The sequence below is a fragment of the Spea bombifrons genome, chromosome 1, assembly GCF_027358695.1.
Source record: "Spea bombifrons isolate aSpeBom1 chromosome 1, aSpeBom1.2.pri, whole genome shotgun sequence".
Lineage (NCBI taxonomy): Eukaryota > Metazoa > Chordata > Amphibia > Anura > Pelobatidae > Spea > Spea bombifrons.
The window spans coordinates 152,990,445-153,118,588 of record NC_071087.1 but is presented as its reverse complement, the minus strand read 5'-3'; the positions used below and the strand labels follow the sequence as shown (position 1 = coordinate 153,118,588).

The window sequence follows — 128,144 nt, the reverse complement described above, 5'->3', positions numbered from 1 at the left end:
GGTAATTTTGATGTACCTGGATGATCAGCGAATTCTTTACTCATCAACAAACAATGTCTATGAGGAATATGACACATATAATGTACAAGAAATCATAGAAAGATTTAATGACACTGTTCAGTATCTTATCTGCTGGGAGTCTGTTCCACTTATCCACCACCCTTTGGTTCTGATGTGTCTTCTCGTTTGAAGTAAACAGCCCTATGGTATTTTGGGTAACACTTTTATGTGTTTTATGTTTCATATCCTCCCTCTCTTTTCCTTTGAAGAGAGTGTTACACTTTTTCAGTGTTTTGTGAACCATTTTATATGAATGAAAACACAAGCTGAACTTGACGCCTCTTCTGTCCTTGGGCCCTTGCTTGACATGTGCCACATCATGGTCATCTCTCCAATTCCCTTCCATCTTGTTTTCAAATGGACTAATAAGGAATACAGTATCCAAAATTTAATGTTTCCATGAATTAGATAAGAAATGGATATAGTCGTATTAGCCCAAGGTCAAAAGGGGTTGAAGTTCATACCTTTCATTGGGCCAACATAGAAACAGATGTAGAATTTTAAGCTTGCGAGTAGGGCCATCGTTATCGGTTAGTCTGACAATTCTAGTTTTGTCAGACCCTTTGAGTATATGTATTGTATGTGCTGCGTAAATTGTAGGTGGTCTATAAAAAAATATAATAGAAAGCGTGCATAATTATTATTATTTCTCAGAGGTATCTTCTTGGATGATGGAATGATTCCATCTGAAGTCAAAGGAACACAAGAGGGTTCCAAACACTGTGTCTGCTCATAATTTGGGCATTGTTGTTATTGTCATGAGAAGGTGTCCAAAATACATCAGTAAAAGTGAAAGTATATCTTCCCACAGAGCAGGATTTCAGGTCATGAAGATGTACAAACAAAGCAAGGGAAACCCCCCCAAAGTGGCTCATCTACTGGTTCTCAGCCTGAATTCATTTCATGATATGGTTCTGTTTAACAAACACATTTCTATAATTGTTTTTCTACCTGTACTTCTGCTTCATCTAACCGTGTGGCAGGACCCGGTCTGAAATAAATCAAGAGTGTGTCTGCACCGGGGCTCTCTGGGTTAGACGGAAGGGATATGTGTTAGCAGGAAACAGGATACATAACGTAAATATTTGTGCGTTTTGTCTCCATACAAGCACAACCAAAAGAGCTTTTAACTAAAACCAAAAAATAAATACATTCAATAGGGACATAGAATTTGACAGCAGATAAGAACCAGTCGATCGACTACTAAAGTAAACTAAACATTATGTGGTTCTTGGTCTTGTCTTGTATTCAGGATAACCTGTCCCTCATATGTTTCCCTCACCTCATATTAACCTTTCACACTTCTGCTAGGAAGCTGTTCCACTTATCCAGCGCCCTCTCAGTGACGTAAAACACATAACAAGTAAGTTTCATCCATATGTATAAACATGAACATAAATTAAGAAAATTACATGGTGTATGGAGTTCCTTTTGTACATTCGTATATGAAAATCTTATTATCGATATATATTACCTTGGCTAAGAAGAGAACAATTGATCTCCATTAATCTCTTTTATTTTAGGGCTACCTGATGCATAAGAGGTTGTGTATAAAAAAGGTTTAAATGTTTTATCTCCAGTGGACCGTTCCACCATATCTCCAAAAAGTCCTGATTTTTGGGCACCGTCCCCTGCTCTCTTTCATGGGCAGTGGGGATCGGTTAAGGAGATCCTCTGGTCTCAGGGAGCTTTAAACTCAATGGTTTGTATATTCTAAAACTGAGAATAGCAAAACAAATGGCTAACTATTTGGGCTAAATGCCATTATAGTAAGCCATGGCATAAATTTCATTTCATTTTGTCGTCGTAGGTTAGTAGGTCACTCCAACTGGCTCAACAACAACAATTCAACAACAATTCTCACAGCAATGTGTCTATTTACAAAAGTTGTGCTGCTGTCATGTTGAGCCAAGTGTCAAGTTGGCTAAATCTGGCATCTCAACTCCCTGATCGAGTCCCTCTGTCAACTTGGTGCCCGAGTTTAGATCTAATTCCAAATCCAGACCAAACGTGTTATATATTACCAGCCGTGGACTCATTTTGGTCAGGTACAAATATTATGGAATATGATGGCGCTATATAAAACAATAAATAATATTAATAATAATAATGTAGAGCTGGATATAGCTTTGTAAAGAGTCCATGGTTTCAAATGATTTACATTTTTGAAATGTCAATACAGGTACTTAAATATTCCATAGTAACCAAATGCTATAGAGCCTTCTAGAAACGTATACATCATTTTGTAATTTGACTTCAGGATGTTGAGCCTACAATACGAGCTTTTTGTGTATTGAAAAAAAATCTGTAAACAAGAGAAAGAATATGTGTTTTGTTCCCAGGGTAAAATATAAATCCTTGGGTTTATGAAACCTAAACTGTATAATTGTATATTTGAGATAGTATATTTATTTATTTTTTCAGGACCTCATTTGGAGAAATTTGAGGAAATGACTGAACGAGAGCTGAAGAATCCAATGCAGGACATGTGTAACGCAGCCGTTTGACCACTGGTGGTGCTATTGAGTGGAATTATCACATTATACTCATTTTATCACTATATATAAGCCATCCATCCTTCCTGCGTCCTTCAGAGCTGCGGGGGCCATTCATATTCCACCAGCCCTAGTGTGATTGTTTGCCCCCTGTGCTTGCTCATGCACATAGCGCTACTAGGGTGGCCACGCTTTATTTCTGTCATTCAAGGGCACAGTATGGAGCAGATGAGATTACACACAGGTGTATATTAAACATATATCTCACATACACAGTGATTCACATATGCATTGCATACATATAAAATACATTTTATATTATATCAATTATTAGAACGCCTTGGGAACATGTTGATTTCATATTTATATTATAATATACATTTAATCATTACCAAACATGAGCAGTTTCAGAGAATTAGCCTCTCTATTACCAAACATGAGCAGTTTCAGAGAATTAACACCTCTATTACCAGGCGTGAGCAGTTTCATAGCATTAACACCTCTATTACCAGGCGTGAGCAGTTTCATAGCATTAATGCTTCTATTACCAGATATGAGCAGTTTCAAAGTATTTGGCCCTCTATACGCTACACACAGCCATGCAAAACAAACACAATCATATACACGCAGATATCACACACAGTGGTTTTCTTACCAGGTGCTGTCGGTAGCTTACACTGAGCTCTGTGTGAAGGAGGGACTCATTCAGGAGAGACTTCTGAACTACACTCAGAGGTCTCATTCTGGAGCAATGCATTGTGGTTCCCTGGAACCCGGGATATAAAGCCACAGGGCCATAACTTCAGTGAGGCTAGAGGGGCAGCTGGTCCTGGTGCTGTAAGGTGAGGGGCTTAGTTGAACCACTCAGCAGCAATCCATAGTGCTTCTGGAATCAGATGTGATGTCAGTGTGCGGTGGGACTTCTGGCCCTGCAGTGGGTACCAAGAGCTTGTACCATGTTAGCCGTGGAAAACGAAGAAACGTATCATTTGAGGCGCTCATAGTTTACGTTATCTATAGCCAACGTGTGCATCATAATGTATCACTCTCTCTGTTACATGTATGAACCGGCACAGTATGTCAGCAAGGCCAGGTTACCACAGTCAATAAGTACCGACAACTGTGCCTAAGTACCGACAGTTAACATTAGTGCACTGGAGCACAATGTAATAGCATGACCATCAAAATCATGTTAGAATTGAAGACTTTTCTCCATAAAGAGGATTATATTATTTAACTATTCATGATCATTTTGCATGAACACACAAAAAAGGTGTTATAATGAAAATAATAAAAAGTAAAATAGCATCATTGATGTGGGAACAAAGTGGTTGTTAGAAGATTATGCATATTGCATAGATGTTATTTAAAGGTGGCATGTACATGTGATTGCCGCTATAAATATGTAACAGTTCTCTATAGAATTCTGTATGATGTACGTATCCTACGGATATTATCATTTGGAAAGTTCTATTTCTGAGGCATGGAAACATAAAATATTGGACTGCTAAATTCTAAATATACTCTGCTTAACAGTAACGTATAAAGTCATAGGTCACTCTTATTCATAGATTATTTTTCCTTTTGCACCATGCTGGTACTTCTTCGTGAAATCCTTTTTGATAATACTATAGCAAGCAAGTAAAATGTGATTTTCAGCTCTAATGGGTAGAATTATGATACGCACATTCTCATTTCATTAAAATGTTTACTTATAAAGGGCCAGCCGATTCGGCAGCAATGTATTCTGGTGCAGGCTGGCAGGTCCAGCAGGGCAGCAGTCCCCCCACGCCAAACTGGAGGCAGATCACCGTCTTGGGTGATGAGGTCCCCAGCCTTCATAGATTGCCCTCTTTTAGGTCACAGAGCACGGGGATATCATCTTGTATCTCATTGGTCTGCAGTGAGGATGGCTGCTCTGGGTCAGGCCTAGGACAACTCCAAGGGAACTAATAATAACATTAAAAGTGACAACATACAAAACCGTGACAATAAACATTGACACAAGTATAGAAGGAGATGAAGGGGCTCTTGTTGCAGGTAAACCCTTAAATATTGTCTCAGTCCTGTACTTTTTATTAAATTTTCAGTGTCTGTGACCTTTATCTTAATGTAAAATATGCATATTTAATAACATTCGACGTAGGTGGGATATCTTGGAAAATAGTCTTTTTTTTCACGTGCATCTTTTTTTTACTTCCATTAGTTATTTATCCATATACCGTAGTCATCTCTAGCTCTGTCTTCACCGCGTCACTTGACTTTCTTTTATTTGATTGACGCATTAAATTGACTAATACTAAATGAGCCATCATAGGCACTTTGATTGTCTACTAGATGTTTTTTTCCTTTTTTAAGTGAAATAATTCCTATTAAATTACCCGTATTAAAGTAAAATAGATTGTTGCTTGAGCACTAATCTGTCCTTTTAAAGTCTTGTCGGGAGCTCTTTTTTTTCACTTTTTATTATTTGTGGGTATTTTTCCGGCTCCTGTGTTACTGCACTACATCTCCCATGATCCTTAGCCAATATTTGGCTTCGTACTGCCTGCCTGATGATCATGGGAGATATAGTTCAAGAACAGACAGTTGGGGTAAGGGGCTGAGTCCATCACAAGGAAGAAATTAAACGCTTATTCCTTGAATGTTTATAGTATGAAGGGGTTAACTTAACAGTGACTAAGAGTCAGTTAAATCACGGGGTCAAAGGTGGTCCTGAATATCTTATGGAATCCTTTAGAAGTTTAGATAAACACTAAAGCACAGCAGCAGAAAGCTATGGCACATTTACAGATGGAGTTGAGGGTCTTGCTCATGAGCGTGCAATGTAGCCTTCTGGCAATTTCATCTAGCGTCTAGTTCCTGGCGAGAATGGGGGGCTTTCCGAAGGCCCCACTCATAATCTTACATTCTGAAAGGAATTCTATGAGTAACCAAGACGGAAGGAGCAATAAAAAAAGAATAATAGTAATAATAATAATATCATGTTCAGTTATGTTTCCCAACTAGGAACAGTATGGTCCAAATGAGTAATATCTAAACTCTTACTATGATAAATGAACCAATGTAATAGTGTCTACAAAGTAAAATAAACAATATACAAGCACAACAAATGCACAGTAGTGGCTTAAACTACTTAAAATTGCATGATGATTCCTCCTCTTTCTTTCCCCTGTTGTTTTGTTATTTGTTCAGGCAGTCTTTGTTGGGGTCAGGTGAGAAGAACGGAGAGGAATCCAATTAGCAATCCAGGTTTAGCCACCTTTTGCCACAGATCTAAACTTTCTTAAGATGAAATGGTTGTTTACTTTCAAGACAAATATCTCCAAATTGCTTATACTGCTAAATAAACAACAAGAAGAACAAGTTATGGGTAGTTTTACTAATTTAGTTAATTTGTGCCAAAAGTTGACAGTTTCTCGTTAATTTCGTTTCGGATCCAAATGAAAAATAAATACTAAACATTCTTAACTTTGAAAAGACAAAGGAGTTTTCGGCTCTTCTGTCAGTGGAGCAATTATGTGGAATGGCTGGTAGATCAGTGCATCCCGACACCTTTTCAACGCATCCTTATCTTCACACCCTCTCCCCGCAGCACAGAGGGGATGCGTGTATCAGGTCCACCTAATCACTCTTACAGCTCCTCATTTTCTCCAGATTAAGACTAAAACAAAACACTATTCATTATTTTCTTTTTAATTACATACCAAAAACAACCACGTCCGTCCCTGAGAGAGGAACACCCTAGAGGCAACAGATCCTATGATATGCTAAATCCATTGTATGGCGGAGATGCCTGTGATTCTTATCTCATCGAGTATGCAACCTTCAAATTAGGACTAATGAGGCAAACTAATCATTAGTGCCGTAGTACATACATTCAGGCCCAGACTGGCCATCTGGCACACCGGGCAAATGGACAGTGGCCGACAGAGCCAAATACTTACAGATATTGCAAAAAATCGTCGGAGGAGCTGGGGAGCTGCAGCTTCTACCTAAGTTATTTTCTCATTTCTAAAGAATGTGTTTTAGCGGGGTGTCAGAAATTTTCAAATGCGAAAACAGAAATTTATCATCTTTTTTACTTTCCTGTAACCCCCCCCCCCAGGTGCGGTGACACAGGTAGGATCAGCGAAAAGATACTGTAACGGCTTTAAACATAAATGAAATGGTTAATTACTCTTATTTGCTAAAAAATCCCACTTTCTTATATCTGTAAGTTATGTAATGCAGGCAGGGCGCATTATTTTTATTATTATTATTAATTTGGGTCGGATTGGGCAGCAAATATCTTTTTTACTGTAGCTCTTTCACACAGTCGATCACGTATAACATTCATTCGGTGAAACCAGACCGCAGAAACCCTTATACTTTATCTCTATTGATTTCCAAAGAATCACAAGTGATGGAATTTAGCTGTGATTTATAGTTGTGATTTGCTGCTCGGTGAACCCAAAAAGTCTTAAAATTGAAAATTAACTGATGCTACAAATCTCGTTAATATAGCATTCATATACTGCTTGCGGTTTGCTTGTGGCGACACAGTAACAAGAGGAGATCTGAGCAAAGCGTATCAGGCAGGGAAAGGGTGTCTTTTCCTTGAAAGGGACATTGACAGCTTTTAACGTTGTTTAATTAATTTTTTAATGGCCTATTGTTATTTATTTGCTAAGAGTATAATTATTTTAGAGATGTTTGGTGTAAAAGTAAAGGACGGTTTTACCTGTGAGATCTGGGGCAAAATTGAGTGAACTAAGTACTTCTCTAAAATCTAAACCTAAAACCCTCTCCTCGCCACATAACAAATCCCGTGAGGACCGATATGCTTCCATCAAAGCAGAGGATACATTTAAAGGGACCGTCCAATGTCCCAGGCAGCCTCCTCAACAAAGAATGCATATTAACACTCGCCGAGCAAATGTGGGGGCCGGCTGACGGTGAGTACATCGCGTGGGCACCGGCAGCAACTGGGCAAACATTGGTCAAAACTGGGCCAACATTGGACTGATATGCCACAACAGCTGGGGCCACCACTGATCTAGTCAGACTAGACCATGGGGGATGTGCAGGATCTGCAGCGTCATAGGCTATGGATCTCTGCCTCGGATGATGGGTGATGCAGTTATCTGGAATGTCAGACACCCGCCTGCCCCAGCTAAAAGTATACAAAGCAGATAAGAACCCCCTCGGCCCACCTAGTCTGCCTATTCTCCCTGATGTAAAGACTAAGTACGTACGTCACTACATCACCAATTGTTCTTACGAGCTCATCGAGGACAACTACAGAGCCTAAATCTCAAAGAAAAGTAAAAAAATAGCTTTCACATTTTTAGAAAAAAAACCCAAAAAAAAGGTATCATAGCAGCCCTTCTGGACTAGTGGCGATGTAATGATTCTGGTGGGGAAAAAACAAATCACCTTTTAGGTTCTTATGTGTGTGTAGAAAACATCCGAATCAATGTTCCAGGTGGGGGGTGACATTCTCTAAGTGATCCCCTACCTGCCTGCCTGATACTCTGCGCTGGCTCTAAGTAGCCGGATCATCCCTTTGCGCCGCGGTGTCCCTTTTTTCCGTGCCTCCTAATCCCTACATGTTGCTATATTAGTCTGAGTGGCTGGAGCAATCTCAGACCTCCATCTGGGAGATTAATTCTGATTTATCTTCTTAACACACACTCCCTGTCCTTTAGTCTACAGGGTCTGGTTTTAAAGAAGCCAGAAAAAAAAAGAAAAAGAAAAAAAAACAAAAAAAAAACTTGTAGTTCAGGGAAATGTAGAGGGCAGTGTGACAGCTTGTGAATTTTGGATGTAATTTGGGGAGGAAGTGGGTGTTCTCCAGGAGACACACATTGGAAATTGCTTTCTTGTGCTTTTTGCAGCACCAGGGGATGCACTCTCTTTGGGAGCCACTCCTTCACATGCTGTCTCCCCGACCAGCCCTCTCTGCCTCTGACTGTCTGACTCTCATCTGGATCACATTGGCTGCAGGACCCTCTAGTCCTTACTTTTTAAATATACATTGTTCCCCTCCCCCCAGTCCCCCTCTGGTTTAAATTCCACTCTTAGATTTTTTATCTTTTTTGCTTTTGTTTTGGATTTTTTTTTTTTTGCTCATTTTGTTTTGGATTGCTATTTTGCTCATTTTGTTTTCTAAACAAATGGATTTCCAGAAACACTCTTTTTGTTTTGTTACATTTCTTTTGATCTTCTGCACTGGGAATACTCTGAGCTCCAGAAAACTTACCCTTAGGAGACAAGGTAACAACAACATTTTGTGATTTTTATCATTTTTATCTATCTATCTAGAAATGATCTGCTAATCCAATTGATGTAGGATGCAGCTCTTATTGTGTTCAGCCTCCTGATGTTGGCTGAGCTTGATTTGAGTTGCAGATCACATCAACTAACTTTAAAGATTGCTGAAGCTATGAATTAGCAGAACATCTAAAGCCCTTTAGTGAAATATACATTAGAGGTATAAGGGTGACTTACTGTGTGAGGAAGAAGTTTAAATAGCATGTAAGCAATGGGCTTCTCACTTCCATTTACTGCTGCATTCTGGAGCATCTGTACTCAATAAGGACAGGCATGAGAACTAAAACTTAAAAATACAAGGGGGTAGAACAAAGACATGTTTGGTATTAAGCTGGTAAAAAAGCCTTTGTCTGGAAAATATGTGCTGTTAGCATATGCTGGATACCTCTTGAAGCACAGTTTCCTGCACTAAAGTCCTTGTAGTCAGTACCCGGCATCCAGCTCATTTAGAAGTCACTGTTGTTTGGTGTTAGGGATTTATTCACTAAACAGTGTGTGACATTTCTTTAAAAGAATGAACTATGCAGGGCTAGCTTAGAACTGTTTACAGTAGAAGCTTGGTAGGGGTGGACCTCCTAACAGTGACAGAAGTCTCATCACAAGTACAAGAATAGTTTAAGTTAAGAGATGCGAGACTGAAAAGATTGTAAGCTCTTTAGTACCATGAACTAGAACAGCTTGGATAAAGCCCTTATATGATATGGACTGAAAGCTTGTGGAAGCTTTGAGTTCAACACCTTGCTGTTAAGTGGCCATGCGCGATGTATTATGTAAGCTATAAAGCTGCAGCAACTGTTCCTAGAGGTAGGTTAGCGAGGGGTAAATTACCCCCTGGACTGCTTTAATTTAAACATTTTGGGTCACTTCCTGAAGCATTGTTGTTTTCTTCTTGCAATTTCGCATGTCTTTACCAGAACCGGTGAACAACTTAAGGCACAATCAATATCATGAGCCGATCCTTTCTGTGCTCCTTTTACTGTCTTTTATTCCTTTCTGTAAATGTGTTCTGGACAGGACTGGACAGTGCGTATCAGGCATGTTATGTGATATTTCCTAGACTACAGTATTGCTGGATCGTCTGGTTGGATTGGCACCCCTGGCTGAATGCTGTCATCCCTCCCCCGGTTCTCTCCTCAACGCATTGTTTAATCTTTCCATAAGAATATCAAAAATCCAGTTATTATAATCAACCTTTTGATTTTTAATGTAAAAGGGACATAATGAACATTTAAAGGGACCTCTCCGCTATCAAATGCTGAAGTGTCCCTTTAATTGAAGAGAATTATAAAAATGTAATTATTATTGCTATTTATATAGCTCCAACTTACATGATGGAGTTCCTTGTTAGCAGAACTCTCTGACCCGGAGAGGGAAACGCTGCTACCTTGGCTCTCTGGGTCAGTTTCTTCTTACTCATGAAATCATGCCCACCCACATTCCACTGGCTCCGCCCTTATGCACTGATGTCCCCGCCCCTATGTGTGTGCTAACCCTACCTCTATTCAAAGCCACTCCCCCAGATGAGATTGGGGTCCGGGAAGCCTGTCCCAGAGTCAGTAAAAAAGCGGAAGAGGGGCTTATCTCTTACCATAAACATACCATTACCTCTGTGAATGGCAGTCATATTATCAATTGTCAAACTTAGTGGCACGCAAACGGTTAAATACAAATATGAACTATTATATTTTTATTATTTTAAAGACATTGTTACGTTATATAAGTACTTCTAAATAAATTTGAATGTCGTAAATTATGGCTCCATGTTCGTTTCCCAGTGGGATGATGCGAGATTATTTTCAGATATTGCAACAAATCCTGATCCCATCGATAGTCGTCTAGGCTGTAAAGAACAGCATGTAAATTGTAATAAAGATTGATTTTACTACACTTTTTGTAAAGAAAATGCGTAAGTGATGTCCTCCTTGCAAATGCATACTCTGCAGAATCCCCCATATGCATTTACCCCATTTACCTGCCCCCTGCTATCTGTCACACAGGAGATGGGATCAGCTGAACGTATCTCTGACTCCTGCCATGTCATAGACTTACCGCCGGTCAGCTCTGGCACTGCAACAAAATACTTGATCGTTAGCTTTCGAGGCAAAAATTAGCTTTCGCAGGCCTTGCTTTTACATATATTTAACATAATCTTACTTTCAGGTAGCTTTTAGTGAGTTAGACCATTTAGTTGTCATACTTTAGAATTGGAGCACAATTAAGATTCCATAGAGCTATTGATGAATTCCCGCCAACTCCCTCCCATGAACCATGCTACCCTAACTCATGCATCAGTCAAAAGGACCCATGGTCCCTGCCCCCACCCCTGTGTACATACATACATACATACATACATACATACAGACATACGTGCACACTCACACACTCTTACCTGTCTTGCACCATGCTAGACCAAGTCAGACCAGAAGAAATGTTTGAAGAATATGCACTGGCCTAAGAAATGCCCCTGTCCGGTGACATATCTTAATGTAACAAAATATCATTATTTCACTATCTTTGTATCTGGTGAGAGTTTGTAGTTTCTCCAGATAGATTTACTATGAGAAAATGTAACGCTCCTTTTAGGTAGCTGCTGAGAACTGCCTGCAGTGTGTGGGCACTTATAAACTCATAGAAGGAAATCAATTACTTACTAAAGTGCGTGCGTCCCCCCCCCCATAATGCGGGGAGATTACAATAGCTGGAACATGGAGGAGGACGCTCGCTGCTGCTGCAGCAGGGCTGCCTCTTCTGTTTCAGGTCACTGCTTTATTTTTTTCCATTTTGGAAGAATATATATTAAAGTGTGGAGTTATATTAAACTGTCTCTTTCACTTGAATTCTTGCAGAATAATAGCACTTTTCCCTGTTCAAAGAGTGCGATTCTCCATAATGTACCACTGAGAATCCTTCTACTCTTTACCCAGTGACATATCCTGGCCTAGCGGTCCAGGGGGCAGACCAGACTTGGGCGACCAGACTCCCTGGTATCCTGCTTCTCAATGGACCTTCGATCTCCCCATCCGGCCCATTTTCACTATGGCAGCAATGCAGACTTAGCACAGCCTCCATAGACTGCATTAGAAGGCGCGTGCCTCTCTGCGACACAAAGAGATGGGATATGATGTCATTTCCCGGTGCGCCGCGTCTTAAAGGCACACGGCCCTTTTAATGCGGTGCAGACGCTCACTGAGAAGGGGGACTAGGGCGGCGGGGGAGGAAAAAATGTCGCTGTCTATACCGTAATGTAATTTTCTAAACTTGTCTCCATTAGTACAATAAGGAGTTCAGGAATGCTTTAAAGTTTACATGGTAATAACCACTAAATGCAAAAAGATGCTTAAAGTTTGTTAGTTCGTGAGATTGTTGTTTTCTTTTTAATGTTGGAAAAAATGCGTGTTCTTTACTTTTATTATGTTCAGCCGTACCTCCTACCCAGCAGCTAGCGGCTGTTCCATTTCCCTTTAACAATTTGCCTTCAGATATATATATATCTGTTAATAATACCCTTCTGTTCGCATACAGTACAGCCTTCTGCGAAGCTGCTACATTGGTTATTTTATGACAATAGTATCCTTTAAGCCCCCCCGATCTAACATGTGTGCTTCATTATGCCCCATAGTCCTACAGTCATGAACTTTGGACTAAAGAAAGCTGGGTCTTGGTGAAGAATTCTCTTCTATCCGTGTAAGACGCGGGCTTTTACAGTATGTCGCCCCGACACAGCTGCTTCTAGAATACAAAAATAGCAACCAAACACCCAGTAACTTTTTGGAGGGCCTGTGATCGTCCAACGATACCCCGTTAATGCCTTCACAATGCTTTGTGGATTTGCCAATGTAATGTTTATGTCGCCGGTCCATGAAACTATTAATCGCAGTTATCTTTGTATACGGTCTGTTTAATTCAGAAAGGGGAATTCTTGTGCAGCAATAAAAATTGAATTTTAACATTTCATTTAGTTAAAAGAATAGAGCAAAGTTTTTGGAATTGTGGAAAAGCAGACGTTTTTAGTATCATTCTGTAAAACATGTTTTATTTTTTACATTATTTTCCCTTACTAAGATGGATGGGGTTTTTTTTTTTTTGCTGGGTTTAGAAGGTTCTGCAAAAATTATTACATCGCAAAGTTTTTTTTTTGTTTTATTTTATAATCTATCCTTTTGGTGATCTGATGACTTCCACAAAATCAGTGTTTGGATGAAAAGCTCCAGAACATGTTTGACCCTTATAGGCATTCATTTTATTTTTATATATTTCTGAGAGTAATTTTATTAGTTATACAGAGTTAGAGTAATACAAATCCAGACATACGTTCTATACGTATGTATAAATACATACATACATACAATATATGGCTTCAGCTAGGGGAAATATACCGTACTTTTGTATATAAATTCTAGTTCACAATAGATTGGGGTTTATTCACTATATGAAGAGTTGCCAGCAGTGTTGTGTTTCCTTGAAATTAAGGGGACCACATGATTTTTTTATATTTTCTTAAGGAGGTTGTTGTCTATAATTGCTTTGTGACCAAAGCTTTCAGTGGCGACCTGTTATAGTCTAATATACTAGATGTTCCTTCGTTAGATGTTCCTTCGTCGCTAATCATAGCTGGTGCTACCGTAGAAGCCATTTGAACGACTTAGAGACAGCGTTGATCTCCGGATCCCCCGTTGAAGGATGGCGTGAGGAAACGTATGCCAAGTGCCTACAGAACCATGATAATTCTGTATTTATATGGTGTTTAGAAAATGTGAAGAAATGCAGTTAAACGTTCCAGGTGCTGGATCTGAGACGTCTGGGGCTGTGCGCCACATCAGGCTTGTGTACGTTCCATCAGGCTTGTGTACGTTCCTCTGCAGTGCCCGTGGTGTTTTGTGTTTTTTTTTTTATAAGATTGAATATATTTTTTATTTTGTGATTCATGCTTTTTGGAATCTCCCCCTCTGTTGGTTAGGGCTTTGGGGGGTAGGGCATTACTGAAAATTTGTATGACTTATTGTGTTATACTTTTTATGTGACCCCCATAACTGAGTAGAGCATTAAGAGGCAGAATAATTTATTATATTTACCCACTTAAAAAAATTATTTTGTTTCTATACATGTAGTCGTGTCCAGCTAACATTCTGCACACCTAGGAGCATCAGGGGAGCAAAAGAGGGATTTGGGTCCAAACTAGGGACTGTTCCTCAAGGGACATTTACAAGATTTTTTGAGGCATTTTAGGGAGGTCACAACAAACAACACATTTGGCTATGAACCCATATTTTTCAAGCTGATCAATGCGCACCATAGAGTAACAAATAAGCTTTATTTTTTGTCATTTAGAAAATCCGACCAATTCGAATTCTTATCAAAGTTTGCATAGGTATACTTTTCCGTGTGTTTGGGCTTCAGACATAAAGTTGGTCATTTATAAAATGCATGGGATATTGGGAATGAAACCAGGAGAATTTCAGAACCAAACATGCAGGTATTGATCTTTCATATGATCTGAGAATTTGATGCTCCTACCATATAGACACCGTAGTCTGAACAAATTCATGGATTCCTTCCAGTAGCTGTGTGTATAGAAGAAGCCCTGGAACAGCCGAATCAGTTTGTATTCCTATACATTCCGTGATTGTGTATCTGTGTGGTGTGTGTGATCACCATAAGTGGGACTGTTGAGAACTGAGAGCAACAGGTGAGGAATGTCCTGTTTAAAGAGCTTACAATCTAGATGCACAAGGGTAGTATTCATGTCATTGGCATTCATGTGTTGCTGACATCCCCCAAACCATATTCACTATGTTTCTTGGTTTGCATCTTGCGCAATGTGTGTGTAGGTGTGTGTAGGTGTGTGTATGTGTGTGTAGGTGTGTGTAGGTGTGTGTATGTGTGTGTAGGTGTGTGTAGGTGTGTGTAGGTGTGTGTCTAGGTGTGTGTAGGTGTGTGTATGTGTGTGTAGGTGTGTGTATGTGTGTGTAGGTGTGTGTAGGTGTGTGTAGGTGTGTGTATGTGGTTTCTCTTAAATGCTGCGCAGTGCATATACGGTGCATGGATATTTTCTATTGTAATTGTCAGTTTTAGGGACATTCATGTCATCTGTCTTGACCTGATTGATCCTTTAAGTTAAATGCCCGCCTTCTCCTGCTCTGTAGCATGTTTTCTTTGTTAACCCTTAAAATGCCAGTTATGTTGGATTTTTACGAGGTGTATGTATGCCATCGTGTCAGAAATGTTTTTTTCTTGTGCCTTTATTGATCCACTTTTAATTTATTTATGTTATGATAGAGCGTTTGGGGCCTCCCCTGGACATACATCTTGAAGCTTTGAATTGTACCGCATGCAGCGTACAATGGAGGATGCCAAGGCAGCACGCTGGTACCATCAATGGCTACACGGTAGGTAAAGCCATACGTTACCATCCCTATCATGAGCTCAGTATGTGCGATGGAGTCATGTTAAGGTCACATAAGTTTTCAGGACCTCAGAGGTCGTTTCTTCAAATGGAAACCACCATCAACATTAATAAGTATCAACATTCATTCACACCAAAGACTCTTGCAGTGAATCTAAGGAAACAGTAACTGGAGGTCACACGCTTCGGAAAAAGCCCACCATTAAAGATATACATAGAAAGCATATAATTATGCTTCTGAATAGGACTCGATTCTAGGATCCTGTCCCCAAGGGTGAACCTGATGGGCGCTCATTTCATTATCTCGTCTATAGCTTAGCATGCGCTGGTGCTCAAAACATGAAGCCAGACGGAATTCAGAGGAGCATCCCTTGTGCCCAAAACCTCAAAACAGCTTAAAAACTTTTATCGCAAGTATCTTTAAGACTGTCCATAGTGTTAAAGATGTTAATACAACATATGGGCAGGTTTTAATGATTAATGTCAAGTTTATTTTGGCGATAGAGCCACTTAAACATGAAACAATACGATAGAAGACAAGGTTAATAAATTATTGAGCAAAGCCAATGTAAAAAAAAAGGATTCTGCATAACCCTTGGGCTTTGGAAAGCGTTTCTAATGAGGTAAGGCTATTGAATGTATTGATGAGAAAATAAATCGTATCGTATAGGTCTTCTCTGATGCCGTACAATGAAAATAATTTCTAAATGGCACGGACTTTAAATGAAAAGCATGCCGCCGTCAGGAGTTATTAGGTATACCCGAGGGTTTGGATTGAATGTGAAAGATGCGCGGTGCAGACCACAGTCATTTATTGAAACAGAAAATGAGTTTATCCTCATGAGATAATCCCGAAGAAGGGCTTTAGGTCCCAGTAGAATGGTCTGCATCGCTTTAATGCCAATCCTGTACTCATTAGGAACAAAGGCAGGTAGACATATTAATCAATACTACTATAACGGTAGGAACCAACAGAAAGATGAAAGGAAGAGTTAGCCTGGTGTATTCATACGGGTCTACTAAAATCAATTTGCTTAACTGTATTAGTAAAGCCTACTATGTCGAGTTTGTTGACTACCATTATAAACAATGGCGCCTCTCACCATGCCCTTAAAATAAATAGAAAGTAATAATTTAGGACAGTACAGGTGGGTGTATTATTAAATTATTTTTACAATATCGCTTCCTAGATTTTAAATCATTCTCGGGCAAAAAAGATAAAACCTCAGTGTTAAGCCAAATTCGCTGGAAGTTTCATTTAAATATACTTCTGGCAGTGGCAGTATCAGGGGCCTAAGGGTGGGCCACAAGGGCAGAGCTATTCATAGTCACTCTGTCTCACTAAATTAAAATTGCAGATTCAAGTAAGTACGCTATATGACCTAAAGTACGTGAATACCTGACCATCACACCTATATGAGCTTGTTGGACATCTCATTCCAGAACCTTGAGCATTAATATGAAGATGGTCCTCTCTTTGGTGCTATAACAGCTTCCACTCTTCTGGGAAGGCTTTCTACAAGATTTTGGGGTATTTCTGTGGGACTTTTTGCCCATTCATCCAGTAGAGCATTTGTAAGGTCAGGTTCTGATGTTGGATAAGAAGGCCTGGCTCGCAATCTCCGTTCCAGTTCATCCCAAAGGTGTTCAATGGAGTTGAGGTCAGGGCTCTGTGCAGGCCGGTCATGTTCTTCCACAACAAACTTGTCTTTATGGAGCTGGCTTTGTGCACTGGGGCGCAGTCATGTTAGAATAGAAAAGACCCTTCCCCAAACCGTTCCCACAAACTTGGAAACATTGCATTGTCCAAAATGTTTGTTGCTGCTCCACGCTATAACATCTTTTAGCTATGTCTGCCTCGGCAATATAAATCAAGCCTTTATCAGAAAGAGCACAAACCCGTAGTGAACTTTTAAGACTGTAGGGCGTCTCATAGAACAATAAATTAGCATTATTTCAAGGTCGTTATTAATCACAAACACGCCGTGCTGCTACTCAGGCCCCGTTCTATAAGGTCTGGGTTAAATGTTGGAACGGATGCCGGTGCAGTATATGGGGCGAGAGCAGTCCTGTGAAACTCGGGGGTTGTTGTTTTGCTTTTGAAAACATGGTACAGTTTGTACTTTTATTTACTTTTCAATGTGTTTTTTTAAGGTTTTCTACACAGAAGTCATTAATGGCAAACATGTGAAGCAGCTAACACAGGACGTTCCTGTAAAATTGGATATGCTGAACTTGGTGAGCATGGCTATGACATCATATCATTTTCTTTGAAGTGTCAATTTTGTATATATTTTCCCTGAAAAATCACAGTGGCCTTTAAAAATGATTTATGAATTTTGTACAAAATTTGCTGTTACATCGCATCTCGGGTTTGCGCTTAAAACATTGTTACCCAGAGTGCATTTGTCCTCCTCCTCCCATTAAGTAATTATCGGTCAGACATACCTATATAATACGGGCTGTTGTGATGCTGCATTCAGGGTAGGGAGTTCGGGACCATTTATGCAATTTGAGGGTTATTAGAAAGGATGAAAATTATGAGCCTTTAAATATATTATTATTATTATTATTTATTATTTTATATAGCACCATCATATTCAGTAGCGCTGTACAATGGGTAAACAGGACATAACAAGTAGTATATAACATAACAATTTCACTTACAGAAACAACAGGATTGGTTCATTGGTGACATAAAGAAGCCACGTGAATATTAAATAATAAAATATATTTATACTAATATAATAAAATCTAATAATATAATAATATATAATCTAATAATATATAATCTAATAATAATAATATAGACTATTTGCTTTTCATAAGAAAGCATGAAGATGTGATAGAAATGAGAGTGAAGGACGAGTGCTATTTAATGCAGGAATCTGTAGTAGCAGTAAAATATTGCTAGTTAGTTTTATATAAACAGCAGTCAAAACAATTTAAATAAATAACTGGGATAAAAAAGATAAAAACAAATCACAACTTACTACTTTTTTTCAGGGGCATCTTGACGCTTTGGTGACTTTTGTAAGTATTTGTGATGCTCAGCTGCATACTTATCGGTTATACATTATAACGTTATTATGTCAAGGTATTAGATATTCAGTGGTATCGGTCATCTTTCCTTTCTTGAAATATGGATGAATACTATCCTGAAGTATGTGACATGGTGCAGGAAATTCAGTCTCATTCTCATTCATTCTCATTCACTCAAGAAGAGGTTGAACATGTCGGATGAATAGATCTGCTTATTAGAGAGGGCCATAGATTGCTAATAACAGCTGTCATTTAATGTAATAATAGCGGTGATAGAACTCTGCAGATGAACTGGAAAGACATCCCCTATGGAGCGTTCTCATAAAATAGTAATTGCAGATTAAAGTAAGTACATTATATGACCTAAAGTATGTGGACACCTGACCATCACACCTATATCAGCGTGTTGGACATCCCATTCCAAAACCACGGGCATTAATATGAAGTTAGTTCCTCCTTTGCAGCTATAACAGCTTCCACTCTTCTAGGGATGTTTTTTTACAAGATTTTGGGGTGTTTCTGTGGGAATTTTTGCCCATCCATCCAGTAGAGCATTTGTGAGGTCAGACACTGATGTTGGATGAGAAGACCTGGCTCACAATCTCCATTCCAATTCAACCTCATAGCTCAGTAAAAGTGCATTTGGAACTCCAGGCAACCCAGTTATGCTGGACACTGTTTATGTCTACGTAATGGACCATAATGCAAACTATGAACCGCAGATAATGTCTGCAGAAGGTGTATAGGATAGATCCAACCTTGAAAAGGTCGGCACATTTTTTCCAGAGCCCTGCTTTGATGTTGTAGCTGCGAATTAAATAGGTAGTCGCTCCATCCATTTTTATGGATCGGTGGAGCAAACTACAGAAGATGGAAATTTATTTCTGTATTTTTTTCTCTGATCAGGAAGTAGTCCTCGGTGATTTAAGACCTGACACCCTTCACCGTGTTAGTGTCGGAGCATATAACTGGGCTGGAAAGGGGAGAGCAAGCATGCCAAGGGATGTCTCAACCTTATCTCAAGGTAAGAACGTTATTTCATTAGAACATAGAAAAATGATACTAACGTATGTGGATGACCGTTTCAGTTCTGGATTAAATTTTGCCTCGTATCTTAGATGTGACGGTTAAGCAGACTATAACTTTAAATTTGATGTAGAATTCCACATTAAGCTTATTTTTTTTTAGCCATTTATTGTCTGACTACAAAGTACAGTCTTTCATCTTTTTTATATTTATTAAAAGACTTAACAATACGTTTTGTTTGTTCTGTTTATCGTTGTCACTATTAAAAAAAATGTCAATTCTGTTGAAACAAAAAAAAAAACAAGTGTAATCTAATTTCTATATAAACTGGTGGCAGACAACATGATGTTCTGCACTTGGCATCTGTTCCCGGTAATTCAGTTTAATCACACAGCATTCTCTGAGGTTCTTGGTTTATCATCAGTGAAACTCTTATAATCAGCCCTCCAATTATTTACAAATCAGAGTTACTAAAATCTGCTTCGGAATTGATTTTTTTCTTGCTTTGTGGCGTTAAAGTGGCAATTCACAATTAAGTTTCAAGTAATGTAGATGAACCAGATAAATCAATTTTGCAATCATTTACACATCAACAGTAAGCGTCTAGGATTATTTTGCTGTTTCTCTAAAGAAAGAGTCTTTAGTAGGTAGTTCTAGCTACTGCTAGTGAGTGACCCGTTGACTTGGGGCTTTTTGGGGAGCCAATTCTCCAGTAGGGCAATCTGCCCCTGTAAGTGCAGGACAAGAGCTGCCCCCAACCCGTGGCCTGCCGCCCTAGGCCTAGACAAGAATACAACACTGGAGAATCCTTCTCTAAAGTTTACCATCATTCGAGAGTATGTGTGCGACAAGGCTGGCTTTAGGAAAGATTAAAAAGTATAACAAAGTAAAAAAAAGTAACAAAGTTATAGATGAAAAGGTATCTTTATGCTGGCATATCCAGCCACCGGCCACAGATTGGGAGAGTATGGGATGCCGATGGCCAGCGGCCCACCAGATATTTGCCTGGTGTGCCAGATGGCCAGTCCGGGCTTCTATACATTTGCTAGCAAATTGGCCAATAGATTTATAGATAGATTATTTTTTTCCTTCTTTAAAGTTGGTCTGTCATATTTGCCCAATATTACATTATACAGTTTAGTACACTAAATAAAAAAATGTAAAAGTGAGATAAAAATAGCTAGGATTTCAGGAAAGGAAAATAATTATGATGTTCCAGATGTCTCAGTTTGCCTAAAACTATCCTCTTACTGTAAACCAAATACCTATAGAACAATTACCCCCCCAAAAAACCTATGGTTAGTTATAATAAGTGGTGATATTTCAGGATCCCCTCTCTACGGCCATCTTAATGATGGGGCTACTGTTTCACTGTACACACGAGACCTCCATTTAAAGAAGGAAGCCTCACTTATAATTAAATGTCTCTTAGACAGTATAGAAAGCTTCTTTAAAATGGTTTGGTGTATATTGGCAAAGGGTGGTTTTTTTATGTGCGTTGTTACATTGTGCACTGATTGTACTTCTGTCTTTGCCTAGATAAGTGCGTGGCCCCGGACCCTCCTTTGCAGCCCCAGGTTGTGGTGGTATCGGATGAGGAAGTGGCAATTTCCTGGATGAAAGGAGCCAGTAATGGCAGCTCCCCCGTGCGCTACTACATTTTGGAATATATCCGGTGGGTTGCAGGCTACATATGTGGAAGATTTATTTCTCTGATTAACAAAAGTTAATACTTTAGAAAATGTCTGGCAAAGTCTAATGGAGAGGACCCTTCATATAACGAAGCCTATAGTTAAAATTAAAAACCAATGAAAAGTCTGGCACAAAAGGGCACCATTCAGCGCATGTGCCTATACCCCCCGGCAGTTCGTGTTCCTTTTATATGTGCATGGGAAAGCTGCTGGCGGGTACAGGTATAGGATGTGCTTCTGTTTGGGAAGCATGTTTTTGAAGACCGACGGTGATGTCTAATCTCGGCCTTGCATAGCAATTGGCAACTTTTTTCTCTGAAGATTCCTGCGTCCTTAGCAGGTATGGAAGTTTGTTAAAGTAAAGAAGTGCTATGTGTGAAAACAATCAGTCCTATACCTACCGTCCATAGAGCGGGTTTAAGAAAATTGTAGGTAGCAGTCAGCTCTATAAAAGAATAACAAGCGCCCGACCACTGGACAATATCTTACTTTATTCTTTGGAAAGTTATATCAGATGGGATAAGAAGTAGACAAGGAGATGAAGAATTTTAAATAACACTGCCCTATGCTGGCCTTCTCCTCTTTCTTGATATCAGTCATACGCCATGTTATAGATGCAGTTCTGGTTCTTCCATGCACTAAGCCCTCTGGATCACCAGATACTTTCCGCATTCTCTGGGCTTAACCATGGAACTGACCCAGCTGACTGTATCTTATTGTTATCTACCTTTCTTTTAAAGCGGATGTGTCTTAGGGCACCATAGTAAATGAGAGGCATCTATATGCTTATAATAGCGTTTATCCTTTTTTTTGCTAGTTTGTGGATTTTGGTCAAGTTTTATTTTGATAAAAAAACGACATATTCTTGCTCTGTATCTTCCCGGTGCTACACTGATCATTGATGATAAACGGTCTTCCTCTGCTGGTGTTCCATTGATTAGATTGTAAGCTCGCAAGAACAGGGCCCTCTATTCCTTCAGGCTTTGAACTATCTACCTGCTGTAAGACCTGATATGTGGCCTTGTCCTGTTTTCAGGATAGCAGTATGCCTATCCCACACCTGTTTAAGTTCCCTCACTGTCAATGTAGTTTCATCACACTATGACGCCTATCATCTTCTTACACCACCATGTTAAAAATGCCTACTTTCCCCAGAAAAGCATGGGAGGAGGGTATAGTTGTACGGAACTCTAAGGTCTGTACTGACTCTATCCCCCTTGCCCATTACCCTCTCACTTTCCTTTATTGTATCATCCCATAAGTTCTAGGGGGGGAATTGGAACAAAACACCTATATGTAAATACCTAGTATCCATAGACATGTCTGTTAGTCTAAAAATATCATATATGTTACGATGTAATAAGACAGGAATATGGTAAAGGATTTTGTATTAGTAGAGAGCTTTGTTTTCACGGTTGGAAGAAGGAAGACTATAAATCATTGCTTTATACAGGTTCCTTCGGATGGTTTCTGTGTGCTGATCTTTTGACACTGAAAAGCACAAAAACTCTCTCCCTCTGGAAGCCCCCTCCTGAGGCAATTACACACATACCAAGGACAGATTTAATGTTTCTCATAACAAACATTGCTAGCAAGGAATGGATTGATATTTCTTCAGTGTAGACACTCAATGATTGGAGCACGAGAACAAAACGTCTGCAGAAACCCAACTTATTTTTTCTTTCTTCATCTGTGTAAGCAATTACAATGAGCCAGCCTCATGGACAAAAAACCAATGTCTCACAATGACCCATGAGTTACTAAAACCTGTTGGAAATATTGTCTGTCTACATAAATTATAATTGCACAGTGTTGGGTTTTCTCGTAGGCTCGCTAGGAACATGCCATGGGGCCGTTGGATTGTGGTGCATTTACTGGCGTTCTGGAAGACCTTCTTAGAATGTTACTGTTACCTTACTACGCACTGATTTTTATATAAAAGAGCTCTTATTGCCTGAAGAAGCCCTAAATTTTAGAGGAAGAAGGTAAAGATAGTAAAGGTCTGCGTTAAATCAACTAATCTGACTGCACAGAGCTTGACTACATTCAACAAACCAAATTTAAAGAACCAAAGATGAAATGTTGACAAGTTCAATTGAGTGCTGATGAGTTTGATATTTACAGTCTCCCACTGGGTTGTGTCGAGTGGCACTTAACGACCGTTGACATAGACAGGATTTGCGTTATCCGTGTCGGGGTAGTTAAGCTTGGACAGATGTCTAAGGAGGGCTATTTTGTAAGGTTGTTGTATGTTTCATTGATAGTAAGTAACTATGATACCATCTCCATTTCTTGTAGGCCTGAAGTCGACAATGCATGGGTTCAAATAAAAGAGCAAGTGGAGTTGGACTCTATGGTTCTGAAAGGTTTAACCCCAGACACCAAGTACCAGTTTGCAGTAAAGGCAGTGAATTCGTTTGGGGAGAGCGTCCGAGGACCCGCGAGTGAAGTCATCAGGACATTCAGTAAGTGGAACGACAGTCTGTGAACAACAAAAAACTTTTTGGAACTTTTCTACAAGCAATTTGAGGTGAATTCTTCCAAAAACCTTTAATAGCTCATAACTGCTTCCAGCTCAGACATACTTCGGAGATTTGCAGAACCTTATTAAATTTGAGCTGCAGGTAATAATCTCAAGGTTTCAGAACAAATACAAATCCTTTCTGTGTACTCCCTTGTGGGGTTGCATCTTGTCTTATATTTGGATCGCTAGCTACTGATATTGTCACCCGTTGCGGTATTAACCCCTTAATGACAAAGCCCGTACATGTACGGGCTCAAAAAGCATTGTTTTCAATGGGTTTAGGGACCACCCATTGTCCTTAAGGGGTTAATAAAGAGAATGACATTGCACAAAACAGCGTTCGACATTTTACAGGCTCCAAATTGAATGCTGATTCGCTATGAACTTCTAACATTTCACCTGTAGATGATGGAAGCATTGACCATAAGAGATTAATTGTGTCGTTATGACCTAATGATCTAGATCGAGAGAGATTTTCTCACTCAGTGAACCCAAAGGAAAGATTATTATTAGGTTTTTTTTTTTTTAAAAACTATTTCATGGGTGTTTATCTCTTTAGTGTGGCATATATCACAATTAGTTTTTTTTTGTTATTTAGGAAAATTCCAGGTATTTTAGATGTTTAAAGAATTTGCAAAGCCTCAACATAAATTCTTGTAAATGTTATAGAAATGACCTATAAACACACAAAAAACACACTTTACGTTACCATGTATGGCAAGGAGGAAGAACAAAGATTATTTTATTTTTTATTACAAATGTTTGGTGGTGTTTAGCTGTACTTGACAAGCAAGAGGTTAGAGAGCGAGTCTACATCCCCATGGCTGAGAGTGGGCACTGGGTTGGCTGTGAGGTTGTGGGGTATGATGAAGGTGGCGGCAGCATATTGGCGGGTAGTAGGGTATTTATGAAGTAGGGACTGAACATAATTAAACCCCACAAATATGTGCTGCACAATAATGGCACCTTGACATTAAGGGCTGGCATTCAGTTATTTCCAGGGATGCTTTTAATTCCCGTTCCAGCCCTGGAGTTATTAATGTAGTAGGAAGTGTATTGGTGCAAATACCCAAAGGGCGGCTAGCTGACAGTGCCATACATTTGCCTGATCTGACGCTCTAGCCCAATCGCACACTGCATTAGTGAAAAAAATGCAACGTGCAGCCTTTCATATCCAGCCATTGGCCACACTTATGTCATTAGGCGGAAGTTGGTCTTAAAGTGGCAGTGCTGCCTTGTTGTTCCCAGTGCGGCTCTAAAGTCTGCAAGCACTTTTTTTTCCTGATTGTCTACTCAATTTAATTGTGATTATTATTATTATCTTTTATTTATATAGCGCCAACAATTTACGCAGCGCTTAATACAATACATATATTCAAGGGGTATGACAAGACGAGAATTGACAGACTGAGACAAACCGATACATTAGGTAGAATATTTGTAAATGTATTTTTCATCTAGTGCAGAAATCAGGTGGAAGCTAATGTATTAACTGTGCCCTAAATGCTCAAAGCATAATGCAGGTCATTCCAGGTTACTTAAAATGCAATTAATTCATGAAAAGTCGCCTTTTAAAGGCAGTTAAAAATTAGAATGGTATATAGAGAGTATTGTTTAATTCTAATGTAATGGTGATGTCTTCTTAGTTTTAATAACCATTTCCCAAAGAACGAAGCATTTTACAAATGCAAAGGTTATGCTACTAAGTGCATATAATATTTTCTTTAAAAAATTAATAATACAGCCAAATAAAAATGTATATAAAATTGCAGTTAAATAAGGAGATTTGGTATTATGACATTTTGTCGCAACACTTTATAGAAAACATTCCCTTTATCTGCGATGAGTTTGTAACTTGGCACGTTGTGGAAATTTTGACGGTAATCTGGGAGGACTGTACTCGATAATTGTGCTCTAAAATGCTGTTTTTGCCCTCTGAGACTATGATTTATATTGCTAGGGAAATGGTGAAAGATGTTATCAGTGTCTGGGGACCACTCGAACATTTCCAGCAGAGCTGTTATTCCAAACAATGCGAATATAGAAGAAACAAAAAAAAAGTTTAGGCTGTGTTTCAACCGCATGTAATTTATCTAGGAAAAGTTTTTTTAGTATGCGATGCCAGAATGGGTTAAAAAAATGTTCTTACAAAAGATCTGTCACTTTCCAAAATAACATTTTACAGCAGGGCAGACTAGAAGGGCCACATAAATGTAGTAACATTTCTTTGTTATTTTTCTAAAGTTGGCCAATACATGATTTGTTTATTAAATCTTAGGTCACGTTTTCCTGTTTGGAGTTCAGTGAATAAACCCATAAAAAGTAGAAAGCGTGCGATTAAGTGGTCAAGCTACAGCTATCGTGAAGCCAAATTCTTTGGTACATTTGGTTGAAGTGGATACATTTCTGGTTATCATCAATGTATCATCAACGTTGGAGACAATAATAAATCTCCATGCCAGGGCAGTCGGCCCCTAGTTCCGTGCTGTGAGTAACGGTCACATGAAGGGGTCAACTGCTTCTGCTGCCCAACTCTTATACAAGAGTAGGAAGGTTAGGTAGAAGGGCTGAACTTGATGGATTTAGGTCTTTTTTCAACCTTATGTACTCTGTAACTATGTAACTCACTAAGCTCAGTACTGTTACCTGGACTGTTACCTGGAGTCCCGAGGATATATAGATATTACCTTGATACAATGATACCATTGATACTGGAACCTGAACAATTACTCCATTGACTATGGAGATAAGAAGTGGGAAGATGAGTTATGGTGGGGAGCCACCCTAGTATTTAGAGCATGGGGTCTGCTTCATATGATAATGCCACGGCTCTAATCACTCTACAAGTTCGTTTCAGTCAATAGAGGAAGCAGGTGGAGCTTTATCAATCCTGGCGTAATGGAGATTGTCACTATTAGTCGAGGTTGCATAACTAGGAGCATTTAATTTGTGGTACCTAGCTGTCAGCCATTACTGAAATATAGACAGCCACTGTTAAGGCTGTGACTTTGACTTTTTGTTTTCAGTTTTCTGTTTCTTACATGTCTTATAAGTCCTCCTTACTTAGCTCTGTGCAGGGGTCTGAAGTACAGTCAACCTAGAATCAAAAATATTAGAAAGTCTATAGTTTAAAATGGATGTTGATGGAAAGGTAGAAAATTGACCGTCCCATTGGTGTTATAAAATAATTATTATATAGTGATATACTATCATATTATTTGGTAAGTATTACTATTATATAGTGATATGCTATTATATTATTTGATAATTATTACTATTATATCATGATATACTATTATATTAAATCATTATTACTATTATATAGTGATATACCATTATATTATTTGATCATTATTACTAGTATATAGTGATATACCTTTTTATTATTTGATAAGTATTACTATTATATAGTGATACACTATTATTGTATTATTTAATAATTATTACTATTATATAGTAATATACTTTTTTATATTAAATAATTATTACTATTTTGGTTGACCTGCTCACCCCTTTTCTCGCTGGAGTTTATAGCGTTAAAGGGTACAGACGTATTATGTATTTTTTTTTTCAATCTATCTGAACTACTTTAAATTGGGATTACTGGGTTGCCAAAAGCAGGATATAAGTATAATAGAGCAGCGCATGCAGCCATCATCGATCAGACGTTTCAAATAATCGTTATGTCCTTGCCGAGCTTGTAGCCTATTAAAGACAGTATAATTGAATTCGGTTTCAATGCTCATTCATATTGATCTTGAAAGATTGTTTCTCTTTGAACCTCTGCAGTCCTGATATATGTTGATTGAACTGAAAGTTGTTTCTTTTGTAACCTTACATAAATAAATTAATTGCTATAAAACATCTCACAATAAATACCGGGCAAAAACAAATGAAAGGATAGGCACAAATTATTTTTCTCCAGGAACCCACAGATTTGTCAATAGCTGCCCAAGATGTTTTTTTTTTTACCAGTAAATTTAATTGTAAGCTCTTGTGGGCTCACACAGGTTATGTTTCTAATAGTCTAAATGTATTTCTCATGGTTCAGCGCTTTGGAACCTCTTTCAGCCATGTAAATAATAACAAGTTTATTCCAAGTGTCAGTTTCTAGTCTACATTTGACTGTTCAGCCCTGTTTAGTCCATTTCAGCCTCTTATTAAACCTGGATTTCTTGTTTTCTCACCCAGTATGTTCTAACAGTTTTGCTGTACCATTTAACAAAAAAGGTCACATTGGTTCACCTTTGGTGGGAACTGTGAGCTAAGCCATTGGAGATACCAAGAGCACATGAAGTTCATGTGAGCTTCCACGTAGCTGCCCCACTGTTCCACTTTTGTAGGCAATGTGGGTCATGCACCATTTTTTAAGCCCATGGAGCTTAAAAAATTAATGTAAGTCTGTGTTGTTGGAGATCAAACCTTCATTGCAGCTCCCACAGGGCCACGTTTTGAACCTCTAAAGATGGGCACCGAGAGGTGGCTATTAACCAATGCTTGCTTTTTAGTGAGTAAAAATGTGCACATTCATGCAACTTGCTGAGGACCTCTGAGCTGAATTCCTCGTTGGTGTCAATCTGATTCAAGTACATCTCAGGATCTGTGCTTGAAGAAGACTTGGGGCCCACAAGTTGCTTCGACTTTCTTCCAAGTTTAGCAGCTTAGTCTTAGAATAGAGCTCTATGGAAACTTTGTGGGTCCTGGAGATTTAAGGGTACAAAAAATAAGGACTCGTTAATCCTTCCGATGTGGGTTCCCTATGTGGGTACCCAGAGATCAGTGCTATGGAAAGTTAGGACACACTATACAAAGGACTGTCTCCGTTTAAAAAGGTAGGTTTGGGAATTTTGATATACGAGGTTAGATAATTGGGATTGTGGGCAGTTTTTGTTTAATGTAAATACAAAGCATAATATAGATCATAACATAATTAAGCTGTATTTGAATTTTTGCTCTATATTCTAGGGACAGAGGAATTAGGATCCGGAAGTGATGTTCACGGTTATATAACAGATCCTAAGCCAAGTGATGACGATGGATATAATATCGACGACTCGGATTATGACATTTATATTGATGAAGTAAGTGGTTTTTTTATTGGATAAGTAAAACTATTTCAAGGATCAAACAACCAAGAATTATTCCCTCCAATAAACTAAAAATAAAGGATATTTAAACCAGCAGTGCAATGAGTTAATGATTAAAGGAACCTTCATTTATTTGAATGCGTGGCCTAAACCGATATTTTGATCCAGTTGCTTAATTGATATTTTTGCAGTTTTCTGTTGTCTAAACAGTGAAAATGCAAAAAATTTCACTTTCCTGCCCACTGAAAAAAACCTGTTTCTACCCAGATCTTCCACGTCCCGTTATATAACGTGAATCAAAGTGTTTTATTATGTAGCAGTACATTTACGTCATGACGTGCCCTTTGTTTCTTGAATCTTTGTATGAAGTCTGTGAAACAAAATTCTTAAAAGTTGGCAGGAAGTTTCGTGAAAACACTGCAGCGCTAGCGACATTCAGGCTTGGGGCAACTCCAGCCCAGTTGCCCTATACTGTAGCAGCCCAGAACACATGTCGGAGATGGTAATTGCTTTACAGTGTTGCCCAGCCACTTTTCTTAATTTCTGGATCATGCACCCTACAGGAAAGAATAGTTTGGAGAGTGGACCATGGTCAAATCAATGATATGGAACAGAAGAAATAGAGTTTGGGGCCATCAGTCATACCGCATACAGTTGTATGAAAAAAATAACATGTCCCTCTAAAAGACAGGCAAGGTGGCCTATGTGCTCAGTCAGTGAGAAGAAAATGAAATTTCACAAAAGGGAAAGTCAAGGGAAACAAGTTCTAAAGCGTTACAGTTCAATTCACAAGACCTTTCTCAAGATCATCTATTTCACAAATGAATGATCTTGTTGAAGGTTCTATGTGTTGAACTGAAACTATGAATAAATTAACTTTTACCCTTACTACGCTTTACGAGCCTGGTAGAGCCCGTGTCTCTGCCTTCCTAGTGTTGCACAGAAATGTAGATTGCATGATTGGGATTAATTTCCAATGTTTATGTTTATGTTATCTCCCAGGTGAAGCCCCTTACTTCTGTGAATGGTGGGAATAAGCGGATAGTTTCTGAAACAAAGGGAACGTCTGCAACCTTCACAAAGATCATCCCCTTACGGACTACCACAACTATGTCTCCAGCCACGGCCACCGTTACCAGCAAGGCTTTGCCGCCCTCAACAACCACGAGAACGTCCACCACTACAACTAAAGCCATCACCACTCGCACTCCCAGAAGAAACAGTATGGCTTCTCCACCAAGGTTTTTCGATCTGACTTGTGAGGAGACCATTTGCCCCGCAGACAGCTTCTGTCTCAATGATTACGACCGGGGTGGCTCTCAGTGCCACTGTAGCCTTGGAAGAGGTGGAGAAACTTGTGAGGATGGTAAGTTGTTCAGTAAAGAAGCAATGTAGTGAACACGAGTATCACTTAAAGCAGCCAGATAAAGTTTATCCACGCATAAGAAATCCATCTTATGTGTGACGGGAGGAGCCGATTTGGATGATTATTCCTTCTCATTAAGTTTCTATTCCCATATTATTTAGTTACGGTCCTTCTTGGGGGGAGCTGACTTTTTCTGGCTGCCTTTGTGAGGGTGGAAGGAGAAGGTGGGAGATATAACATCAGGACAAGGATTTCCTCAATATTCTGCCACCTTTTGGCTTACGCTTCCACAAGCTATGCGTAGTTCTAATGTAGGAATTCAGTGAAATTAAAAGCTGTTCCCTATTAGGAAATATGGTTGATAAAGAAGTGATATTACCATATAAAGCTACCTCCTCTAGTATCCCAAGGACAAAAAAAAACAAAGTTAAAGAAAATACCAATTTATTGTATGATAATTTGTGTGCTCAGTATGTAGTTGTTCACATAAAAACAGACATACAAGGATATGCAATCCTTCTGTAATATTTTTACTTTTTATTTAACATTTTCATAACCATCCCTTTTCCTTTGACCTCTAGATAAATTGATCTAGATCCCAAGACCATCTGCCTACATGTGGAATTACATAAAGGATTTTCTTTGTCCTTTTATCATAACATTCCTAGTTTTTATATTATGTACTAATGTTGCATGCGTCCTAAAAAGCGTGTTCCTTTTTAAAATAACATACCAGTTTGTCTTCATTGCTAAGCCTGCCCATCTCTGACATCACACAGAAGAGGCGCTGCCTTTAAGCTTTTATAATACCTCTCATCACACCTATCACACAGAACGCGGTCCCTCCCTGGGTCACACTCACTGGCCGTCACTGTAAATGTAGCTCTGTAAAGCTTTGCTGTTTCACATGTATGAGCATAAACTGGCGGGTGGGGGCGTGGCTCTAGAGGGCCAGGCTTCTGTGATGAAATACATAGGGGAGGGCTTTGGGGGATTGACAGGACTCTCTTGCTAGGCAACTGTAGTATTTCAGTAAACTTTTAAACACCGTTATTGAGAGACAGGGAGCATTAAAAAGAAAAACAATATTACATATAGATTTCTTTTACTTCTCTCTACATAATGCAGAACTTTTATGGGGATATTTTAATATTGCAATTCCACCAAGGTCTGGCTCCAAAAATAAAAATGTTGTGCACAGATGCTCAGATGACTTCATTTACAATGTGCATTCTAATTTAATTTTAACTCTAATTTGTAAAGAACACTTCTATGGACAAATTAGGCAATTTTTATATTCTGTGGAATGCATTTTCTTTGGAATTTATATTTAAGGGGATCGGTGCCCTCTATGGAGAAAGCTAAGAATTGTCATCGGGGAGACTTGTGTATAAATGGTCCTTCAGCAGAAAGTAGCGGTTAATTGAGTAAGGGAAATTTTGTACGTATGGTAGATCTATAATATATTATATTATATATAATATATATAGTCTATAATATATTGGCAGGGACCAAACAAAGTGTGGGCAGAGCAGATTTGTCAACTGAATCCTGAGCCGTTACTGCCCCATTAATTTGTCCTACTATCCATGCCAATCTATTTGCTTGGAAAATGTTTTTATTGTATAGTATCGTAAATCATTGTATCATTGTATAGTATTGTAAATAAAATTCTCCCCTCCTAGCAGTGGGACAGCTGCGTTAGAACTGTGGCATGGAAAATACTCATAATCTAAATTAGAAACAAAGTTCCACGCATTGGATGTTTTTCCTATTTTTCTTTATTAAAATCTGTGCGTTTACTTATACCTGCCTTTCCTGTAGACGGATGAGCGTAAGTAAAACCAATGAAGGCAAACTATTTAACCACACATTTTTATTCGAATAAATTGTTAAACCAGATGAGATGCAACCAGATATTCAGAAATCCGCCAACAGTTTCAGGGGATAATACCGTATGTAGACAAATCTTATAAGATTATTATTTTCTAACTAGGTAATGCTTAAGGAATATCACTATTTAGTGTGAAACCGCTTCTTTACCATGTTTTAGTCTTTAATTGTGCTGTAATTAATCAGTGAGAGTGATACTGAGCTAACACTTGGTAGAGGCAGCCAGGCAAGGAGTTAAATAGGACAGAAGCTGGCCTGGACTGGCTATCTGGCACATCTGGCAAATGCCTGATGGGCCGCTGGCCTACAACACCACACACTCACCAGATCAGGCGCTGTGGTGTGCGGCCACCTCTGGGATATGCGCGACCGCACGCTATGCGGGTATAAAAACACAGTGAGCGGCCGCGCATATCCAGGTGTCAGCCACAATTACGTCATCAGACAGCCGCTGGCGTTAAAGTGCCAGGTCCTCATCGTCGGATATCCTGTATGGATACTCACACAGATGTGGGGAGTTTGGCAGGATTAAACGTTAAGTACCTGACATGATTAGTGGGTCCATGCAATCGTCAACACGTGAACAGATCAATAACCGTTAACCCTGCCATTAAATCCAACACAGGATAACAATCCAACTTCTTACTGACCTTCCCTGAAGCCAACGGAAGCAATCAATTTGCTAATTTATTATGTTTAGATCGCATCAAACACATGGACTCTTTCTGCTTTCGAATCGCAGGACTCTGTGACAGCACGGAAATATTTGTACTTATTAGTATTATTAATATTTTTTTTTGTATGTTTAACTACGGTTTTGTTCTAGTCTTTTTAATGTTCAGTTGAATATATTTGTTAAAGCTTTGTATTTAAAATGAATGTGTTATCAAATGTATTTACGCAAACTGTATTTCTTGACATGTGATAACAAAATTAACCACCCTGCCCTCTCTGTGACTCTACAGTCACCATAACATATATTATGATCGCAGCATGGGTTACCCCCATTGGCAGGCACCGGGATAGCCCAGAAGAGCCCTTACCATGCCATTAACATCGCCCGCTGAACAAACTAAAAAATCCCTCTTAAAAAGTTGGCTTAAAATGATGGCATGTATAATGTGACACTTTGTTGCTTGATAATTTTTTAATGTAATGTAATGTATTTCATTTTCATGTATTTCTTCCTAGATATCAATGTGCAATATCCTCAGTTCTATGGGCATTCATACATGACCTTCGAACCATTAAAGAACTCCTACCAGATGTTTCAGATTTCTGTAGAATTCAGGGTAAGTCTTCCAATGTTTGTAGAGGTCACAAAACAAAACACGCGAAACAGTGAAACAGTGGGGGTTACATATATATATACATTATATATATATATATATATATATATATATATATAGAGATATGCATATTTATATTTATTATACATATAATGATTCTGGTGGTTTGAGAAGCAGTCATATAGATATAGTATAGATTAGAAGGGTCCAATCAAAAATAATGCCCATTTTTTTCCACTAGAATCCCCATTTATAGATATGCCTAACTGTATAAATGAAAATAATGTTTTACGTCCTCATATATGACCAATCCAAATTGTGCTGTATGATGAAGAGAAAATATGTGAACCCTACCTCTAAACCAGACTTTTATTTTATGGTAAATGTGCCCCTGTGGCAGGGCCTGATGTGGTATTTGTGGTATTCTAGGCACACCGTGGTCTGACACCCCCGTCTTTATATTTTAATAAAAATCCATTGTCATTCCCAATCATCACTTCCTGAATTAAAACATCTCTGTAGTAAATTGGGAAAAGTTATCTTCCTGGCATACTCAGCTAGAGGTGCACTAGCCGGCCAAAGTGAGACATGAGACAAGTTTGATCCGTGGGTGAGCTGCTCCTTTAAGGCAGGGGTGTCCAACCTGCGGCCCTCCAGCTGCTGCAAGACTACATGTCCCATAATGCTCTTTCAGCTCAGGGGCAGGCTGAGGAGTATGGGAGATGTAGTCCCACAGCAGCTGGAGGGCCGCAGGTTGGACGCCCCTGCTTTAAGGTGTTGTGTCCCCATAGAAATGTGATATTGGTTCTCAGACAGAGAATATGTCGTGATTCTTTGTAACAATAAATGATGTTTCCACCTAAGCTAGTGCTGTTGCCCATCGGTTATTGGAAAGCATATTTTTTATTAATATAACATTATTGTGTTTTTTTTTAATGCATTTAACTAATAACAGAGTTTATGGAATAAGTCACTTTAAATGAGATCCAGTTCCCCAGGTCCGTCACGTGCCGGAGTCTTTACGCATGTCTTCCTATTTTATTCCAGGCTGAAGGAGATGATGGATTACTTCTGTACTGCGGAGAGAATGAATACGGTCGCGGGGATTTCATGTCACTGGCAATAATACGTCGCAGTGTCCAGTTTCGGTGAGCCACCTGTCACGCCTCTTTATTATTTATTGTTTTATATAGCGCCATCATATTCCGTAGCGCTGTACAATGGGTAAACAGGACATAAAGTAGTATATAACATAACAATTTCACGTACGGAAACAAGAAGTAAGGGGGGGGGCGCCTCAAACGAGCTTAAACATCTTACAGCCTGGGCTCCAGCTAGGTCGGAGTAGATCCATTCTGTACCAGTATGTGTTTTGCACATGTTAATGTTACTGTCATGGCTTATGTTATTGATATTTTATCAGCGCATTGGAATCAATAAATCAAATGTAATGTAATGATGGGTCATGTCTGTGTTTTGCTTTGTCAGGTTTAATTGTGGCACCGGAGCTGCAGTAATTACGAGCCACGGTAAAATCAAACTGGGTCATTGGCACACGGCTACCATCTACAGGGAAGGGCTGACCGGGTGGCTCAGGCTCGATAACAGTTCGGCTGTATCAGGAAAATCACAGGTAGCCTCAGCTTCTCCCTATACGTCTGGAACTTCTTTTATAATATGAACGTCAGATAATGATAAAGCAAGGGGTTAAAAGGGATGGAGCACAAAGAAAGTAAAGATAAAGACGTGGCGAGAATGGGGAGAATGGAGGGAGATCTGGAGGTTTCCTAGAACGCTCTCTCTTGTGTGCTCCATATGTGTTGCCTTGGAACATGTGCCTTGATACAAACATGTGCGACTGGCTACTTAATTGGCAGAATTAACAGGGTGGAAATCCAATAACATACAACTGGAGCCTTTGATGAAGTTAATTATCCCACAATGTCATTTAAATACGAAGGTTCCTGGTGATGGGGTTTTCTGGATTGTGATACATACATGATTGGCCATCAATAGTCATTAAATACGACACCCAGGAAATATCTCTTAATATTGCCAGTTAATATCATTTGATATTTGGTGGAAACATGGAGACGGGTTAGAAACAAGGCTCGTTAACAGTTTGAAAGTTGTTGACTTGAGTTTCCCGTGTCTTTTCCATAATGAGTGAGTGTGAGTATAAGTGAAGTGAGGGTATGTCTTGGCACTAGAATGCACTTGCTGGTAGTTGCTGGTAGTTGCTGTTAGTTGACTGTATCTCCCATGATGTTCGTCAGAATGCTGGCAGATCTATTGTTTGGTCCATTCTGTCTTCGATGGATTTAGATGCCCATGATAACTGGTTCTAACGCAGGGAACTGGTTTATGAGTCTGATCGCTTCCGTTTCTTAGGGTCAGTACAGTAAAATCACCTTCCGAACCCCATTCTACCTCGGCGGGGCTCCCAGCGCTTACTGGTTGGTAAAATCAGCCGGAACTAACCGTGGCTTTAAAGGCTGCGTCCAGTCATTGACTGTCAACGGAAGAAATATTGACATGAGACCCTGGCCGCTCGGCAAGGCTTTGAGCGGAGCAGATGTGGGTAAGTCGTTGTTTCCGCTATTATTAATCTAGTTAAAAATAATTACCCTTGAGTAATGGTTTGTTGCCAACAGGTGACTGCAGCCTTGGGGTATGTGACGATAACCCCTGTGCCCATGGCGGCTCGTGTATACCGAAGACAGCGGATTCTTACACGTGCCTTTGTCCAATCGGATTTCAGGGGAGACACTGTGAACGAGGTAAAGCCACTCGGATAGATGTGTGTGTGATTAGCGCTTTGTATATCTTTCATAGCACTTGCTTTACCGCTTGTAATATTTCTTTATGTTACAATGAGATCTAGACATCTGTGAACATGCATTACTTGATTGATGGCCAAAAGACAGCAATACAACATCTAATTATACAAATCATCTATAAACTTCTCATAACCAGGGTCAGATTTCCTTTCCTATGATAAATAATGAAAAATTAAATATATGACTTTAGTTTTCCTTAAAAAATTTCAATGTAAATATTAACGTTATTATTATTATTATTATTCCCCACAAGAGGAAAGGACAGTTCTGCGCTGTGATATTGAAATCGAAACACCACCTGGGAAAATAGAGATAAATAAGATTTGGTACTTGCCACCTTACATTGTTTAAATTACATTTAATCTACACACACTGAATGGTTCAAAGGTTTGGGGTAACCGAGCTGTTTTCACGGAAAACTAGGACACTTCTAGCTGTAACATCATTGAAAAGGGGTTTTCTAACGATTAATTAGCCTTTTAAATTTAAATTTGGATCAGTGAACAGAACGTGCCGTTGGAACACAGGAGTGATGGGAGTGATAAAGAGCCATTGGAACATAGGAGTGATGGGAGTGATAAAGAGCCATTGGAACATAGGAGTGATGGGAGTGATAAAGGGCCATTGGAACACAGGAGTGATGGGAGTGATAAAGGGCCATCGGAACACAGGAGTGATGGGAGTGATAAAGGGCCATCGGAACACAGGAGTGATGGGAGTGATAAAGGGCCATCGGAACACAGGAGTGATGGGAGTGATAAAGGGCCATCGGAACACAGGAGTGATAAAGGGCCTCTGTACGCCTAAAAATCAGCCATTTGCAGCAACAAAAGTCATTTACAGCATTAACCCCTTCTGTGCTGGATTTCTGATCCATTTCATGTTATTTTAATGGACACATTTTGCCTTACCTTTTAAAAACAAGAACATTTCTAAGTGATCCCCAAACAGTGGCGTATACACATTTTTTTTACTTATTTTGTGTCGTTAGATTTTTCTGTAAAACACAACTGTGTCTCTTTTTTGTCATTTTAAGCGTTCACCTTGGCCGTACCTCAGTTCAGTGAAACTCATCGATCATTTGCTGTAGCAAAGTGGCCGTTCGGAACGCAGCACTACCTTTCCTTCATGGAGTTTGATATGACGTTCCGCCCGGACGCAGAGGATGGAACCGTTATGTATAGTTACGACACGGAGAGCAAGGATTTCATCTCTATTACTTTGGTGAAGAGCCACGTGGTTTTACGATTTGACTGTGGCTCAGGAACAGCAGTGATAAGGTATGGTCAAGCTGGTCACGGAGCCTCCAATTGCACATTTAAGAGGAACCGACGTGTAATAAAATCATTTTTACGCTTTATTTCTGTGAATTTACATTAACTAAATCTCAGCGTAACCAAATATGCTGACAATTACTTTTGGTGTTTTTCTTCCACAATGGGGAAAATGTTTGTGGATATCCTCAACGTGTCCCTGTCTTAATTAATTGGGATTATTCTCTTGGTTATAAAGGCTCGAGGAATGCGTTGTTCACCTGCAGGGCACTAAAAAGTGTAGTTAGGGTTCGACTTGTAACTTTTTGCCAAATGTTTCTATTCTACAAGACCAAAATATGACATTGTTGGTCCATCTATAGTCAAACATGGTAGTTTTAAGTTACATTTACAAGGAATGTATGGAAAATCATAAATGGGAAGTTTATGTCAAAGTAGAAATGTTAAAACAAGAGTTCTAAATGTAGAGAGTCAGAGGTTTAGATGTAATGTAAGGACGTTTTACAGAGAGGGTGGTAGATAGGTGGAACAGCCTCCCATCAAGAGTGGTGGAGACTAATAAATTGAGGACGTTTAAACATACATGGGATAAACGGGACTATCTTGACTCTAAGACAAGATCGAGGACTGATTAAGATCTGAGTCTTTACATCAGGAAAAATGGGCAGACTGGACGGGCCGAATGGTTCTTATCTGCCATCTGCCATATTTCTGTTGGGAATAATACGTTTCTAGCTAGAGTTTTCATATCTCTTTACTAAAGCGCTTTAACTATTTCATAAAATAAGCTAATCAGAAGCTTTGTCCTCTTAATTCAGGAGTGAAAACCCTGTAAGCCTTGGCCAGTGGCACGAGCTCCGCGTCTCTCGAACGGCTAAGAACGGAATCCTACAAGTAGACGATCAGAACCAAGTGGAAGGAATGGCCGAGGTTTGTGGAGTCTGTCCTCGTCCCCAATGTTTTCACATTCACTGCATGTCTTAGATGCTTAATACTCATCACATTATATAGATCCCGTATAAATGATTTACGGGTTGTCCTGCCCATAATGAACGCATTGCTTTGGGGAGAGGTTGCAATTTTATGAAGATTTTTGAATCCGAATTTTGAATATCTGTGATGAGGTTATTGTGTATCTTTCTACTTTACAACAGTAAAAAAAAACAGCCATCTCTGGCCTCAGGATCTACATGATTATTCCTCCCCATTGCATTATGTTACGTTACTGTATCTCTTCAGTGCAGGAAATGAATTGGGGTGCTAGTTGTGCCACCATTTGCCACATATCTCAGCTTCTTTAAGTCATTTACTTTTAAAGCAGTATCTCGAAATGTTTGCGCGGATTGCTAAACAAACTGATAACCTAAAGATGATTGTAATAAATGAATTTAATGATGATAAAAGGTGTGTTGGTGACCGTTCCCGTTATGTTTTCAGGGCGCGTTCACTCAGATAAAGTGTAACTCCGATATTTACATCGGGGGTGTTCCTAATTATGATACCGTGAAGAAGAACTCTGGGGTCCTGAAACCTTTCACTGGAAGTATCCAGAAGGTGGGTACTCCGCAGCTGGTGAGATCTGCTTTCTAACCAGGTCCACACTGGCCATCTCGAACACCTGGGCCGCCCTCTGCGCTCAGTGTGCGGCCAAATATACTACATGAGCATAAAACCATAGCTGTCGGCCGCACTTAGATAATCAGGTGGCCGTTGGTCTTAGGTGCGAAACCTACCCCATCATTGCCAGTCCGGCGCTGTCTGTAACGTTAGGCAAACTACATGGGCCGAGTGGTTCTTATCTGTTTTTATGTCTGTTTTGTGTTGTTAATCCACAAGAGGGGAGTTTAGGTAATTTTGGTAAAATGGGTAGCTCATTATCTTACCCTTTATTCTCCCGTCTCATTCCTCAAGTACACAGACGCACCTGTTTGCTTCACATTTATTTAGTGCTCTGGATACTCGCTCATCAGGCAGACAATAAATCTATGAGTTCCCTTTCCTGGGCATTTTTGATCCATACCTGGCCGATTACAGCCATCTGTTCCCCTGCAGTTTATGGTGATGGCAAATCCCAAATGTCATTCTGTACAACTGACATGAAAATGTCCCGGCAGACGTACAGTTTGCTTTTAACTTCACTCCGGGGAAATGTATTTGAAGAGCGCTGCTAACTCCTTTATAATGTGTTGGCCCTGAATTCAGTAATCAAAATAGATTTATGGGACAACTGCTGGGAGTTTGAAAGTTATGGTAAACAAATTAAGACCCCTGAGCAGCTCTAGGCTATCACAGACATACCAAAATCTTCTTCCCTCTCAGGTACATGGCCCATGGCAGTTTGGCGGGTGGTTCATCCATTAGAGCACCAGGGACCACGCAGAGCTCAGGAGCCCCTGGGCATGTGCCTAGTGTGCATAATGCATTATTATAATAATATTATTTTTTTTTTTGTCGTGTCCACAGCTTATTCTGAATGACCACATCATCAACCTGGTCCATGGACTGAGCTACGGGGTGAACCTGCAGAATGCTGTCCATCCCTGTGCCACGATGCCCTGTGCCAACGGAGGGAGCTGCAGGCCCAAGCACGATAACTATGAATGTGATTGCCCTTTAGGCTTTGATGGCAAGAACTGCCAAAAAGGTAGCGCTATGGGACATTTGAAGTGCCCGTTAATGGTGTATAATAGTGAAGTGATTACATGTAAGAACCTGTTTTATGTTTTATAAAAGCCAGCGTTCTTCATGTCGCATTCATGATTGGGAAAGTCTGTAACGCCTACCGTGTTATTTAAAGCAGTGGAAAGCAAATAATGGATAATTGGGCTGTTTGTAGGGTTAGGATCAGGGGGTTAAAAGTGGAGGGTGAAATACTAGAAGCAGTGAATGTGAAAAAATGAAAAGGATAAGAGAGATGAATGGTGGTGCCACCCCGCATATAAACCAAAAATTGCACTCATACCCAGATGCCTGTGATGGGAAGAGCACATCTGCCCTTATCCTTTAACAGCCATTCTTGCACCTCTTGTGTTTAAGTGTGTATGAATGCATTTATTACATGTAATATGCAGAGAATTTCAACATCTAAGCGGGAATGTGTATTTGTTTGTGTACTATGTGATACTATGTGTGTACTGTGTGACACATGGGTGTATACATATTAAAGGTGGAATATATTTTGTCTATGTTATACAATATCAAATACTGTATGATGCCTGGTTGCCGTAACGTAAGCCTTTGAGCATCTGAATGCTATTCAACCCACCTGACACTCAATACATTTATAATTATTTTTAAGTTTGATGAGGTTAAGTGAGACTTTTCCAATCTAATACATTGCAGTTTTTAGCCATTTTTACTGTGTTATATGCAATGCATGCGCTATACTCTGGCTATGATATTCCTTGTATTTTATATGGCAATATTCTGTTTTTTTGGCTGCTTACGGCAGAATGTGGGAATTACTGCTTTAATAGTAAGTACTGTTAACCTTTGGACAGCAATGCTGATCATTGTAAGAACCCATCTGTAAATTGTAAAGATGCTGTATGTCCCACAGATGATCTGCACCTGCATTGAAAAATTAGATGATTGATATAAACGTACATATGCTTTCAGGACCTCAGAGGTCTCTTCTTCAGAAGGAAAGATTCTGTGTACATGCAAGATATTCTCTTGTTTATTTACCATAGTCCTTGTAGATTCTCTGTACCTTTGTGATTTTGACATCCTCAAAAATAGCTAATTCACAGTTTTTACATTTTCCATTTTTTGGACCCATTAACTATCCAACATCTTCTTTGCAAACTCCATGATGGTCTGTATGAAAATATGTCTTATCACCACAGTAACCAATGAAATGTTCCTTTCAAACTGCACCAGAAACAGTTTGTTTAGACAAAAACGTTGATATTCCATTAATATGTGGCTGTTTGCTGCAGGTGTATTTACACACTTCTGTCAATAGGTGGCAGTGTGGCACCATCTCATCATACTGTAGAAGGTGCATTTGATCACTTCCACCAGTAGATGGCAGTGTGGTGCTGCCAACATGGGCTTATTCTTCGAAGGCTCTTCCTACCAGTGCAGAGACAGATAATAAAGTTTTGGCCAATATTCTTACTCAACAGATTACTAGACAATTTTCAGCTGATGGCGAATTGTGTTGTTGACTGTAGACATTTTTTGTCTTCTTCTTCTTAGTCATCACTGAAGCAATCGAAATTCCTCAGTTCATCGGACGTAGTTATCTTATCTATGATAACCGGGAAATTCTCAAAAGGCAAGTTATTACTGTTATCAATTGGTTTAAAACAGAACACGTTGAACCTCACAGTGTATGTAACGGGATGATTAAGACAGATTGTCAGAAAGGTTGAGAAGAGACATGCATGTGAACTTACAACGAAACTGGACTAGAGAACACAAGGAGAGTGGATATGATCCACATATATACCACCACTTGTACAGTGCTGCCCCCTGCTGTATCTGGAATGCATTGGTGAATAACTGATTCGCTTCTGTGAGTTTGGCCAATGTCAAACTCACATTGGCCACTACATGTCTCGTATTTCAGGGGACAACCTTTTACAAGAACAACATAGGAAATGCGTATGTGTCATGGAAAAATGGCCAATAAGCTCACCCTAGATGATTCTGGTCATAACGGCTTGTGTTTTTTCATAAAAACAAAACATACAATTTGATGGCAGATGGGCTGAGCCCATTGGCTTCCTGTTTTTTTTAGCAGTCGTAGCGGCCCCAAAAATCCTCCTGGTCTACAAATCCCTCACAGCGTAAATGGATCTGATGTCAATGGGCCAGATGCATCCCAGAGGATTCCCCTAAGTGACTTTAAAGCCCCAGAGAACTTTCCTTGAAATACAGAAACTAATGGAATTTTGGAAGCGATGTAACTAATCAAGGGTAGTGGCTTCTAGTACCTCTGCAACCTGTATCACAATTTGTCATGCTATCTTCTGCTGCCATGTATCAATAGACAAAGCCCCAAAACCCTTTTTTGTCCTTTCAGAGTATCTGGATCCCGAACAAACATATTCATGAGATTTAAGACAAATGTGAAGGATGGTCTGCTCATGTGGAGAGGAGACAGTCCTATGAAGGCAAACAGTGACTTCATTTCTTTGGGTCTACAAGACGGAACCATAGTGTTTAGGTATCTAGGCTTATGTTGCTAAACACAAATTATATATTTTTAACCGCCTCATAAAGAAGTTGCAACATTATTAATCTCATGTACATAAAGCTCTATCGTATGTTGTTACGCTCCAACAACCCCTGTCTGTTAGGGTTTCTTCTGCAGCCTCTTTGACCTTCTAAATCAGATCCATTATGATGGCTTCAGGAAATCATCTATTACTTAATAGTAATTCTATTATTTTGCTGTGGAGGCTTAGTTCTAGATTCTTGTGATTGTTGGGATAGCGAAAAACACTTTTCCTTATACTGTGTGTATTTGTTATTTTTAAAATGTGTATTTTTTAAATCTCTTAACTCTGCAGCTATAACTTGGGAAGTGGCATGGTTTCCATAATAGTGAATGGATCCTTTAGTGACGGAAGGTGGCACAGAGTCAAAGCTGTTCGGTAAGATCTTTTTATTTTAAGACTTCATGAACGTAAGACAGATGCTTGTACTGAATGTGGATGACGGTGCTCTACGGCCACAATGGAAACTTTAATGAATTTATCCAAATATTATTTTTGGGAAGAATATGGAAATCTTTCACTTTTTATAATGTCCCATAAAAAAGAGAGAGTGTGGTTTTGGAACATACAGTCCTGTATCTGTGGTCAAACTTTGGTTCCCATCAGAGCCAGCTGATCCACCACATGGTCAAGTCTGAGACGAAGTTTAAAAGTACCACCCCCCCATTATATACCCTTCCTCTCCCTGCCCCCCCATTATCTACCCTTCCTCCCCCCTTGTATTTACCTTTTAGCAGTCCTGCGGTGAGTCTCCCTGCTCGGTCTCGGTGCCGGCTTGTAGTGCTGAGCGCCGGAAATGACGTCATCTTCCGGCGCTCAGCATTACAAGCCGGCACCAAGACCGAGCTAGAGGGCTCGCAGAAGAGAGAGAGAGGGGCGCCGAGCGGGTACCGACAACTTGGTGAGATAAAACCACTCGGCGCCCCTCTCTCTCTCACTCTTCCGATTTAAAAAAAAAAAAAAGGCTTGGGGTGGGAAAGTTCCGCCCCTTCAAAAGTGCCGCCTGGAGCAGCTGCCCCACTCGGCTCCATTGTCAGGCCGGCCCTGCATGTAATGTGTAACAAAACATACCTGCACACTTATGAATAACAGATATCCACATGCCTGCATGTGTGCTGCATATTTGATACACTTTTGTAAGTGCATGTAGACTCATGGACACGGACTAAATATAGTGGCCACATCAACCACTTTATTCTACGACAGTGACTCACACAGCAACATGGGAAATGCATACGTGTCAACAACTGATGTAGTCACCCTATGACTGATTTGGGGTGGATCTGGTGTGCTTTGTTGTTACACATAACCAAAGAAGTATATCATTAGGGTTTGAGTTGGTAACTCAACAGCAATGGCTGCTCTTTGTATTTTATTGGACTGATGGACTCTATCATCAAATTCTGTCAGAATGTGGGTGCACAAAGTCAGCATTCTGGACCCAGGCGATGTACCGGTGCGAACGGTGTCATCAGTACAGGTACTTCTATCAAAGTAACAGGCCACTCCCTTACAAAAAAATACTGCAGTTTTTCGGAAGTAATACTGCAGTTTTTTGGACATGAAAAAACTGCAATACTGCACTTTTACTGCAGTATTACTGCACTTTTACTGCAGTTTTACTGCATTTGTACTTCACTGTACTGCAGTTTTACTGCAGTTATTTTTGTACGGAAGTACAAATGCAATAAAGCTACAGTACTTTGAAGTACAACTGTAGGTTTGCAATATAAAAAATAAGTGCAGTAAATGTGCAGTAATACTGCAGTAAAAGTGCAGTATTGCAGTTTTTTCATGTCCAAAAAACTGCAGTATTACTTCAGAAAAAACTGCAGTAATTTTTCATAAGGGCTGATCCACCGGAGGAGATACTGTAGCAATCCTAAAATTACTTTTCAAACTACAAAACATACGAACGTTCCTATACACCTAGTCATTTACCAGTAAATGTGCTAAATCATTGGGATATGTGTTTTTTGTTATTGCTTTCCACATGTGGTGTGCGTTTGTGTTTCAGAGATGGTCAGTCGGGGAAAGTGACGGTAGATGACTATGGTGCAAGAACAGGAAAATCCCCTGGTCTGATGCGCCAGCTGAACATTAATGGAGACCTTTATATTGGTAGGTACCCCCCCCAAAAAAAAACAAAAACACAAAAAACAGTTTTGTAAATAATGTTTACAGATTAAAATGTAATATTATTGGGTTACAACCCAACCTAATGTGTGTTACATAGGAGCAGCTGTCTTAACTTCCTTTTCTTTGGATTCATACTATTTTTCTGCACATCAAGTTATTCCTCTTGTTCTTCAAAGTAACTGCTCTTTGGTAGAAGTTGATTGGTTCTTATATTCTTTGTAATGGGATTGTAAGCTTGCGAGCCGGGCTCTCTCCACCTGATGTATCGGTTTGTCTCAGTCTGTCAATTCTCGTCTTGTCAGACCCCTTGAATATATGTATTGTATTAAGCGCTGCGTAGATTGTTGGCGCTATATAAATAAAAGAATAATAATAATAATAAAGTAAGGGAAAGGATTTCAGGCTTGGAAACTGAAGAGGACTTAATGAAATTAATTGTTATGCTAATGTTGCCACCTTTGGCCACATACGTCAGTTTTTTTGGTAAAATAGTCCCTTTTACGATAAATATCTCCAAAACAACGTCACTGAAATATCACTGGCATAAGCTACGTATCGTTTCAAATCTGTGAAGGCGACAGTTTCTGATTAGTGCTGATTGGTCGGCAATACTTACTTTTCAAATATTGTCAAACAGATTTAAAGCCAAATAGTACTAGATTGATAAATGTATTTATGCTAAAAGCTATTAAGCAGACGGTTCACTTATCACTTAAGAAGAGGGATAGAGTGAAACATTATATGCAAGGTTCTAATGGTTACACATGTGGCAACATTCATAGACAGATGAGTTCTTTCAGAAGTGGCACATTGTGGGTTTTTTTAACCCCTTAAGGACACTGGGCAGTCCTTAAACCCATTGATAATGCATTTTGAGCCCATACATGTACAGGCTTTGTCATTAAGGGGTTAATAATCAGATATTGAGACTGTGTGTTTTCGGACTTATTTTCTGTGGACCTATAATACTGTCTGGTCGTGTTCATATATGCTTTCAAAATTTGTCATCTTGTAGGCGGAATGAAGGAAATCGCTCTACACACCAACAGGCAGTACATGGGAGGCCTGATCGGATGCATCTCCCACTTCACACTTTCCACAGACTTCCACGTCTCTTTGGTAGAAGACGCAACAGACGGCAAAAACATTAACACGTGTGGGGCAAAGTAGACGAGACGGACTATACAAGCGGAATCGCGACACCTACCACTCGTCGAACTCTGGAAGAGTTCGCAAATGCGTTTCAGCGAAGCAGAAAGCTGTCACCAAAAATATCTGTACCAGATGCTTATTTTTTTTTTTTTCTTTATTATTTTGTAGAATAATCCTAAATATTTTTTAAAAATGTCTGTGCTTTAGATGAATTTGTAACTTGAGTGAGAAGAATGTGCCTTTCTCATAGAAAGATCCCCAAATCTGTAGCTCATAGTTGTTTATTACTTGGCCCAACCGGTCATTATGGGCCTGAAAATGTTGGCATGTACCGGCAGACTCTCCTCAATAATATGTTGAAGAATTAGGAAAGGTAATGTTATAAGCAGGGCCAGACCGGCGATCACAAGGTGGTGCTGGCACAGATGATGTAAGTGCAGCTGGCTGCTGGGTACACGTGGCCGCATGCTATATTTTAACGCCCAATGTAGTGTATAGCCGCATGCTACAGGTGGTTCTGTAGGCCACCAGCGTACCAAGCGTTTGCCCGGTATGTGCCACATGGCCAGTCCGGGTCTGGTTACAAGCTCAGTCTGTGGCCTTTCTTGTGTTAAATTGGTGTTCATATTCATAGTTCCAGAACTTCCACTTTACCTTTTTAACCGATATCTCCACCACATTCTCATGGCAACGGGAATAGCTTCCGTTTTTGTTTTTAGAAGCTTTCAACGCGTCACTGTGTTTTGTGACTTTTATATTTAACAAAAAGCAAACATAACGTTTATGATTATGAAATTCTAAATGTGACCGTTCTGTTTTCCTTTGCTAATGATAGATTTAATGTTCTAATAGCTGTTAGATGAAACAGTATGTCCTATTATATTTTCCAGGAAAATTCTCACTATTACTCTCAATCCATGCTTTCTTCCCCAAAGTGGGGAGAAGATATTTAAAAAGATATTGTATTGGCCATATTTAAAGTGCTTAGTATTTTGTCTACAGGATAAACATTGCTGGACCCAGGTAGGGTGCAGGCGTTGCTTTGGTTCAAATTCATCTTTGTAATGTAGCAATAACCTTCATTATTTTTTTTCCCCAAAATGTGTTTTTATAAAATCATACAGGACACTAATATTTTGGAAGTTCCCTTTTCTATTGGAAAATATATTAACGTTGTAACCTTATGAATCCATTTTAAAAACGTTTTTTTTAAAAAAAATGTAATGCTCCTAAATTTTAAACAAAAAATACATTTTCCAAATCTAACAATAAAACCATCAAAAGGTTATAAAATTGTTTTATGTTCCTAAATCTTTGACTAATAAAAGATGAAAGTTTCCTTTGAGTTGACCTAAAACGTCTTTTTTTTAGTGTATATTATTAAAATTAATTCATGCTGGTCACAGAATTAATTTCTACCTCTGTAGTAACGATATTTTCTCCTCACTTTTAGAAATCTTTGTTTAGGAACTGAACTTTAGTGTGTTTTTGTGCACCAAGCCTCGCTACCCAAAGATAAAAATCTGCATAAAATGCACCCTGACCCCTTTTGTACTTTATTTTATTCCCAGCCCACTTTGTAGAAAAGACTCAGACATTTTGTAAATAATTTTGAAATTTCTTTTTAATAAAACCAAAACATTCGAATTCTTGACCAAATGTACTTTTAAAAAAATTAGACGCTATACTTTTTGCACAACTTAATGTGTTTCTGTTTTATGGAAGTGTGTGCTTTATGGTGTCTGTCACCGATCACATCTTTTATGGTAAATGTACATGTATGTATTAAGGATTTTTAAACAGATTAAAAGATTGATCTATATGCTTTCAAATAGTTATATTTACTTGATATTGGGACTCACTTGTTCAAGTGACTTTTTGGATAATAATTATAATAATCAAATTTAGACTACATTGCATAAAGATACCACCACAAAGGGTTTTCCGCACTAGATGAAGATTATATGGGGGCGACCCGTTACCGTGGAAATTCTTCCCCTCTCTGTTGAATGTAGAACCAGTGTGATTAGCCATGCTGTTAACCCCCCTCCAGCCCACTTTACTAGAAGAAAGAAAAGTGAGAGAAGTAGATTAGTGAAATTTATTTTTGTTATGAGAGGCATGGTATGACATCAAAAATAACGTTAAAATTTGAGATTTTTTTTTGTCATTAAAATTAATTTTAATTCAAAAAAAAGTTTTACTTTATGGACCAGTTTGTGTTATAAGCAATGTATGAATGCAGATGATTTATGAATTTTGGCTATTTAAAATTTTTGATTGAATGTTCTCTGTTCACAAAATATTTGTTAAAAAAAAAAAAAAAAAAAAGATATTGGAGATCAAAGGCATTTTATTGTAAATGTCAATAGTGTTCAATAGTATACGGGCTGCATGCATTCAAATGACAGAGGCATTACCAAATTCAGTTTGTAATTTACATTACACATGTAACCCTTTATGCGTCGAGAGCGATAACATCAAGGGTGAGTTTATACAAAGTAAATTGTAATAGAAAGCCGATATGCTACTGAATTTTCCCGTAGTTCCTTAGATTACAACGAAAAACAAAAACACACAAAAACTGCAATTCACAAGGGACATTGAATACAAAAATAAAAATATGCATAGGTATTTGTAAAAAAAAAAAAATATATGATTGGCTCAGAAATAAAAAAATAATTCAAATAATTCTTGGCTCAACCTAAAAAGCAGTGCTACAATCTAGTTCGTATAAGACGGGTGTAATACTGTTTAGCTTATATGATGTATAGGGAAACACGGCTTAAAGATATTACATTCAATAATCATTGGCTGGTCAGGCTGCTCATTTGCATATTATATATATATGATGCATAGTGGTTTATGTACACATATACAGACGTATAACATACATATACACATAAATACAGATATACACTCGGTTTGATACACACTTTATATACACAGATTAAAGCCTAGTCACTATTGGCTATATAAAGGCTGATTTTGCAGTCCTTGGCCTCTGAAATTGCACACGTTTTATTATAAATATTTAATTTTAGTGTTAACAGACGCATGTGCATTATCTGACAGCCCTGATATAGGTAATGCAGCCCGTGACTCGACTGGCAGTGTCAATTGCATGAATTTAAACAGTTTAAGTGAAACGTATCATAATAAACAAAAAAAAATCCCACGTCGAAAAAAAAATAAAAGCTGAAATTACAAAGTTATATGTAATGCCACAAATTGTGGGACAACCACGATACACATTCATTCAGAAGCAATGACTATAGAAAAACCTATTAAGCCATATGAACATTTTTTATACATTTATATGTCATTTATTTATTCTGCTTATTTTTGTGGTAGTATTCCTACGATTCTATCTAGGAAGGAATTGCATGTATGATACATGTATGGACAATATAGAATTCACTTTAAACGTGGCAAAACAAAAGTCATTGGTGCATTTGCAATGTATGAGGGTCTAATTTTACCGCGAGGGTGGTAGATATGCGGAACAGTGTCCCAGCATAAGTGGTATATAGAATAACAAGCATAAATCTATCTTGGATCTAAGGCAAGACCAAAGACTGCTTAAGGTCCGAGTCGCTGCATCAGGATGGGTTAACTGGGCCATTTGGTCCGTCAGAGTGAATTTACAAGATGGTTTCTAGAAACGTGGCAATGTATATTTCCTAATCGCCATTTAAAATAAAAACATTCCTGGTTTAAGGCAGATTAGCCATGCCGAGAAAGGCCATTGAAATCGAATACACCCTGAGAGTATTGATGTATTGGAAGCCCCCGCTAATTCGCCGACCTCTGGGTAAAAGCTCTTTGGAAACAAAACCACACGACGTGGAAGGAATACAATGCAACCAAAACAAGAAATACCGTATTTGCTCGATTATAAGACGAGGTTTTTTCCAGAGCAAATGCTCTGAAAAATACCCCTCGTCTTATAATCGGGGTCGTCTTCTAATCAGACCCCAAAAAAATGCTGGCGCCATGCTGCTTACCGGTCGCGAGCAGCGTCTCTTCTGTTAGAAGCAGGGCAGGAAGCTTGCAGCGTCCTCACAGAACTCTATCTCCCCCCTCCCTCCTCTGAGGGCGGGGCCAGAGAAGTTGCTACAGCCGGTCCCCTGCAGAAGTCTGCGAGTGGGAGATCTGCAGTTCAGGTGAGGGGGTGGGGGAGAGTTTTTGAGTATGTGTGAAGTGTGTGTGATTAAGGGAATGAATGAGTATTTAAATGTTTGTGAATGAGTGTGAGTGTGTGTGTGATAGCATGGATGTGTAAGGGGGGTGGGGGTTGTAGCATGGCATATGGAGGCTGTAATCCCACTGCTATCATCCCCAGGTTCCAGCATGTACTGGCTGCCTTGGCTTGATAGGAGTGTGATTGCTGTTAGCAGTTTGATATATATATATATATATATATATATATATATCAAACTGCTAACAGCAATCACACTCCTATCAAGCCAAGGCAGCCAGTACATGCTGGGTTAAAAGGCATATCATGGGGCTGAGTGGCATATAGGGGGTTAAAATGCATTTCTGGACCTCCAGAAATGCATTTTAACCCCCTATATGCCACTCAGCCCCATGATATGCCTATATACCTCCAGAAATGCTTTATACCCCCCTATATGCCACTCAGCCCCATGATATGCCTTTTAACCCCCTATATGCCAGAGTGGCATACAGGGGTATAAGGCATATCATGGGGCAGAGTGGCAAATAGGGGGGTATAAAGCATTTCTGGGGGCAGAGTGGCATAACTGGGGGGGCAGGTTGGCAAATAAAAGGAAATTTAAAAAATATATTTTTCTCAATCATAGCTTTTATTAAACATGAAAATAATTTACATTAATTAATATTTACTGGTAAAACTTTTTCCCTATAGGGTAGTCTTATATTCAGGCTTTTTGTTTTTTTCCTAAATTAATATTTTGATTTTGGGGGGTCGTCTTATAATCGGGGTCGTCTTATAATCGAGCAAATACGGTACTCTGCAGTCCTAAATGAGTCCATGCTACAACCCCCCCCCCCCCCCGAAATAAAATGTATTTCACATCTATGTCCCTTTCAGTTACTAAGCTGCATCTAGAACACATAACGGGACGAACAATTAACCCCGCGAGTGCCTGGGTGTGGAATTAGCCAATTAGCCACTGGAAGAACTGGACTAAAATGCATATAAAGACGCAATTGTTGCAACGCAGCAGGGCTTGACAAATCGCTCCTCGATATTTAGATCCTAATTTTTAGTGCATTTTATATTGATCTTTATGGGTGAACTTCCAGATTCATCTGTCTGGCTCCTAAGATCTATAAAAATGTTTGCAGCCCTGTAATAAAGCGAGTAGCTAAAGTAACGATGTGTAGCTATAATTACATGCGCCTTATAGTGATTAAAAAAAATATATTCCAATATAATAATTTACAAAGGCATGCTATATTTATATTACCTGAAATGACTAAAGAAACTTTCAGTAACTTTCTTTTGTGAGCAAAATCATCTAAAAGAAAGTATTTTTACCCGGTGTAGTGGTTTTCCTATGGCAGGTTTCATGCAATCCAGTGCCTGTGACTCCTGATCTACATGTTACTGGACATTACTACTCATATCATTCTGCTGAACACAAACACTCTCTTACCCCATTAGATGGTCTCCATATTGGATAAATGACCCATAATGCTAAAAGAAAATCAAACATCATATCTCATGTCCCCTTTACAACATGGAGTAGTCATACAAAGTCACGAATACGTGTTTAATTACTTTTACAAAAGGGAAGGCTGGTAAGGGGTAAAGGGCACTAAAATCAAGCCCATGGGTTGTTTGGATTTGAAGAATTTCAATTATAAAACAAAAAAAAAGCCAAAAGCTGAGTATTTGTTAAAATTCTACATGTAGCCACTAGGAGTATTTTGGGCAGAATCTACAACCACGTTAGATCCAGTCTGTGTTCCTTTCCATGGACCGTATGATTCTTTAAAGATGTATAAATAAATATATATATATATATATATATATATATATATATATATATATATATATATATATATATATATATATATATCTTCTATAACACAATGCCTTTTCTAAAAAAAAACCCCCACCAAAATAATTCTGATTTCATATACTGGAGCATTACTATGAAGAAGGATCGGGCATAGAGACCACACAACTATTCCACGCACATTCTACTAAGAATTTCCTTTAATTACAGAAAAAAAACTAGTTCCATGGCTTATGCAGAAACTACTTTAAAGAATAAGTGCAAATTTTAGTGCATCACAATTTTACAAATTATTGTTAGAAATGTGTAGCTTTACCTGCACGTTCTATTTTATACCCTGCACATATTCACAGGAACAAAAAGACAACTAAAAGACACTTTGCATCTAACGTTAGTAAATAATTCTACTGCAGATGTAAAAAAGGCACCAATATGTACAACTTCCAACAAACTGGCCCAAAACAGCTGCACAAGCTTCAGAGTCGACTCTTTACGGTCAATCGAGTTAAAAGTAGAAATCAAAAATATTTACAAACCAGCAAAATCACATTCATCACATAGCTTGATTCACATAACTGAATAGACTTCAAACATTTAGGGGTTTATTCACTAAACAAGGAGTTTACCAGCTCAAAATGTCACTGTCTAACCTCTGTGAGCTTCTCCTACAAGATAGGCCGATTCAGCCCTGCATAATGTATATGCTATCGGCGAGATTTCTTGAATGCCCTCTCACCGATAGAACTATGCATTATGGGGGGGGTCAACGCAGCCCAGCTCACAGGGGTCGCTGCTTCATCACATGAAGTCAAATCAGGGGAACCAAAATGTTTCAGCTGATGATTTAAAGAAATAAACCCTTTTAGGATTCCCATACTGGCCCCATTTCAAACACCTATAAATTCAGCCTCTAATAGTTGTTGCCCAGCGGTATAGATCGTTCATTACAACGTATAGAGCATGAACGCTACACTCAGAAGCAGTTATCCAAACAACACGCCTTCCGCATGCGCAAGCATCCAGTTTTAAGTGGTTTATGGGCAAACCGATGGACCTGTTACAGTATAGCCGATAATATACCGCCGGCACCAAGCATAAGTGGATTCATTTAAGTATCGCAGCTGATTTCTACATATACTTTTATATAACAGTGTAGCGAGAAGGTGCGGTACAGCGTCTATGCCTACTGCTAATGTACTATCGAAGGAATGTTAACTGATTTATTATGAGTCTAGATCCGAATTACTGGCCCCTGGTTCTTTCCAGATTATTATATATACAGTGCAGAAATACAGCACTAGTCATTCACCAACAGGTCACAATCTTTTGTCTATGAGACGCAACTGATTTGGTGTTCTAGGCCGTTAGCTGGTAAAATAAAATCCCCGGATCTCCTGTTCCAAACATTACATCAATAATACAGCAATCCAGCTCGCACAAACGTCTCCTGATCATAGGCTGAATTATAAAACGTATGATGACGAGGTGACGGAGAAAAGATACATTATATGGACAAAAGCATTGGGACACCTGACCATTACGCTCAGAAGAGTAGAAGCTGTTATAGCGACAAGGGGGGCGGCAACTACATATTAATGTCTATGTATTTAGAATGCAATGTTATAAAAGTCCCTGTTGGTGTAAAGGTTAGGTGTCCCAATACTTTTGTCCATATATTGTAGTTTGACCCCCCCCCCCAAGTTGACCAAGTTTTGGACGCCATCAGTTGAAGCTCATGGAGGGTATGAGGGCTCTGAGGATCAGATAGTACTGTGAATCTCTCCTTCTCATCTTGCTGCTTTTCACAGTATAGTAAATTCCATCCAGTCTGCTACTATTATACAAATCACGGACACATTTCACAATCAAACGCAGTACTAACAAGCTGACAGTAGTTCCCTTTAACACCGAAAACATGTTAATGACTACACTGACACCAACTGCGTGAAAGAGACAGAGAGACAGAAGCTAATATATACATTAACAACCCTAACTGCTCCGCAAGTTTAAAAGACCTCCCTGCTGAAGATCACCTTGATCAAACAGTAATTGCTTATTAATATTCATATCCTTTATAACATTTGTTGCAGTTCTTTAGTGTAAAGAAGGCTGCGTGGCGACACATTACAAGAGACAATTACTGAAGGCTGATGCCATCAAGGCATTGAATGTGTAGCTCAAAGACAAAACAGCGGGGACCCAGGCAGCATTTACACGAACAGCTTATAACAGCATCCTCCAGAGAAGGCCGTCGGTGACCGTCAGACCAAGGAGCAGCGGATGCTCGCATTGCGTGGAAATTCGGCAAGGGTAGAAGCAAGTAGCGAATCTACACATGGCTGACTTCTGGGCTTCAGCTGCCAACGATACGACGTAGTAAGCTCTGCAAACCCGTTTGTGAAAACCTTGACTCTGATCTCCAGGAAGCAATATCCATAGTAGGTGGTCCATTTACAGCCGCAAGGTCTCATACAAAGTCATGGCTGCGTACATATTAGCACAAGAGTCCCTTTCTGATGCTGCGAGAACATTAAACCAGCATTTGGAGAGGAGTCGGTGTTGCTTTTCTCCTTTGGAGAGGTAAATCCTTGATGTTTGCCACTAGCTTCCCCATGGTGGAGTGTGTAATCAGACCACTTAATTGTCTCACGATGACCAAGGACACCAAAAAGGGGTGCTCTCTGCTTGTTACTAACTCCCCAAAAAAAATAGATTGAAAATGGGTTCAGCATTTAACTCAGTAGATACATTGACATACAAATCCCAAACAACCAAATGAAACAAACCAAAAAGTGGTAGATTTTATGTCAAAACAGGTTAATGATAAAACGTTGTTATTCAAACACAATTAAAATATATATTTTCAGAAATACCCTGATAAAAACAGGAAGACCCTGGACTATTTTCACAGAAAAAAAAAATAACAGCTATAAAGTTTTGCTTGAAATCTGTTTCCGCAACATTACCTAAAGTGCAATTTTTGCACAAAACATTATTTACACCAGTCACATTTACCTATAGATAAAAATTTGGGAAATATGTATAAACTGACCTTGAAATGTTACATTACATATATTTAAAAAAATAAAATAAAACGATGAGGTTATTCTGATGAATCAATGGGTTAAAAAGTGGTGCTGCCCCTGACAGAAAAGGGTTAATCTATAAGACATAAACCTCTCCGTTTCAAGGAAAAACTGAGAAATTATGGTTAAAAAAGTGCTACACTTAGAACAACCGACATAATATCTCATCAGTTCCTAATGTTATTTCTGTTTGCTTAAAGAGGAGCCGCCATGGAGAAAAATGTCCACCAAAGGCAAATTTCCCATGATCCCTCTGTACAGACCGCATCGGAATTATAAAACAGGAAGTCGCAGCCCACTTCCTGGACTCTGCTTGCATTGATCGCTCGGGAACCTTTCTAGCTGCCCAGACCCTTCTGTAACTCTATTGTCACAAATATTTTAAGGCAACAAACCAATTAAAGGGTGATGTAGCAGCTCGACAGCTGCTCCCGGACACACAGAGAGAACAGCAGCAGGGAATGATATATTAATTATAATATAAACAGTTATGTGAAGGGGGGTGTATTATATGATGTATTGGTTTACATTTTAGGGTCGGGATAATCTTGAGTGCGCAATACACAAGAATTGCTCCGTTTTGAAGATGAGTCTGGGGGGGGGACCAACATCATACAGATCTATCTATGTACAGGCGGCCATCTGATTCCAGACTCAGCCCTCCTGCTTGTTATGAAAGAGAGATGTAATTGACCATCCCGCATGCGTGAGTTTAAGGGAGTCTTTATCATCCACGGGGGGGATGAGGAAATGTCTAGAGTTCACAGAGCACGGGCTTCCAAAAGAAGCATTTTCCATGGACGTAGGGGACCCCGGAGAATCCGCAGGCCACGATGCAAGGTTTTCCTGAGGTCTGTACCCTGCCGCTTCTGGCAAGAGGTCCGCTGCGGGCTCATGGCTGTCCATTTTCACAGTATTAATGGTAAGCTGCATTTGTGGTTTGTAACCACCATTGTCCAACCCATTTTCAACGTCGTCTTCTGGGTTTGCTTGAGGCTGATACATCGACTGAACGTCTATATATACAACTTGGGAAGAAGTCCCTGATCCATCTACCAGAACACCAGATGTGTCTTCATTGGTAGCAGACGGGCAATATGAAATGACTGTGTGACTCTCATCTGTCTCTAAACCATCTTCTGGAAGCTTGATTAGATCCACAGTTGATGGGGAGTTAAGTTCAGTATCCAGAACCTTTGGCACGGTTTGTAGAACTTCAACATTGTTGGGGGTGCACGGATTCATCTCCAATACTTTGACATTTTTGTTCCCCTGGAAACAGATAAGAACGCAACGGTCACGTAGCTACAAACACTCCATATGGCTTCCTTTACTCCCCACCCATTTTAGAACAATAAAACCAGAATAATGATGTGGAGGACAGATAATAAGAAACACAATAAAATATATTTTGAAAATTAGTTATAATATACGTGTAACTTCCACCAGCTTTCGACGTGATTGGTTTAATATTCGGTATTAACTTTGTGCTCTTCTACTAGGTATGGGAGAATTTGATCACAATAAATAGATTGAACAATTGTTCTGGATTTTCTCTGTTTCTAACTTTTTTGGCATTTAACTGTCATATGGACCATTTCACTGAACCAATATCCCATTCGTTCTGAAAGCCAATAGAGGGAGAAGTCTTTAAAGGCTTAAGATTCTCCCCTCTGTAGGGTCAGATTACTTGTACACAAATATCAACACGGTTTAGATTATTTCCATTGCTTGTTACACTCCTTATAAACCAGCAAACAATAAAAGGTATAGCTATGACAGAAAATGAAGGTCAAACCATCTCTACATGGAGAGAAAAAGAGAACATGGCGTTACCTCATTGGCATTCTTCTGGAACTGTAGAGCTTTGCTGTTTTCTGGATTTGGTATTTCTGGATAAAACGTCTCCTTAATCCTTCAAAATAAAACAAACCATTTATATAAAACTGCAGTGAAGTAAAGATAAAGTAAATTCTGGTGACAGGGAGTACAAAAGAAATTTGCTTCTCTCTGTTCTGTGATATTCTATTGCTTCTGTTACTTAGAGGAAAAATATACTGAAAAGTAAACAATTTTGCTATCTTACTGTAACGTGTGATTTATAAAAATAGTGCGTTTAACCCCAAGATGAAACAGAAAAACATTTTACTTACCATTCCCTTTTCCGGTAGCATATTGTACTTGCCAAGATACCCAATAGAACCGCAACTACAATAGGTATGAGTATTGCAAGTATAAGACCTATAGCTGGGGGAAGAAGAAGAAAACCAATGACTTTAGAAGCTTCTGCTGTGCTCAGATTGCTACACCAATGATGAAGTAAGTTTAACAGATCTTTGACACTTTTCTGGCATAAAGAATTCAATGGAAATTATTATTAAAAACACAACAAAATATGAATCAACAATTCAACATTAGAAACATACCATTGTCGTTGGTCACCACGTTTATGAAGCTGATGGGACCTTTACCACCTCTGGTGTATGCTCGTACCCCTAGGTAATAACTTGTTCCACCCTGAAGATCTCCTATTGTCAAGTTCATTTGTTTGGGATTAGTGATATTCTTCATTATCTTCCCAGAATCTGCAAAGTTTATATTAAAAAAAAAATAAAAAAAGTTTTTAATGACATGATTTCTCGTTAATCACTCCTCACTAGGAGAAACAATACATATTTGAACAAAATAGTATTAAAACTACTTCAGCAGCAATTCTGTTTTAACTCACAATCCACACATTAGCAACCCAAATTGTCTCAAAGTTTTAAATAACGAAAAGGAAGATTTACCCAAATCTCTAAAGTTGGAGGCAGAAGTATCATTGTCCTGCTTCATAATATAAACCAAATATCCCTGCAGGAATCCTTGGAGGGTATCTTCTGGAACAGCATTCCATTTTATTCGGACAGAATTTGAAGTTGTTCCTTCCACAGTAAGATTTGGTGCTATCTTTGGACCTGCAAAAAAAAAATATATATATATGATCCCATATGTGGAAAAATCTTTAAATCCAAGAAAACAAAGATGAAGAATAACTCACTTATATAAATGTAACAATGTAAAAACCAAGGAAAAGAAAAAAAAAAAAAAAAGAAAAAAAAAAAGAAAAAGAAAACATTGCAGACAGGAAGAAAAAAACTAAAGCTTCCTATTAACACTGCTGACTAGGGTGACCATTCATTCTCAATTAATAAGAATTGTCTTTGGAAAATATAAGCAGTTTAAAAATTAATTTTTAAAACAAAAGAAACGTACTCATGTATAATAATCTTAACATGGTGGAGTGAGGGATATATTGTATTCATTAAATGTCTTACTTAATTCCTGGGTGTATCCAGTCAACATCTTGAAAAGCTGATATTTGTTTTCTTTACATCCGAATACTGAAATGTTGTACCTGATGCCAGCGAGGAATTGGTCTGAAAAGTCCGATACAGAGGCGTTATTAGATTGACATAGAATGTACAGCACAAAATAGGTAAAAAACCTGAATATTATAGAGCGTGAGCGTCTGCTATGCAGAGATTAAAATTTAATGGTGCAGCAAGCGGTACTAGGACTCAAAGACCCTTTTTTTTTTTTTTGTAGAAGACATTACAAAACAATTCGAAAAACGCCTTTCTCTTTTAAAACACGACTGTCGATATTTCACAGAACAATTGGTATATAAATAAACCCCACTCCATCAACACCACAAGAGATAAGGATGAAAGGGACAGGTCTGAGCGCTTATTCATACCTGAATGGATAAACGCACTGGTGCGGTGAGACGGAAGCCGGTTCCACAGTAACGTCGAGGCGTGGGAACGGAACGCAGGCGTCCACTGAACGACATGCCCACAGGAGACATTTCTATCCCAATGCCAGGTGATATTAATGCCCTCCGCTGATCCAATCTGACGCTCCATCTCAACAGCATCTGAGTCGGAAATCAGCCAGCAAACAGTTAATTCTATGAAAAAAATCCTACTGCCCTAATTAGCTTTAATCTTATATGGATATTTTAAATAGATTAGCGTTAATCTGATCAACACCTGCTCTCAATCCCCATCCCAACAGTAATGCAGAAACTGGTTAATAGTTATACAATAGTGGTCAGCGCTGCTATTTAGTTCTTATACATAATATACATATTTATTTATATGCCAAAGCATTACATGACCAATGACTAAGAAAAAAATGCACCGTGCAGACATGTTTTCCCCTTATTTTAACAATTTTGGACTGTGCTGGAGCATAACAGCAACATTCACCAAAAGATGAAAAGCGTACCATTTGGAAGCTCCGCGGTTGTTATGCGTGCAGCGGGAGAAAGTCCAGCATCATTGATGGCAGCCACGCTGACTTCATAATCCTCTTTATCCCCGCTGACGTTTATCTGCGCGCGGCTGTGCAGCGCAGACAGCAGGCTGGACTTTTGTTCTGCGTTACTCTCAAGTGGCTTCCAAGACACCTTGTAGGAACGTACTGGTCCATTGGCCTCGTTGGTTGAGAAAGGCTTGGAAGGAAAACACAGATTTGCTAGATTACGATAAGTAAAATAGGGAGTATACTGCATTTTATTTATTCCCATAATCATTCTCTTGAGATAAAAAAAAAAAAACAAAAAAAAAAAACTGGAAAATAATTAAGGATTTCAGATGAATTAGTAATGCATTTCAAGTGGCCCTTAGGGTTATAAAAAAAAAAAAGTTTAAATACAATGTTTGTGGATAGCTTGTGGTGTTGCTATGTTTTCCCAGTATGTCATAACCTTATTATGTTCTTGTGTAATGTTTTAAGCGTCTGAATTAACCACAATGTAAAGGCGCCATAAATCAAAACCACCCTTTTAAAAACTATTAAAAATAAGTTAATTGTACAGTTAATAAGTACAGTTGGCACCAAAGGGAAACTGCTTTATGAAACCCAGTGCGGCGTCACAAAGCCTCATTCTAGGAACATTTTCAGTTCATTTTTTTTGGACTTGCGTTCAGCTTTTAGTTTATTTTTGTCTAATTTAAGCTAAATCTGAAAATTAAATTTTCCAAAGTCTCATTTTTCTGACCAGACTACGTAGAGAAAGAAATTAAACCCGACTGGAGCGACATATGATATGATCAAAGCGTGCTTGGCAGTGGACGCCGTGAACAACTGTGTGACTGGATGCTTGTTTGCAAAGAGAAATTCGTATTGCGCACACAATGGTGTGTTAAAATGGTGTGTATGATATGAACACATCTTGTGCTTTTGTGTCTACCTTCACAAACTGAAGATGATGTCCATGTTTACCAAAGTTCATAACTCCGTTCAGAACATGAAGAAAAACCACTACAGACGTTTGTATCCCCCAATGTACTGCCTACCTTCCAGTAGACCGTTATTGTTCGTTGTTCCGAACCCCCTGTGACTTCCCTCCAGATATCTGGCTTTCTGGAAGGGGCTGAAAATAAAAAAAATATGCATTAAAAAAAATGAGTACCGGAACTTGAATTCCAAGATATTAGCTTTTGCTTCCAGAAACACAAGGATCGAAGAACCTTTAATGAAGACAAACAAAAGTATCACAGTAGCACCAACAACCAGGGACACCGCTATGTATATTGATTTCCTTCATTTTAAACATTTTGAGCCCTCTCAATGCTGCTCAGCTCTTGCCCACACACAAGTTACCTTCATACACGTGGTAGTGGGGACAGGCGAGGTGGGCCATACCAAAGGTTTAGCAATGGAGCAGAGGCACGCATGTCCGAGTTAGGACATCTCTCTTGCCCTGCTCCAACATGTAGAGCCTCATGGAGTTGCATTTTGTTGTCATAACCTAGACATGACCACCAGCAGAGGCATCCCAACAACCCATTAGATCACCAGAGATGCCTAAAAACCACCAGCACCCAACATACCTGCTCCATCACGAAACACACAAGCAATATTTTCATACCAGAGCTGTCAATTATTCTTTCAGCTAACTAAATTTACATGAATAGCTGCTTATGTATTAATACATAATTAAAACACTGAACTAGCTTGCTCCAAGATCTTCATCATTGCCTCAAAATGTCCCCGCAGGTAGCTATAAACATATTTCCCATACTTACACAATGCACACCTGTCCAACGAACCGCACACCGTACCAGAAGTCGTGTATAAGTAAAGATACGCTGTCATTAAGTGAAATACAAGTGTATATGTCGTGAGTCAGATGTGCTACCTGCTGGCGACGTATGATGCTTCTTTAAAACGCTCCAATCGCCCCACTTCCAGAATGGATCCACCGACGCACAACGGACTCGGAACTCATAGCTGTGAAACGGACGCAAGTTGGCTATAGAGTAATTATAAAATCCATCATCCAATCCAGAAAAGGTGACATTGCGCTGTCAGAGAAATGGAAACCGTTACAAAGCTGAAGACCTACTGATTCCATGTAAATCTAACTATGCTACGCACGCCAGCTTCTTTTCATTACTAGGGAAATACGCTCTAATTTGCCAACACGAAGCTCTTGTTCAGCATCTATAGCATATGCGGAAGGCCTTTTTGGCCATTATACATTTGCAGCTGTCAGGGGTCCCGTTAATTTCGGCACTGACTGAATTAGTTCATGGACATAAGCTATGCCAATGAGAATACCAACTGATTAGCATTGTTGCCAACACTCAGTTTCTTTTGGTGATGTTGGCAGACCCCACCAGCATGGACTCATCTTCTTATAGAGTGTGAGTGCCTAACGTAGCATTCAACAAACCAGGTACTAAACCTTACTGTCTGTCCCTGTGGACTGAATCAGTTACCCAGACAGGGACGTGTACAAACCCCAAAAGACCAGGCGAAGGCTGACAACTCTACAGTCCATTAGTGACGTGAATTACTTTTATTTTTTCTCTTTTTTAATAACGGGACTTCACGCAACATTTTAGTCGCAAAATATATCTTCACGTACAAATGCCGCAATAATGTAACGTTACATTAACAAGAGATGGCTGTATTTACCGTTCTTGTTCCTCCGTTGGAAAGATTTGTTTGAATCTCGCACAGAAGCATGAGCAAAGCAAACCTTCCATTTAACTTCCATGACAGAGAAACTTGAGTTGGACTGCTTTCCCGTACGGTAAATTCCCTCGGAGGCCAAAGATAAACTGCAAACATAAAAAATATAAAACACTTGAGTATTTAGTAGGTCCCACTTGGTGGAAAAATCCTCAGTGGCCACTCTGGTCTCCTCAGTATATTTTTATGAATAGGGAATGTCTAGCTGTCTAGCCAGAAAAAAAAGAGATCATATAACCCATTGTATAGCGCCGTGGAATATGAAGGTGCTATATAAAACAATAAATAACTCCATCATTAGTAGCTGGAATATAGAAAAAGTCATTAAAGAAATTAGTGTTTTTTTGCTAAACACAAAATGTACAAAATCAGTGCCATGATTTTTTAGTTATTTTTTCTTAACTCCTTTTTATACATTTTTTTTTATCAAATTGTAATTGTTGGTTTTCTAGACATGTTTCATCAAACAAATCTGTAACTTACTTTGCTCAGTCAAATTGAGAGCAAGAAAGGCCTCCGACTGCCCCAAAGGATTAGAGGCCGTTAGCGAAAAATTATACAGATTCTGATTCTTTATTGCACTAAAATCCAGCCACGTGCACTCCTCTTCATTACAAGAGACATTCTTTCCCGAGATGCTACAAAAAGAATTTAACAACACGGGTTAATACTTTACAGAAACGGGTATAATATCCACGAACGCCACCCGATCCTACGCCCTAGGTATACTGAAGTCACCCCAACATGCACTTCCGTACTCGGCACCCAGGATACTCTGCGCATGCAGACTCGTGGTTATTGAGATATAACAAAGGGCATTGTACGAGTCCGACAACATCGAATGAGCTAGTGAATGATAAACAACATAAAAGAGGCATTGCTACACACAAACATACCACAATCATACGACGTCTTATCGCTAATTGAAGATATGATATTGCTTATTGAATACATACATATATACATATATATATATAAATATATATATATAAATATATATATATAAATATATATATATATATATATATATATATATATATATATATTACATATATTTTGCTTTAAGGAAAAAATGTGGATACGGAAATTCTATTTTCATTTTTAGTTACATTCCATTTCCTGTATTTGCATTAAATCAAACAAATGGAACAGACATTACGCACTTTAATATAACCGGCCATTCATTGCTCCAAGCCGTGCTGTATAGTTAAGCAGTACAATCGTGCTTTGTCCTGCGACGTACAGAACAATTACCTTTCATGTAAGACGTAAATTGTTTTCCGGTGCCCGTATAACCCAGTTGTTCGACCGAAATCCCACGTGCAGTTAATTTTTTTGAGGTCGCGGGTTTCACAGGTGAAGTTCCTTAATTTATCGGGTGGGTCTGAAAAATATTAAAAGGAGGGAGTTTATGAATCCTGGTGTTTTTACGGTTTGACATCATACAAGGGCCAATCATTTCTACATTCTGGAGTTTTAACTACATCTGGAAGATTAGGGAATCTTGCAACCCAATCCCAGAGCTGAATTTAAATATCTCACACAGATACCCCAAAACTCACAATGTGTCTTGTGTGCGTACTAAAGAGAATTTGGGAAAGTTTGCCAGTTTACAAAGAAAATGATCAATTGGAACAATACGAGTAACACCAGACAAAAACACTTTCTAAATGTGCTGACTCAAAGTTCCTTCGAGGTAGGATGGAAACATGTTCTGCCCATGTACAAGGGGGTCTTTATAGACCCCTAAAGAATTTCATGAGCCAGAGAAGAGAAAAAGTGCCACAAATGGCCATGCTTAGTAAAGAAACAGTGCATAGGAGAAGCGACATTCTTTTCAGACACTTACAGCCAACAAAGACCACCGTTCCTATGGGATACGCGCTCTCTCCCATCCCCGCTTCATACGCATCCTCCCTCGTGTTACAGAAAAGGTTATCCCCGCTCTCGATGGACATGCTCATATTCTTTAATCGAATTGCACTGGCGTTCTTGCCGAGCTTGAAAGGTGTAACTCCTTTCGAGTTATACTGTATCGAGGTGATCGTCATGCCTTCCTTCACGATGCAGCAGAATGTTACGTTTGACCCGACAGCAACCACTTTCTCGTCAGGATACATAACGTCTACTTCAGAGCTGCCTGCGGGAGACAAGAACATATCATGATGTATGCATGATGGACCCAGGGGCAGTCTAAAAATGGCTAGTGTTGCCCCTAAGGTAAGAAAATGGTTATAGGCATATTAGTCTGAGAGAAAACAGAGTATTTAAAGTTAATATCTTATACTGCGCAAGCACTGAAAAAAGACAGTGTCATCTTCAGCACCTCAGGGGTCTCCTCTTAAGATAGAATGGAAAACTAAGGAGTTGGGCGTCAAATACACACAACATGAACATAACAATGTAGGGGAATAAAAAACTGAAAATTCATCTTTTAAAAGGAATTCTGGTGGCAAGCAATCATTAGAAATATTTTATTGGTTGCTATGGTGATTAGACAACTTTTCAGACTGCGCCAAAATCACTGTATATACAGAGGCAGCAATACTCAATTCAAGCTGCCAGCATGTGTACATTATCAATTATGCATTATGACGCTGAGAGGGGCTTGAAGTAAGGTCATTCCCAGCATTTCCCACACGGATAGATGCCCTCTGTTCCCTGTGTTGCCCACTGCTACCCTCTGCCCCATCGCTTACCGATCCTACCAGCACCTTTACCCCTTCTGCTCTGACCTGTCCTCACCGGCAACCTTCTGCTCTGACCTGTCCTCACCGGCAACCTTCTGCTCTGACCTGTCCTCACCGGCAACCTTCCGCTCTGACCTGTCCTCACCGGCAACCTTCCGCTCTGACCTGTCCTCACCGGCAACCTTCTGCTCTGACCTGTCCTCACCGGCAACCTTCTGCTCTGACCTGTCCTCACCGGCAACCTTCTGCTCTGACCTGTCCCCTCCATCTCCTCTCTGATCCTCCAAGACCCATCCTGTCCCCTCTGCTCCGATCCTTCTCGAGTGAAGAGAGGGCAAGTAAAGTGATGACAGCAGAGGTCATGTGAGGCAAGGGAAGGTGAAGTGAAGAAAGTGGGGAGACGGTAGGTGAGGAGAGTGTAACAGAGGAGGAGGTAGGTAAGGATAAGTGAGGAAATTACACGTGAGTTGGAGTGGGGAGGGAGAGGGAAACAATAGTAGGAGGGGGGATAAGATGTGAGGAAGAGAAGAGTAAACAGAGAAAAGATAGGGGGATATAAGGAGTGGTGGCAGAGGGAAATATGTTTGGGCACCTAATTTTAACGATGGGCTAGTTACGCTTATCATTTGTATCGCTCCATGATATTCTTAAATGCTGTGCAGCGGTCACCGGTATGAAGAAACTCTACAAATACACTTTTCTAACGCATCTTAAAAAAAAATAAAAATAACTGAAAAAGCCTGTTTACCATATACTGTACGCATTCTGCTCCACTGGCTCCACTTGAGGTCTCCGAAGTAATGTTCTTCATTAACAAAGCACCTAACCCGTACGGAGTGGGAGGTACAGAGCAACGGGACGTCAGAGACCCAGCTCCATGGGAATCTAGTATTATTTTGGGCGCACACGCTGATCACCGACTCCTAAAAAATAAAAGCTGCATGTTGTAAGTGTCACAAAACAGGACAAAAATAGTAACAGTCTGACTCATGGATATATAGAGCTATTCAGCAAAAAACACGCTTTTGATTATTTGTACCTCTGGTGAGCTAAGTGATCTTCTGTCTCTTATTATAATCTACTTTCCTAGGATTTTTCCTTCTAGGGAATCCTATTTCTCTTTCGAATTACGTTAGGCCCCCTCATGTGTTTAAAATTAATTCTTCTTCCCTCTTCCTTAACATTTATTTGTAATCATGTCAGGCCATTGTAACAAACAGCAGATTCTCTTTTATTTTTATTAATATTTTATATTGGTTTTTGTATTGCAAGATTAGATTAATTTCCCCCTTTCTCAATAAAGAAACATATGGAAGAATTTTAAGTATTTATTGTACGTTGATATTAAGATTTGTTAAGCGAACATATATTTAAATTTCAAAAGCAAAAAAAAGTCAAGTATTTAATCAAGTATTTAAGTTAAAATATTAATTTTACAATCATATAGCACTTAAACCTTTCTAAATATTTATACTGCAAACCAAGTGCCATTGAAATGAATACCAGATAAAAAAGGAATGCAAAATATATATATATTTTTTTTTTAATTAAAAAACAATATAGCACTAGATATTAATTGTGGAAACCTTTCTATAAAACTATGGCAACTTTACTTTCCTAGGTAATGACATTCTTTTCTTATAACCAGGTGGAAATCCTTAAGCGACCTTTTTATTAAACTTTCTTTATAGTTCACTAGAGCACTCTTAGCACCGAGCCTGTCAATATTACTCATGCCTTTTATCGGTCTAAAGAGATGTATCTATGAATGTTTCCTACCACTTCTACATAAAAGTGTTTATATTTCACTTACATTCTCAGACCGCCTTAGTCTATGTGCTCTCCTTTTAAGCATTTGCCAAAAACTACACCCGATATTACAAAGCAGATTGCACCAAGAATGTATAAAACGCTTTGTGAACTCTTTGAAATAAGTTATTACTTATTGGCCAGGACAGTTTAGCAAAATTATACACCCAAAGCCCCCTGCAACCTATTATATGAACTAATTTCATTCCTCGATTTTTGCCAAATGCGTAACTTCACATTTATCAATGCTGAACGTTGTATGCCATCCGCTTTCCCCAGAAAAGTATCAACGTACCGTTGTTACAACGTCAAGGTTTTCACCACGAAGTATTTGTATTTCAAACTTCAACTCCACACCGTCCAGACAACCGGACGTATTCCAATGCCACGTAGCATAAAGTGTGTCGGACAGGTAATTGGATGTGAGAGAGACAATCTCCGGGGCATATGGAACAAAAGCTATTAAGACACAAAATTATATTTCGGTGGATTTAGAATTTCATTTTTCATCAAGGATTTACATATATAATTTTCTCCTGAATGTTTTTACAACAAAGCAAAATTACATTTATACAATTTCACTCTAATTAGATGTCCTGTAATTTATCTTAGTAGGTCTGTTAATAAATCTAAACATAATCACAACTTAAAGGCGATGTTCCAAGGGAAAAACACATTTTACTTGAGCATTAAACCCAATGCTGTAGGTCAAAATCTTGTTTAGTCTCCTTTTGTTCCAATAAACTTCCTTTATCTGCAGACCTGGAGGCCGCCATTGTTGCTCAAACACCACCCTGAGCTGATTCTTTATGGCAATGCTAATGAAGTCCGCCTCTCCATAGACTTTCATTAGCCTGCGTGTCTGGCTGGGTAATTAAGACTAAGCCATCGAGTCATTTACCACAAAGCAGTATGAAAGAGTTAAGATGTTTGTGTAGGACATTGCACTAAGATAACACCTAGAACACGTACAGATGGCTAATATGCTGCTGCCTCCAAATATAAATGCAAAAATTCTAAGTGTTTTAAAAAACAAGCAGTAACATTTTCAAATATTTTTTAAAACGCATTTTTTATTTGATACTAGTAATGAAAACACATGTTGGACTTCACTTATTATCATCAAATAGTTAATGTGGCTTATTTAACGTACATGTAAAAAGGGCAGAAGATGCACATCTTTCGACAATGTTTTAATGTTTAGAAGAGGTCTTAGTCTATAAAAATACTACATTTCTTGTAAAAAATTTCAATAGCGATCAAAAGTGTCAAGAAAACAAAAACGTTTTACAACATATGAGGTCTGAATTTTACAATGAACTCAGAGGTTATTAAGTAGGCCAGGATTTAAGGTAAAACCTACATAAGCACAGCTGGCACAATTAAACATCTGTTGAAATTTTACTAGAAGGTCAGGGGATAAGAGTCCATGTACCGAGCCTGTGGTAGGCAAGCGGATCAGCCTCCCAGCAGAAGTGTCAGAGGTTAATGCATTGAGTGAATTTAAAAGGCTACCCTGCATATAAGATGACTGTTTAAGCATGAATAATGGGCAGATTGGATGATGAATGGTTCTTATCTGCTGTATTTGGGAAGAGGTGATCAGTGGCAAAGTATATTATTTGGCTTCATGTCCTGAAGCCTTATTTTTATCTTTAATACAGCGTACAGGGCTTATAATAAAGGGAAGGGGTAACTTAATCACAAACCATAGAGATTCATCCCCAGAACAAGACGTTAAATATGCCGTGCAGTTCTGTTGATTCCATTTGGAGGACTTTCCCGTCACTGATTGACCGCTTCAAGGGTAGCTGCAGCTGCTTTATATTTATTTATTTACTTTGGAGAACACATATTACACAGAGTACTTTGATATACATTATTCTATAGTGGGGCTGTCAGGGCCAATAAACTGTCCCTTTCAGCACAGAAAGCCCACATCATGTAATGGTATTCTCTGAAGGAAGGATTCACAAAAGAAGAAGCCGGTTCAGTTTCAATGGAAACAACCAATCAGTATCTGTTTTTGTGTCACATGACAATCTGTAGTTGCCAACAAAAAGTATGAATGGCGTTACTCTAGTTTGTAAAGATCTTTGCGTAGTTACATCGAAGTCAATGTCTGAAAGAAGGACATTCATCAAGTCAAACATATTTCCAAGTGAAAGAGGACAAGAAAACCCACAAAACAAACATGGCACTTACGGACATCGTGCATAGTTTTCTGCAAAGTTATTTCCACAGGACCCAAATCTGTTGTGGCCTTTATCCTTATGACATTTATCCCGAAAGCCTTAAAGTCAATTTCTAGAAGGCTCTGGTTGGTTTGGAAACAAACTTGAGGTTCAGAAGAACTAGAAATAGAATAAGGAGAAACCATTATACCCGGGTCATTGCCAACAGGCCAACACACGCAATCCTGGTAATGGAGTTTTGATGGTAAAAGCCATGAGGAACACACCGGGAGTGTTGACATGACAGTAAATACCGAATGAGCAGATATCACGTTCGAAGTGAAGAACTATGTGTTTGACCAGCAACAAAAATGGCTTTCTAATGAGGTTTCCTTCTCTAATCAGGTCAAAATGGTGAAGCAGGGTCTACTAAGATATGTGATTTTGGAGGCCATAAATAAATTGGAGTATGTCATACATACTAAATGCTGGATTTAATAGAACCGAGTCCTTCTGCCCTCCTCTGCGGTTTCCGGTCATATCCAAGGAGTTTCCCATATTCTACAAATTAATGTAGACTCAGGATCCCTCCCAACTTTTTAAGACCAGCAGTGACAGCAGGACTTGGCTAGGATTTAGCCTACAGTAGTATAGACTTTGCCTTCCTCTAAATGTGTTACATCATATTTACCATGTTCTAATCAGGTGTTCTTTACATAGCAATATCATAACAGCATCTAAACAAATGCATTGAAACAATGATGCACAACGCTGTCATAAATACGTGTGTTCTGTACATGGATACAATTGCGTAGGAAGCGTAAAAGTACATTTCAAGGCTTCTAATGAAAGTTTCCAGTAACTTCACTTGGCAGGCATATGCGATGAGTTCGCAAGCTTTTTTAAAAAAAACTGAGGAATGTACCGTTTTTATAAATACCAAAACAGCGAACTATATCAGCAAATATTAAAAAGAACTCCCACCTATAGCAAACATGATAGACAACTTCTGAGTCCGTGGGGAGTGGAGTATCCCAGGTGCACAGTAGATATTCTGTGTCGTGAGTTAAGCATGTTAGGTTCTGAAAGAATTCGGAAGGATCTAGAATGAAATCCAAAATAAAAAAGGTAAGCCACCCAATATTGTAAAATACCGATAAATAATAAATCAAAATCTCAGATCTTCTGCTACACACTGAATAACCCTGCATGTTACATATCTAACTTAAAGTCAGCATTGCTGGGGGGGGCAAGGATGGGGGGTTCCGTAACTTGAACATTCCGATCTCTTTAATACCATGAATGATGTTACATCATATTGGAAACTTCATAAAGGCAGGAGATTCGCTGAGCTGTCCAATAAGAAGCCCTTTAAAAAGGTGCGCTTTTAATCTATTTTAGAAACCATAATATTCCATAATTAGCAGCTAGCTTCCTAAACCATTCATAACACTGAAGAACATTCAGGTGCAACCTATCCAATAAAAGGTACCGCCGGAACAGGAGCAGGTGGCCTTTCAAACTAGTCTGGCACCCGCCGATGGGAGCAATGAGCTAATAGAGGAGAGCAGAGATTTACCCAGGAGCTTATTCAATGAGAGAACAACAAGTCTGAGCCTCCTCCAGCGTACACCTCAGCGCGCGTGATCTCAGGCAGTGCATGGGGAGTGTAAAGGACACTATATACTGTATTTGAACGATTATAGGCCGCACTTTCCCCCCCACTTTAACTCTTTAAAGTTGGGGTGCGGCCTATAATCGGGGTTTAGCGCAGGTGGATTTTTCTCTTTTTCATTTAGCCATGCTGCGGGCAAGCAGCAGGGTTTGGATCCAGATCCCCCGCAGCCCTGCAGGGGACCAAATGCCCATAGAAGCCTCCAGCGGAAGTGGCGAGCAGCAGCAGAGGTTGTCTATGCGCATTGCACAGACGTCCACCACCTGCCCCCACTAGACAACAGGGAGGCTGGGGATGCAGAGTGGCATATCTGGGGGCATAAAGCATATTTGGGGGGGACAGAGTGGCATATCTTGGGGTAGAGTGGCATATTGAATTAAGGGAGGGGGGCCTTATGAATTAAGGGAGGGGGACCTTAAAACGACTATTGGTTTTCTGTTTGTATGCAACATATGCTAACTGTATAATACATACCAAAAATGTTAATACATGTATTGCTGTTCATTAGATAAAATACTGGTTTTACTATGCCACTAGTGTATTTTTTCTTTAAAAATAAATGTTTCTTTCAAATAGCACCAAACTTTAAGGGTGCGTCCGATAATCGAGCCAGTATTAAAAAAAATACACAAATCACTGCAGTTGGATCAATCTCCATCTTTCATATAAAGAAGGCTTTTAAATATCCCTCCTTACACATTTACTGCAATGCTCCGTGTTATCTGCTCTTCGGTTAATCACCTTCCGGTTCTCAGTCCATTATCGCCATTAATGTGTTGTTTTACCTTATTTTTTTTGCACTTTTGCTTAATTCTAATGGTTGTTTATAGCTATAATTTCTTTCTGTTGCATTAACGACTGACCCTTGAACTCTTCGAGATCATACTAAACCGAGCAATGTTTAAGGGAAACAGCTGAGCCTACTAATTATTATTTACATTTCGAGAAACGGTTATCATTATGCGACAATACAAAGGAGGTGATGAACGGGGTGTTTTCAAATCAAAGCATTTAAAACCGGTAAAATATACTACGGAAGCAAAATGTATTTGTAGCACCGGTCCACTACTTTGGGCAATTTTTTTTTGTTAGATATTTATGCTCCTTGGTCACACCAGGCAGTTGCTTAGGGTATCAAGCTGCTAACACTTTACTGATGGAACTTTGAAAGGTAAGAGGGGAGGTAGTATTATACTCACCTATGTTCTGACTGTAGATACTACAGGGAAAACAGGAGAAAAGGGTGACCAGAAGACAAAAGCACAGCTCGATCCTCATTCTCCTCTTAGGTCCCGTCAGATTTTATGTAAGCCAGAAGAAAAACTTCATCTCTCACCGAGCCAAAATGTCCTGGAATATACAAATACAGGGTTGGAATTTTATAACGATCCGCTGACAGACAAAGCGGTTCAGCGTAAATTAGAGGAATATTATAGTTCAACAACATAAGTAGACAGTCAAATGACCTCGCATGCTTAATGCTTGGTTTGCAAAATCACCACCTACTCCCAGCCATGCAGAAAAAAAAAAAAGGTTTCATGTTCGGCTTTCGATCTGCTCAATTCAGATCAAGTCATGCCTTTCGAGGTCTGTTAGGGTATATGGAATCTCTCTCCGTTGCCAAAACGCTATTCCTATCAGCGGTAATGACTCGTAGCACATCATCATTGAAATATTTTTACAAATGCTCCAAAAACAGCCTTTAGTCCTTCTCGGCATTGAAGAAAGCTGGGAATTATCTTTAAGAACTCTTAAAGCCATAGGTGTTCATACTGACACTATTACCCCACATCTAATAATACACGACAAGAGCTGCTTCCACGTCATAAAGACAACAAGCAACCAAAAACATACAGGATTGTCCAATGCCAATAAAAGGATCATTTAAAGCGGATCTGTCACGTTCTCCGATTATTACTATTACTTATAGAGCGCCAGCAATTTCCGCAGCGCTTCTTACAGTTCATTCATTCAAAGGGGTCGGAGAAAACAAGAGCTAAGACAAACCGATACATTAGGTGGAGAGGGCTCTGCTCACAAGCTTACTGTCTAGAATACTATATTTTCAAAATCTAAATATATTAAATACGGTAAAATGTGGGTAATGATAAGAAATGTAAACAATATGTATTTCCAATAAAAAAATTTTTTTTATTAAAAACACACTCATATTGTTTAGAGCAGTGATTTGCTAAATTATTTTCATTATCTCTTCCCTATTGATAAGTTGTTGGTCACTTTAAATGTTTTTAACCTTCACTTTTAATCAAGTGCTTTTGGTGAATTAATGTGGTTTTTGCCATCATCCAGGCTTCCCACGGACATAACCGACATTCCAAAACCTAACTATTTAATAGAGTGTTCTTTGACGCTTCTGCAAGAACACCAGACAGCTCATACAGCTCTATTTAGGTGGCCAGCCCCAACCGTCCACCAAAAGAAGATTTGGGCAATTTTTTGGGTTAGTTTACAAGATATTTGGCAGGCAGCAAGACCTTCTGAAATTGAAAGTTATTTGTGATGATATTTTTTCTCTTCAGTATCCGTGAGCAGATTTTATTGACATTCACTGGAAAACGAAACTACTCCTAACACATCCGCAATGCACGCCTCGTGCCGGTAATTGATCTGTTTACTCGTGAATCCTTCAAAACCGATAATTCCTGTTTATCATCCGGTTTATTTTATTAATAAAGGAGAAAGGCAGATAGCATCCGCATTATGTAAGAAATAGCAACATCTGGTGTCCTGCTCAACACATTCAGGGACACAGCCAGCCCTGACTATTTATTGCTCCGTCATACTCACGACTTGTAGAGCCGGGCAAGATGGTTTGGGTTAAAGCCCAAAGTCTAGCTCGGCTCATCGATAACGGAGTGTGAGCCAAGAGAAGGAAGCAAGTTCCTCCGGTTCTCTTATCGAGTCCTCATGAGGCTGCAAGGATGAACCAGAGGAAGACTCGGCTTCGCGGCCAAGATACAATTCCGCTTGTGCTCATCCATAACCTCCGCTATTACTACACTTACAATAATAGGCGTGGAGTTAGGTTCATTCTGCGTATTCCCCTGATGAACATTTACATTTCTTACAATTAGTGAACAAATACGTTATTTTGTACTTTAGTAAAATCCATGCAAAAAAAAACAAAAAACCTTTCAGCTGTCCAAACACCATTAAACAGCGTCAAACACCTTGTACTGACCGGTGCTTTAGTCCCAAAGTGATGAAAATAAAGCAGATATTTAGTAACATTTCATTGTATTGCAGAGATCGGGTTATGTGACAGGAGCATAAAATCTTAGCCTGTTACTATTTTGTCATTACCAACATGAATCGTGCCAAATACTTGTTTTCGCTTAAAATAAAAAGGTTTGTTAGGGCTTAAATTAATTTTTGACCTTCCCGGCATAAATACCAAGGAAAGCAATGCACATTTTAAGACACCATTAATGAGATAGCTGCAAATATGTACAAAAAAAAAACCACACACACACACACACCTTGTAATATATACATACACACCTAAATATAGATCATATGCACACACAAAATATATTTTAATATGTGTGTGTGAGCGTGTGTGTCTTTGAATCGCACTAGGAGAAACCATGTTATTTTTTTTGTTCTCGGCATGTGCGATTATTCCTCCCCCTTCCACCAGGTCTATGTAAGAGTGGGGAGAGAAGTGTAGAACAGGAAGCCAATTGTTTTGTTGGTTTTGCCCTCTTTCACCACAAATCTCAGCTTCCCCAAGATAAAACATTTCCTTAGTTTGAGTTAAAAGACCCATCTGGCTATTATGTAACAAACTAGTAATTCTGCATTTACTTTCTGTAATATTCACGGCCGTACATTTTTCACAGGTCCTCCTGGAAGCCGGCACGGGCAGGACCTGCTGCATCTTCTACGTCTAGCGGCTGCGCCATATTACTGTTAAATATTGTACATTATTAATTTTAACGTTCTTGTTAATTTGGGATCTCCTCTATTATAGTAGCGTTACGACAGCGTAACATTTGGGTTCCCAGCCCAATTAGCAGGTTACCACGCAAATCACGGTGATGGACGCCGTTAGCCCGTCTCATGATGGACATGACTGCAAATATTGTATATGTTAACGTGTTAAGGGATTACACGAAATCCATGCCCTGCCGTTGACCACCATTCCATGGCGCGCTGACACAAACAGTCAACAGATTATACGCTGGGGATGCTGATGAGCGTGCGCCTCTGTTGTCCCACCACCATATCGGTCTCAATAACACTCTGTGTTTTTCCACATCTCCTGGTACCACACACACCCAGGGCTGCTAACGCTGTTTTTTGATAAACAGCCAAGATGGAAACATGCCAAGAAACATGTAACGTAGAGAATAATCCTCTTGGGCACATATGTCTGCAGCCTTTACTCCATGTTTGGCCAAACCATGCAGTCCCGGCTTCCTGGTAGCGCAGCCCTGGGCTGTCATCCTACGCAGACCGTACAGACGCTGGCACATGCTGCCCGGTGGCACATATAGAAGAAAGTGAATACACTGGCGTCGTATCGTTGCCAACTGCGTGTCACCTGCGTACCACAGACCTTTGCTTCCTTTACTAGCACACAAAGGTCTTACTTATAAAACAGACAAACAGCGCCTTCTGTTTATATAATACAGGATTCCAACACGGAAACACGAAGAGCTGCAGAACAGGAGGTGCGTTTATCTCACGCTCGCTCAAAAAAAAAAAATCATTTTCATCACCTGGGGAAACACAAGCATCCCACGGGGAAAGAAAGAAGAAAAAAAAAGAAGTAACCCAATATTTTAATAGGTTTTGGAGCACACAATGCCTATGATGACATAATAATAAGTCTTAAAAGCATCAAACTCTTCCAAGCATTGATTATTTGTCAATTCTAAGAATGTTCCGCTCAGCTTAACCACGTGAAGTGAAAACACTTCATATAGACACATACAGTACAAGAAAGATTGATTCACCTTATAAATATGTCCTGCTAATCCGCTGATACACCCATCTAAAGCACGGTTCTTAAGGACTTTAATCCTTTGCTAAAAGTTTTCATAAGATACGAAGGAACAATTTAAAGTAGGCGAGTCCATCGCGCTAGAAAGGTGCGATATAATTCATCTTAAAAGCGGATTTGTCGCTTTTCCCAAATTCTATGTTATAGTTCTATGGAGGAAATAAACTATATAAAACATAAAAAAAACTTTATAAACTATATATAAAATATAAAAAGCTACATAAAATATAAAAATAGGTTTGAATATGTTAATAGCTTGGAATAGAGGCAAATCCACCCAAATATCATTGCCGTGTTTGTATCTACACTGGGGACATTTCTTCTGGCCGCACTGAGGAGTAAGAGACCTTACAAAGTGTTGAAGGACATCTGAGATCATAATCTAAAACTAGACTGTTCGAGGCTTCAATGTCATGTAAGAAAGTTTTACTCTAATGAGAGGGTAGTAGACTGGTGGAACAGCCTCCAGCTGAAGTGGTAGAGGTAAATGCAGTAAAGGAACTAAAACATGGAAGGGCATAAGGTTATCGCAAATCTAAGGAGTGGACCGACTAGATGGGCTGAATGGTTATAGTGCAGAAGTAAGACGAGTCCTAGAGCCAGTAATGGTCTGAATGAACATATGCATAGAGGGCAAGGGGGCTGAAGACACGAGTACGGCATTTAATAAAGGCAATATATGCTGTTCCAGGTTCATGCGCGTGGGCTTGCGTTACCAGTTTGCGACGCCCAAGGCGCCCTAGCATTTCCTGTTCTGATCTAGCGGCAGCATCCAGACCTCTGCCGATTGTCACCTTACAAGTCAGGATGTTAAAACAAAAACGCTCCAGGCTGTATCCGCAGGCAACTGGTATCATTTTACGTGACTTTTATATGTTGATTCTAGATAACAAAACAATTTTAGCTCATAAGCAATTTCAAAAATGTACATACAGGGCCGCCAACCACAATATATAATTATATTTGAGAGCAGGACAGTTTTGTTGGTCAGTAAAACTGTAATATAGTCTTAAATTCAGTAACATTTAAAAATACTAAGTTGCCATTAAAGTCAAACTGTAAAGATCTAAGCTGTGCTAACACCTTGAAAATGGATTTATTATTATTTCCCAGTTTTTAACCCCTTCGCGACCTTTGCCGGTTCAGGACCGTCATGACAAGAAGGTCACTAAATGACCTTTGACGGTCCTGAACCGTCAAAAAGTTAAATAAGCTTAGAAAGTGATCAAGGATCACTTTCTTCGCTTAAACGGCCTTGCTGCAATGCCTCGATGTCGAGGCATTCAGCAAGGCCGAGATCGGCATCGGGGGCCATGTCTGGCCCCTCCCCGGGGCGTCAACAGCCGCCATACATTGTATGGCGGCGGACGCCCGTTTTAAAAGCGTTTAGGAGGCGATCAACGATCGCCTCCTAAACGTAAATGGTGTCGCTGGAATGCCTCGATCAGGAGGCATCCAGCGACACCAAACACTTACCTTTAGGTGGGCTGTGACCGCTCCGGAGAGCGGTCACAGCCGCAGCTGCCGGTGATCTTCGCCATCAAGTAAGATGGCCGCCGCTCTGTAAAAAAAACAAACAAGAAAAAGTTTGCTAGATGGTCTCCAGACCCTCTAGAGAACTGGCTCCACTTGCTGGTTGAATACAGGTACTGCATTCAACCATGCAAGTCAATGGAGCCCAGCTTTCTAATCACTATGTGATTAGTAAAATATTCAAAAAAAAAAAAAAAAAAATGGAAAAAATAAAATAAAAAATGTGCTAACATTTAAAAATAATTATGCAGTGATGTCACTAGATGAACCATCCAGTACCAGCAAAATGTGTAAAAAAAAATATAAAAAAAGTATAAAAAAAATAAAAAAAAAAAGTTTATTATTTTGAGCAAGTGCTAAAATTTCTCAAAAATCTCAAAGAGTTAAAATAAAAGCACTTCAAATACCCAAGGGGTGTCTAATATATAAAAAAATGGCTGATGGGGTAAATTGGAGTGGCCTAGCTCACAGATAGGGCATAGGTACAGACTGACCAAAATGGAGAAAAAAAGCGCACTTCCCAAATGTGGCATTTTAAATCTGAAACAACCCGACAAACCCATGCATGTCGGGTATCACTGCACTCAGGAGATGTTCCTGAACACATATTGGGGGGTTGTTTGACAGTGACATATACCAGAACCTGTATATCTATAACTAAAGTACAATTTGTGTGAAAAAAATTACTATTACAAAGTTTGACAAAGTGTAGTTCTATAATTGGTGCATGGAAAGGGTTAAAATAACAGCATTCGGAATACCCTGGGGTGTCTAGTTTTCCAAAATATATGGTTTGAATGGGTTAAATTGAGTTAACCGGCTTCAAAGATATTCCAAAGAGGAGATGGAGGCAGAATGACCAAATGACCACCTGAATTACGCATGCCCCAAAAGTAGCCTTTTACCAGCCAAACAATCTGACAAACCCATGCATGTGGGGTATCGCTGTACTCAGGAGATGTTCCTGAACACACATTGGGGTGTTGTTTGACAATGGCATATACCAGGACCTGTATATCTATAACTAAAGTACAATTTGTGTGGAAAAAAAAATAAAAAAAATTACTATTACAAAGTTTGACAAAGTGTAGTTGTATAATTGGTGCATGGAAAGGGTTAAAATAACAGCATTTGGAATACCCTGGGGTGTCTAGTTTTCAAAAATATATGGTTTGAATGGGTTAAATTGAGTTAACCGGCTTCAAAGATGTTCCAAAGAGGAGATGTAGGCAGACTGACCAGATTTGTTAAAAAAGATTTGGAAATCATAAAATGCTGCTTGTACTTATTGCCCTATAACGTACAAAAAACAGCAAAAAAACATAAAAACATTGGGTATTTCTAAACTCAGGACAAGTAGTAGAATATATTTAGCTAGTTTTTTTACTTGCTTTTTTAGGTGAGTAAAAGATTTTTCAAATAAAAGTCATAAAATGTGTATTTTTTTCAATTTTTCACCATGTTTTTTTATTTTTTTTATAGTAAATAAGATGATACGATCAAAATAATGGTATCTGAAGAAAGCCCATCTTGTCCTGAAAAAAACAATATATAACTTATGTGGGTACACTAAATGGGTGAGGAGAAAATTACACCTGAACACAAGCACCACAAAAGTGTCAAAACAGCCTCGGTCCCACAGGGTAGAAAACGAAAAATGAGCCCGGTCCTTAAGGGGATAAAAATGAGCTTCTTGTCCATAAAATATCACATTGTCTATCTGGATATCTGTTGTTTTCTTGGGCAACCCTTGAGTCTGCATTCAAGATGGAAAAATAGAAAAATAAACCCTTTTGAAAAATATCACCTTCCACATACTTTGCTTGCTGTTCATGCAGCAAGCAGGATACATGCAGATGCAAGAATGCATGAGCTTAGCGTGTGGCCGCGTGCATCAAGCCAGCAGCTGCACATCATTTATCGGCTGCCGGCCTTAAAGCACCAGGGTCAATTTTAATTCCCAGTCCGGTTATGTATCAGATTATTATATATTTATTTTCCAGCTCGCAGAAAGCACCAGTTACACAAGAGATTATTTATATTTAATTATTTTTTACCCCAACTCGGGTCCCAGAATCACATCTGTTCCCATGCACACAGATGTTCAGAATCATATTGTTTTATTTCCCGTGGGAAAAGTTTCTATAACAAAACAAAAAAAAAAGTCAACATCCAGATTATTTTTTTATTTTACTATTTATTTTTTAATCTGAATTACATTTTATAGGCTGATCTACAGCACACAGAGAAAGGATTCAACATTTTTTTTTTTTTTTTTTTTTACAATTTTTGTTTCAAGCTGTGACTTGAAATTAATTAAGTATATAAAAAAATTGCTAAAAAATGCATGCACATGTGGTAAACCCCATTAGACCCCATACAAAATTGACTCAAATATGCACACAAAAACCGCAAGCGACTGCAAAATCCCAGTTTAGTGATCACCACACCAAGCCCTGCTATCTTCGAATACTTAGTAAGTATATTTGCACATATGTTCCCTACAACGAGTAAAGCATGAAGAGAAATGAGCCATGCCGAATGCTATTAGAACAAAGTAAGAATCTTAACTTGAGACCTGAGGAGTAAAATGTGAAAGAAGCCCATCTTAGTAAGGAGCCAACATTTTTTTCTCCTTCTTTCTTTTTTATTGCCATACACTAACTTAATTTACGCACTAACACCATACAGTAACAAACACACTAACATCTTATGCTCACCAACAGCAACACCTTACAGTAACCCATGCTAACATTCATGCACACACAATGGCTAGCACTATACATATATAAAATTACACACTAACACTATTATTTTAAATGGCCAGAGTGATTCGTGTTTTAAAGGGGGGTAATTAGGGGCACATTATGCCTATCCCATACATGTTTAAATTGCCTCACTGTATTAGCCTCTTCCGCTTCTGCTGGAAGGCCGTTCCACTGTTCTGCTGTAAAGTGATTAATCACCGGAATTACACGTATCACGTTCTGCGCCACACAATCCTTAATCATTTACATTTGGAAAAAAAGACCAACAAGCTATGAAGTAAAGTATAGTAACCTACATATTAAACTATACTAATAGTTTTATATATGGTAATAAATACAATATTTATAAACTAAACATAAAGCAATGACTCAAATATGAAAGCCCTGTCCCACATAAAAATGCTAAAATTTTAAAGGGTGAAAAACTGAAATAACGAAACTATTGTAGAAATGGCAAAACGGAAGCTGGGAATAAAGTAGGAATATTCTCTCTAATGTAAAAGAATACACCGGATCAGTAGGGGCTGTAGTGAAAATGTAACGGAAATACTTTTTGTTCTCCGAGCTCTAGCCTTCACTTTTTTTCTGGGGGGAAAATTATTTTAAATATATACTTTTAGCCGTCTACGAAATCTCCCCCCGTGACCCTGTAAGGTCTGCTTGTATACAGCAGATGTTTCAATTTATTTTTTCTAAAAATACCGTATTTGCTCGATTATAAGACGAGGTTTTTTCCAGAGCAAATGCTCTGAAAAATACCCCTCGTCTTATAATCGGGGTCGTCTTCTAATCAGACCCCAAAAAAATGGCTGGGGCCATGCTGCTTACCGGTCGCGAGCAGCGTCTCTTCCGTTAGAAGCAGGAGGACAGGAAGCTTGTAGCTTCCTCACAGAACTCTATCTCCCCCTCCCTCCTCTGGGGGCGGGGCCAGAGAAGTTGCTGGTACAGCCGGTCCCCTGCAGAAGTCTTCGAGTGAGAGATCTGCAGTTCAGGTAAGGGGGTGGGGGAGGGTTTTTTGGTAAGTATGTGTGATTAATGTGTGAAGTATGTGTGATTAATGGAATGAATGAGTATTTAAATGTTTGTGAATGTGTGTTTGTGTGTGATAGCATGGATGTGTAAGGGGGGTGGGGGTTGTAGCATGGCATAGGGAGGCTGTAATCCCACTACTATCATCCCCAGGTTCCAGCATGTACTGGCTGCCTTGGCTTGATAGGAGTGTGATTGCTGTTAGCAGCAATCACACTCCTATCAAGCCAAGGCAGCCAGTACATGCTGGGTTAAAAGGCATATCATGGGGCTGAGTGGCATATAGGGGGTTAAAATGCATTTCTGGACCTCCAGAAATGCATTTTAACCCCCTATATGCCACTCAGCCCCATGATATGCATATATACCTCCAGAAATGCATTTTAACCCCTATATGCCACTCAGCCCCACGATATGCCTTTTAACCCCCTATATGCCAGAGTGGCATATAGGGGTATAAGGCATATCATGGGGCAGAGTGGCAAATAGGGGGGGTATAAAGCATTTCTGGGGGCAGAGTGGCATAACTGGGGGGGGCAGGTTGGCAAATAAAAGGAAATTTAAAAAATATATTTACATGAATTAATATTTACTGGTAAAACTTTTTTTCCTATAGGGTCGTCTTATATTCAGGCTTTTTGTTTTTTTCCTAAATTAATATTTTGATTTTGGGGGGTCGTCTTATAATCGGGGTCGTCTTATAATCGAGCAAATACGGTAATCTTCGACGGTGCTTGATAGAATTAAGGCTACATTCTCTAAAATATACCACAGTAAAAAAAGGTGGATTTTTTGTTTTGGTTTTAAAAGCATCTGTGCCCATTTTTTGTGTCATATGAAGGTTACAATAAATAGAGGTTGCTAAAAGTAATACGCCAGCCATCTTATGCGCTTTACACATATGATAGCCGTATGGTTCCTTAAAATTTCCGTGGCGCTCTTTTTTTTTTCTTCAGAATCCCCCCCCCCATGTGCCTTTGCCTCTTCCCCCCACTCCTCATTTATTTACCAACAATCAACAGCACCTTTAACCGGAGAAATCCTCGATTAGTCTTACCCAGCACCGCTCTGTTTTCTGATTTATGTAGGCATTGTTGGGGAAACAGGAAGACGACGTTTGGCTTCCAGCATGCGTCCGCCCTACATTCCGCTCGAGGGAATAGAAGGAAAATTCATCTGATAGCAAGAACTTCCCAAGATAACAACTGTTTTGGAACTGGTCTCCGATAACGGAAGCTGAAATACCAACCATTATGTTCTTCAAATATTTTATTTTACTGATAATAGTAAACAAACAGTAACAAATATGTCTTTATAGATCTTAAGAGGCTATTGTTTTACTGAAGGGGTACAATGCGATTATTCACCGAATAAAATGGGGTTTGCCATTGCGCTATAAAGTAGCCAATTTGTATAATCACCCTAATTTGTCTAGTTGCTTATAGCGTTCCTGAGCCCTGCAGAATATCTGTATGCGATACAGTTTTATGATGTAGCAGTTATAACAGCTTATGGTTGGTTTTAATCCTGGATACAGCCCCATAGGGAGAATGTGTTCAGGCCAAGACTGGCCACCCGGCAAACCAGGCCAATGGCCCAGCGCCAGACGACGCGGGTCTCTTACCTTTTGCTGCCACTTCCTGCCTGCGCTTTAATGTGCAAGCGTAAGAGCGCAGTGTGCGCCAGCAGGCTTCTAGTTGTGGCCGCATGTACATCACTTAGTACACATTGGCCTTAAAGTACCAGGGCTGCTTCCCAATAAATATCACAATAACATTTTTTTTTTTTTTAAAGAGGAGCTCCCACTTTTATTACATTTAAAAAAAATCTGTTTTCTTTAAAAAAATAAAAAAAAATGAATCATATGTTTTTAGAAATTTGCGTATCATACATCTGTAAGCTTTGTTAGCTTAGCCCAATCTACTAAAACAAACAATCTGACTCCTTATCATACTGCGTGTGATAAACATAGAATAACTAATAGAGAGAGACAGATTAAAAACCATGGGTTTTTTTTTTTAACCCCTTCAATAGTGAGGGTACTTTGTACTTCAAAACGTTTTTTTTTTTTGCTTTTTTTATTTACTGCACACTATTCATAGGACAGATTTTTCAAGTAGCTTTCTTTCGATACCACCTTTATTTTTTTTTATAGTATACATATTACATATTAAAATTTTGTTTGTATGATTTTACTATGATAATTGTCACTAGAGTAGGTGACAAAAATACCCCAAAATATAGTAAGGAAATACAAATTTCTATATCTTTGTGGCAATTATAGGGAAACTATTAGATAATGTTAGTATATGAGTTTGTAAGAGTAATCACAAACTTAAACCATAACCCACAAAGTACATATTTCTGGAAAGTAGACAATCTGGGGTATTTCACTGGTGGGGGCATTTTGGCTCTTACCGTGTAGCTATTTGGTCACAAATATTTGCCAAAGTTAGCCATTATTTTTGTGCCCCTTCACAAATGCTTTTTGCCGCTGGTTAGTATTTTTTGTACAGGTATGTACAGCAAGTATAGGATCTATATACCATTTTGGGTGGGAGAAAGTCCCCTGCACCAAGAGCCGCCAGGTAGCGCTGTGTGCAGGCGTACACACTGCTACTTTAATCATGGCATGCCATGTCGTCATGATAACATGTGCCAGAAAACCTGACGCAGCGGAACATTTTTAATGAGTTATGCTAAACTATATTAATGTTTACGTAATGGAACTTCCCCTTTAATTACATGAAAATGTAACTGTGAATTTGGGGAAAATGTGGAGGAGGAGGTCGGGGAGGGTTGGTAATATCAGATTCCCAAACAATTTCCCTGAATATCAACACCGGCACAAGAGCAATGACAGCTGGGACAACGGTCCAAGTTCTGCTTGCCCATTCTGTAATGTCATCATTACCCTTACGACAAAATGTATCATATATCATTGGGGGTTAATTAGGGATATTTTCAGAGTTGCCAGATTGCTTACAGTACCCTTTCCAAATATGCAGATGGTGTCTTAAATGCAATGTCAATGTGGTGTGTGTGTGTGTGAATGAGAAAACAAAAAAAAACAAAAAAAAAAACAATAAAACCCATAATAAACCACATTTACCATGTGACAAAAATGACTTGCAATCACAACTGAAGACTTTGGACATTTTAAGTGTTTGTATTCATAAAACAAGCTTATAAAATCTGTTAAAATAAGGGCCATTAAATGTTTAATAGGGATAGTTGTATATCATTCAGACGCATGTTAAATGACTGATTACATATGGCAGAATACGCACCAAAGTAAAGCAAAGCCCATATGCATTTATGCATATATCAAATATAAAAAAAAATTAAGGGGCAGTTCTATTTTCCTTTAGTGTAAGATTGATCGCATGCCAAAAGGACCATAGAGTTTAATAGCAGGAAGGCCTGAAACTATTTAAAAAGCGATAGAAAATGAAATCATTTTAAAATGTTAGTTGTAAATGTCCTACATGAGGCTCCTATACTCACTAAAATCATTAAAGTGTTTTCAAATAGCCAAATAAATTACAAAGGGTCACAAACACAAAAACAAGAGGGTCACTCTTGTTCAGCCATAAAAGGATGGACGATTCAGCGGTCAAGTGTGATAGTTTACATAGAAACCTTCACGATTTAGGTTGAAAAAAGTCCAAGTTCAAACATTTTATCTATCCTTCCTGTTCTTGATCCAAAAGAAGGCAAAGAATCCCCTCAAATTAAGCCATTTCTTGCCAGTTTTCTCAAGAAGCTCTTAAATATTTTTATTCTATTATCAAATGTTGCATTATTATTTTCCCCATAATGCGTAACTTTACATTTGTCTGTATTGAACCTCATTTGCCACAATCCTCTAAATTGCAGAATTAAAGTTTCCGTTTCAGTAAAACAACTTGGTTAAGTTTACTCGTAAACAGCAGAAAGTGGTTTTACAAATTAAACTGTGTAAATAAAATTGATCTTCTAAATGTCTTACATAAACAGTTAGGTCTTAAGGTCACATAAAAAAGCCTCCAACTAAATTCCCTAAAATAAAAAGCGGCCTTGTTGGCCTTTTGCGATATTGGGAGGTATGTGGGGTAGCATTCCTTGAATATGATGCACAGGATTAGTCACAAACACAGGACATCCCTTCTAGTACATTCCTAAAAATACTATTCCAACGCTGCTCTGCCATTGTATGTTCAGCGGGATTATTACTTGGCACACGCTTAATATGAGCGGGATGCTTAATTGAATTGCTAATCCTGTTGTACAGCTGTACGCAGCCTGCATCCGAAACCATCATCTGGTCTGTTCTCTTTCCTGACCAACACCTCCACCCCAAAGCCAATCTTAATCTATGCCGTGTAAAAATACGGGGAGCGGACATGCCCACATGATGAACGACAAGAAACCGTTACAAATGATGCATGAAACTAGGCCTGTTAGCTTCTTTGTAGAAGATAAAGGAAAAGATATTAGTCTGTGCATTAACTTATGGCGACTCCATGTCTAACCCCCTCCCTTGGTAACCAAATGAAGAAACTCCACTGACTACACAGCTGACCGTACAATGGCTTCATTGTATATCGGCACCAGCAGCTTAAGCTTCCAGCTGAAAGGCCGTTCTTACATTTAGAATTGAACACTTCATGAGACATACTGGGAGAAGACGGAGAAGAAGGCTCTGCGCTTGAGATCTTCGTGTCAGAATTCCGCTTCCGTGCCCTTAAGAAGTACGGGCTATGACCCAACGCTGAGAGCTACTGCCCTGCAACTGCAAAGAAGTCAAACAATGGCGGCTGCCGTCTCAGCCACATGAAATCAATTTGATATAAAATGTGACATGATATGGACATGATATTTTTTTAAAAAATCAAAGACCTAAATCAAAATTTAAAAATATAATATTGCTTGTGGTTGCTTAGCTAATAATTGCCTGCACACTTTAGCAGGCGATGCTTTGTGCTGCCAGAAAGCTTTTCCTGCAATACAAGCAGATTAAACACCCAGCTGGGAGATGTGTAAGGCACAGGCCTGAAATACTATGAGAACCATGTATGACATTTATGACCAGGGGTGCAACCGGGGGCCCAACCCCCTCCATGGTAAGAGAGCTTGCGTCAAAAGCAGGCCCTTCATGTGACGAGAATGGCAGTGTGCTATGGTAGAAAGCTGGCTAAAAAGTCTTCTACGTTTTTGTTTTATAGAGAAGCTGCTGAAAACGCGAAAAGATAAGATTATCTCTACTAGCTTCCTACCCAGAATCCCTTGTGGTTGTGGCAGCACCATGAGATTTCTGAGGGAAAAACAAGCCTTCTGGTTTGTCTGGTGTCTGTAGACGAGTGTTTAATAATACTTCTACTAATATATATATATATATATATATATATATATATATATGTATATATAGCAAATTAATATAAATTTTTGTTCATGTTTTTTTGCTTAAATTGTATTAAGTTACATGAGATTACTAGAACTTTTGGTTACATTGAACTGATTGAAGGAGGTTGTTTTCTCTCTCAGAATTAAATCATAAGCTTTAAACTGGACCAGAGCCAGCAGTTATATAAACCCTCTCCCATACTGCTGGCTTTACAAGGTAAAACTGTTGATGTATTACACATACATGACCTCACTCCTCCGGATGGTATACATCTGGTTAGTTTCTATACGGCGCATACATTGTTTGGCAAAGTATATTTATATTCCGACTCGAGCTTTGTATTAGCCACACACAGTGGCTCGGGAAAAGACATGTCCAACAACTTTGTTATCTTTAAGTATTCCTACCGTGCTGTCAAGAACCTTGAAACAGTTTGACAATGAAGCAACCACATGACAAGTGACCTTCTGAGATGGAGTAAACATGGCATCAAACGATACGGCTGGTGTGAACGAAATTACATGCTTAGCAAACAAAAAATACTACTACGGACCGACGGCTTCACCAAAAGCCACAGCTTTGTATCATCAGAAAATATATTATAGCGTGTGCTTTTTATTTTGCAGAGAAATGGCTTTATTTGTATCCCGAGAAGCTGTGAACTGGGGCAAAGCCAGCATAACAATCAGCTTCCTGTTCTGAGGTCCTCTCTTCTCTTCCCCCTCGCCCTTACAAAAGCTGCCAGAAACTGCCGCAGGCAAAGGCAGACAATAACGTAACAAAAAAGAGAGATAAATAACTTAATAGCGATGGCTGCTCTAGTGATATACACATAACTAACGCACATGCCACTCATTTTAATATTTAAACATTATTACACAATGTTTATTTAAAGCTATGACCCTCAAACTTGCCAAGGGTTTGCAAGTTTGAAGCTTCATAACACAAGCTGGAAACTACAGCTCTCCTGCATGAAGAGCCTGGTCGGCCTTCATTTAATTTTGTTAAACCAGTGAGGTTTCATGAAAAAGTCTTCTCACCAAATAAACTAGGTGTTACGCGGGACCGTTTCAGTCCTTCTTGCAGGAGATTAGACTTTCATAACAAGAACAGATATGGACAAGATGAAACTGCAACTTTTGTGCTTTAGAGACACCCCTGACACGCACAAGTATATTAATCAGATATTACAAATTATCTGAATACTGAATTTCCATGCATACAGGCTGCCAGGGCTAGCACAGCCTCTAAATGGAAGGTCTTCTTGGCCATGGACATATGGTCAAGTTTACCCAACCTCCAACAAGCACATGACAAAAGCAAGCCTGCACCCATTAACGTGGACTCAAATCTCCTACTGGATCTTTAGAACTGGAGACTCTCTCTATGTAAAGAACAATGGGAACGTCAAAACAACTGGACAACAGCCAATTGGCCAACCCAATGAGTTAAGATGGGGAGTTGATTAAACTGTCAAACATACACATTGAACCGATTTTATGATGGCAAATAATCATCTTCTACAAGAGGTATGTTATTTACAGTATGTCTAGTGTGGATCCTGGAGGGACCATAACGTCCATCCAATAAAAGCACAACGTGGTATCTCTAAGCAACGTGCAAGAGTATAAACTATGGCGTCTGGTCTTTAATGGTGGATCTGTTCCATAATAATCCAGAAAATGTAACAGGCTAACAGAACAGTGCAAAAGTTCAAGCTAACATACCGAGACAGCCAGACCTGTCCAGCTGGCATTCTGGAGTATGAACATAAACAGGGCTTCTTTGCTAATATTTAACACACTTCCTAGGGATACGGTGGTTAGCTGCTTCATTACACACTGAAACCCGAAACTGGACAATAACATAACTGAATGCTACCTGTTACATACAGGTCAGGATAATACTCCCCACAACAGACTCTCTGTTCCTGATACAAAAGGCTTCTAGAAGCAGTAACCATAGAATGTGTACCGAATACCCATTGGCGCTCTACAACCTGAAAAGTGCCTGAATGAAAAAGTAGAAACATTTTCTTGGCTATTAACGGCTCATTTTATGTGTATATGTATTGTCTTTCTATTTTTTAGATAAAACTTTAGATAATAAAGTGTGTATTTAGGTTTTTTACATATGTTTTACTCGCACAAAAGGGTAGTAGTTATCCAGGATAGACTTTCTAGGGGAAGCACTACGAATACAGTAAAGGAATGAAACAAAGATTGGGGTGTGGAGAGCCATGAGGTTCTGGTCAACAAAACCTGCATATCTGGATCATACGATGCTACAAAAGTGACATTGTTACTGTTTTAGGTTTCAGTCCAGGCCTGCTATTTATTAATAATAATAAATCACATTCTAATTTCAATCAAAATTAACGGAAAAGGATCATTTGAAGCGTTGCTGTGTTGCTCTCTCTGCTGTGTATATACTTAAATTGAATGGGGAATCAATATTTCACATTATACAGAGACTAAAATTATGTATTTGCCCAATTCCCCTCAGTTTTACAGATGCTCAGTCTTTCCATAAGTGCGGCCGGATCACTCAATGATTGAAATTTACGAAAACAACACTTAGCAAGAACGTTTTCTGGAAAGCAGAATGAATGAAAAGGTCCAAGAAGACACCATTAAAAACTGGCACATCTCATGTATAAATATGTGTGTGTGTGTGTGTGTGTGTGTGTGTGTGTGTGTGTGTGTGTGTGTGTGTATGATATATATATATATATATATATATATACACACACAATGCAGTCAATTTTATTATCTGTATAGACTTATTGTATTAGCATATTTGTGTGTTTCACCGCAAAAAAAAGCTAATGTGAGTCATTAAGGAACGAGCAACAGACAATTCTTAAGACAGATCTTCCTGGAAACAAATGTTTTTTCGGGACACCCCAACAGCACACTCGATCCAGACGAAGCGTGTCCTCTTCATGACAAGGCGTCTAGTTCAGGGCAAACGTTAACACAAGATTTGTTCTGCCAAAGCGACCTGGAGCTTCATCTAATTTGAACATTTTGGATCGGCTCTAAAAGACGCGGTTCATGCTCTCACGCGCCAAAAAAGAAATAGCAACAGACATTCATGGGAATGTAAGAAATATAACTATTTGTACCCAAATATATATTCTTTCGTTCTTTTGGGGACAGGTGGCAAAGAAACACACGCACACAGCAATATGTATTTTAAGAGTATATTAATAGGAAAATTCAACTACAGCAATTAATGGTCTCGAATTACAATACAACAACAAAAGCAAACACGAGTAACACTGACAAACCTCTACTACATTATCGTAATATTGACACCTCTTAACCAGACTAATTACCACAATACTGCAATATATAATAATGACAGCACTAATCCTTACTCCGATTAACAAAGGAGGAAAACACCATACAAAATATAACCGTAAAACAATATAGTTACCACCAACGTCCCAATGATATCTTGACTTGAAAGGACACCGGCAATCTAAGTACACCCCCAAGGATCCTCTGCACACAGCAATATCTTGAGTTTCTTTCTTGGGAACCAATCAGTCCTTGGGATAAGTAGCCTTTTATCCTTGTCCTCTCTCCTGGACCATCCTTTTGACTGGTTCTCCCCTTCTCTCTTTATGGTCTGAGGTTTTTGTTCTTATACAGTATTTCTGGCCATACTAAGTTATGGACTCTGCCTATCTCTGTCTTTGGTTATCCATTCCATCCAATCAAGGGCCATTGTTAAGATATGGAAATTGCTCAGTTGTCCATTGCCATGTTTCCATTGGCCGTAAGTCCACAATAACTGGAGCCGACTATGAATATGTGAAAGGCCTACTGTGAATATTCGAAAGGATGTTGTGAAGGTCCACAATAGCGGGAGCCGGGTGTGAATATTCAAAGGGATGTTGTGAAGGTCCACAATAGCTGGAGCCGGCTGCGAATATTCGAAAGGCCTACTGTGAAGGTCCACAATAACCATGATGTTTGCCACATATCCCTGGAGCCAATGTCCTGATGAGTTTGGGGGTGCACAACTGCCAGCAACCTTATATTTAAGATATCAGTTATATTCTAACATAAATATTAAAACACATTATTTTTCTTACAGGAAGCTCTTGTTGGACGCCTCCAAGAAGTATTGAAAGACCTGGAATTTGACACTAACCTGTTTGAGAATTTCTCAAAGTCCGATACCAACAGACTAAGGGCTGTGAGGACGGCCAGGGAAGGGCATACCGGCTCCTGGCGTGTAAGCATGTGCTAAAAAAGGTTTGGGACGCGTGTCCACACTTAATGTATCTAGATCTAGCTAATAAAATATGACTCTTCAAATGATTACCCATATTATCAGGTGCCGTAAGGAGGGTTCATCTGGCCCTATAGAATGCACAGCTAAAGGTGCAGTTCCACTTATTCTGCAAACGCTCTAAGAATGTTCATTATTAGACATTCCATTCACAGTACCGCCCAGAGATTGTTTAATCACGTGAAATTTTCTCTTATAATGATATTCCATTAAAAATGATCCACAATAGTCATATACAACACACAATGTCATGCAACGCCTGCGCTGGATTTCTTATCCATTTCATGTTATTTTAAAGGACAACATTTGTTTTTCTTCCAAAAACAAGGCCAATTCTAACTGATCTCAAACTTCTAAATGGTAGTGCATATATATATATATATATATATATATATATATATATATATATATTTATTTATTTAATTTATTTATTTATTTAAATTAAGCAATATTAAATACTCGAAGGTAAAAATTCCAGGACTCTAAAGTAAGAGTCACCGTATGAAAGCTTTCCAGCAATTGTGGGGGAGCCCAAATTACTCAACTAATAATATAATTTTTTTAAAAAGTGACTCGCACTTCAACTCCTACGACAAATCTATATTTAGTCCACCGTTCTCTCCGGGGCGGCTATCTGATAAGGTACAAGCTCTGCCTCCCAGCTGGAACTAAAACCTTCTCCACTTGCCCTGGTTGAAGGGCGAATGTTATAAGAATTTCTATATATTATTATACAAGGCTGAATATGGCGTTATATACAATACACGTTACACAGTAAACACTCGTCCATATGCCAGTCCTCTAATCCCCCTGCTCCATGATACCGTTCTGTTCTCATTCCTTCCACCTAACCTGTGTCCTGCCTCATGACCTTTCCCAGCTCTCCCATTTCGTGTCTATTTTTATCAGCCTTTCTTAATTCAAACTGTTCTGTCTCCCCTTTTCCTTTTAAAATCATCAACTTTTTTATAGCCCTGTCCGATGACAATGTCATTCTCCCTCTCATCCAACTTCCTCTCTCTCCACCATCTTGCCTATCCTTCTCTGGTCCAACTTACAACAAAAGCTTACCATTATTTCCTCCATCCAAGAACTACCATGCACCAGTTCCTCCATTCTGTCCCGTTACCCAACGCTTCTCTTTTTGCCCTTAGATCCGCCAAGTACCCAGTTCTTCCACCCAGATCCATGATCGGCCATTTGTACTTTGCACCGGCCGCTGCCTGCCCTTTACAATGTCATCTACATCTCTTAACTCAACCGAAGCGCATTTATCCCTCCGTCCAGGAAAAACCGTACCCTACTGTATAGAGCCAAGTTCTAATGACGTTCCATGTTAATTATAGGATGACAATTATAAGCTCTACATAATTATTATATAGACATATAGTGAAAAAACAGCACCCAAGTTCCCAGGCACCTGCCGGCAATAAAACAGACCGGGAAACAAACCATTTCCTTCAAACAGGTCTGGCAGACGGGTACATGCTTTCTGCCAACGTACCGGTCAGCGGAGACACGCCGGGAACACGCATCACGTGTTCACATTTAACTCATCGCTCTCTACAGGTAGCAGCCATTACTTACAGGGGATATGTTATTCTATGAAACCAGCTGACCCCAATAACATAAAACCACTACAAAGTTATTACGTCCCTCTGTAGGATCCAAAAAATAATCTCAAGATGCACGGCGTGGAGGAAAGAGAAAGGGGAGATGGGATAGAAACATTTAAACACATAAAGGGGGTTCACAAAGTACAGGGGTAAAAGAGGTCAGAATCTAAAACTGGAGGGTCAGATGTAACGTAATGAAGATTTACTTTACAGAGCGGGTGGTAGATAAATGGAACAACCTCTCAGCAGAAGTGGTAGAGGCTGATACAGTGGGGGAATCTAAACAAGCGTGGGATAGATACTGAATATAAGACGAGACCAACAACTGATCTGAGTCTCTACATCAGGGAAAACAGGCGACTGGACGTGCCGAAGGGTTCTTATCTGACATCGCAATCTATGTTCCCATCGCATACTGTTCTATATCCGCGGCCCCCCAAACACAATGGATGAATAAATCCGTCGTAAGAAAGGGAATAACGAATCGACTCACAAAGTGAAAACCTCGCAACCTGGTCACAGCAAGACGCAGGGAGCCGTAACACGAGGATCCAGAGAGACATCCCGGAGAGATCCCGGAGATCAAGAAGATGAACGGTTTGCGGAATGAGGAATATCAGGAAAGAGGAGTATTTCAAGTGTAACGTGGAGGAAAAGTGAAAAAGGGGGGGGGTGAAAGATTTTTATTAAAAAGGTTAAAAAAGTACAGAAGGGATAAGTATACATTAAAAAAATGTAAAAGAAAATATTTAAAGAATAAAAAATAAAAAAAAGAATTAGCACTTAAGAGCAACAATGTTTAAGATATTCTAGAAACCATATTCTCATTATTTTACACACTTTTTTTAATAAAATATCCAAGCCGTGCTCAATGGCAGCCAAGAATACACACAGAATTACACGTGCTATTACTGTTATTGTCACGGATGTATATAGCGCCTCGTATTCCACAGCGCAGTACAACAGAGACATTGCTCTGAATTTTCCTTTTTGCAAGCAAATACTTTTGAAATCATATCAAAGCCATCTACAGATGAGCAACTTGGCATGAGCTCCATCCCAATGCGCCATAATCTGCTAGATATTAAAATAAACTATTTTTAGTCATGTTTTCAATTAATGACACATAATGGAAAATATCAGCACATACAAAAATATCACCTTCATATATTTGTACTATTTGTATTCCCAAAAATACAGAAAATTAAGTTTTAAAAGAAAAAAAAATCCTCTTCCTTGGCTCTTTCACAGAAGGAATTTATGAACAAATATAAAGGAAATGTGCAAAAAAAAAAAAAAAACAAAAAAAAAAGTCCGTTTTAAATTCTCTGTAAATAGAAAAAAAAATACTCAAAAAAATGCACACAATAAATCCTACATGCAGAGTAATAATATTTCAGGGGTCAATCTTTACATCTGTTTAAGGAAGCAGGAAAGATTCCGAATGAAATACCGACAATCTATATGGGCTGTAAATTTTCTTTAAACCGCGACTCCCTGACAGCGGGGATTTGTCAAGCCCTGGAACAATTATTATTATTTGTTTTATATAGCGCCATCATATTTCACAGCGCTGTACAATCATATTCCACCCATTGGTAAACACAGATAAACAATATTTCAGTATTAGGTGTGTGTGTGTGTATATATATATATATACATATATATATATATACACATACACACACACACACACGTACATATGCACATACACATCGAGGAACGGCACCAAGCTCAGGCCATTAAATAAGCAAGAGTGAAAATCTTCTGCAGGGTGGTAGATAAGTGGAACAGCGTCCCAGAAGAAGTGGTAGAGGTTAATACAATGAGGGAATTTAAACATGCGTGGGATAGGCATGTGGCTCCTGAATCTAAGAAAAGACCAAGGGCTGATTAAGGTCGAGTTTCTGCATCAGGAACAACGGGCGCACTAGACGGGCCTAACGGGTCTTCTCTGCCCTCTAATGCCATGTTTCTGTGTTGTTAATGACCATTAACCCCTTCACGACAGTCCATACAAGCATGGCGACACAACGGCGAATATTCATTTTAAATTAAACAATAAAAATACTGTTAACAGCAGCAAACAATTAAACCGCAAACACAGTCACAGTATACAATATACAATAATAAATAATAATAATAGTAATATCACGTCCCGGCAGCGTATAAACCGGGGCTGCCGCTTCCAGGCATTAACGGGAAAAACTTTGCACCCTAAGGCGTTAAAAGCGTTTTCCGTTATAATACCGGGGGGCAATGTTCCATCTAATTTTTCTTTGGTGGCGTGCGCAGTAAATTTCTCTTGTGCAAAAATTTTCCCAGAGCCAAAATTTTGTGCGCACAATATCCGCGCCGCATAAAGTATCAAAAAAAATATTATTTTTTTTTTCCCCTTTTTTTTTTATTGGGAAAAACTGTTGTGCGCACAAGCGCACAGCTTAGAGGGAACACTGCCGGGGGGCGCTGAGGGTAATCAGAGCATATTAACGTTATTTCTACAAGCCATGACGAACTTTAAATTATAATCCAAATTTATTATTGACAACAGAAAAAGACATTTTTCTCAAATTGGGGGTTTAAGCAACGACTGAGAAAACACACATTGTCCTGCACAAAAAAAAAAAAAAAATATATATATATATAAAGTGGCAAGGGGCTAGAGTGCAAGCTCATGGGCAGAGTCCTGTTGGATGCATCTGTATACTTAAATCATAAAGAGCTACAGGATATTATAATTGGTCATGAAGCTCCATATGCTGTAGCGCTGCACTATGATATAAATGATTAATAGGCACAGCCATTCCTAATACAGTTATTATGCATTGGTGTCTATAGCGCCAGCACAGTCCGCAGCGTTGTACAATATTTGGATGTAAGCTGATGGACAGAGCCTAGCGCACGAGCCGTGGGACCCGCGTGGGCACATTTCCCCGAGCGTGACATTAAAGTTTGCGCCCCACTTACTATATTATAAATATATTATTATTAATGGTGGAGGGAGCCCGCTTGCTGCCCGTTACCGTCGCAGCTGGGTGTCCCGTCCGGTTACTAGGAGGAGGCAGGGCTGCTGCGTCCATACAATGGCTTCCCACCCGATCCAGCTCCGGGAGCCGCACTCTTCCCGGGGAGGGTGTGCTGGAGCTGGGGCAGAGACGCACTCAATCCGCCCAGGCCTCCGCATTAACAACCCCCACGCGATTACCCCCTCCCGGCCGTAGACGGTCACACACCCCGCAGAGGTCACTTACATCGCCCGGAGCTCAGCTCGCCGTCCGCGCGAATCGCTCCACGCACCGTCCGCTTCCCAGACTCACAACATCCACGGGCTGTGGAGCGCAGGAGCCGGGAAGCCTCCGTGACGTCATGAGCATCATCCAGGATCAGACTCCAGAACGGGGGCGGGGAGAATCCGGAGGGAGCGGCCCCCACCCGTGCTCCGGAGTGGGCACAGAGCCGCGTGTGCGTGGGATTCGTAACCGGCCGCATATACTGGGCTGGATTACGGTGTTATCGTTAATATACCTCCAAACTTTCGCTGTTCAGGAGGGACAGTCCCTCTTCGGGACCCATTCCTGTCTGACTCTATTGTGCCCTCGTGTCCCTGTCTGCTGGTGGGTAGATGTAATGTGTGCCGCAGGTGCATCTAAGATAGATCGTGTAAATAAAGTACATTACTTACATGTTATCTATCTATCTATCTATCTATCTATCTATCTATCTATCTATCTATCTATCTATCTATATGTGTGTGTTATTAGTCTTAATAACATCCCATTTCCCTAGCATTACATGAAAAACAAGTATAACCCCCTCCCCGTTCGCTACCCCCGAACCCTTAGAAGTGTTAAATATACTGCTCTATAGGGTACTGTGTAAGGGATGGATGTGGCCCTCTAGAACATACGAAATACTGTATGTATATGTGGTGTTTCTGTAATCAGCGGATGTCACCAAACAAAAAATGGGCCAATGGTCAACAGTGGCACCTACATTTTTGTTTGTTTTATAGGGTTTTTACATACTAGCGCTCACAAGTGTTAATTTTTCTTTCTATGGTTTAAAAAACAATTTTTTTCAGAAAAAAAGGACGCATAAGTGGGTTCATCAAATATGGAAAAGGGAGCTCTTACCACAAATGGTAAAAATGGCAAAAAAATGCAGTCATTAGGGTACAACAAAACCCCAGTAGTGAACAAAGTACTCACAAACAGTAGTAAACAAATTACTCACAAACAGTAGTGAACAAATTACTCACAAACCATGGTGAACAACTTACTCACAAACCGTAGTGAACAAAGTACTCACAAACAGTAGTGAACAAAGTACTCAGAAACAGTAGTGAACAAATTAGTCACAAACCATGGTGAACAACTTACTCACAAACCGTAGTGAACAAAGTACTCACAAGCAGTAGTGAACAAATTACTCACAACCCGTAGTGAACAAAGTACTCACAAACAGTAGTGAACAAATTACTCACAAACCATGGTGAACAACTTACTCACAAACCGTAGTGAACAAAGTACTCACAAACAGTAGTGAACAAATTACTCACAAACCATGGTGAACAACTTACTCACAAACCGTAGTGAACAAAGTACTCACAAACAGTAGTGAACAAAGTACTCAGAAACAGTAGTGAACAAATTACTCACAAACCATGGTGAACAACTTAATCACAAACCGTAGTGAACAAAGTACTCACAAGCAGTAGTGAACAAATTACTCACAACCCGTAGTGAACAAAGTACTCACAAACAGTAGTGAACAAAGTACTCACAAGCAGTAGTGAACAAATTACTCACAAACCATGGTGAACAACTTACTCACAAACCGTAGTGAACAAAGTACTCACAAACAGTAGTGAACAAATTACTCACAAACCATGGTGAACAACTTACTCACAAACCGTAGTGAACAAAGTACTCACAAACAGTAGTGAACAAATTCCTTACAAACAATGGTGAACAACTTACTCACAAACAGTAGTGAACTAAGTACTCACAAACAGGTAAACGCACATATTATTTTAAGGCACGTTCTATAGTGGGGCGTCAGGGACATTAAACTGTCCCTTTAAAGCAAAGCAAGAACGCAGGTCCATGAAGTCTGTTTCTACCTGTTGTTAAACATTAAACTTGACTTGGTCCTTGTCAGATTTACAAAAAGATACATATTTTTTTTTATCGGAGTAACTTCAGAAGTATAAGCTCAGAGTATCAGGTTGCGTTTAGCAATTAAAAAGCAATGCTAACTGGCAGACGTCCAAGCGAGACATTAGCCGCAGTATGTGGGTTGGGAGAAACAGACTTAAGGTTTAGGTCAGAGCAGTTTAAGGTGGCTGTAAGTTCATTTGTTCAGCGTGAAGAGACTGTTTGGGGGCTACTTAACTATTGTAGTAGCCCTTCTCTGGAGAGGTATAAACGCAGACAGGAATGAAGTAAATGAAGTAAAAAGTCCAAATTGTTATTTGATTGTGATGTACTACATGCTATGTCCTGATTACCCTTTGTACAGCTCTGTGGAATATGATGGCGCTATATAAATCAATAAATAATAATATGTAGTTGACGTGTACAGTATATTGGTGTGCCCATACCCAGTGGTGGCCGGGGAAAGACTGGCTCCTTTCGGCACAGGTGGTAAATATGGCCAAGTGCCCCCTCAATGTAAGCCGCCCTATCCTTCCCTCATACCGCACTAATGTTTATCCCTTATCCCTTGTGAATATCCACCACCTCTTTCTAGATCGTAAGCTCTTTGAGCAGGGTGTAAGTGTAACGGTCCTAACTGTTGTAACCAGTAAGTGCAGTAATGTATTACATGACCCCACTGGCACTCGTCTCCAACAGCTGCTGGGATACTGTGGCCTCCATTGTCATACTGGGCTAGACGTGCTTGAAGAATATGGACCGGCCTAGGGGGGAATTGCTCCCACAAGGCGGTGTGATAAGGTTTCAGTGTGTTTGTCTAGTTCATTAGGCTACACAGATCAATCTTTAATTATGGTGCTGCCCCCAACTCCAGCATGGACCTTCACACCATTTCTCCTGCACACACTGTGTAAGGTGGCGATACTGGGCACCTGTGTATGATGTCATAGCCTGGCACACAACATCACCATCCTGCCCAGACACTTTTTTCTTCCCTTGTTTTTTTTTGTGCTAAAGGACCATTTAGCAGAGATATCATTGATCTCCCCAACCTGCCCTGCTCCAAGCAGTCTCAAAGCAGCCGCTTGGCGCTCTAGACTATAGCACAGCTTGTCTTCATGGCGAGGCTGTCTTTGATCCCAAAGAACAACTGCTATGAGTGCCGTCATCAAAGACGCTCCTGGACGCAGAAATAGAACACGTGCACATGACAAATATAAAACATTAGATTATTTAAAAAGTAGAACTAGGATAGATACTAGAATGTTATACTAGTGATAAAATAATATGGTGGGAGATCCCGTGAAGCGCTCTATCTGCATGCTGGTGAATGCTAGAGAAGGTGGGAGACCGGGTTGTCAAAACAGCGAAATGAGTTAAAATGGGCACCCCCACGCATTTTAATTTCATGGGAAAATGACAATTTTGCTTATTTTATCATGAGGTAAAAGCAGACAAGAAATAAGTACAATAACACAATTTAATCAATGTTTTGTACATCTTGGAATTACACCAGAAAGTCTAGCAGTATTTGTTTTATTTCTTAATTTAAAAATGTAATGATTATGCATTTAAGCTGGGGAGTTAATACTAGAGATAGTCAAAAGTCTCCTTTTTTTGCTTGCTGTTTTGTAACAGGATAATTTCACCACATGAAAAAAAACACAGAATTTAGGATGAATTTGTCTTTATAATAGGAACCTAATTTGTTTGTCAGAATCCCGATGAAGTCAAATGACCGTATAGCGGGACCAGACAAGGCTCGATGCAGGCATAGTGCATACTGCAACAAACAATGTCTAAATAACGGCTTTTGCGGCATTTAGCAAACTGAACGTGATCAATTATTCAGCAAATAATTTCTTTCTTTGGCTAATGCACATTATCTCATCCAGACCGTGACTCGGAGTTTCAAGTTACTGTTTGCAGTACTTTTTGGGAAGGGACACACTGTAACTTCTTGCCGTCAACATAGAGAGTATGGCAACATTTGATGCAGTTTATAGATGAAACATTTGGCTGGGGACGTATTTTTATGCAGGATTAGCATGAGTACATGTGCCGTATGGATATATTGACCCATGCTAACACATACTAACCCACCTGGTGCCTTAGACAAACTGGTAATAACATATTCCTGGCCTAGAAGCTTCAAGGACTGGATAAGATCAACCTTGGCCCCCCAAAAACAAATTTACTAAAACTAAATGATAAAAAAATAAAAAATGTTATTTTAACTCACTCAAAGGTATTTGATTTCAGGCTAAGTCATCCAGTTGGCATGTCAGCTACTGTGGACTACAGCTCTCTTTATTCTTAGCTATTTCTAGGTATTAAAACATACGATGGGTAGGCCATCAATCAACCTTGCATATTAACACCTACCACAATTAATGAGATACTAGAAAAATTAACCTTTTCTAGGGGTTGGTAAAAGGAGCTTCACCTCTAGATGCAATCATAACTTTACACATTACACAGTTTTGCATTATTAATGCGCTATTGAGTCTGAATAGTGGTTGTTTTTAGTTATGCGTGTTTATATCTGATAACTATTTTTTGGTTTTGATCCCAGTTTTTTAAAAAAATGAAATGCCATGGGAACATGAGTGAAGATGTAGGCCGAGTTCCCAAGCTCCATTTTCTTGGGCAGCCATTGGAGGCAAAATGCCTGGGTCATGGTAAAAGCTCTAGTTGGGTTCTTCCTATTTTTAATATGCTCCATGTAGATTTAGGAAACAGCAGTTTTCCATAAAGTTATGTTTTTGCGGCGTGCTTCCTACAACATATAAATTGATTAAGAAATAAAAACCCCAAATAGAACAGAAGCCATGAGAAAAATGAGTCCAGTACTAGGAAATGTATCCGTATCAGATTCTTGTTATCTATGAGTGGCACAGGGTTAGGGAGGTTAAGGAAACAAGTAATAATAATGGTATAATGGATGGTTTGTGCATCGGAAGCTTTTGAAGCCCACATGGTTTTACGTCATAGTTAATTTTCCATGGACGGAGCATTCATTTGTATCCCACAATCTATCAAGGTACAGCAGAATTCTGGCTTCTAACACATTATCTTCGTAATTTGAGGCAAGTCCAAGGTTTCCTTTAATAACACTATAATCAGTGTTATTATTATTATTTTTGTGTAATATTCCATTTTAATTCATTTAGATTTATATTTTCCAGTTCTTACATCCACCAAAGGCATAGTCATGGTGTTTCACGCAAATTTTCCACCATCTCCCATGATCAGTTGGTAGGATTGCATTTTGGGTTGGTGGCGTGCAGTTCATGGACATAGATAAAATGTCTACTGAGAAACCAAAGTAAAATTAACTCTCCTGACGGAGGCACATTTGGTGTTACTGTGGTGAATAAATGCCACATAGAGGGACATTCCAGCTCTCTTCCAGGCCCCAAGGTAGGTGCCAAGAGCGCAGAGCCACCAGGGTCCCTGGTAATCAAGTCTAACCGTGGTATCCCCGGTAACCAAGGCGCCATTGTGTGGTAGAATGCAGTTGAAGCCATGTGCATAGAGAGTACATAGAGAGATGTGATTAAGGCATAAAAATAACATATAAATATGTTCAACAAAAACAAATCAGAGGACAATTTAAGCATTCCAGAATCCACATACATGAACTGACACTCGCGCAAACACATGCTCGATCGCAGTCCCCCACAAGTTCACGCACACACACAACCTACTTCTTCTAATGTAAAAGTCTTACCCCCCCCTGCAAAAATCCCAAATTAGATTAATACTGGGCTTCCCGTAAACTTCTTTGGATGGGAGCCTCCAATGTGCACACTTACACGGGAAGCCAGGGGTTCTGGCAAGTCTGCAAAGTTGCGCTGATAGAACAGTGGCTTCACCATTGCCCCTCGGCTTACAAACAGAAGGAACTTTTCCTTGAGGGGTATTAGGTCTATTTCATGAGACCTACTCGCTGATGCAAACACATACTGACCACTCTTCACCACAAAACCACACTCAGCGTACACCCCACTCTCAACCTCTAACTAGCAGCCAGGGAGCTCTCCCTTTTCTATTCAATGTGAGCTGCTACCAACACAGGTCATGGCATCATGTGACCCATCCAAGCACCCATCTGCAGGGCATTTATGGGCGAATGATCCAAAACCACACATAGTTCCATCACTACACTTAGTTGCAAATGCACTCTGTAGCACTAGGCGGCTGGCCGCATTTGTTACGGTGGCCACATGCAAGTAAGATGATAAGGGATCACGCAATCATATGCAAACGCTGGAAAGCAGATCAAACAATAGACCCGCTGCATGCACGCAGAGACTGCTTCCCTAACCTGCTGGTACCAAGAACTGATCCCTGTGTGCAAGCACGGATCATATCATTCTGTAAGAATAACTACCTTGATTGGAGCTTCTGTTTTAAAATGTGAACACAAGGCTTTAAGCTAGATCAATTTTAGATGGCTGCCAATCCACCGCAGAGAGGTTCTGGTTGCATGGCAAATGTGGGTATTTAGATAACAAGTACTACTTTTGTAGTTTGACAGTTTCTGCCGTGGATGTGTGTTTGTGTACGGAACATTCTGTTATTCATAGCTTCCTGTTAGAATGTTAAAAAAAGAAAATAAAACTCCAACTATCATTAATTTTCACAATGGGAAATATAAAATATTATATATTATATATAATATAAAATCATATAATGTTATTCTGTCAAATAAATCTAAAACTAAAATAATAATAAGCATATTGACTGAAGGGAAAAAAAATACATTAATTCTATTCTAATTTATATAATGGGCAGAATGGCTCTTTTCAGAGTAACTGGTTCATTGGCTGCCTTTCCCCCAGGTCTTGTTATGCTAGATCAAAATCAAATAGAATACACCCCTGCCTACAACGGCTCCGTAAAAGGATCAACAACAATGCATAACTTAACCAAAGAGGGGCGATAACTTAATAGGAAGATATAAACATGTCAGAGAAAGGGAAGTTAAGTTGGCCACTCCCTGAACATGCGTATAGACAAGTCCCCACTGGCCATCTGGCACATCAGGCAAATGCCCTGTGGTCTGGTAGCTGATAAGGCTGCTCTACAGTGTGAGGGCAATGGCTGGATACATGTCACCACACACTGCATGAGTACAGAAATGTAACGTGCGGCTGCATGTCCGTCATTTGCAGGCTGCTGGCCTTAAAGGGCTAGGGCCGCTTAGTCATCCCAAGTCCAGCCCTGCATATAGGGATGGTTTCTAATACTCCCTACCTGTGTAGCTATAACAGCCTTCAACGGGAAGGCAGGTTGTTCAACAAGATCTTGCAGGTTGTTCAGGGCCACCATCAGAGATTTTGGTTCCCTTATAGAACAAATGGTCTGTGCCCCCTCACCAGATGACTCCCCCACACCTCTAGGATATTCTCACCTACTCATCTTCTTTTGGTGGCAAAGACAATCTGTTTGGGGGCACTGATATGCTGTTTGAAGATAAAAATGGCACAGACAAGCTGTTTGTGGGCTCCTTGGGGTCAAAGATGGCACAGACAAGCTATTTGGGGGCACTGGCAAGCTGTTTTGGGCAAAGATTGCACTGACGAGCTGATTGGTGGCTTAGATGGCACTGAGGTTTCATTACAAATTGTAATAAATAGTTTTGCACGCTCTTTATCCTATTTGCAGCTTTTTCAACCACCTTGCTGCCACTCTTGGATCACATCCACAAGATCACATACAGTCCCAGTGCACAGATGTCATCGAGGTGTCTGTACGGCTCATTCTACTGCCAATATGTGTCTATGGAGATTGCTTCCTATATGCTTAATTTTATACACCTGTTAGCAATAGGTTGAGCTGAAACACCTAAACTCAATAATTAGGAGGGTTGTCCACATTTATTTGGTCATATAGCGTAATAACTGTAACATTTCTGATTTGAATACAGTACCAGACTTACCATTTATAGTGACATATCAAAAGAATTCTAACAACCTAAAAACATTAAATTATATACAACAATGTCCATGTAAATATGTTTTTGTGTATGAAACAACCATCATAGTGTGACATGGTAACAGAATCTGCGCTTTGATTTTTTTTTTCTCTTTCTTTAAAGGAGCCCGCATACTGTGCGATATCAACCACAATCTTTGTCAACACAAAAAAAGGATACTCCGTATGTTTCCTGCATCCTTCCTGCATCCTTGGTCCAGTCTTCTGCATTTTCATTAGTATAAAAATCAACTTCGACTAATGTTATGGGTGTTGCTGCTCATAGCGAGAATTTCAGAGACCTCCACTTAAAATATCAGTCATATTTACAATGAATTTCGCAAGATGAAAACAAGTTAAAGTGTTCAGTAAACTCAGGGTTTCCCTTCTTTGTTTCACCACTCCAGACGTGTGTAAAAAAAATATTTTTAGTGCACATTTCCATAGCAGCAAACTATTGAGTAATTTGAAGATATTTCTGAATTATTATTACAGTATATCCGGGAACTTACAGGTTTTACCATGGAGTATCAAGGTTTTTACTAGACCTCTACATTCTAATTGATAGAAATTTTAAGAAATGTTGCTAAATTCATTCATTTGTATGTTTTTTAAAAAAATCTGTGTTTTAAGGAGCTGCATTTTAGATATTTGTGTGGGTTTTTTTGTAATAAATATAAGCAATAAAATAAAAATAAATTATTAACTCAAATGATGTCATCATGACATCTTAAGAGACACAATCTGATTGCAAGAGAGATGTAGTTATGACCAACATTATTGCCACCGTTGAAATCTTCAGATTTAAATGGAAATGTACCTGCTTTGTATTATCAGAATATTTTAATGGAATGTCCAAAAGTTTTCAATAACTAAAAGCTGCCTTCTTATCTGACATGTAGTGGTTTCACAGAAGAAACACATAAGCTGGATGGCAGTAAAACTACCCTTCTCTAATATTTAGTTACACAACCCTTGGCAACAATGGCAGCCTCCAAATGTTTCCAGTAGGTATCTACTAGCTTCTTTCACCTGACTGCTAGCAGATTCTCGCACTCCTTTGCAATTTGCTCAAGCTCTTGAATGTTTGCAGGATTCCTCTTCTCACTGGCCGATTCCAGTTCTTTCCAAGGGTTTTCAGCAGGACTGAGATCAGGACTCGGGATTGATGGCCTTGTTACAGAAGTAAAAAGCAATGCTTAAACAAGCCAATCTAGGAGCCAGAAGTCCTATCATTTGAGAAGTCCTAGCAAATATCATCTAGCAAATGTATCTGTAACAATAAAGGAAACACTTAATGTATTAGCAGGAGCAGGGCCGGCCCAAGGCAAAATGCCGCCTGGGGCGAATTTTAAAATGCCGCCCCCCACCCTTATCTACCCTTCCTCCCCCCCCTTGTACTTACCTTTCAGCAGTCCTGCGGCGAGTCTCCCTGTTCGGTTTCGGTGCCAGCTTGTAATGCTGAGTGCCGGAAATCTTCCGGCACTCAGCATTACAAGCCGGCACCGAGACCGAACAGGGAGACTCGCTGCAGAGGAGAGAGGGGCGCCGAGCGGGTACTGACCACTCGGTGCCCCTTTCTCTCTCTTTCGCTTTAAAAAAAAAAAAATATATATATATATATATAAGGGCTTGGGGCGGCGAAGTGCCGCCCCTTCAAAAGTGCCGCCTGGAGCGGTTGCCCCACTCGGCTCCATTGTCGGGCCGGCCCTGAGCAGGAGCCACCAACTCAAATGCCCTAGAGAATGCATACATTAATACACTTTGCCGGTTTATCAAATGTTCACCATGTCTGAGGGATTCACCTTAATAATGGCTTCTCGTATGCGGAAACCGGACTCATGTATGCTGTGGTTTAATGCCCTTTTTGATAAAGCGCACCAGACCATGGATTCATGTTCCTGAGGTCCTATTGTTGAACGCTACATCTACCACCCCTACTGTGCTCTGTTTTACTTATATCCAGTGGCTGAAGAAGTAACCAATCTGTACTGTACAAATCTGCGACTCATAACAAGATGTATATAAATCAGTAAATAATATCAATAATAACAATATATCTTAGCAGAGCTCAATCTGATCCAGCATACCAGCAACTGGGCATATTTCCCAATATCATTGTTTATAGTGGAATATTTAAATAAACTTTGGGGCCATCATTAAGAGTGAAATGGAATCCAAAGGGATCTGTATATTTCATGTATACAAACATACAAATACCATACATTTTTTTTTTTTTTTAAAACACGCAATTTTATTTGTTTAGTTTTTCAATTCAAAGCACAAGAGTTCATTGAATGCATTATCCAGAAGTATTTGCAATAATATCACAATAGTATCACAGTCGTTCATTTTTTCCAGTCACAGCTGGTCTGTTATCTTATGTACTGCTCGAAATGTAAACAGTTTTGGCAAAACATTCTTTATGCGGAATGCGGATCATGAAAGTTTCTCCTCTCTGCTCCTCCTTCCTGTGTATGTCTTGGGGTGAATGTCCTTACTTATGAGGAACAATAAGGGGAAAAAGGGTCAATTTAAGAGAGCATGTCCTGAGTAGAAAAATCTAAACCTCTGCGTTTTTAAACTCATAGCATTCGACAAATAATAAATCCTAATGAATTTACAATTTTTTTTCCCGGTTTAGCTACGTAAAATAAACTTGGATTATTTTCTACTCTAGTATCTACCTTCTTTCCCAGAGAAGAAAGAAGTATGACGAGGAGTGGAATCAATCAAGATGTAGAGAATACTGCTGAGTGTCTCCACTTGTTCAGCTTAAGAGTTATACAGTATATTGGTCTGTACGTTCGCACAGTGAACAGTTCAACAAAGTGTCCTTATCATAATTCAATAAGAACATTTAACATTTGGAAGATGCATATATTCACCTTGTTCCGGATAATGTTTTATTGGAAGGTTTTATCTAGGGTAGAGTCTAGACTTAATGCTTTACTTGGGTGAGTAAACCTGTGCAGAGCAAGTTCAGCTGCACTTTTTAGGTACATAGCTCAAAAGTGCCACCAGACTATTGTATCATGAATGGAACCAACAGTCTTCTGTAACCTTTTTTTACATTCATTGGATCTATCATCCCTATTAGAGTGAGGCCTGTGCTAAGCCAGAAGCCACACCGGCTTCTCCTGGTTTTCTGGGTGAATGCATAGTTGCCAGCTCCCATTGTGTGCTAGTGTAAGGGGATATGGACTCTTTTGTATACAGAACTAAGGAGACGAGACGGAGAGACTGTTAACAATTTAGAAAAAAGTTTACACTACTTTTTTATGCTCTATTGCAGGGAGTTGTGCCCAAACTCTAAGAAAAGTGATGCTTTCCTGTAACCTAAAGTTCTATAGCATCCCTTTGGTAATGATTGCAGTCAGTTGTTGAATATATCTGTGTGTGAATATCCTAATTCTCTTTATAGAAGTAATTCTGCATGCGATTAGAAAAGATCCTTCACAGTACAATGAAAAGGGTCGTTAAGAATTGTTTACGTGATGCAAATCCCTAAATTATTGTTCATGACACTGGATGCTTAGTGCCCAGTTTATACATTACTATCCAGCGAACAAACACAAACATCAAGGGAGAATGATGAGATTGGATTCCAAATTTGAATATGGATATGGGAATTCAGTAATGTTGGCGAACTGGAATAAAAGGGCATATATTTCAGAAACCCATACAGGCGCATAACATGCAAACAATATATTTCTTAGGGGGCTCCCATTCATGACATCCTGTTAATAAATAAATAAGGAAGTTGTTAACAGGCATCCTGTTATATTAATTTATTTTGTACAAAAAATGTGGTTTTTTTGTACATTGGCATGTTCCTGGGACACAGCTATACCTGGGAACTCGCCAGGTTTTGCCCTGGAGACCCCGGATGAAGCATCGCTTTTCCACGTCAGACTATGTTCCTTCCTCCCATCGGTGACGTCTGCCCCGCTCCAGGTATCTGGGAGGAAGTGACACTTAGATCCAAATTTGGATACAAACATGGAGACGGGGCCTCAATACAGCTTGCAGAGGGCCCCAGAAAATGTTATCGCTGTATTAACCCCTTAAGGACAATGGGTGGTCCCTAAACCCATTGAAAACCATGCATTTTGAGCCTGTACATGTACGGGCTTTGTCATTAAGGGGTTAAATACTGCAGTCTGTGTTTTTTACTACGTTTATTTATTTTATTAATATTGTCACAATTAATGCATCTTTAATATATTATTCTTTATATGTGTTCTTCGAAAAGAAAATCTTTATAAAGCTAGATGGACTGGAACGAGCCAACGAAAGTAAGCAATATCTAATGTAAATCTGTAATTTAACACTAAATCCTTTCGCCACCACCTGAAAAAACACCCTCCTTGAACGCAAACAAAAACTATACACAATTCATGTGTCCTTTTTGTTCAAATGCATTCAAACGGTAGGTTTATCATTACTGTATTAGAGCTGTAGGATCAAACTGTTGAAGTCCTGGCGGGCATGAGTCACTCAGAATTCTCTTTCAAAGAGGGTTATTAAAGACTCTGCTAAATACAGGTTTTTGTCAGCATCTGTACAGTACATTGATACAGCACGAAGAATTCATATGGAAAATAATAGGCCGTTTTAAACTTAGATTCACTTAAATTTAGATTCACTGCAGCCGCTTTCAGCATCACAAAGTTTAACTATTAAAACTATTTTTGTTATTCAATCAGTGGGATTATTTTGAAGATACCTGGTTTAGAAGAAGACAACAATTTTACACATAGAATGCCGAGATGTGGCAAAAATTGGCAAATTGGCATTTTAATGATCTTCCTCTTGTGATTTTGTCCTCCTTCTCTTGCAATCATTCATACAGAGAAATAAACAACAATAATCAACAATTTAACAATATATCTACAAGATGTGTTCAGCTGATATTGCTTTTATTAATCTGTAAACACAATTAAATACATTAATACAGGGCGCCAAACTACAAAATGTAATATTTAGAAAAGCGACAGATCTGCTGTAGGAAACATATGCAAAACACATTCATACAAGCATGCTATTTTCAAGCCATACTAAAAATGTTCTATTCAGTGTATATGTTGGTATGTTGAGGAGTAGTTATTTGTTCTTCTTTGTTTATTAATAATGACTAAATGTCTTGGCATTTCTGTAGACATGCTGCTTGAGATATTATCAACGTTGTTATTACCAATTCTCCACTTGATTGTTCAAATAAATTCAATCCCTCAACAAAACAATACAACAAAAGAGTTTGTCCAACCAAGTCAAATGATCCGGTCAACCTTATGCCTCACCTGTACCATTTAGACTGTAACATCATGTTTTATTTCATAAAAATTTAAATTGGGGTGCAAAGGGCCAGAACAGCCAGCTTCACCAAACCTGGACCCATGTAAGTTAAAGATGACACAATAATGAATAGGTTTAGGTAAACTATAGAGAAAGGTCACTGGATCCAGTCACTGTAAACTCAACTATTGTCTGGCAATAAGAGAAGCAAATATATGGGAGTTGGTACAAGGATGTAGGGATTAAACCAAGAGGACAAATAAAGGGAAAAAGCAATACACATCTAAGGCGAACATAATTACACTGAGGACCAAGAGGAACAGGAGATCAAATTCCAACTCTTTACTGAAGTCACATTTGCCACTGCGAGAGATTTTGCCTCTCGCAAGATGGCGGCATCCTTTAAAAAAAGAAACAAGTTTCAAAAAGAGGGTCTCCAGTCCCTCCTGAGAACTCTGGTACTGCATTCAACAGCGCAAGTCAATGGAGACCAGCTTTCTAATCACAATGTGATTAGTAAAATTTATATATAGATATGGAAAAAATAAAAATCGTTAAAAAATACATTTAAATGTGGTAACATTTAAAAATAATTATGCGGTGATGTCACAATCAGGGGAACCATCTAGTTCCAACAAAATGTTAAAAGAAGTCCAAAAAATAAAGTTTCTTTTCATGAGCAAGTGGTAAAATTAGCGCTGTATACTCCCAAAAATCCTGACATGGAAAGAGTTCAAATACTAGCATTTCAAATACCCAAGTATGACTTCATGGGGTAAATTTAATTGGGCGGGTTCAAATAGGGCATAGAAGCAGACTGACCAAAAGAGCAGATTTCATTAGCTTTTGTAGATGAGTAAAATATTTTTATTTTATTATTTTTTTATAGGAAATTAGATGGCATGATCAAAAAAATGATATCTGAAGAAAGCCCTTCTTGTTCTGACAGAAACACTATATATTTGTGTGGGTGCAGTTAATGGGAGAGAAGAAAATTACAGCCTTGGTCATGAAGGGTACAAGAAATAAAAAAACAGCCTGGTTCTATTCTGTCCCTAGGTAAAGAGTGTCTTATATCCCCAAACTCACAGGTTGTTGCTAGCCTGTTCAAATTTGTGACATAAGAGTCCATTTTCTCCTGTCACTCCTGATCGCTTGGACCAAAACGTAGATTTTTCAATGGTTTCATTCTTTTTTGGGTCACAGTATTTATAAAATGCTTATAAAATGTATCTTGATGCAATGGGCTCTCATCTCTTGCTGTCGTTGTCAGATCCACATACAGTGTAAATTCCTATTTCCAACTTCTCCAAGCTTGGTGCAAGTTAGCAGCATTGAGAATCAAGCTTTCCGGTGGTTTTAGAACCTCTTCCATGATATAATCATTAAGCTTACTTACACTGCTCTCTGCTGTAAATTACTCTGGTACTCAAGCAGGCTTCACAGCGTCCTGAAGGCCTCTCTGTGTCTGCTCTATATTAATGAAAAACTCTAGGTTTTCTGTGCCGTTCAGAAATACAATAATATGCACGTACAGCAGCAACCATGTTTGCGTGCCGCCTATGCGCTGATTGATGCACTCTAAGTTTAGGCTTTAAACAGACTTCTTTATTATGCAGAGCATCGAGACATACAACTGCCTTACTGGGCTACTTAGCCCAAAACTAAAATGGCCGAAGCTCACTGAACTCTGCAGCCTGTATAACATTGCTTAACATGAAGCAAATGATAAAAAAATAAACATTTAATTATACGTTTTGCTACAAATTATGCGCCATATGTACTATAAGCCCTCCTAAGCCAACACTTTATTAACATTTTGATGGATATAATCTTATAAAGGAGAGTAAAATGACTGATGGATACAAAAGTCACAACAGGACAAACCTGATATTTGTATTCACTGAGGAAAGGAGCCCATAGTCCCACCTGGCCCTCGGGTGAATGTATTATAGCTCTTCAAAGGATCTTAATAAGCAAAATAAAACTCCTGCCAGCCGGCACACCCTCCGTAATCAGTTTGCAGGTGCAACGTACGCTGCTGCTCTCAGGCCTTTGTTGGTAGGATTTACTGTGACCATCTGTATCTGTCGTTAAGGCCTGCAATTTCTAAACATGTTATTTTATGTGGTGTTAACTGTCAACGAACAAGTAAGGATAAAAAATGAACCTCCATTTGGCACCCAATGCTGTACATGAGCAATCAGTGTGTTCCCTTTAATTCACTCCCTTTTATGCACTCCCTTTTATTTAAACTTCCCCTCCACCTCTCCTCACATTTGATGTACCCCAAGGCTCAGTTTTAGAACCCCTTCTGTTTTCACTACGTTTTACATGTTAACATTGCCTCCCTTAGCCCGTTTACTTCCCCATTTTGCTACAGTACCACTAGCATGCTTATGACACTCAGGTCTAACCCCCCCCAAATCTTTCTTCTTTCCTCCTTGAGCATGTGATTCTTGATCACTGATTGTCTTGCTTGGGTTGCTAAATGAACGTCTGTATGGTTCCTAAAACATAGGATTAGTTTTAAGCGTTGATGTGTAAGTGTGTGTGAGTGAGTATGTATGTGTAAGACTGAAATTCTTACCTTCGTCCTTCCAACTTTACCCTCTACTTCTCATGCTCACACAAGGGCTGCCACTATCCATTACTCTTCATGCCATCCTATTCTTCAGTCAGACTGTACATATGTCTAGTAATATCATTTATATTCAAAATGTTTACAGTGAGATACACTGGTCCACTTAATACTCTTCCGTATTATACCCCACCTACTTCTAGATTCTAAGTTTCTTTGAGCAGAACCTTTCTTACATCTAGAAACTATGCATGTTATTTGTCATAATTGAATGTAATATATCGTTGTATCGCCTGAGATATGAGATCCAGGAATTCAGCTCCAAAGCGTGTTACCACTTGTCCTGCTATGCACGGCACAGTTTAATGTCCTGAGGAAAATATGTCAATAATCCACCAGGTAAACACCTCTACATACTGTATCAAACCTCACCCTAAAAAATGTTCATTTTTATGGTTTACTATTTAGCTGTATAGCATAGGCACAAGAGTTTAAGAACTTTTGGTTCAGGCAGTAACACAACCGAGAGAAGTAAGCAAAAGCCCTCGAATTTCCATCAAAAAGCTGGGGGAAAACCAACAGACAGCAGTAGGGGAGAGGAACAAGTTCCAGGAGACATCAGAGGTACGGTCAGAGAGGTAGGATTTGAACCAGGAAAAAGCTGTGTCATGGATGCCATGAGCGTGAAGGGTTTGAAGAAGGAGAGGGTGGTCAAAGGCTGCAGAGAGGTCCAAAGAGTATAACTAGTGAGAAGTGGCCAACTAACGTAGTTAGTTGATTATAAGTGAATCGCCCCAGCCGTTTAGATGACAAGGGGAGAAGTATACGCAATGATACCGCATTGCCAGCCTGTGGCAGCCATCTTAGTGTAGGTATATAGTTATGCATTTAACGACAAACACTGACATGTATTAGTCAACTTTTCCCCACCATACCCGGGTTTCACCCCTCTCCCTGCTCACTTCCCCTCAAATAATGGCGTGTGTCCGGCGACGAAAGCAGGACCATCCACTCACATCTCGGGACCGTGGACTGACGTGTATCTAAATATTAAAACTGAAGAATAACATTACAAAGATGCTTACAACAAATGTGTGGTTATTATATTCAGTGATAAGTTGAAACATTTTCATTGTTTTGCAAAATGCACCATAAACATGTACCCACTTTATAGTATAGTACATATCAGCTTGTGATGTATTCAACAATAACGTACTCTAATTTAATTAAACATTGTTTTCAACCCTCCAAAAATATCAGCAGACAGCACACAGCTAGAGTTTCACTTTTGTATTGTACTTTCTTACACTTAACGCAAGCCGATCCTGCACATTACCCTACTGCAAATTCCAACGCCATCTACTGTCCCGGAGGTAGAATACCCACATATTAAGCTCATCTGAGGTGGTATCAGATAAGACAGTGTTTTATATTACCTCTATTATAACAAACCCTAGTCCTCTACTCTTCCTCGTAGAGCATGACTTCAGTATTGAGCACCGGAATATGACATCATATCCAAGCTCTCAATCATCAAGCTTAAATCGCCAGCACACACTGTGTGGGATCACTGAAACAGAGGTCTCTAGGACCTGACCTTGCATTGTCTTCATTTTGGGCCTGTTGGAGGCAGATCCATGATCTCCCCAAAAGGACACTGAAATTAAGGAGATCCAGGTCTATAGTGAGGACTGCCTCAGTATTAAATAAAGGAGCTGAAGTGATTTCACACTCCATGGTGCAGCTAAAACCTAATCAGGCATCCAGGATGTCCACTCCCTAGAACTTAGCTTATAACCCACCCTTGTTTCTGCAAGAAAGGAAGAAATTAGCAAAAATCCCTGCTTAGTTTCCTTCCTCTAACTACCCCAAGTGGGGAGAGGCCACTTCATTAGGTCCTCTTCATTAGAACCTCAAATGAAAAAATCTAATACATACTATTACTGGCTATCTGAAATCCATCGATGCATTAATATCCTCACCTTCACCCCAAGGTAATAGACAGTGAAAAAAGAACTGGCTATAACAAAAATAATGTGTCATTTAGTACCTATCAGTGTGTGTCCTAGATTTTATGGCAAAGATTTGGAGTTTAATAGACCTATCCTAGTTATTAAAAATGTTTTCCCCTCTATAAGCAAATGCAGTTTCATGCAGTTAGATGTATCTTAGATATGTTGAACCTGTATGGAGTGGGATGAAACTGTATGGTTCTTTTCTAACTTTGACAACTAGCGTATATAACCATGTAAAAAACACCCATGTTTACTAGGTGGAACTGCAAGTAGGGCGAGCTGGCCCAAGGAGCAAGCGAACAATTCCTTCAAGTATTGATTGAAGGTGCTCAGTGGGGTCATGTAATGCAACCTTGCATGGTCCTGCAGTGGTAGCATGGCAGCTCATACCACATACAAGCAGAAGGGAAGAAGTAAGGTAGTAAGCTATAATGTATTAGTGTGAGTGAGAGTGTGTCTACCTGTGTGTCTACCCCTATTAAAAGGGGCTGCTGATATAGATTGGTGGGGGGCTGAGGCCATTTGGTTGTACTTGCCAGGGGGCACTTCCCAGACTGCCAAGGGGGAGCTTTGTCTTAACACCTGTTTTACCCGTTTTCCTATTTCAGTCTGGGTCTGAGATTAAACCTTAATATAAAAATGATGTAGAAGCGAGCAGATATTTTTGGGGGTCCTGTACAACCATTTAAATAAACCTTGTATTCTTCCAGACAAAATGTTTAGCCCGGGACTTTCAGCTCTTTCAAAGAAGTGTTTTTTGAGTTCAAAAGCCATATCTTAAGAAAACACTTATATTATTTGTTTAGCTGCACTCAGCAGTTTCTGTACCAAAAAAATATGTGCAGGAAGTCCCATTGTGAAAAGATCTCCAACATCAGTGGAGGATGAGAAAATGCAAACAAAATAAAATACCAGAATGAAATTTTAGCCCTGACATTAAATGTTTATATACCCCCATCTAGGCAGTTGCAAAATCTTTAAATAAAAATGTGACATTAAATGTTATCAGTCTAACTTATTTTCCCACACAATTGAAAGAAAAAAATATTACAGTCTATGCGTTTTGTACTGAAAAAGTTTGAAAAAGATACATTTTCCTTCTTGTTTCACCAAGTTTTATTCAACACTAAAATAAAATACACAGCTCTAGATCTATATAGTTATACAATTGCCGATAAATACATATAAAAACCCCTATTATCATTTTTAACAATTTCCACATTTAACAAATGGTGAGACTTAGAATGGTTAGCCTTTTCCCCTTTTTCATTAGAACAACTCTGTTTTCTTAACCCCTTCATGACCGGACTGTTTCAAATTATGTACCCTTCATGACATTGAATGTTTTAACATTTCTGTGATCTTTAGCTTTCTCATTTACTGTTCCCATGTATATTGTTTTTTTTAGGACAAGAAGGGCTTTCTTTAGATACCATACTTTTGATCATGTCATTGATTATAAATAATAATAAAATTTGAAACAAAAGATTTTTTACTCATCTGCAAAAGCTAATGTAAAAACCGGTTACATTTATTCTAATATTTGTCCTGAGTTTATAAATACCCAATGTTTTTATGTTTTTTTATTTTTTTTGGAAAAATGTTAAATACCACCTTTATTTGCTTCAACAACCTTTTTACTCTGATTGTTTTCTTGCCAGCACAAGGGCACCGTCCTTACTGTTTTATTTTGGATAAGGCTGACTACATACATCCGTTTCTTCCAGGACGCATATACATTTCTGTCCTAGAGAATGTGGGATGTATAAACTCACTAAATCACTTAGCACTATACACCCCATGTTCTGCTGGTCATCAACACAGAAACATGAAGACATGGAATCTGACAGCAGATAAGAACCATCCAGCACATGCAGAGACTCAGACCTTGATCAGTCCTTGATGTTGTCTTAGATTCAGTCTAACTTTATGCCTATTGATGCATGTTAAAGTTTCCTCACTGTATTGTCTACCACATCTACTTGGAGCTTGTTCCATATATCTACCACTCTATCAGTTATGTAAAATGTCCTTACATTACATCTAAACCTCCAGTTTTAGATTCACCACAAATTGAGAATTGTTTGTTGATGCAAAAAGTTCAAAGAATTAGTAGTTTAGATTAGTAGTTTAAAATGGTAAATTACCGTACTTACCGGTGTATTACACTCACCGGCGTATAACACGCACCCTCGCCGGAACCGGAAGTGCGGGAGACGCGGCTGCAGATCGTGCAGCACAGAAAGTTATCGGCGTATAACACACAGGTAGGGTTTAAACTTATTTTTTTAGATATAAAAGTGCGTGTTATACGCCGATAAATACGGTACATACCGTATATATCACAGTTGTCTCTTTTTTTTTGTTATGATTAGGATTTTATTTAATTTTTTTTTTAACACATAGCTAAACGCCTGAAAAACCTACAACGAGGAATTATTGAATTTCACATTTTTATTAGTTAATTGGATACTTACACCTTTTAAAACATAAACACAATTGATCAAAAGGGAAGGTTTAAGAATAAATATCTGTCTGTCATCAAAAGGGCACGAGGAGAAAAGAGTGAAATGGACACTTTTATTAGATAATTGGATACAGTGACTTAACGGTCATAAACTTAATTGAATAATAAGGAAAGGATATGGCTTCAATTATCTTTGAGCGAGCCTGATTTTGGCAGGTAAAATGCGTTAGATGAGGCCTACGCAGAGAAGACGAGCTCCACAGCGAGAGCTGATTTAGGAAATGATACATTTGGTCACAACGTAAGCTGATAAATAAAAATGTTTTCATTAATTACAATCTCTTGCTTTCTCTTTTTCACTGGTTAAGTGGGACAGAAGTCCAATATCAGAACCTGCAAGAAGGAAACAAATATTGAATTTGTGATCACAGAGTACGACGTAGGAAATCTTGTATTGTTCTCACGTGGAATGGATTTTTTACTGGATTTGATCTGTAGAATGCCAATGGGCAGACATAAGGAAAAAGGCGTGTGGGTCTGGTACAATGTATGGCAAAGTTGTGGACACATAATATTCTTTTTGGGATTTTTTCATTATCTATCTATCTATCTATCTATCTATCTATCTATCTATCTATCTATCTATCTATCTATCTATCTATCTATCTATCTATATTGTAAGCTCGTTTGAGCAGGGCCCTCCTCACCTGTTGTCTCCGTAACTCAAATTGTTATGTTTCATACTACCGTATTTGCTCGATTATAAGACGAGGTTTTTTTCAGAGCAAATGCTCTGAAAAATACCCCTCGTCTTATAATCGGGGTCGTCTTCTAATCAGACCTCAAATAGAGGTCTGATTAGGAGACTAAGATCCAGATCCCCCGCACCGCTGCAGGGGACCTGGATCCTCCTGTCGTCGCCCCCCCCCCCCCACACACTTACCGGTGCTTCCGGAGGTGAAGTTGGCAGCGGGGGTTTGTATGCGTCCGTCGCAAATACCTTCCCCGACTGCCAGAGATCATTGTTCCAGAGTTCCTGATCTCTGACAGCCGGGGAAGGTATTTGCGACGGACGCATACAAACCCCCGCTGCCAACTCCACCTCCTTCCGGCTGCCGCGGAATGAGACGTCAACCCGCTGCCCCGGCAATACACCAGGAAATTGGAAGCACCGGTAAGTAAGTGTGTGTGTGTGTGTGTGTGTGTGTGTGTGTGTGTGTGTGTGTGTGTGTGTGTGTGTGTGTGTGTGTGTGTGTGTGTGTGTGTGTGTAGGGCATTTCTGGAATGCCTTACACCCCTATATGCCACTCTGGCACTTAGGGGGTTAAAAGGCATATTATGGGGCAGAGTGGCATATAGGGAGGTATAAGGCATTTCAGGAGGCAGAGTGGCGTTAAGGGGGCATTTAATAGTGCACTCTGCCTCCTGAAATGCCTTATACCTCCCTATATGCCACTCTGCCCCATAATATGCCTTTTAACCCCCTAAATGCCAGAGTGGCATATAGGGGTATAAGGCATTTCTGGAGGCAGAGTGCTCTATATAATGCCTTTTAACTCCCTTAATGCCACTCTGCCTCCTGGAATGCCTTATACCTCCCTATATGCCACTCTGCCCCATAATATGCATTTTAACCCCCTAAATGCCAGAATGGGATATAGGGGTATAAGGCATTTCTGGAGGCAGAGTGGCACATAGGGGGTCAAAAGGCATACCATGGGGCACAGTGGCATATAGAGGGTTAAAAGGCATATCATGGGCCACAGTGCCATATTGGTGTGGCAAGCCTGGGGGCAGATGTGCGTAACTGGGGGACAGGTTGGAAAATACAATAGAAAATATAAAAGAAATAAAAACAAACAAAAAATATTTTTCTCAATCATAGCTTTTATTAAAAAAAATAGTTTACATGAATTAACATTTACTGGTAAAACTTTTTTCCTTTAGGGTCGTCTTATATTCAGGCTTTTTCTTTTTTTCCTAAGTTAATATTCAGATTTTGGGGGGTCGTCTTATAATCAGGGTCGTCTTATAATCGAGCAAATACGGTACTTGTTATGTCCTGTCCACCCATTGTACAGCGCTTCGGAATTTGATAGCGCTATATAAAACAATAAATAATAATTATATATATATATATATTACTGTTAACTAATGTTTATTTAGTGCTAGTTTAGGCTTTAATACTGCAGCAATCTGGTGGAAGCCCCCCTGAGCTGACCACATTAACCACCAGTGCCAAAAGAGATTCCGGGCACTTTGCTATTGGTGAAACGCTGACACTCCATGATGATGATGTAATTAAACGGTGTGACTAATAATAATTCCTTTATTTTTTCTTGATCCAATATCAAAAATTCATAAAAGGATAACAAAAAAGAAAAAATACAAAAAAAGAGCATACCAGCATTCAGAAAAGAGCGTCCACTTAACGCGTTTTGCACCAAAGGCGCTTTGTCAAATTAATTACTGTAAAGGCATGGCGTCAATTAAGAATTAATAAGTCAGCTAGGTCTTTATCAGCAATATGATTACTGCTAATTAGCAGGGGCAAGCGAGTACTTTTGTCTCAGCTTTTGGTGTATCTATTTGCATTCTTGCACTGTACATGCGCAGGTCACTTACCTCCAGCCTGCATCAATGGCTCGGTTTATCCAGTTCTAATTGATTTTAATGGAAGTACTTTTTTTCTTTTACAAGTCAAGCGTACTTACTAATTATTTTAAAACGCACTCATTATTGGCAAGGAAGCAAAGGCTGTCTCTTTAAAAGCTGCATAGATCTTTCCAGACTATTTGCCAATCTTGGGACAATGTGTTTTAAGGATTATTAAATATGTGCAAACATGGGGAAATTTTTTTTTTTAAATGATCCAACCATCACAGTCTTAAAATACTTAGATGCTAAAATTAACCTTTGTAGCTGAAGCAGTTCTGTCACAGAATGCTGTCTAACCGATTCTGGTAAGTAATCAAAGAATAAATGATATAAGAAGGGTCGAGGTTAATTGGTTTGCTAGTCAACTCCCTGTGGGAACTGATTTGAGATATGGAACAGCAAACTGGTCTTCGAAATTTCAAGAAAATTAACCCGTTGCTTAAAGCATGGAAATAATGAGCCTTTAACCCATTCATGACGGGGTACTTTATGATTTTTGCGCTGCAGGATCAGAGAAGTGTTTGTGTTTTTACTATGTTTATATGTAAACATGTCATTCTTTTGATGTAATGATTATATATATGCAAACCATCATTTACTTTATATTTTTTTTCTTCACAATTTTACTTATAAAAACTATACATAGCCCATGAAATATATATATATATATATATATATATATATATATATATATATATATATATATATATATATATTGAAAAGCCTCATTTTCATTTATTTTGGCAGTTACAGGGCTAAATATGAATTATTTGCATCACTGTTTCAAAACTTTTATAAAATATGATATGTTGGGAGTTGGGCTTCAATACTGCTAAACAAAAGTTTATATTTTTTGAAAGTTGACAACCCAAACTACTTAACTAGGGGTGTTTTAACACTTTTTAGTTAACCACTTTACATCCAGTCTGTGTCAGACACTATTGTTGGTCCCGATTGGCTCAGCAGAGTGTAACTGGAACATGGAATGCCCCCATCTGAAACTGTCAGGCTCCCAGGCCTGCTCCGTGAATGCTCCCGACCTTCTGTCCATCATGAGTTAGGCCACGTCCCCGGCCTCCAGTAACACGAGGGCTGCGATCTGCGTGCACCTCCGTGTTAGTGACGGCAGGGGGGCGTGTCCTGACATCCGTAGACACTGCAGCATTGGTAGATGCGGGGGAGGCAGGGAAAGAGGCTGGATATCCCTTAGGGGACTGCATAGTGTAGTATGGAGGAGGCGGGATCACTCTGGAGCTGCAGGGAGGAGTTTTACCTGACAGCCCCTATAAAAACCCTGCACACCCTTCATTAGGTGTTTAGTTATTGAGCAGACTAGCTGGTTTTGTTCTGCTCAGTCCCAGTTCCTCCTGAGATCATCCTATTCTTCTCGAAGTACTTCTTGGCTTCCAACATTGGCTTGTTTACTGGACTTTGTGTATCCGGCTCGTTACCTGTCCCACCTCTCCCGCCTGTCCTGATCCTGGCTCGCCTACCTGACTTTCGATTTTGCCTTTGGCCCTTACCTTTCGGACTCCCATGATTACCTGTTGGCCTCCTAGCTCTGCACCCTGCTCTATGGTCCCAGCACGTCCCAACACAAACCCTTTACATACTGCTACACAAGACCCCAGTATTGCGGGTCCGGATTCCCTCCCCAACCACCTTGGGCTCTAGGCAAGAGCATACGTTTGTCCTGTGCATGATCCAGTTCTAGTTGGGCCAAATCATGTCTCCAGTTGTCTTATGAGTTATGGATACAGAATCAACAGCACCATTTCAATAAAACAGTAACATTTTGATCCCTGACAATCAACAGATATAAAATATTTAAATGTTGAATGCTGGATATGTGTTTTTGGTGTTTACTAATGTGCGAGTGTATTCAGCCTGCAGCTGTTCCCGCAGAAGACAATACAACGGGAATGGATCAACCCTTAGAGTATTTCTACGTAGTGAACATGTTGCATCCCTGCGGAGCCCAGATGTTGAATGGATCATATGAGTCAAAGAAACACAATGTCAACGTAATTCTGGCAGATGGACAAACACATCTGGTGAGAATTTACCTACGTAACACCTTTTTGTTTGGGCAAACATGCCCAGAGCGTGTTCACTTGTTCTATTGTGCCAACAGGAATCCTACGTCTCGGCCGTGTAAGAGAATAAAAACATTGGGTTCTGAGAGTGCCAAAATAACAAAATATACATAATGTGGGGAGGAATCATACCGCTTCAATTGTTTGCCCTCAGTAACAGAGGTAGCTGTGCAGTAGTCTGGAACTTGGATATTGCAGTTTCTGGTATCAAGTTAAATTAATCCATATTCTTTTTTTTGTTATTATTAATTACAAAAGTTTCATATACCTCTGCATTGTGTATTAAAGAATCAGTATGAAGTAAGCATAAATCTAAGCCTGGTCTTAAGAGGAAAATGCATGGCCTCTCCGGACTTAACAAGTCCCCTCAGTAAACCCAGAAGTCTACAGCATGAGCATACCCACCTAATACCCGCATCTCTCTGTCCTACCTTCCAGATGCCCAAGCCACTGACTTCTCTACATCACCCCCGCTATAATAAAAGCATCCCACCCAAGCAGTTCCCCTCTTCCTGTCTCATAGGATGTAAGCCTGTGATAGCAGGGCCCTCTTCTCCTTCTGCTCCAGTATATCTTAATGTTTTACTCTTATTCTCAAATTGTATATTTTTCATTTTTATGTTATCATTAATTTTCACTGTCCCTATTACTATAAGCTCAGAATTTGACGGCAGGTAAGAAGCATTAGGCTCAAGCCATCTGAACGACCGACAATCTCTACAGATCATCCGGACTCTATCTACTCATCCCCATCCAACAATCCTTTCCTACTGGTTCACCTTCCATCAACCTTGTTATTGCGTGTGATTTTTATTTATTCCACTGATAGTAACAGCGCTACATAATCTGCTGGCACTATATAAATAAATGTAATAGTTATGGTCCTTTATAGCACTCTATGACCATTGAAGGATTCTCGTACTTGTAAAATAACCAAACAGCGCAGAGATCTTTAATGGAGTTCTATCTCACCCAACAAAAAGGTAATTAATAGGATTAATAGTGTTACTCAACCTTAGTAATGACTAATCAGCTAGGTAGAACTTTCCCAGTCCATTACATTTGTTTTTAACCATTTTAGTGCATTTTCACCCAAAATAAAAAGCAGAAGAAACTAAGCAGATTCCAGGCCTTTCAAACCCATATGGAAAAAAAATAATGTTTGCCGTGAAAATCTGGGATATTAATAGAATATTAACAGAAGTGTGGGCTGTGGAGCTAATATTGCCATAATTGAAGATAATTGAAAAAAATGAGGGTTAAATGTGCATGTATTATGTTGTAAGGGTAGATATACTGTATGGGCTGGTATTTCACTTTTACAGAGTATTAAACTGAACTTATACCCACTGTGCCCCAGAACAACTCTTTATATTGTTTTATTTAGGCTGATGTTAATAAGCAAGTAACCTTTTCTTTTTAATGTTTTTTTTTCTAATTTAAATGGGAAGCACTTATTTTCACTGCACTATATTAGTCTATACATTGTTCATAATATAAAAATGTATAAATAATAAAAATAATAATAATAATAATAATAATAAAAAATAACTATACACAAGGTAGAAATTAAAAAAAATATGATTATTTCCCCAGTACAATAATTACAATGTAATTTGGATGAGCAAAACATTCTTTAGAAATTGGTTTGTTTTATTTCAATAGACTGGTTTGCTGAAAATTACATATTAATGATAAATGTTAAAAAGAATCCAGTACTAATATACTTAGGAAGAGCATTGAAGTCACAAGGGTCATAGGGGGATTTATTTTTTAAGCTCATTCATATCAGGGGAAATGTTAGAACAATAGCAAATCAGCAGGAAATATAGATCTGCAATTTCGGGAAACTGACATCTTCGTTCCATAATCCCCTAGACTACCAGACTAATCAATGGAATTCCTGTAAACCGCTTCGCTTCCTCAAAGATGACTTTTCTTGGGGCACATATATATCTAGTCCACAATTATTAATTATTTTTAGATTAATGTACAAATTCATTGGCAAGAGGCCACGTTCTAATGCAAATAACAGACATTACTCATCTTTGCGCAGAGAACATTGACCCCTATTTTTAAAAGTGATATTTTCTACAAAAAGGTGGGGGATGGTGGGGATGGCGCTATCACCTAGAAATTATTTTTCTTACATGAAGTCACTGATGTCAAGAAAGAAGTCTTCAGCCTACGTAGCAAAAAACAACAAAGTATATTCAGTTGTAAAGGATCTTGGTAGACTAAATGGGTATATCGGTTAATGTCGGCTTCCTCAGCTACTCCGACATCTGAACCTCTCGTTTATGATCGCCTGCTACTGTCTTCACCTCTAGAAACATCAACCGAGATTAGATGCTAAAGGGTAAAATCATGACCTCAACAACTTGGGAGTTTGCAATAGAGTTGCAAATGTTAGGTCAGCTTTACTATACTGTATCTATCTATCTATCTATCTATCTATCTATCTATCTATCTATATATATATATATATATATATATATATATATATATATATATATATATATATAATGAAGGGCCATTCCTAGTGAATTCTCCTATGGAATGTAGACTTAGTATTGGGGGAATAGCAGGAGGAACTCACAGGGGACAGCCCTTCATATTGCATAAGTTAAGTCTGTAAAATGAAACTTCAAGAATCTCCAATTTAGCCAGGCCCACCACTTGGTTTCCCAGCACCCCGTTCCAACTTTGTCTATAATGTTTCCTTTTTCATGCCCTTCCTTTTTAAGAGAAGACCAGATCAAGGTAAGGCTGGCATCACCCAGGCCAAGGGGGAAAAAGCAGCCAAGTGACTAATCAACACAGCAGATCAGACGTTTATCACACATCGGGTTGCCAATGGGGGCTGCATAGAGCAGGTGATTCTCCTGCATATGCCCCATATGTCGTTTAAAAGAAACTTTTTTTTCAGGCCTAATTCGGTTAATGGATATATACATAACCCTTGTTTTTATTTACTATGTTTATGTATAGCAGAAGCCAATAGTTCTTATAGTCATTTCATTATAATTTGTAGCTTAAATCTGTTATCCGAAAGCTGAGGCTTCTATAGGACAGTGATGACTGTACTGTAAACAAGTTCTAAAACAGGAAATGTTTTTATATCAAGAGCAAGTAGTTAGTGCCTTACTGAGGTTGGTAAATTCAGGATAATCGTTGATGATGAAAATTATGAAATGTCCACCCATGGCTCTCTTGTTCACACACACACCTACACACATACACACACACACACACCTACACACACACACCTAAACACACACACACATCTACACACACACACACACATCTACACACACACACATACACACATCTACACACACACACAATCCAAAGGGATCAGCGCACTCATACCTTTCGGTCCCTGGTAAATAACATATGAAGAAATTTAGCTCCATATAAGCAACAGTGTTTGTTGTTAGGACCCACCTATATTAAGAGTACTTTTTTCCCCATTTCCTGCTTTAGCCATTAAAAATAATTACAATTTACAATTTTTGTTAGCATTTTTGTATTTTATAAATTATGCTGCTGATTCCTTTGATTTATATACTTTATATGCCATTCTTTTTGTTTTCTTCTTCTATTTTCCTGTTCTATTGAAGCACATTCAATTTGCTTCTTCACATTTGTAACCCAACAGGATGTGCGTATAGGTGTATTTTATTAGCATTAGATTAAAGATAATCCTCTTATCTTCTTGTTTCCTTAACATTCTGTGAAGCTTTTTTTTTTTTTTAAACTAATTATTCATACCTTACCCGGCATATAATTGTCTTGAATAAATGAGTTATTTATCAAGATGCAAAAGAGATGCTATAGGGGTCAAAGCGACACATATAGATCCAGTATGAATGAAAGGAGCAAGATCAATAATATATTAGGAAGTAGGCAGCATCCTCCCGTGGGCATATCCAGGAAGCACAGAGCCAAGAATGAACAAAGAAAAGTTAACAAACCATTACTGAAAAAAATTCCTTTCCAAAACTTAGTTTAAAATTCCTGTTTTAGACACGTTAAACTTGTAACAATAGAATACGGCCCTCTAAAGCTGTGTGGAGTAAAAGCTCCAAAAATAATTTTTGTATTGACCTTGAATGTACCCATTCATTGTTATCATATCTCTTAGTTGATGTTTCTTTTACGGTGAAAAATCCATTTGGGAAGTTCCTTTTCTAGCTAAAGCTTTCCACTTCCTTAAAGGAAATTTATCATGAAAAATGTTTTGTGTTTTGTACTTTGAAATAGAGTAATGTCAAAACGCTGAACATTTGGAAGCCACCATGTGTTTTTCCGTTATTGTGTCTTAAAATTAAAGCATATGGACAGAATCTCCCTATTGCGCAACACTGTAGATGTTCGCAACCAGAAAGTTATTAATAGAAGAGCCTAGTATAAAGGAAATAGTGCATGCTGATAATGTAGAAGCCTTTACAGGATGAAACACATCAAGTGCAGCCATATGATGCAATACAAACCCCCAAATATTAGTATTTATCGGGAAGGTCAGCTTTTATCTAATTCCAAAAAGCTTCACATCTGGATCAGATATTGATCAGGAAGATTTTAATTACGCAGACATTGAGAGGAATATTGGGCACATAGTCCTAAACCTGCTAAACCACAGCTCCATGTCTAGTGGAGACACAACCCTTTTTTTATATATTAATTAGGTACAGCCTCTTCAGATAGGCCTTTGGTTTGAGTCATGAGGGGAAAGCTCAGAGAGAGGTCCTATAATAGTCACAGACTTACTCATTCGAACCTTTAAGTTCCTTAGTTACGTCACTCTGAAGAAAGGAGCTCAGCATGGGCGGATCCAGAGCCTCAGCAGAGGCAGTCACACTAACACACAGCCAGACACTTATACACACAGACATACACAAACACTAACACACATATACACAGACACTAACACAATTTGACATTCAACACTAACACACAGTAACACAATAAAGCCCACACACACACATTCAAACACTAACACACACATGTACATACACATACTAACACTACAGAAACACACACCTAGATACTGAACATGCTCAACACATGCAAACATCCAAACTAACACAACCAGACAATCACACTAACATAACCAGACACTCAACACTAACACACATGTACACACAATAATGTACACCGACACTTTCATTAACATGCCCAAACACTAATTCAAACACATGTATTCGAGCACTAACACAACCAGACACACTAACATAACCAGGCACACTGACACAAGAGACACTCAACACTAACACACATGCACACATACTAACCCACACATGCACACACACTAACTCTGATACTAACACACACAACCAGACATTCAACATTAACACACACTAACATACACGCAGATACTCAAACTAATGTGCCCAAATGCTTACACAACCAGACACTCACTAACCCATATGCACATAGACACTCACAATAACATAGCCAGACACTCACAGCTTACATAACCAGGAACTAAAACACACTTAGCCAAACACGCACACTAACATACCCAGACACACTAACATACCCAGAACACACATACTCAGGCACACATGCTAACATCCCCAGACACACACACACACACACATGTACCCAGACAAACAAAAATCCAGACAGACACACATAGCCAGACAAACAAACACTGCTTTAAATGTAGAGTTGTTACTGCAGAGAGCTGTTACTGGAAACATTTCTATCATTACATAAGAGGCAAGTGGCATGATTTTGGCTTCTGTCCCAGATCTACTTCTATTTAATGTCTTTATGAATAATCTTGCAGAGACTATTGAGTCTTTTAACCAAGGAACTGAGTTTTTTTAAATATATCCAATTTGAAATAAATAAGCCTAAACAGGGATCCCTATGACACAAATATACCCTCACCCATCTTGGTATGAAGGGGTAGCCAGTTAAAAACTTCATACTTCCTTGTTTACATTATTTTTTTGTTTTATTAAACTTCCATTCATATGATGTGCTTGGAATAATCTCATAGGCTGAAAAAAGACATGCGTCCATCAAGTTCAGCCATCCCCATATCTGTTTATTTCTTGCTGCTGATCCAAAAGAAGGCAAAAAAACCCAGTTGCGGTTCTTTTCAATTTTGCACAAACTAGGGGAAAAAAATCCCCATAATTTAAAAATTATATCCCTGAATATTATGTTTTTCCAAGTATCCATCCAGTTGCAGTTTAAAGTGTGTACAGACTCCGATAAAACTACCTCCGCAGGCAGAGAATTCCACATCCTTATTGTCCTTACTGTAAAAAACCCTTTCCTCTGCCTTAGACTAAATCTCCTTTCTTCCAGTCTAAACGCATGACCACGTGTCCTATGCATAGTCCTGTTTATGAACAGATTTCCACACAATGGTTTGTATTGGCCCCGAATATATTTATATAACGTTATCATATCCCCTGTGAGGCGACGTTTTTCTAAACTAAACAGATTTAAATTAGTTAACCTTTCTTCATAACTATAGTGCTCCATTTCTTTTATTAATTTTGTAGCCCGCCTCTGCACCCTTTCTAGTGCTATGATATCCTTCTTTAGAAAAGGTGCCCAAAATTGCACAGCATATTCAAGGTGCGGCCTTACCATTGATTTATAAAGGACCAAAATTTATATTTTTATCCCGCGAATTGATGCCCCTTTTTATACACGACAATACCTTACTGGCCTGAGCAACTGCTGACTGACACTGCACATTGTTGTCTAGTTTGTTGTCTACACCAATTCCCAAATCCTTCTCATTTGTTGTTACCCCTAATTCACTACCGTTTAGGGGGTTAGTTGCTTGTGCATTGCTAATTTATTGTGACATCATTAGTTAATTAACTGGTGGAAAACATGATTATTATGCTACATACACATCACATCAGTTTAACATGTATATAAGGCCAGGAATGCCAAGGATTACATCTTTAAAATAACATCCATATACTTGTATATGGTAAGGTTTACACTTTTGAAAGGTTTTCAGTGCTGCTGGACAGAATAAGTAATAGATTAACTAAATGTCCTTGAGACAAGGACAAACACAGCAACTGGTCTTTGACCAGTCAACTGTACAAAAAAAGTGTTAAATTATAGGGTATGAATTTAGCAGAATTAAATGGTGATGCAGAAATTGAACCAACTGGCTTGCTTAATCAATAGAACTGTTTGAAAGTATTCCAGTGGCTTTAGTGCTCCATTGTTCTAGTGACTATAATGATCGAATGTATCGGTTTGTCTCAGTCTGTCAGTTCTCGTCTTGTCATACCCCTTGAATTTATGTATTGTATTAAGCGCTGCGTAAATTGTTGGTACTATATATATAAAAGATAATTAATAATAATAATAATCCGTTTTATGATATTGCATCTCAGCAATGGTGATGATCAGTGGCATATTCTGCTTTAGGTTTAGGCTAGCCAGGCATTTCCGCCGGTAGCTGCATATTCTTAAAAGGACAGCCATGTAGTGCGGCCGCTGCCCTGGATTAGACCCTAGGGCAGCACTGAAGGTAACGATGGAACTTGTGATGACAGCTCTGAAATCTTAGTTCACTAGAAGCCAATAATCATCATGTTTATGTATGCGCTAAGCGTGTGTGATCATCCATGGGCTGGGTGAACGCAAATGAGACATGATCCATATCACGTGCTAGAATGATTGGTAATTCGTGCCACATTTGACACTATGGCTGTGAAGGACTACAAATGCTTTTACCCTTAAGACGGTTATTGTAGTCCAATTAGTTTAGTGCAAAGAAAAGCCTACCTCTGTCACTAGACAGGCTGCCGAGATGTTTGCCCTGTGTGTCTGATGCCTAGTCTGGGCTCGTAGAGAAGGAAATCATGTATTAGGAGAAGTGGGCAGTTAGGAGGGTATTTGGAATTAAGAGACAATATATAGGTGTTTA

The 128,144-nt window shown here is 39.1% G+C and overlaps 2 protein-coding genes across 2 annotated transcripts; one reads left to right on the top strand and one right to left on the bottom strand.

Annotated features, from left to right (window-relative positions):
* Positions 1-8,693: 8,693 nt before the first annotated feature.
* EGFLAM (EGF like, fibronectin type III and laminin G domains) lies at positions 8,694-46,114 on the top strand. Its single transcript, XM_053448113.1, has 23 exons — positions 8,694-8,813; positions 15,147-15,256; positions 17,428-17,511; positions 18,280-18,306; positions 19,222-19,339; positions 20,881-21,016; positions 23,331-23,497; positions 28,522-28,637; positions 29,646-30,009; positions 33,094-33,194; positions 34,239-34,339; positions 34,680-34,824; positions 35,583-35,772; positions 35,846-35,971; positions 37,068-37,311; positions 38,124-38,235; positions 38,743-38,859; positions 39,769-39,949; positions 41,509-41,587; positions 42,338-42,481; positions 42,828-42,911; positions 44,551-44,654; positions 45,688-46,114. The coding sequence occupies exons 1-23, from the start codon at positions 8,714-8,716 to the stop codon at positions 45,840-45,842; spliced, it is 3,105 nt and encodes a 1,034-aa protein (XP_053304088.1). The 5' UTR covers positions 8,694-8,713; the 3' UTR covers positions 45,843-46,114.
* A 9,417-nt stretch (positions 46,115-55,531) lies between these two features.
* LIFR (LIF receptor subunit alpha) lies at positions 55,532-95,294 on the bottom strand. The gene is made up of 20 exons (XM_053448112.1): positions 95,219-95,294; positions 71,501-71,651; positions 69,611-69,728; positions 68,658-68,806; positions 66,748-66,911; positions 65,392-65,566; positions 63,803-64,093; positions 63,208-63,337; positions 62,437-62,591; positions 61,897-62,042; positions 61,115-61,280; positions 60,270-60,346; positions 59,197-59,422; positions 58,664-58,843; positions 58,242-58,343; positions 57,714-57,881; positions 57,351-57,509; positions 57,078-57,171; positions 56,761-56,839; positions 55,532-56,196 (listed from the first exon to the last, which is right to left on the bottom strand). Exons 2-20 carry the CDS (start codon positions 71,577-71,579, stop codon positions 55,579-55,581), a joined length of 3,276 nt encoding a protein of 1,091 aa, XP_053304087.1. The 5' UTR covers positions 71,580-71,651; positions 95,219-95,294; the 3' UTR covers positions 55,532-55,578.
* Positions 95,295-128,144: the final 32,850 nt, after the last annotated feature.

What these genes read in the sequence shown, in the direction of transcription:
- LIFR (XM_053448112.1), bottom strand. Translation starts at nt 71,579, where the DNA reads ATGAGGATCGAGCTGTGCTTTTGTCTTCTGGTCACCCTTTTCTCCTGT. An exon ending in GCATCATACGTCGCCAGCAG is followed by an intron (nt 60,347 to 61,114) that starts GTAGCACATCTG and finishes TTTTATTTTCAG; the next exon opens with CCCCTTCCAGAAAGCCAGAT. An exon ending in CAATAACGGTCTACTGGAAG is followed by an intron (nt 59,423 to 60,269) that starts GTAGGCAGTACA and finishes TTTCCTTCCAAG; the next exon opens with CCTTTCTCAACCAACGAGGC.
- EGFLAM (XM_053448113.1), top strand. Translation starts at nt 8,714, where the DNA reads ATGGATTTCCAGAAACACTCTTTTTGTTTTGTTACATTTCTTTTGATC. An exon ending in ATGACATTTATATTGATGAA is followed by an intron (nt 28,638 to 29,645) that starts GTAAGTGGTTTT and finishes GTTATCTCCCAG; the next exon opens with GTGAAGCCCCTTACTTCTGT. An exon ending in GGGGAGACACTGTGAACGAG is followed by an intron (nt 35,972 to 37,067) that starts GTAAAGCCACTC and finishes TGTCATTTTAAG; the next exon opens with CGTTCACCTTGGCCGTACCT.